Source organism: Ziziphus jujuba, chromosome 5 (genome assembly GCF_031755915.1).
Source record: "Ziziphus jujuba cultivar Dongzao chromosome 5, ASM3175591v1".
Lineage (NCBI taxonomy): Eukaryota > Viridiplantae > Streptophyta > Magnoliopsida > Rosales > Rhamnaceae > Ziziphus > Ziziphus jujuba.
The window spans coordinates 11,996,049-12,117,835 of NC_083383.1; the positions used below are offsets into that span (position 1 = coordinate 11,996,049).

The following is a 121,787-nucleotide window of genomic DNA, read 5'->3' on the forward strand; positions in this document are numbered from 1 at the left end:
ATCACTTTCCGCTCATTCTTAATTTTGAAGGTGTTTCTCAGAAGAAGACTAAAACCTTCCATTTCAAAGGGATGTGGCTAATGGAGAAAGATTTTAATGATGTGGTGAATGTGTCTTAGCTTTCTCGGAGTGTAGAGAATACAGGTCGAAATCTTCTGGCCATTTAAAAGCAGTAAAAAAGGTGCTGGTTTGTTTGGAGTCGTGACTTGAGAGGAAATCCAAAAGTTTTGATCAAGTAGTGTGAAGATATAATCCACAAATGCATCTTGCAAAGATCTGGTGTATGCATGAAGTCAACATTTGGAGAAGACTCGAGTTAATTCAATGGATAAGTCTCAAAAGATCAAAACGCATCGTTTCATTTACTTGGAAATAAAGAAGGGCAAAGCAGTCATTTCCAGCATACAGTAACAGAATAACGGCATAAGTTGGACGACGTCGTTTTGAAGCTGGTGTGTAATATATATATGCACAGAACTCTTTCCTTTCGATAGAAGTAACAGAAATAACAGAACCAGTCTTTCTTCAAGCTTATGAACGAGAGAGGAGCTCCAAGATTCTTTTTACCTTTTCTTTAATTGTATTCTTTTCTGAGTGAGAAATAATCTCTAAGTGAGATTGAGTGATTGTATAAGTTGAAAGGGTGTATAATGGGGCTTCGGGATTTGGTGAGTATGTTTTCTATGTGAAAACCTGTGTGTATACAAGAAGGGATAGTTTGTGTAACTACTGCAAGATCAATAAGAGACCAGAAGCTCTCACCGGAGCAACGAGGACGTAGGTCATCTTGACCGAACCTCGATAAATTGTATTGTGTTTGTTTTGTTCTGATTTCCTAACAATGGTATCAGAGCTTAGTTGAGTATTCTTGATTCTTGGTCCTGTGTCTTGTGAGTTTTCTGTGAGAATCGTCTGTGTGAGGGTTTCTCAATCTTTCAAGAATTCAAGAATGTCTACAAAGTTGGAAATTGATGTATTCAATGGCAAAGGTGATTTCTTGCTGTGGTGCAAGAAAATGAGGGCAGTACTGGTGCAAATGAAGGTGGCTAAGGCAATCAATGGAATTTATGCTGCTGATGTTACTGATGAAAAGAAGCATGAGATCGATGAAATTGCAATGAGCACAATTATATTGCATCTCTCCGATAGTGTTCTGAGGCAAGTTGATGATGTAAGCACTACTTCTCAAATGTGGCAAAAGCTTGAACAGCTTTATCTGGTAAGATCCTTACCTGATAGAATTCTTCTACTTGAACAATTTTTTGGCTTTAAGATGGATACTACTAAGGATTTGGACACAAATCTTGATGCTTTTAATCGTTTAATCTTAAGTCTTGCAAATTGTAAAGTTACTTTTGATGATGAACATCATGCTGTGATCTTATTGAACTCATTGCCTGAGACTGATAGAGAAGTAAAGAATGCCATTAAGTATGGCAGAGATTCCTTGACCTTAGATACTGTTGTAAGTGCCCTTCGATCTAGAGACTTGGAATTAAAGTCTGAATCCAAAAGTGAAGGACTTACTGTGAGGGGTAGGAGTTCTACTCGAAGTTGGGGTCATAGTGACCATAGAAGTAAGTCTAGGGAGACTTTTAGGTCTAAATCAAGATCTAGGGGTAGAAGGTGCTATTACTGTAAGAGAGAGGGACACATTATTAAAAATTGTTTCAAGAAGAAGAGAGATGAGAAAGAAAAGAGTCAAGAGTCTGGTGATTTAGCAGTGGCCTACACTGATGTAGAGCCTGCAGAAGTTTTGGTAGTGTCCACAAGTCAAAATCATACTGAGTGGGTGTTGGATTCTGGCTGTTCTTTCCACATGTGTCCTGACTTGAGTTGTTTTAACTCATATACTAAGTGTGATGGTGGCCAAGTGTTGTTAGGCAATAATCGATCATGTTCAATAACTGGCATTGGTAATTTGCAGTTGCAGTTAGTAGATGGTACCATTAAGACCCTCGCAGCAGTAAGGCATGTACCTGAGTTGAAGAGAAATTTAATTTCCCTTGGCATGTTAGATGAATCTGGCTTGTCCTGTAAAGCAGAGAATGGTGTCATGAAAGTGACCAAAGGATCACTTGTAGTAATGAAGGGTCAAAAGAAAAATGGTTTATATGTCTTACTTGGTAAACCATTAGTTAATTCAAGTAATGCTTCTATAAGTTCAACTGCTGATAAAATTGCTTTATGGCATAAGAGGTTAGGTCACATTAGTGAAAAAGGCCTATATTACTTGAATAAACAGAATGTTTTTGATAAGGATATAGTCAGTAATTTGGAGTCTTGTGAAACTTGCATTTTGGGCAAACAGCATAGGCTCAGTTTTAATTTGAGCTCAAATAGGACCAAGTCTGTCTTAGATTATGTACATGCTGATTTGTGGGGACCTGCTAGAGTGTAAACACAGAGTGGAAACAGGTATTTCTTGTCCATAATTGATGATTACTCTAGAAAAGTTTGGATATACTTGTTAAAGGCTAAAAGTGAGGTTTTTTTCTAAGTTTAAAGAGTGGAAATTGCTGGTTGAAAATCAAACCAGCAAAACTGTTAAAATTTTAAGAACAGACAATGGTCTTGAGTTTTACAGTCGAGAATTTAATGACTTTTGCAAATCAAATGGTATTCTAAGACATAGAACTGTGAAATACACACCACAGCAAAATGGTGTGGTTGAAAGAATGAATAGAACCTTACTAGATAAGGTGAGATGCATGCTAGTGTCATCTGGATTACCTAAGTTGTTTTAGGGTGAGGCTGTAATGACAACCATGCATTTGGTGAACTTGTCACCTTCTACAGCTTTAAACTTTAGAACACCTGAACAAATGTGGTTCGGAAAGAAGCCTGATTATAGCAAACTGAGGGTTTTTGGCTGTGCTGCATATGTACATCAATCTGAGGGGAAACTTGAACCTAGGAGTTTGAAATGTATTTTCTTAGGTTACCCTCAGGGAGTTAAAGGCTATAGGCTTTGGGATAGAGAGAGTAGAGGTTTTAAAGTTATTATTAGCAGAGATGTTATTTTTGATGAAACCTCTATGCCTTGCAAAGATACTAACAGTGCAGGTGATGAAATGAGCAACAAAGTGGAGACACGAAGTATAAGTCTGTTTCCTGAAGTAGAAAACCAAGACAGTGAAGGCTTTGTGGGAAGGTCAACTTCAGAAGGAATAGAAGAATCTGAAAAAAGTGAGGAACCAGAAAACTTAACACCTGCACAATCTGAGGCAGATTCTGAAGATGATAACACTCAATAGCAGTCACCAAGTACAAGGAATAAGAACATAGCATCACTTGGCTATTTGCTGACAAGAGATAAAGCTAAGAGGACAGTAAAACCAAACAGAAAGTACAGTTATGCAGACTGCATTGCTTATGCCTTGGTGGCATATGAAGAACTTACTGACAATGAGCCAAGGAATTACAAAGAAGCAGTAAATTCTAAGGAGTCAGCAAAATGGAAAGAGGCCATGAAGGAAGAAATGGAATCTCTCCATAAGAACAGAACTTGGGACTTAGTACCAACACCAACAAATCAAAGAGTTGTAGATTGTAAATGGATCTACAAGGTCAAAGAAGGTATGTCCAAATCTGAACCAGTGAGGTTTAAGGCCAGATTAGTGGCCAAGGGATTTACACAGGTGGAAGGAATAGACTACAATGAGGTTTTTTCACCTGTTGTGAAGTATACAAGTATAAGAGTCATGTTGGCATTAGTGACTCATTTCGAGTGGGAGTTAGAACAACTGGATGTCAAGACTGCCTTTCTTCATGGTGAATTGGAAGAAACAATATATATGAAGTAGCCTGAAGGTTTTGAAATTAAAGGAAAAGGTGGAGATTTGGTGTGCTTGCTTAAAAAGTCACTGTATGGACTTAAGCAATCACCAAGGCAGTGGTATAAACGTTTTGACTCATTTGTGGTGAAATCTGGTTTTGAGAGAAGTGATTTTGACAGCTGTTTATACTTTAAAGATCCTATGACAGATAAGGCAGTGTATCTACTGTTATATGTAGATGATATGCTTCTAGCTGGACCAAATGGCAGAATTATACAAGTTGTGAAGAACTTATTAAAGTCAGAGTTTGAGATGAAGGATCTTGGACCAGCTAAGAAGATTTTGGGCATTGAGATAGTGAGAAACAGGTCAAGATGTGAAATGAAGTTGATACAATCTTCATATATTAAGAAGGTAGTTTCAAGGTTTTCAATGGAAGATGCAAAACCTGCAAGTGTACCTCTTGGTGGACATTTTTAAATTGTCAAGTGAACAGTGTCCATCAACTGAGCAGGAGAAGGAAGACATGATAGCAGTTCCTTATACTAATGTTGTGGGCTAAGTGATGTATGTTATGATTCTAACTAGGCCTGATCTAGCTCATGCTATTAGTGTTTTGAGCAGATTTATGGCAAATCCTGGCCGAGGTCATTGGGAAGCTTTAAAATGGCTTCTAAGGTATTTGAAGCATACAACAAATGAAAGGTTGATTTATAAGAAGGATTCAAGTGAAGTGGAGCTTAATGGATATCTAGATTCTGATTATGCAGGAGATAGAGACAAGAGAAGATCAATGTCCTCTTATACATTTACCTTGTGTGGAAACTGCATAAGTTGGAAATCTCAGTTGCAGCCTGTGGTGGCCTTGTCAACTACTGAGTCAGAATATATGGCAGCAACTGAGGCTGCAAAAGAAGCCATTTGGCTTAAAGGGTTACTGACAGAGCTTAAAGTACTTAAGCAGGAGGTCACTTTATACTCAGATAGTCAAAGTGCAATTCATTTATGTAAAAATCCAGTTTTTCATGAGAGATCTAAGCACATTCAAGTTAGATATCATTTCATTCGAGATTTGACAGCTCAGAAAGTAGTCAGATTGGAGAAGATTCCTACAGAGTTTAATCCTGCAGATATGGGAACAAAAGTGCTCACTGTTGGCAAGTTTAATACTTGCAAGAACCTGCTTCGAATAGGAGCAGGCTGACCAATTTGTGAAGAATTTTGCTGAGATGGTGATGAGCTTCTGTATTTGGTTGAATTTGTGGATTAGGTGGAGATATGTGAAGATATAATCCACAAATGCATCTTGTAAAGATCTGGTGTATGCATGAAGTCAACATTTGGAGAAGACTCGAGTTAATTCAATGGATAAGTCTCAAAAGATCAAAACGCATCGTTTCATTTACTTGAAAATAAAGAAGGGCAAAGCAGTCATTTCCAGCATATAGTAACAGAATAACGGCATAAGTTGGACGACGTCGTTTTGAAGCTGGTGTGTAATATATATATGCACAGAACTCTTTCCTTTCGATAGAAGTAACAGAAATAACAGAACCAGTCTTTCTTCAAGCTTATGAACGAGAGAGGAGCTCCAAGATTCTTTTTACCTTTTCTTTAATTGTATTCTTTTCTGAGTGAGAAATAATCTCTAAGTGAGATTGAGTGATTGTATAAGTTGAAAGGGTGTATAATGGGGCTTCAGGATTTGGTGAGTATGTTTTCTATGTGAAAACCTGTGTGTGTACAAGAAGGGATAGTTTGTGTAACTACTGCAAGATCAATAAGAGACCAGAAGCTCTCACCGGAACAACGAGGACGTAGGTCATCTTGACCGAACCTCGATAAATTGTATTGTGTTTGTTTTGTTCTGATTTCCTAACAAGTAGATTAAAGACAAAATTTCCAAACCTTGACCATCAAGCTGCTTCTCAAGAAGACATCCTCAAATGTAAGGACCTGACAGTGGATTTAGTGAAACTGTTGAATCAAGAGGAGGTGTTCTGGGGTCAGAGGGCGAGAATTCAATAGTTGAAGTTGGTGGTCAAAATATTATCTTTTATTTATTTATTTATTTTTTTTTTCACTCTTCAACATTGTATAGAAAAATGTAGAACAAAATTTTAAGATTTAGAATTCCTACGGGGTCTGGACTTCGACTGATCATGGGGTGAAAAATGTAGTTAATGATCATTCTGCTAAACTTTTTGCACAACAGGAAGTCGAGACTTTGAGGTAGTTTTGAATGATAATGATCCCATTGTAGATAATTGAATACCCTTCTGCTTTGTCCTATAACCCATGAAGAGGTAAAGGAAGCTGCTTTTTCCGTTGGAGTTATGAATGCACTGAGTCCGAATAGTTTATAAGGCATGTTCTGTTAAGTCCAATTGGCTTATATTTGAGGAGAAAATTTTCTATGCTATGCGGTATTTTATGAAAGAAGGTGTACGGCCAGAAGGTATTAAACACACTTTTATAGTCTTTATCCCAAAAGTTCCAAATTCAGATGAGGTGGGGCAATCTAGACCTATAAGTCTTTGTAACTTAGTCTACAAAAATTTCTCAAAAATTTTGGTTCTTAGGATTAAACCCTTTCTACCAGGTTTGATAATGGAAAATCAAAGTGCTTTTATTGGTAGAAGATTGATTCAAGACAATGTGATTATTGTCCAGGAGGCCTTCCATTATTTGAAGAATAAAAAATTTGGGAAGAATTGGGAAGCAGCTCTGAAAACTGATAAAAGCAAGGCTTATGACATATTGGAGTGGGATTTTTTGGAGGCGCTTTTAAGAAAATTGGGTTTTTGTAGAGAATTGGATCAGTTTGATAATGTTCTTGTTGAATTTATACTCTTGAACCAAGCTAATCTATTAATTTAGAACCTTAATTAATAATGGGTCATAGAATCCCAAATTAGTTTATTAAATGACAGAGTCCAGTTAACTGGTTATTACGATACAAGAAGAAGTCTGTTAATTGATTCCAAGGTATTATAAAACCTAAGAGGATTAGGAATAGCAATTTATAAATATACTGCTTAGTGGTCTCCACTTATATAAGGTTTTATGTATAGCAATTTATAAATGTACTGCTTAATGGTCTCCAGTCATATAAGGTTTTATGTATAATTTTCTAAAGACTGAGAATTTTAATAGGAAAATTAAACATCTTGAGAGAAAAATAGAAACTGTGAGATTTCAATATATTTTTCAGATTAATTTTCTTTTTTTTATTGTGATTAGGTATGTCCATAGGCAAATCTATTACATAGAAAATAGTTTAAAAGTTCCTGTGAATTTAAAAAGATATTTTCTATACTACTATAGATTAGTAATGGATAATAAAAATATATTTATCATATATTTGATTCAATTATGTGATTTTTAGCTTCTGCAGTATGATTCCAACAGTTGTGTGTTTCCATGGTGACTTCCAGTGTACTCAATAACAGAGACCCTCAAGAAAGTTTCATACCCTTTAGAAGATTGAGGTAAGGAGACCCTCTGTCCCCTTATTTATTTATTTTGATAGTTGACTCTCTTTCCAAAAAGATCAATAAGCGGGTTCAAGACAAAAGGCTAAGAGGGATAAAATTATCCGAAAAATGCCCAATGATCATTCATTTATTTTTTGCGGACAATAGTGGTTTTTTCGGTTGAGCAGAACCGGAGGACTGTCGATGCTTACTGGACTGTATCAAGTGGTATTGCCAAGCTTCGGGGCAGGAGGTGGATTTTCAAAAATCTGCTTTGGTTTTGGATAGAAACGTTCCTATAGCTTTACGTGAACGAGTGGTATTTTACATTATCCAGTTCTCGGTGGAGGAGGTAAGTATCTGAGGATGCCAATAGAATGGGGGAGACAAAAAAAAAAAAAGTTTCTTGATGGCATTTTGGATCGGATAAAAAGGAAAATTGCAAGTTGGTAGAATAACATTTTGACACCAATAAGTAAAAAGATTTTAATCAAATATGTAGCTCAAGTAGTCCCTAGTTATAGAATGTTTACTATTAAGATTCCAAGCAGTTTATGCAAGGAAATCATGGCTTGTATCAATCGTTTTTGGTGGGCAAACAATGATGAGAAAAGAAGTATAACCTGGGCGCGAACGGACATCTTGAATCTTTCTAAAAAAGAAGGAGGTATAGGATTTAGAGATATGACGATTTTCAATTTGGCTTTTCTAATTAAGCAAGCATGGAAAATGGTTTAACATCCAACTACTCTTTGGGTTCGGGTGTTGAAAGGAATTTATTTCTCTTCATCAAGTTTTTTAAATTACGATTTCGGGTGGAAGCTCTTTTTGTTGGAAGAGCCTTTGGGAAGGGAAAGAAATTCTAAAATAACACTTATAATGGCGGGTAGAAGATGGAAGGAGTATTTCTATTTGCGATGATAAATGGGTGAATGGAGGTTTGGTCTTATCTAGGTATAAATTGGAGAATCAAAGGTGGGTGCATGAGCTTATTTTAATCAAATTTGAAGACTTGGAGAATTCAAAAGCTGGATAATCTTTTTCCGGATCATATTGTAAGCCAAATTCTGAAAATTCCAATTAGCTTGCGAGATTGTCTGAATCAACAAGTTTGGCCAGGAACTAAAAATGGTAAATTCGCAATGATATCGTGTTACCATATGCTGATGGATTTGAAAATGGATGGCATTGTGGGCTCACCGCATCAAGCTAGACAAAAGAGAGAGGAATGCAAGGAAATTTGGCAAATGATAGTTCATCCTAAAGTTAAGACCTTCATGTGGAAGGTTGTGTCTCATAAGACGCAAGCTTCTCTTGGGCCCTTGGAGTTATTATTGAGGATATTCGAGAACGTTTAGTTCAGTAATGTTTGTGGAAGGTTACTTTCGCAAATAGTGTAAAGAATAAGTCCTTGTATCCTGGATGGGACATTGTCTACCCTTGAGATTTTGCTGTGATTTTGCAGTAGGATCTTAACTGGTGTTTCTTTTTCCTTCAATGAAAACATTCTCTTTGACCCAAAAAAAAAAAAAAAAAAAAAAAAAACGATTTAAGTTCTTTATTTTAGAAAAAGTTCTAGTTGCATTACGAAACGAACTTTATATAATTCCATATAAATTTATATTTTTATTCCTATTTAAAATTATTATTAAGTATATTTATCAATTAAACATATTTGTACTCAGAAGTGTAGCATTGAACATTTCAAATTGTTTAGAAATATATGGTTGAATAGTTTAAATATATTTAAAAGTATGCGATTGAACGTTTTTATATACAAACATCTCAAATATGTTTATAAGTATATGATTGTACATCTCAACTGTGTTCAAAAGTATACGACCAAACATCTATAGAGATGTTAATAATTTTGAGACTGAATAATTCAACAAATATATCTTTTTATTGTCCAAAAGTGCTGTAACTGGAAAAAAAAAAATTAAATTTCCATGATTATCAATTTCATCTAAAAACATTGTAAAGAGTTTTTGTATAATGGTGTTTCATTTGTAAGTGATTTATGGGAAAAAAAAATTCTTTTTTGGCTTAATTAAGATTTTATGAATAGTGGGTATTTTATATATTAGAAATATTGTATAACATTATTTTATATTTTTATATATTCAAAAGTATACGACTAAATATTTTCAGATACGAATATCTCAAATATATTTAGAAGTATGTGATTGTACATCCCAACTATGTTTAAAAGTATACAACTAAACATTTTTAGAGATGTTAATAATTTTGAGACGGAAAGTGTTGTAACTGGAAAAAAAAAATTAAATTTCCATGACTATAGGTTTCATCTAAAAGCGTTGTGAAGAGTTTTCGTATAGTGGTATCTAATTTGTAAGTGATTTATGAAGAAAAATAAAATAAAATAAATTAAAAAGAAGAAGATATTTTTGGCTTAATTAAGATTTTATGAATAGTGGATATTTTAGATATTAAAAATATTGTATAATATTATTTTATATTTTTTATATATTCAAATAGTAGTGTATAAAAAAGAATACTGTATAAAGTTTTTTTAGAATTGTAAAAAGAAATTCTCTTATTTTTAGGCTATAACATTTTCATTTTTTATGGCATGAAAATATCTATTAGTCTCTTTCTCTTGGGTAATGTGATTATATATTATACAAACAAGAACAGGCTTTGATAAGTTACCCAAAAAAAAAAAAAAAGATTTAATTTATGGATGAATATTTATAGCATAACCACATGCATGGTAAGTAATTCAGAGGCAGAAATCTTTGTCAGTGAATGGGATCAGATCTAATGAAAAGTAAAACTCTAAAGATATGAAAGTCTATCATAATAGTATAAAAATCAAATCTCTCATAAATCTGCATATGTTCTCTCCCAATCTCATAAATGTCACTTGCTAAAGTATTATGTGCGCAAAACCATATATTATTCTCCATATGAAAAAAAGAATCGGACCCCATCAAAGAAAGCAGGAAAATATTAATATTTTGATTTTATATCTTTGATCTCTTTTAATGAAAATTGTTAGCTAGATTATTATGCAGATTCATAAGCTTTTCAATATATTGCCTCGTTTAGTCACTTTCCGTAATTGGACTTTCTTGCGGCCATGTTAACAATTACACTATTGAACGATTTTAGATAATTTTTTATGGAAATATGGATTGTAAAAATAAACATATTATATAATAATATGAAAAAATTCCTTTAGACATTGTAAAATTTTTTAAAAATAATTTTTTTTAAATCATCAATTTTTCAAAATATATATAATTCATAATTAATTAATAACCATAAATAATTTTCATACATACAAAATGCTATTGGTGGATAATTTTATAATTAATTTTCTATTTATATTATATAAATTAAAACAATATCAATTAATATGTTATATAAAAAGCAATAAACATTCATTATTGAAAAATGCTCATAGGAGCAAGCAAATTTTTTTTTTCTCTCCCTTCATCTCCAATGATAACATGAAAACCATACCAAAAAAAGAAACGAAAATGTTATAATTCTATTTCACTATCATTATCATTGTTGATTGATCATGATATGTGTAAATGATGGACAATTAGAGCTTGGTTGGGACTTATCTTTAATAAATTTAATTCAAGATATTATTACTGTTATTATTAAAGACAAATAAATTTCTCATCAATTTTGTTTGTAAACTTGTCTAGAAAAAAAAAATTTATCACAGAAAGAAAGAAAGAAAAAAAAAATCATTAATATGCTTGGATGGCAAGGGTATCGGCAGTCATTTGCCAAAAAAAAATGGAAAAAAAAAGTAATTTGATTTGTAAATAGAAGATCATTTTCAATTGCCTATCAATTGCTCTATCCATTGCTAAAAAATTTTGCCATATGAGTTAAAATGGACAATTTTTAAAGGAAAAACTTTCTTCAATATTTTTATGAAAGAACTATGTTAAACTGATGTGGCAGAAAAGAAAATAAAGGATGTCTAATATAGCCCTTTATCTGTGAAGGGTTTGTTAGATATGCTGATTCAATGATTTAGCCTCTCTCTTCTCCTTCACTTCCAAAAATGCCAACTTTCTCTCTCTACCAAAGAAAATGGTTATTTATGTATTTAATAATTATTTATTTTTTCTTCTCTATCAAACAGCAAGTTTACAAAGCCTTTAACCTCATTAACACTCACGCTTTTGCTGTTGCCAATTTCACCCTCAGATTGCAAGAACTCAAAGACCACTTGATCTTCATCAACAATTCCATCAAATCCAAGTTTCAAAAACTCCATCAGAAACAACAATCCCAAGATACCCAATTCACTCCCACACAGCAACCCCAACTTAGAGCCCTTGAAGACGATTTCAGTTCCCCCCTCCAAGGCCATTCCAATTCCAAGGAAACCCAAATCACTTCGGCTATTCCATCTCAATCCAATCCTGTATATACCCAATTAAAAAAAAAAAGAAAAAAAGAAAAAAAAGAATAAATCTTTTCCTGCTAACGCAAATGTTAGTGATATTTCGAGAAAAAATGGAAAGGAATTGCTAGTTTCTTGAACGGACGCCTGGAAGAGCACGGATCAATGCGTGACGGAATTCGCAATACGCTTGAGGTTTCAGAGAACTTTGGAATTCTAGTACTTGAGGCAAATGAAGCCTTAGAGACAAAGATTTAAATTTGTATATAATTTTATTTATTCAAAAAAAAAAATTACACACCACCACTTAATAAACAAAATCCATTGGTATGTAATCCTAATAGATGCTGTCTATCAAATAAACAATGTACCATATAAGTAGTAACAATTTTCATCCCTTCTACCTTTTTATACTCCAATGCATATAAGTAATTAGAGATACCCATCTATGTAAATATAGAAAATAGTGTATTGATTAGATTTAAATAGAGAAAAAGGAAGAAGTAGATAATTGAAGCAGTGCGCGTGCAACCTCGGAAAAATGACCAATCACACACACAGGTAGATCCAACCTTAATACTCGCAATCAACTGCTGCGTATTCACCCACCTCTATGCCATGAACTTAAATTTTTACACTACTATTTTTCTAGCATGCTTTACCGTTTAATTTTTACCTAGTTTAAATTATAAAATTAAATTATCTAATCAGACCATAATATGTAACTAACCTAAATTTTAAAATTTTTATAAGTTATTGGACAGTTTTTATTTTTGTTGTTTAACACTGTTTATTATATGAAAAAATATTTGAACATTCACATTTTTTGATACAATAATACTTGCCTTTTTCCATGAATAAACACCCTAAAAATGTATAGGTTCATTTCTCTTTGCTACCGAATGATTAATTTTATTTACTTTTTATATTACAAATCCTTTTGACGTCCAAACAACACATTAATTTTTATTTTAATGCTACATCACTTTGATTTGTGGTTTTGCATGACTAATTCTTCATGTATATTTATATATATATTTGTAGTACAACTTTCGTATAGCCAATGGAAAATGCTGTATCACAATGAACTTTATTATTCCCTCAGGAAAAAAAAAAAAGTACGTTATTATAATCTAATCCTTTTTTTTTTTTTGTTTTGATAAATTGTTAATCTAACCCTAAATTAATTAATTATAATATAAGCCTAGCACTTAAGTGAGAATCATTCTAGCATCATTCTGTTAAACATGTTTTACCACTCAACTCAAAAAGATTAACAAAGATTTTTAACGCCCAATAACAAACTCCATTGGGTTTTAATTAAATTAAATTATAAAAAAATGAAATTAATGACAGCAATTGTCACCAATAAATTTAAAAAAATAAAAAATAAGAAAAAACCCTTGTTATGTCATGATCAACGCAACAGCAATCCAATTGGCCACTAAAAACAATCAAAAGTGAGAGCTTTCGTTGGAGAATGAAAAGTATCCAAAGCTCCCAATTTGCTCAATAAAAATATAATTATATATTATAAAAATAATGTTAAAAGTATCAATTAATTTACCAAATATGTTTATCATATAATAGATATTATTAACCTAGTAATAGATATCATTATATTATTATTGATTTATATTTTTAAATTTTAATCATTAAAATAAAAGCATATTACCTTATCACATCATTTTAATAGATTAATTAGTAGCTTTAGTATTTTTCATATTTTAATTATTACAAAGGCAATGAGAGAGAGGGGCTTAGGTGGGATTTTCTTGTATACGTAACCAAACACAAGCACACACTCTCTCTCTCTCTCTCTCTCTCTCTCTCTATCTATCTATCTTTCTTTTGTTTTTTTTATATCAGTTCTCTTAACTCCAAGCAACGGCTGAGATTCACTCCTCGGTTTCCGGCTTCTCTTTTATCTTCCCCACTTCCAATTCTCCTTCACCTCTCTTTGTCTCTCTTTGGCTTTCTCTTTCTCTCTCTAGATTTAGAGAATAGCAGCAAAGCCACTGCAAAAACAAATCAAACAGTTAGAGAGAAGCAATAGGAATAGTTTTTAAGAGAGAGGGAGAGAGACAGAGAGAGAGAGAAGATGTTATTGGGGAAAAGACCACGACCTCCATTGAAGAGGACTACAAGCTTGTCGGAGATAGGCTTCGATCTGAGCAGTAGTATTAATGGTGAAAGCCAAGCCCAACAACAATCAGATCCTCAAAAGCCATTCCAGGCTCAACCGGTGGTGGGCTTATGGGGTGGTGGTGGTGATGGGTTGGATCATAGAGTGATGGCGGCCTCCGCCATGGTGTCCCCCAGAAACCACCATAGTGATAGTCATAGAAGGACAGATTTTGTTGAGACGGCTCATTTCTTGAGAGCTTGCTCTCTCTGTAAACGCCGTCTTGTTCCTAGTCGTGATATTTACATGTACAGGTCAATATATTCTTTGTTCTTCTTCTCTCTTCTTTATCTTTTTTCCAATCTTATGCAATTATTACTTAATTCCCACACATGTTTTTACTGAGGATATATGGGATTCAAACTTGGATTATTGTTGGAAAAAAGGATTGTTTTTATCACTGAACTGTTTCTATAAGGAATCCCATATGCTTGTTGTTTATTAAATTTCACATATAGTTAATGTTTTCATGGAAGATTCATGGTAATTTTCATGCATGGAATTCTTTTTTTTTTTTTTTTAAATTTTCTGTATATATAGAAGATAGATCTTTCTTCATGAATTTTTTTTTTTTTTTTTAAAGTTCTACTCCTACCTTTTATATATAATTTTTTTAAATACGAAACTGGTTTTCGAATGGATTAACCATTTTCACCATATTTAGTGGGAAACTAATTATTTCCTATTTTTGTGGGATTTTCCGTTAGATGATCATTAAAAAAATAATAATAATAATCCAACAAACCATATTTGATGGCTCTATACCTGGTAAGAAGATCACAAATTAAAAATTTTGTTTTTTTTTTCTTTATTTTTTTAAAATTAGTTACTGATATTTTTAAATTTTGAAACATAATATATATATATTGCAGAGGAGATAGTGCTTTTTGTAGTCTAGAGTGCCGGCAGCAGCAGATGAACCAAGACGAGAGAAAAGAAAAGTGTTCCTTCACTTCAAAGAAAGAAGCTGCTTCTTCTTCAACCAAAGGTGAAACTGTGGCCGCCTCCTAGCAATGTTTATACAATTAACAAATACTCGATCTGTCTTCTCAGTTATATATATATATATATATATATATATATATCAAAATGGATATTGGGAGGATGATGTAGTTTTTATTTGCATGCAAAACTGGGCAAGTTTTGGAAAGCTTTTTATTTTTATTTTTATTTTTCATGTGGATTCAAACTTTATTCCGCTTCCAAATCTGTACTACTTTTTTCCATTTCCTTTCTCTCCTCTTTTGCTTTTGGTAGTATTAATTAAATGGGAGAAAAAAAATTGCAACATTCTCTCTCTCTCTCTCTCCCTTTCTCTGTCTTTTTTTGTTTAATTTTGGTTTTGTATGAATGCGAATGAATCAATAAATCAATGATGGTGCATATTAGAGAGAAAATCGATGGGCCATTTGATTGAGAGTTTGAGTTGGAGGTTAGTGTTGTTTCGAAGAGATTCTCTTGTTTCTTGTTTTCTTATCGTAACACGTGGCTTTTTATTCTGTTTTCATGAGATGGTCAATTTAAAAAATTTTTGTTAAAAAATGAAGAATTATATATGTATACAAATGTATGTATGAAAATTTGTAAATTTTTCTTGATTGTAAATTTAACACGGTTGGAAAATATCCCAAGATATTCACTTATAGATATTTCCGGTGGGTTTAATTAAATGAATCTTCGTATCGAGATCAAGTATTAAAAATCACTACTAGTTGTAGTGGTTAAAAGAGTTTAAAAAAATTAAGCAAATTAATGCCGAGTAAAAAAAAAGCTGTAGCCCTCCAGGTTGTTTTCTGAATAGAAGCTCAATTTCTTTAACCAGAAAAGAAAAATTAATTTATTAGTTAAAAAAAATAAAAATAAGGTATAATTTAAAAGGAAATAGAAAAAAAAAATAATAATGATAATATTGTGGAGATGATGATGTTTAAGTAAGAGGGGGGAAGAGATTCTGACAGTCTGACACGTGAAATACGATGAGTGGTTGTAACGAGGAATCGAGCTTTGCATGGAATGGGTCCCACCCCCACTTTGCACATTACAAATAATAATAATAATAATAAAGAAAAATGAAAGAAATGGGAAACGGATTCATATAGAAGGAGCATGGGGAGCCCAAATTTTCAAAGAGGGTTGCTTTTTACCGAGTTGGGAAGCTAAGCTGAGTGGGAATTAACCAATCGGAAATGACTAAGAGTGTCCCCACAGTTGTTGGTTTTGTGGGCCCACGTAATTGGCTCCACATGATCTCCTGCCATGTGAGCCGTGAAATCTCACACACACACACAGTTATGTGCGGCTCCATCAGAAGTATAAATGAGTGGCTGACGCCTGGCAGTCATGATTTTCTGACTTTTTTTTTTACTCTGGACCGCATTACAGCTGGTTTTTTCCTACCAGCGTCAGCATCTTTCTTTCTTTTTCTTTTTTTATTTTTTTGGATTCTCTCTCTCTCTCTCTCTCTCTCTCTCTCTCTCTCTCTCTCTCTCTCTCTCTCTCTCTCTCTCTCTCTTTTTAAGTTTACTAACTAATAACTAATCTGAAATTAATAATCAATTTTATGATTTTTTATTTTTTATTCTACAGCTTACAGAACTAGATTTATATGAAGAGATCCATATTTTTTTTTTTGGATGAATAAAAGATCCATATATTTATTGATACGTCCAAAAAGAAAAATAATATATATATATATATATATTTAATGAGAAAACTTTATAAGGTTTGTTTCCATGAGTTTGGATTCAAATATGCATGCATTATTGTTGTTACTTGTTAGATTTTTATAAGGCCACAAGAAAAATCATGATCCATTATCTTATTGCCTGTCTTTTACATGGATGTTACTTTTTACCCAGATTTTTTTTTTAATTTACATAAATTAAAAGGTACTGAGAAAGTATATTTGTATATCGATTATTATATTCTTTTGTCATATATCACTAGCAGCATATATTCTTTTTACAATTCAATATAGTCCTTTTGTTCTCTATGGATCTACGTTGCTTCATTATGATTTCGTAAATGTTTGGGTTCCGAATACCCTTTTAGAGATAAACCCATCCTTAATCCGTACGTTAATCTAAAACAGTAAACAATATGGAGAAGCAATTGCTTATATTTTTTGTTAATGTGTATAGTTTCATAGGAAAATGATTAATGATGTTATGAGAAAACAATATGTTGCATACAAGCATGTCTATAAGAATCACTTTTGAGACACGTGAAATTATTATTATCTTTAAAAATAACAGATTAATTAGCACCCACTATCTTATCATAATCACTTTTCTTTCTTTTTTTCCTTAAACAGTCCAAGCATATAAATACCAAGCATATTGGATCAGAGCTATTTATATATTAAGTTGCTTCTAAATTTCTCTTAGATCAAGTCGAATTAATGGTAAAACGCCAAACTGGCTGATATATAGTAATTTTGTATATATATATTAAACAAGAAGAAGTAGAGAATAAAGTAATTGCATTATTAGGGTTTTTATATAAAAAAGAAGAAACATTATATATATATATATATATAGGTGCACTTGTTCGAAATCTCTTTAATTACAAAGCAGGTTTTTAGAGGATATCGGTGAATTTCTTTTTCAAGTGGGTCAATGCCTCTCAAATTGGCCAATTGGGGAGCATAACGCTTGGGGATCGAATAATTTCAAATTCTTTTTCATTCAATTTTTTTAAATAATATTAATTTATTTTTATCTGTTCTTGTGCACATAAAACAGTTGGTCCACAAGTGTCTATGACATAAGTATTCGTACCTCTGTACTAATACTCCTTTTCTGGTTTCCTTCGTGTGCGTGTGTTACAGTACTTGTAGTTCCAATGACTAAATTTTTTAACAGAGAGAAAATTCAAAAAAATTACTCAGAACCAATAATAATATGACAGAGTGGCACTGCATCATTGTCGAAAACTGTGTCATATGCATCTATGATCTGACATTGTCCACCACTTGATGATCCGACATTGTCCACCACTTGATCTATAGAGAACAATTATCGTTTTTCACCAAAAAACAAAAAATAATAATAATAATAATAATAATAATAACAATTTTAGTTCATTCACCAAAAAAGAAAAAAAAATGGAAAAAAAAGAACTATTATGGTTCTAATAATAATAATAATAATAATAGGTTTTTTTTTTTTTTTGAAGCAATCAAATGTGGATTCTGATTTGTTGATTTGTCAATTATTTATGACAATATTTTAGATGGTGTTAAGTCGTTTCGACTTATATTTTTGTAAATATTAAACCTGTATAACATAAAATAGGCTCGTTTACTTAGGTTTTTTATTTAAATTTATGAAATTAACTATATGATATTATCTATTGAGGTTGACTACATGCTATGATCACCTTCATCAAATTTGTCAAAGGAAATTCTTGTTTTTTTTTTTTTTTGGGGGGGAAAGAAATTGTGATATTTATTTGATATTACATGATATATAGTTAGTACAATAGTAATATCATTTAATATAAATAATATAAAAGCTATGAAAAATAGGTAAAGTAATTATTTATACAATTTTTAAATAACAAACATAGAAATTGAGTTAAATTTTAAAAAATATAATACAATAAACAAAACGAGAGCAAATTGCAGACTTTGTGTTTGGTGAAGCCGAAGATCCTGTACAAGCACGAGAACAACCTGAAACCCAGTGTACTTTTTTTCGCAAATATTTGAGTGCATGATCACTTTTTTTTCCCCAAATTATTTTGTTTTAGCATCAAAACAGTTAGGGAGACGATGAATTTATAACTATTAAATTTTAAAAAAGGCCTATTTGCAGCACAAGTGGGCATGTGTCAGCGTCAAAGGGCAAAAGCAAAGCAGCTAGCCTCCATGAAGCACTTTATGAATAAATTAAAAAATCAATGCCTTTTCATTATTGGGTTTTTATCAATTGTAGCTTTCAAAATTAACAAAAACAAAATTTTAAAAAATATCTGATTCTAACCTGTCGCTGACTCCACATACTCCACAACCTCCTAACTAATCCCATGCCTAATGGGGTCAGCGCCAACCCAAATATCCTTATTTCTTACACTTTCATTTTATTTTATTTTTAACGTTAAAATATCCTGATTTATTTATTTATTTTAATTTTCTGTTACCCCACCCTTCTTGCTGACTATTTCATGACACTTACCCATGTTATTTAAGATTCAATTTGTATATAATCTTAGCTATTTATTCCTTAACACTTACCCATGTTATTTAAGATTCAATTTGTATATAATCTTAGCTATTTATTCCTTATTATAATATTATTACTTTTGTAATACTCAATTTGGGTATTTCCACTTGGGGCAGGGTCTCAAAATCTAGTCATTGATTAAGGCTCTCATTTAGCTTTGATTTTAAATAACAACAAACAGATACGTAAATGTTGTGTTGGTTTTTATTTTTATTTATTTTTAATGAGAAACAAACAATATTATCTTTTAGAAAGAATCTGATGCAAAGATATTCAAATCAGATTCTTCGATCGGTTATACATATTAAGTATAGCTAGATTCTAATCTTTCCTTTCGGAATATGAGGGATAGAAACTTCATAGTTGGGACTTACATTTTCTTAGCTAGTACGTATGCTGCGTTTTCTGTTTTATTCCCATAACTGGATATATGATGAAAATTTGAGCAAAACTCAAAACCTCATCAGTTTAATAAGTGATCTTGTTGGAGACCGTTGAAATAATAGTCTTACAATTTAATACGTTTAAAAAAAGAAAAGATTGATTAATTGATTTATGAGAAAATTAATCAATTTTCTCGATTATTAAACTTTCTGTTAATCAATGTAGAATTCAATTTTTTAATAAAAAAAATTTAAATTTTAGATTAATGTAAAATAAATTATAAATTAAAGATTTTAATATGAACTATTTTAAACTTGAAGGTTTAACGTACAATTTAATCAAAATTCAAAATATTAAAATGTAATTAATTATTTAAAAAAAAAAGATCTCTTGCTTTGGTTTAATGTAAATTAATATATATAAGATTTTTTTTAGTAGCTAAATTGTTTAGATTACTTGAGGTTAATGATATGTTACTTAATGTGGTACAATACTTCAAATGTCCATTTGTTATTATACTACTTCTTAAATAATGGATGAAAATTTATGCCTAATCTTCCACCATTAATATCCGAAAAAAAAAAAACGAAAACGTAATATTTATTCCATGTTTCCCAGTTTAGGGCACAATCCAATGGGTCCAATCCAACCAACTTCTGCTTCTGCTAAAGGACCCAAAATCCAAAGGTCAAGTCGCAGGTGCCTACTTTATGTTGCACTGTAATTTTGAGAAAAATCATTTAATTTCTTGGTCAGAGAGAAAGAAAGAAGCAGCATGAGGTGGGTGATTTTGTTGGGAAACGAGCAAATAATTAAATATGGAGAGGTGTAGATGATTGGTAATTTTCCAACGAATTAAGAGTTAGGGCCCCAATGGCCCTAGCGAGTAATAGCTTTACACCTAAGCACCGTCCCTCTCTCTCATTGGAAGGATGATAGTCAACGTCAACGTCAACGTTAACCTCAACCCCACTTGGGTTATTTTTGTTAAAGGCTGTTTGTCATAAGCAATTCCTTCTTGCTATTATGCCATCCCACCTTGCAGACAATGACTTCCTCATGGCCTTTCAGATTTTATGGAGCTGGTTTTGGGGTTTTTAAACGAATTCCCACGTCACAGTTTCAATGGCCTCAGCTTCGCAGTTTCTATTTAGTATGTAACTTTCTTTGGGATATCCCTGTCTCGAATCGGAATTAACTCTATTATTTCAGTTTTTTGGCTCTCCCTATCCAATGCTATGTTTTGTTCCTCTCTACATTCTTCAACGCAAAGCATAGTGTATGCAACTTGAGTTTCGAGGGTGAAACTTCTATACGCAACTTTACCATGTGTAACATAGATGTTACGGACCATTTATGGTTGAACATTTAACATTAATTATTTTAATAATATCCACATGATTTAGTTTGATGTTACCTTTCATTATTATGCTTTTATGAGGATGCATTTTCCTTCACACAATTTCTTGCGAAAAGATCTGTTGTATGCTTGTGCTAGCTAAAAAGTCACTCATAAAATGGTTATTTTCTCTTTCCACCATGCACCATATGAACTATAATTTTTATGTGTATAACGACGTGATCAGGAGATTCATGATTTGTGGAATTCACCCTTTTAGGTTAATCATACTTAAGTAACTTAATTTGCCACCAAAAAAAAGAAAAAGAAAAAAATCACTAGAATGCATTGACAATATATACTTTCAACTCCCTACCTCAACACAAATTCTAAGAGGCTGACTTAGTCGAGAGACCTTCAATCAAATGATTGTATGCCAAATCTCCAATAATACATTGTGTGCAACGGTCAATCCGTCCTATGAACTGAAAAAGAATTGGAACCAAATTAATTAAATGGTCCATACACAGACACTTTCATAAGTACTCTACCGATGATCACAAAAATATTAGGGTAGGGGAAAAGAAAAAGAAAAAAAACAGTCAAATAAATGTAGCAAACCTCAAATGACAAGGCCAATCATGGAAGAACTAAAACAATGAGTCATGACCAAACACTGCGAGTTTTCCACTTCATAATGTTGAAAGAAAAGCATTAACCATATGAGACAACCAAGTCACAAGTGAGAAGACAGCTGTCAGAGCTGTTTGAGCAAACCATGGCCCATCATATTGGAGAGGGATACCTAATAATGTTTGGGGGACCAATTTTTTTTTTTTTGGGAGGGCTTGGAAATATATTAATAGAAGAGTAAATTTTATTTATACTTCTCAGTTTTATCATTATTATATTTAGATTTTACATTTTTAAAAAAACATTATTAATCTTTTTTAAGTTCTCTATATATACTAAGACAGATTCGTTTATCTATTTTTATATTAATTTTAATAGTTAAAGATAAAAATGATATTAAAAACACATATTTCAACATTGTAGAAAATAATTTTACCCTTCAATTATTAAAATTAATTTTTAATATCTTTGATAGTTTTAGAAAATTAGATAAAGATCAGTTTTGATTTTTTTTCAAAAAAAATTATAGGTTTATATAAAATAATTACAAAATTAAAAAAGTGTAAATGAAAATTTCTCTTAGCAGATACGTGTTAGTGCATGGATATAAAACAACAAAATATATTGGGAGAAAAACTTAAATGCCTCAGTTGGTTTGGTACCACTCTAAGTGGTTTAGTACCACCTGTAAAAAAATTGCCACGTGATTAACAATTGACATTCTCAATTGATTTTTCATGTGCCGTTCTTCTTCTTTTTTCATTTTCTTATGTCTATTCCCACCATAGTTAACACTCTAGAAACCTAGCTGATTCCGATTTTCATTATTTCACTAATTTTTTATTTTTCACTCTTGCTAGTGAACAAAATAGCTTTTCAGCACATTTCAATTATGTTTGGAACTTGAATTCTAGCCAGGAAAAGTTAAGGGGTAAAAAAAAGCTAAGGATTTTAATTTCAAATGTTTGGTTAAAAGAAAAGGCCGGAGAAAAAACATATGGAAAATTACCAAATATCAAGGATTTTCATTTTTCCCAATCTTTGGTGTGGAAGGTGAGTCACTTTCTATCATCTTTAATAATTTTTTTCCTCAAATTTTTGAATAATTAAGCATAATAGAGAACTTCATTTTTTTTTTCCTCTTATTTTCTTTTTCTCTTTCTTCTTCCTTCCAATTTTTTTTCCTTCGAATTTTCTGACATCCAAACTAAGCGTAACTTTGGAAAACTAACTCATCCTAGAAAAACTTACCCACATTCTCAAAATCTTGTTATGTAAGTTATTTATTATTTTTTTCGTTTACAGCTTCCTTTCTTCTTCTATGGTTGTGGTCTATGGGTTCTACATTTTGATGAGAATAAAAGCTCTCTGGCTTATAAAGGTTATTTTTTGCGGGTTAATGCTTGTAAATTTGTCCTACATTCTGAAAATGTTTGGATGTGAACATATAGCAGCAAATGGCTGGTCAAAAATAGAAAGGGAAAATCAAAACAAGAAAATTTTGACCACAATTATAATCGGTTTTAGACTCAGATAGTCCAGGTTTTCTCTCCTAAGGACCAGATAAAAGAAAAATAAAAAATTTTAGAGAGAGAAAGTCATGGCAATACAAGCTTGGAAAAAGTGGGTTAGTTTCTCTTTTTGAGGTTAAGGGTTTGTGTGATAAAAAAGTCACATTGTGCAGTGGCAAAAGAAAATGGCTGGGAAAATAATGAAAATTGCAGTGAGATTTCAAGAGGGTTAAAGTTGGAATAGAAAGGAGGGGATGAAAAAGGAAGAGGAAACGCACATGAAAATTCATCCAGGCATGTGAGCTGTTTATGACGTGGCAATTTATTTTACACGTGTCACTAAACGACTTGGAGTGGTACCAGCTGAGGATGCATACAAGATTTTATATTTTTGGTGACTTTATGAGAGGATAGAGACAAGGTCACAGCCAAACAAAGCCCATTAAGTTTTGGGTGCTTCTACTTACACGACTAGAATTTATACCGACACTGTGTTTATAAGTGAAATTACAGAAAACATCCTCATTTTTTCAATTTTCTTTCAAAAGTTGGCGAATTGTTTTTTCCATAGGGTTTGGTCTCGTCACCAAAGATTTACAGGGACTGCCAGCGGCTTGCCTTAAACACTAGCATCCTGAAAGGAAGGTCGGTTGTAAAACTCCGGCAATCTACATTGAGTTTTCCGCCACCAGCTACAGTTCAGTATTTATTTTTCATATATATACTAAATGGGTTCACATCTTTGAGATTTATTGGCCTTTGTTTATGGAGGAATTTTGTGCTCACCCTTCTCTTTCATAGCAAGGCTGCTGGTGATACTCAGGTTGTTGGTGGCTGCGGGATTACGTATGGGAAGACAGTGAACCCATTGAAAAAGTAAAGATAAGTTTCAAAAAGAATAAAAACTGCCGTGTGTGTTTGCCACCAATCCTTTGTTTGTAGGCAATCTTGGTTTTTTCTTTTTTTCTTTGTTTTTTTTAATGGTGGTGGATACTCATATGGAAACCTCAAAGTGATTCTGGCTGGCGTTAAAGATGAAAAAAATAAATAAAGAAAATAAAGAAAAATTAGAAGAAAAAATTGAACAAAAAAAAAGGGGGGGTTTGGTCATTTTATGTAAAATGCAGTGCAAGAAGAAGTTTTGATCATGTAAAAAGAAGCACCCTTAAGTTTTATGAGGTGGTTTAGATTTCAGAGGCACCCTTGCCCGACCCACCACATACTGATATTGTCCAACCTTATGGACAAAATTATGTTGGCCCACTATGAAATATAACTTTATTGAGCAGAAAATATAGATCACAAATATAATTAAGTCGGGTATAATATTATCCTAACAATATTCTGTTATTCGAAATTCTAGATAAATTTTTATCTATGATTCATTTTATTATAGTATTCAGTAATCGAGCAGCAAAAGGCACCTTATTAGTCCAATGAGAAAGTTTTTAATTACACTAAATACTTATCCTATCAAGTTTTATATTTAATTTTAAAAGATAGGTTCAATCTACTTAAAATTTTAATATAATGCTATATCCAATCAATTTGATAAGAGACTTTTTATACCTGATACATGAAAATTTTCTTTTCAAAACGGAGCGCAATAATGGGACTGTATATATATAGTAAAATTTCTCTATAATCAGACGGTTGGAGCCAAATTAATTTTATAACTATAAAGAGATTATAATTTAGAGGAGATATAATTGAAAATTTTATTATCTTACTCATTATTTGCAATCTTCAATTGATCAAGTCACACATCTTATTTATCAGGAAAAAATTAGAAAATAATTGAATTTGATATTTAAACATAATCTTTGAGAATAATAGCACAAAAATACATGCTAAGAAGATCTAAATAAGGTTGAGAAGTTAGAAATATTATGGCTTCAAGGCAAATTATTATGTACCTTTAAATTTATACATTTTTTAACAACTATAAAAAATAAATTAATATCTCAAACAATTTTACATAAATATTTTATGTTACGTTAAATTTTTAATACAGGGTGCCATATATTTTTTGTAATATACAGATAATTGTATGGAAGCAAAATTTCTTAAAGATGAAGTCTTAAAAACTTATAATTTATTGTAAAGTTTATTTTTATTTATAACTTGTTGAAATTGAAACCAAAAGTTTTTTTATGACTAGATATAAATTATTTCATTATGGAATATTATTATAAAAAAAATTTATTGTATAAAGAAATAGCTAGTTAGATATATATTATCCACTCTAATGAATGACAAGGCTTGGATTGCACTTATAATTACAAAACAATGCATGAGTAATGTTCAACCTCGTCGTGCTTCTCTTTATATGAACACCTCTCCTTCATGAAACCCATATACCGTACACAATCTCTGTGTGTATGATTAATTGTATATATTACATTTATGTGTGCACACCTTTTTATTTACGTGTCTCTTTGAATGCCTCAAGTTCACCACTAGGGTGTCCTTTTTTTTTTTTTTTGGGGTTAAAGGGTGTCTTTTTATTAATACTGATGGAAATAAACGTTCTTATATTTTCCCCCTTACGATCCCCACGCAAACAAAATAATTCTAAATTTATATATACACTATGTTGGAATTATATTTCTCTTTATAGTTTTGATCAATTGTAAGGAAATATATTTCATCTTATTGTAGTTTAGTTTTCCTTCTTTATTTCACAAAAAAATTGAAATATTTCAACTATTCTCAATTATTACATAACTTTTGAAAGTCTATGATGTGGCTAGTTTTACAAGATTCTACATCTGTCACTATTATACACATTCATCCAATAAATATGTGGGCATCATGCTACAGAGAATTACATAGCAGTACAAAAACAATTTCTTTTTTTCTTTTTTTTTTCCTTAATGCTGATAGTAGGGGGTAAAAAAACTGAAAAACTGTTCATATTTATATTACCACAAAGATTTTTAAGCAATTCAAGAGCAGCGATACTACTGAGTTTGGAAAGTCACTTTTGCTCCAGGTTTCAAGGTCCAGCAATGTTTTTTTTTTTTTTTTTTTAATTTAATAGATAATTGTGTTAACAAGCAAAAGGCAATTCAGAATTCAGATTACAAATACCTAATCTCATGGGGCAGGGTTGACATTAAAAACCAGAAAGGTAAATTTGGGTCCCATCTTGGAAACAATTTCCTATTTCCGGCCGCTTAAAACAAATAATAATAAAACAAGAATCTACCTATTCCCCAGGTCCCACATGGTGAGCCTTTTATTTTATTTTATTTTTTTTGAAGATTACATTGTATAAAATTTCCATTAGAAATATGTTTTTTTATTTATAATTATTTTATACTTTTCCAAATTAGAATTATATTTTTTTATTATTTATGTTAATAATTATGTAATTTCCTTTGTCGACATCCTTAATCAAGGTTTAAAAATAATTAATGTCTAGAAAAGCAAGCAAATCATTTCAAATTTTAGTATTCAATCATAAATTTTGATCTACATTCTTACAAATTAAAATGAAAAAAATAATGGTAAAAAAAAATCATATTTTCAATGTTTTGCATTTAAAATATCAAAATTGGTACAAAATTTTTAAAAAATATATAAAATCAAAATCAAAATCAATTTAATCCTTTTTTAAAAATACTATTTAATCCTATTATAGTACTTTGCAATCAAGAGATCATAATTTGATACAAGTTTAACCATTCAATATATTCTTTCTATATATTTACCAAAAATATCTATACATATTCTTTCTATATGGCAAAATATGCTAAATTTGAATTGAAAATTTTTCATTCTTATAAAAATGGAAAAAAACCAAGTCTTTCCATTATCAATTTAAAACTTAAAAGAAAATAATAATAATAAAATTATTTAATATTAATAGGCCTAGTTGACTAGCTGTTCAAAAGTGGTAGGCCCAAAGGTATAAACCCAACAGATGAATATATACAGATTAGCAAGCCCAAGTTTCATTGTTCATGAGTCCAATTTGTACCGTATTTTGAATACCCAGCTGAAATCAACAATTTTAAATTGTTTTATTGTTATAAATTGAGAGAATTTGAAATTTAAAATGTGTTACATCATTTTTATATATAGAGTTTTATATTTCATCGAGTATTAACTAGTTATATATAGAACATAACTTAGGTAATTAGTTAAAATGTTTTCAGAAGAAAATATAATGATTATTGATGTATAAGTTTATTCATTATTAATAACAAAATAAAAAGCATATACTTATTAAAAGCACCCTCTATAGAGAATTTATTTTTTGTAAAATTTATACTGAAATTAGTGTAAATTATAAATAGTCATATTTGAGTTCTTATTAGATTAAAAGGTACTAATTCACCCCCTCCCCAATTTTTCAAAAGAAAAAAAAAATTATATAAGTAAATATTTATAGTTTTAATTTTTATTTATTTATTTATTTTTTGCTCGGGGAATTTTGAGGGACGAAACACAATCTCACATGAAATAATAAAGGAAATCCATGAAAAGTCACCACTCTATAATTGTATATTAAAAAATGAATTTATAAGGAATTAGAGAATTTGAAATTTAAATGGTTTTATATACATACATACATATATATATATATATATAGAGAGAGAGAGAGAGAGAGAGTTTTACTTGAACCAAATGACAAATTTTCAACCAACCATCTAGATATCATGCTTATAATTAGGATAAAAATCATCTAACTACTTTTTTATTTGAGTGAAAAGTTCAAATTCCAAATATTATAAAATTTAAAACAAAATCTGATTTTATCTTTGTGTGCTTTATTTAAAACGACAAAAAAACAGTATCAAAACGTTCTGCATTTTATTAGTCTAGTCCATTCTCCTCCAACCATAGAGGTAGGGAAAAAAGAGAAAGAAAAAAAAAAATGGTGATGAGATTGCTGATTCTTTCAAGCATTTTGACATGGGTTGTGGTGGGAAGCTGTGTGGTCCATGAAAATGAGGCTGAAGTACATGAAAATGAGATTGAAGTACATGAAGATCTTCAAGCACCATCAATGGCACCCTCGAAAGATTGCTCGGTGGTGATATATGATATGGCAGATTGTGTGCCTTACTTGAGCGATGGTAGCAAGAAAACAAAGCCTGACCATTCATGCTGCTCAGGGTTTGAGACGGTGATAGAAACCAGTGCTGATTGTATTTGTGAAGCTCTAAAGAAAAGTGGTCAAATGGGTATCCAATTAAATCTCACAAGAGCTATTGCTTTGCCTAGTGCTTGTGGCGTTTCTGCATCACCTCTTAAGAATTGTCACCGTGAGTCACTTTCATAAATTTGATTTTAATTTCTTTTATGTTGTTTTAAGTCATATTTAATTGTTATTTTAAAATGCTTGGTTCATTAATTGGTTATCTGGTTTTCATTCTCTATTTTATATCAACAGTCCCCAATGTGCCACCTCGTTCAAGCCCTGGTATGTTTTTACTATGATAATTAATTTGCTTTTTTCTCTTCTCAAATATTTGACTTTTTTTTTTCTTTTTTCCTTTGAAAAAACAAATCATTAAGTGTATATATATATATATATATATATCTTTTTTTTAACTGATAATCATGGAGTCTCTATCAGATATAACTGCCCTTATGATAATCATTTAAATACTTATAAGTTTGGTTTTATTAATTATTAATTTGAATGAAATCATAAATTAATTATGTGATAATGGTCTCGCAGTTAATCCTCCAAAACCATCACCAGAAACTGCTCCACCTCCAAAATCACCGGAGCCACCATCATCTTCTGACACGTCAGCACCGACGCCCTCATCTGGCAAAGGAGGTGGTGGAAAAGCTGCTCAAGCCCCAGCACCATCTTCGGCTGCACACATTAATGGAACTCCTTCACTGGTAGTATTAGCAGCTTCTTTTGTAGTTAGTGTTAGTATTTTTATTCTTGCTTTTGGACACGCCCATTGATTTATGGTAGTTTTAGAGTAAATTAAACTGTGTTGTTTTAGCTGATTTAGTTTTTGATTTTTGGTTTTCAAATAATTTGTGGTGACAACTAGATTCTAGTATATTTTGTTGAAAAAAAATTACAAATTTAGCTGTCAAATTAGGTATTTTTCTTATTGGTTTTTTGTTATTTTATCATTATTAGTACATAATTTTGCTGCAGAGGTTTGTTTTGCAAATATATTTGCATGTGAATTCGGTTTTCAAATTTAATGAACATTTAGGTTTAAGATATAATATTATGCTACATGTGGGTTTAAATTTTAAAACGTGCATGATTGGGTTTATCACAATACCACATGTTACTGCATCTTTTTTACATAATATTGCAAAATCTAACATAATTAAATCTTAATAAATAAATAAAAATATTGTTTTGGTGGGGCGGATAAATCATCAAAGAGAAATGTAAAAACAAAATTAATTTTTTGGTGGGCCACTACAAAAATGCTTCTTTTAAAAAGGATATAATAGTTTTTCAAAGGAAGCAATCCAATTGAATAATTTTGCAATCAAAATAATAACCTCTAATGTTAATGATCCAGTTTTGGATTTTGTAATTAATTATTAAATATAAACGAGAATCACATTATATAATATAAATAGATTTTGTAATTAGTTATTAAATATAAACGAGAATCACATTATATAATATAAATAGTACTGGTTGCAAGATTCTTATGATCATGTAAGACATTTCTGTTTAATCTATTTCAGTTTGTTTAATATAAAGGTCAGTTTTTTAGCTGACACAAACTTCTATGATTATTATAATCAAATTATTGTTATTTTTTACTTTGGTTTTTTAAGATATCGCTCATCATCATTAATTGTTTTAAAATGACAAGTAGGATAGTTAACAATGCTGATAAGCCTCTTCCAGAATTATTTTTCATAATGATCTTATAAAATCACATGGAAAATTAATTAATTTTGTTAAAAATTAATTTAATTAATGAAGTTATTGAATCAACCATATTTTATAAGGATAAGATCCTCCTATGTCTAGGGAGGATCTCAATTTATATTTAATCAAATTGTGTTATGTCAAAAATTTGATCTGAAGGTTTGTTTTTTATCATGTTATCATTGGAAATAACTCTATCATCCATCAATTAGTATCAATTACCTTTATGATTTAGAATTAAAAATGAAAAAAGTTTTTTTTGTAATTCAAAAAGCACTTTATACAGTTTCATAAACATTTAAGTTATCAAAAAACCCTTATTCAATTTCTCAATTTTTTTTAAAAATTGATTTTTAGTATCTTTCCTCTTTCTCTCCCAAACCATAAACCACACATTGAGAGAGATACCGGTGCTAGAGGAACACCATAAACCCATGAAGTTTTCTGATCATTTTCACTGTAAACATCCAGTAGTAATCGTCAAGCCCATCCAACTACGCGTCTCTCTTTCTCTCTTTTACTGGTTATTCCCTTGTGCTACTTTTCTGCCTCTTCTTCTTCTTCTTTCCACAACTCACTATTACCATAAGACAGTTTCCCTTCGGCGCATGTTAAAAGCCTCCTCCATTCCAAGCGCATCAAAGGATAGGTCTCCAAAGGAGCAATCTTTGAGCACCTAATTCACATGACCGAGTTCACCCAACAACTTGGGCTCATTACTTAAGTCCTTGCATTAATAAATAAATAAATAAATAAAAAATAACAAACGTAAAGTTTTAGTTTTGACGTTTAAAAGCTTAAAATAAAAATAAAAATAATATATATATATATATATATATATATATATATATATATTCAATAAGGATTAGGGATTTTATGGTAACATAAATGTTTAAAGGCTGTGTAGAGATAATTTTGCATTACAACTAGAATTTCTCTTAAAAATGGAACAATTAAATATGACAATTTTAAATAAACTTGCCAATTTATTACTTTCTTGTTTTAAAAACAATCCCAAGTATTTTTAATTGTATTAAAAAATTAGATATAAATCAAGTAAAGTAAAAATTACATATAAAATTTAAAGCAAGAATTATATAACGGAATTAAATAATTTTCAACCAATTTTAGTGGTTTGAGAAATACTCATAAAATATTTTATTATCATTTAACCGATTAATTTTTTTTTCTCCATATACATTATAAAAATTATAATAAATTACATATAACCCCCAAATTATTTGACATTTTCAAATAACCCTTTGATATTTAGAAAACCCCTCAACTTATTAAAAATTTATAAGTAATATATGTATATACACATAATAAAACCTCTATAAATGAACATCCATAAAACTATAAAAAAAAAAATTATTCACTTAAAGAGGTTATTAATTTATCAATAAATAAATAATTTATTGATTTATTGATAAATAAATATTTATTAATTTAAAATCAATTTTATAATAATTTTATGAAATAATTTAACTAACTATATAATATATTTAATAAAGAAAAATATCAATGGTTAATCAAATCTAAAATCACGGGATTAATCATCATTCAATCAACAAATAAAGAAAAAATAATTAATATAGAGAATTTCATCATACAAAAAAATCTATTAATGGAAGAAATCATACTAATAAATGCAAAGAAAACAATTGTTCACTTGGCTAATTAATGGACTCTCTACTAATGAAAAATTTTGAATCTATTGATACTTATTGTGAAGTCCCACATCGGTTGAAAAGGGTAATGAAACATGACTTATAAGCGTGTGGATACTTTTTTCTTGTGAGACCTTCCTATGAGGGAACGTAAAACTGTGCGGACTGAGCCCAAAGCGAATAATATCATGATTGGGCTTGGAAGCCCGTGCCAGTGAGACTGGTAGGTAGGGGTTGGAAGATGATTCCCCCTAACCATTGTGAGGCCTTTTAAAACTTTGAGGGCTGGGTTGTAAGAGGATTTTCCAAGCCCAAAGAGGACAATATCACATGCGGGTGGTCTGGGCTGTTACAGATGGTATCAGAGCCAGTACCCGGATCGGTGTGCCAGCGAGGACACTGAATCCCAAGGGGGGAGGATTGTGAAGTCTCACATCGGTTGGAAAGGGGAATGAAATATGGCTTATAAGCGTGTGGATAAGGCCTTCCCATGAGGGAACGTAAAATCATGTGGGCTGGGCCTAAAGCGGACAATATCGTGATTGGGCCATAAGCCTGTGCCAGTGGGATTGATAGGTAGGGGTTGGAAGAGGATTCCCCCTAACCATTGCGAGGCGTTTTAAAACCTTAAGGGCTGGATTGTAAGAGGATTTTTCAGGTCCAAAGAGAACAATATCGCATGCAGGTAGTCTGGGCTGTTATACATATTCTAAAATTTGAGAAGTTAACACATTTCATTTAAGCTTTCTTAGAATCCGTTTGATATAACTGATGAAAATAGAGCTTTGATCTGTGGAGATTTGTATAATTGATCTTTTTGTAAAAAAAAAACTTTTATTAAAAAGCTAATAAGTGTTTGGTTGTAAATAAAAAAACTGTATTAAATGCTTATTAAATTTTCCTATAAGGTAAAAAAAAAAAAAAAAAAAAAAATTTAGAGAAGCTCAAAATTTGTACTTCTCTAAAACAGCTTAAAAAAACTTATTTTTTGGTCAATAAGTACTTTTGGGTTTTTCTAAAACAATTTTAAAAAGTTCATTTTGTCTATAAATACTTATTGATTTTTGCCAAACATATTTATTTTTTTATAAAAGAGCTTTTAACCCTCAAATAGAATTTTTAAGCTAAAAAAAAATGCTGCCAAACAAAACCTAAAAGGAGTGTGTATGATTTTTATAGGCTTGGTTAAGTGGTAAATTTATTGAGTATACACTTTCATATCCTAAGTTCAAATATTGGTTTGGGTTTAAATCCCCTTCCCTTATTTATAATTAAAAAAATAATAATATTGACTTGGATTTAAATCCCCCTCCCTCATTTGTAATTAAAAAAAAAAAAAAGAATGAATGATGATTGGCTCAAATTGAGATCCTTCATTTTCTAGTGAAATGGAAAGGATCTTTATCCATTTTGAAACCAATATTAAGGGTATTCATTGGCTCGAAATCAACCTATGTTGACAATAACCAATCTGATCCAATTACTAATTGTTTTATATTTTTCAACTCAATCTAAATAAATTTCTAAATCAAATTCAGCTTAATTAAATTTGATAATAATTGATTCGCACTGGATTGGAAAATCAATTTAAGATTGAATTTGAACTTGTGTTTATAAACTTTGAGATTTAGAATTTTATATATTAAATAGCTAAAACTTTGAATTTTGACTTTTTTTACTAGGGTAAAATAGCCAAATTTTTAATTAAAATTTCTTTAATATCTTAAAAAATGAAAATATTTATTTTTATAATAAGATAAAAAATAATATTGATTAAAGTAATATATCAAATACAACTGATTTTTTAATTAAATTAAACAAAAAAAAATTATTAATTACTTTTAAATATATACTCTTAATTATTAATATTTTCATTGATTTGGTTTGGATTAGTTTCATCAGATTGAAACCGAATCACACTAATCTAATTATCAACTTTAAGTTTTTTGAACCGATTCAATTCAATTACATCCGTCTTGTTAGATTCCATATCCCTATTTTCTATTAGACATTCCTCAATAACACAGCTATTTTTGTTGTTAAATCACCAAAAACATTCTGTTTAATTTAGGCATGCTTCTTTTTACCAGTTAAATTTATGGCTGGTAAAGAAGAGAGCTCATTCTTTGTGATACTTAATCTAAAATTTTAGGATTCAACACATTTCATTTAAAAAAAGCTTTTTTAAAAGGAGTGTGTATGATTTTTATAGGCTTGGTTCAATTATAAATTTATTGAGTATACACTTTCAGATCCAAAGTTCAAATACTGACTTGGGTTTAAATTCCCTTCCCTCATTTATAATTAAATATATATATATATATATATATATATATATATATATATATATATATATATATATATATATATATATTGACCTGGATTTAAATCCCCCTCCCTCATTTGTAATTAAAAAAAAACAAAAAAACAAAAAAGAGTGCATACAGATCTAATTAATTGAATATTTAATAAAATGTAATTTTTTATTGAAAGTAGCTAAAAATATGATTGTGAACATTAGGAGTGGGCAAAAACCGACCTGACCCGACAAAACCGACCAAACCGAAGAATTTGGGTCGGTTTGGATTGGTTTTTATTGTTTAGTCGGTTTGGATCGGGTTATACATATAAAAATGTTAGATTTTCGGTTCGGGTTACGGGTTGGAAGGAATTTTAACCCACCCAACCCGAACCGAACCGTTTCATACCCAAAGAGCCATTTTGCAAAAATTATTTTTATTAAATTATTTCTATGAAATTTTGTAAGCCATTGATCTCTCACCATCTAATTACCACCGTTGGATTTCAAGATGAAAACACAATACACAACAGTGATAGCACTCAACAGTCAACACAATCTCAGATTCTCACAAAACGAAATTGAAGCCCTAGCATTCGCGTCGCCAGTCGCCACTCGCAGGCAGCATCCTCCGGCCAGCCACCACCCGATTGAACTCCCAAGCAACGCCACCACTTGAACAACAGCCGGCACCGGACCCAGTCCACTCGTCGCCCTCTCACCGATCGCCATTCGCCACCACTCGTCGCCCTCCCAAGTCCCAAGCTCTGCAGGTAAAAATCATTATATTTCTTATTATTATTATTATAGTGATTATTGATTGATTGAAATTGAAAGGAAATCTTTCATAATTTTATTTTATTTCGAGTTAGCAACTTCTATTTTATTTTTTTTTCGTTCCTTTCTTCTTCCCTTCGGATTGGAAAATTAAATAGATCTTTGCATCTCACAATTCATGCTAAGGAGGCAATTCATAAAATCTTTTGTCCCAGTTAAAACTTAAAGCTTGGTCTACACAATTTCACACATGGTCCCAGTTAAAAATCATGCTAAGGATCTTGTTTTTCTTTCATGATTTTAGCTTTTTGTGAATTAGCTATTTCAAGTCTGACTTCCCACTTTAAGTTTAAGATGCATGGACGTTCACCTACATCAGCAGGACAAATAATTTAGCTTCCAGAAGAAACGAACAAACTGAATGGTCAGGTACCTTGAAAAAAAATCAATTTAGCTTCTAAGAACTTTCTTGTCCAACCAAGGAGAAATTGCAAGTTACAAGCCATGGAGATTTTAAATATTAACGGGGGAAGAGCCATGTGTAAAAAAATGGAAGTTATATTTATGTTACCATTAGGAGAGATGAATCTATCTCACACGCACACGCACACACACTCACATTTATATCCTTCTTTGAAAGGGTTATCGGAGTGTTTAAAAAATTTGTCCTTCTATGTCCAGTTATTAAGAACATCATATTTGCTTAAGTTTATAATCATGTAAATCTGGTTGGTTTCTTTCACATTGATGCTCGTAACTGACCGAAGATAACAAATTTTTGTGGTTATATATGTGTTTTTCGAGTATGATTCTAAAGCTTAAAATTTCTTGCAAATGTTAAATATATGTTATTGATCTGCTGGGATGCTAGGGTGCATTGCCAAGAAAGTGGTGAAGAAAGCTCAGAAACAGAAACAGTTTATTCCCTTAAATGCCACATATCACACGAAGTGAACCATTTGCATGAAGGTTTAAAGCATGTAAGTGCAATCATATCTGTGAAATTCTTCTTTTGTCTGATAATATGACCTATATGAATAACTTTTTGTGTTATTTCTATTTGCAGATTGAGTTGGTCTTGCTGATACCTTTAACTTTGTCTATATTGATTTATGCCCCAAATAATTGTTATGTAGGGTTTAAAATCAGAGTTGGAGAAGAATTCTCCTTCTTTGGGGCGTAGTGCAATTTACTTGAAGGAGGCTCGTATCACTGGCCTGCCAAGGTACACATGGCTCTTCCCCCGTTAATATTTAAAATCTCCATGGCTTGTAACTTGCAATTTCTCCTTGGTTGGACAAGAAAGTTCTTAGAAGCTAAATTGATTTTTTTTCAAGGTACCTGACCGTTAGTTGTGTATGACAAATTTTATTAAATTCAACTGTTGAAAATGCATAATAGGATTAAAGTGACAAAAAACTATAGTTCAGGGGGCAATATGATACTTTTTGTAGTTTGAGGGTTAGAGTGGAAAATGGGTAATAGTTTAGGGGGGCTAAGTGTATTTAACCCTGTTTTTAACTGCCTAAGTATTTGGTGCTGGAATGCTTAGGAATGTTCCATTATTTAATAAAGTACTTAGGACCATGTTTTTGCTTACTTTGAAAACCATTTAGACTGGTGGTTTTTGAATTTTGAATGGTGTTTACTAGGAAGCAGTAACGAAGATTCTTTTTTATTAATATTAAAAGGATTAGCATCTTCCACCTGTAGTCTTTTAGCTAGTTCCTCTTATGTTTACATATATCAATAATTATCAATTGTTGGCATTTACCAGGAAAGCATATACAACTTTTTATCGGGTAAGAATTTTTTTTATTATTATTATTTGTAATTTTATTTTTATTATCTATTTTAGAGTTTTTAGAATTTTTTAGTAATATTTACAACTTCTTTTAGCTTACTAATTAATCTAATATCATATTTTAATTTGTTTAGGAGCATCTTGGGTTACAAAACAAAGTTTACCTCCACCTAATTGATATATGATTACTTGGTAAGTTTGTTGTTAATTCCAAATCATCAATTATCTTTTAAGTTAGATAATATTTTAGTAATACACTTAATGTTTATTGATTGCTAATTCTTTACATTTAATGCTTAATGTTTAATGTTTATTTATAATTTTAATGTTTGTTGAAGGATGAATGGAATTTGGTTTATTGAGGTAGTGAGCTTGTGGTTGCTGCTGGTGGCTTTTCATGCAATGGAGAATGTGGAAGAAAACAATATTTAAACTAATTTTTATTTTTATGGATTATTAGTTTATTTAATTATAAGTTTATTTTAAAATTTTAGATTTCAAATATGGGTTGTATTTTATTTTGTAGATAATAATGGTTGTAGACTTGTTATATACTTTATTTGTTGATGTATGGTTTATAATTGGGTGGTGGTAGTTGTAGATTTGTATTATAGTTGTATGATTATGTGTTGTATTATTTAATATGTTTGATGCTTAATAATTAACTTATTTGGTATTTTTGTTTAGGTGGATGGATGTATGTTAAAATTATTTAATTTAAAGAATAATTTGAAAAGAATATCTAATTTAAAATATAGATTGATGATTAAAAAGGTCTAAAATTTTTTTTATACAATTTTGGTCCAAAAAATACCAAATTCGAAATATATATATATATATATATATACAATTTGGGCCGAGGCCCAACACGAAGCCCAGACCGGCCCAACCCGCAAATCCAACCCAAACCGATCAAGTATGGTCGGTTCGATTCGGTTCAGTTTTTGTATTGGGTTCGATTCGGTTCGGTTATGTAACCAATCCAAACCGAATTGGTCGGTTAGGTTTAAAAAAACCCCAAAAACCGAACCAATCCGCACCGAGCCCACCCCTAGCGAACATTATGAAAAGAAAAGATCTATTATTGGGGTCAAAAGAGTAATTGACAGAGGGAACAAAATGATTCCAATTTTAAACATACAAACGAAATGACTTGGGGCCTAATCCTCCTTGATAATTACTTCTCTTTGATGTTGTCGCTATTTTTTTTTTTTTTTTTGGGTAATATTGTTGTGTCGCTATTGGTTGCACAAGAAACACATGATCTATATATGGGCATATTAATAGATTTTGAAATTAAACTATTGATAATTGTATGAACATAATATTCCAATTGAATTTTATTTTATTTTTTTAAATTTTTTTCAAAACTCTAATTAAGATTATAAATGGACAACAAAATTAGTCCAAAAAAGGATGAATAAAATTCTTTTTTTTTAACAAAAATAATTTTAAAGTATTACCGGGGATAATTCATTTTAAATCTTGTTGTTAATGATAGAGTTAATTGAGGCAATTCCTCAGGCAAAACTCCAAAACTGCTGCATGATCCAGCTTGCAGCTAAAAGTGAACGGGAAAATTACTTTTGAGAATTCAAAAAGGTCGACAAAAACTAATAAAATTGGGAGAATGTGGCGAAAAGGTCAATCCCCCTTCTTCTTCTTCTTCTTCTTCTTCTTCTTTTTTTTCTTTTTTTTTTTCCCCCATATTTTTAAAAAAATATAAATCTAAGGGAAATTGAAGTAGGTGTCGGAGACCTGAAGTTAGGTTGAAAGAAAGGTGGGCAGGTGGCTAACTTAGACAAACCTGAAATGCTACAATTGATTCCTCGTATATGAAAGCATTTGAGGCTTCAAAAACCCTTTTTTTTTTTTTTTTTTTTTTTTTTTTAAAGGCTGAAATTGAGGCCTCACAACCTTAAACAAAATAAAGCCATATATAATATATAAAGCATACGTACCAATCACGCACTTATATTTATTGGCGACCACACGCTTCTGAACAACTTTATAAAAATTATTCACCCAAAAAAAACTTTATAAAATTAAAACAAAAAAAAAGAAACTTTATTAATTAGCTTTAACTAAAAATGGTATTCATTAATTCCTTTTTACCAAGGAACTTTCCTCCTACTTTATTATTCTTTTTTTTTTCTTATTATTGGTTTATTACATTCCTCCTTTTTTTTTTTTTAATGGTTTTTGAGTTTGTTGTTTTCTTTTAATATATTTTCTATATAAGGTATATGTCTATATATATATATATATATATATTTGTTTTTTTTTTTTTGGGTATTGGACCATAAGGTGTTTCCATACCTAATTGCATATGAGTTTAATTAGAGTATTAATAAGTATCTCTGCTCCCAATAAGAGTTTATATAACTTGAACCCTAATCTTTGATCAAGTAAAATCTTTAGCGATGCAGTCAACCAGCATTTTGTTAGTAAAGAATATCTTTTTTACCCATAAGATAATAACCGAAATTTAAATTAGGTAAATTATTTATTGATTGGAATGGAAACTAAAGCAATTTAAAAGCAAAATGCTATTTATCACTATAAATAATTCCTCGAGACAAAATTTATATATTATTTAATAATTTAAATGTATATTCAAATAAATTTTTTTTTTGAACAGAAACATTTTATTCAAAAAAAAAAAAAAGAAGAAGAGAGAAACATAAGTGAAAATCAATGTTCAAAAAAGTTTATCACGCTGAATTAAACTTTTAAAATAAAAAATCATTACATAATTAAAGATAACAAATGAAAAATAACTCCGTCATAATAACAACATTGGTGAACTTTTAGGTACAGCTTTAAAAAGCCTCAGATGAACCGATTCTTTTGTGAAGGGCAGGCAAAAGACGTGGCATATCCGCAGGTTTTAGAATTGAGTTAGGTTTAGAGAGATTTAACAACTTTATCTGATACCATGTGTGGAGATCTAATGGTCAAACTATTCGATTAGAAAGTGACAAAAAATGGGAAAATTGAGTGAGAATGATTATCCAAGTTTTCCACCAAAATTTAGCACCACGTTCTAAACACACGCCGCCCAGTCCTTTGGTCCTTTTTAAACCTTTACAAAATGATTGGGTTTGACCTCATTTGCCTTTTTTTTTTTTTAACTTTCTTTTGATCCCCTTTTTTATTCTACTTGCTTTGCCTTCTATGCAGGGAAAAAGTTTTTATATGCAACTGTCATTCTATGATGATCCATGTGTAAAACATATGGATTTAACCAAAAAAAATGCAAAACATATGGAAGCAGACTATATTCTTAAACTCTTAGGTATTTTCTTTTTTCCTTGAAAAAGCAATTATTTTGATAACTGTGTTTTGCCCTTTGAGTAATAGGATTTTAGTTTTCATTACCAGTGCTTATGGCCACTTTATTGAAAGGTAGGGCATGGATTAACTTTATATGTGCATCATAAGTGTGAAACTGGTTTTTAAAGAGAATATATTTTTTTGGAATACATTTTATAGTGTTTGGTTAATTATAAAAAAAGATAAAACTTATAAGTAATTAAATAAATTTATACATTAAAATTAAACAATAAAAATATATTTTAAAAAATAAGTAAAATCAATTCCTCAGAAAATTTTAAAATGACACCTTTTTGAGAAGATCTACTTTCCCTTTCAATTTTCTACATTGGAAGATTTATATTATGCTAGGTCCACAAATTGCTCCTTTTAAAAATTATCCAAACAAAAAAAAAATTTATTTTCTTAAAAAATTATATTAGCACCAACTTTGTCATTATCCAGATATCCCAAAAGGGATTAGTTAATTAAAAGCTCTAATTGATTTCTCAAAGAGATGTCGATTTTGATATGTGATTTGGAGTGAAACTCAATCTTTCTTAATTTAATATATAATTACTTAAAAGAAAAATATTTATTTTGGAGATGGGGATTTAGAGTATCTTTCTTTATTTATAGAGTAATTAAACCCTTATTATTGACAAAAAAACATAATAGCTCTTTTCTCATAAGCTTTTTTTTTTTTTTTCATTATGTGATTTTTTAATTAAAGATTGAAATTGACTTTAAGAGCATCTCCAATGACTCTGTACATTGATTCTGTTCATTTAAAAATTCTTTGCTACATCAGATAAATAGATAATGTTTTAAAAAAATCATCTCCAATAATTCTGTGCATCAATTTTGTCAAGCTGATGTGGCAACAAAAGAAATAGAAACTGTGAAGGACACTGTCTACTTCTGGAAGCTCTGTTAGACAGCCTGAGTTAGTATTTTATTTATTTTTATTGACTTTTGTTAAAAGAAAAATAACTTCTACGTGGGCTTTTGATTTTTTTAATTAAATATAATTTTAAAATAAAAAATTACACATTAGCATTTCAAGACATTTTAAACAGAATCCATTGGAGAGAAATTGTCTAAAATATTATCTATTAAATAGAAAAAATACCATATAAGTATGAACACTTTCTAAAATCAATAGTACATAGATTTCAATAGAAATAACTATTAGAGATTCTCTAAAACCCAAGAATCTCTCTCCTCTCTATGGATGGATATTTTGATTTTTTTTTTTGGAGACATGAATCTCTCTCTCTATATATATACATATGAATTTTATGATGTGGACATTATTATCTTTTCATCGTGCGGGCATCAAAAACAACGATTTTTAAAAAATCATTCTCTTTGTGTATAGTATTGATGACGGTTTTTAAAAAATCATCATTTTTGTGTATAATATTGATAACAGTTTATATACAATTATCGTCTTTAAAAATATGTGCACCATAAAAGATCCTATATATATATATATATATTACATACATCATTAACCAAAAACAATATATAATTGCTGGAATCTTAAAAAACATATAAAGAAAATATAAAATACTAGTTTTTTTTTTTTTTTTTTTGGCTGAAAGGGGTTGTTATATTAACCAAAATAGGCTAGGTAGGTATTTCAAGAAAACACATATCAGGGAGAAGCATTTCAGCCGCTATCCTGATTTACAGTCTCTTCAAAAAGGTCAAAATTTAACCAAGGTGGGTAGACACCAGGACAACGATTCAACCCCCACTTGGACACTAAATGGGCTAAATGATTAACATTCCTTGGAACCCAGCCAAAAGAAATAGCATGAAAAATTGAACGTAAAGCTAAGATTTTTTGAATAAATCCGGCTGCAGACCAATGGCAAGAAATGTTGAGAGGATCGTTGGAGCTTTGAATGATGGATTTGGCATCGCTTTCACAACAGATGCTGCGGTGGCCTTCTTCAATGGCCAACTGGACCGCTTTAAGAAGTCCAGCTGCTTCTGCTGCTTCGGGAAAACTAAGATTGAGAGTGAACGATTTTATCCTGATGACTTTGCCCTCGTGGTTCCGCATAACCACTCCTATGCCAGCAGAGTTATCTTTAACAGAGGCGCCGCAGTTTACTTTGATTACTCCAAACAGAGGCCGGCTCCACGAACTCATCACATTCTCCGTAGTAGGAGAGGTAAGCCGAGCAAGACGATTAAAAGTTGAAAACTTTTTGTGTTCTTCGAATCTCTTAAGAAGAGCTTGGACTTCCTTTTCCAAAGCAGGCTTGGTGCTTTCAAATAAGATACTGTTCCGCAGCTTCCACATAGAATAAAAAATGAGGGCAGAAAACAAGAAGATGGAGTTACAATTATCGAGGTGGACTGGAAGGACATCACATGGTTTCATCAAAAGATTCAGGTAATTCTGGAAGCTGTCAATTTGGTAGTGTTCCCACCTTAAACTCCAGGGAGGAAAATATAAAATACTATTGGATGGTATCAAATATCATTATCATGTAAGTTTATCGGCGAAGGCATTATTAAACATGAAATTAACAGATATGCAAAAATCCATATCATATTGAGGAAGAAAAGAAAGTGATTATATCAATGAATTAATTTATTGACGAAGAAAAGAAAGTAAGTATATCAATGAATTAATTAATCAAAATAATATATATAAACACATATATATTAACTAGAACTATCTCTCTTAGCTTATCGTGGGATATATATATATATATATATATTGACGTAGATATTAAAATTGAGATTCATATAATTTTATATAAATTTAAATAATTGCAATTGACTTTTCTTATTAAACTTTTAGCATTAAAAGATTAACATGTAAAATGAAATTGACTAGTCAATATAAGTCTTATTTTTTATCATTCATCTATGGTCCATGATAAACTTAGAGATAAGTGCAAGGATATTAATTATCTATAACCAATTTTTATCTTGTCAAGATTGTCCCGAGTAACATTATAATATTTTGCATGGCGATACAATATGTCCACCGCATGTTAACGCTGTTTCGGATGATCTGGAACAAATTTCTTCCTAATAAAAAATAATGACTATATATTACATTAATTATATGTTCAACGGATCGAACCCAGTACCAAGAGAACATGCGATATTATTTTATAAAGCAAGATATATATAATAATATAAATATAGATATATATACGATGTGATGGTCATACTGTTCCGATATTGACATGCAATGTAAAAGCATGGTACTTCAATTTTCTGTTTCAACTGCATAATTTGTGCATACAAAATATGCAAATTGATTGATGATATGAACATGTACGCAGGCTGAATGCATATTGTCCGTCTCTTATTGAAATTAGTTTACACCTAATACCCTCCACACACACACACACACACACACACACACACACACACACCCACCCACTCACTCACACATATGTATAACTAACATATATTATAAGATAAAAAGAAAAGAAGAAGGAAACATTTTACCTGGAGTAAAAAACTTTAAGTAAGGGCTAAATTGAAAATTTCTCCAAAAGCCTAAAAGCATGCATTATGAAGCACATGGTCAAAGGGTGTCAGAAAAGTTTCTTAGAAAGGCTTCGAAAAATCTAATAAAGGTTAGAAATTTGGAATATTGAATAAATGATTTTGTGTGTGTGTGTGAGAGAGAGAAATTATTTTCGGGATCTGAATATAAAATAACACAAATATGAAATATTTGCTGATATTCTTATCAATAATTTGATACAAGCCATAAATTTATTTCCAATTTCTCTTAAATATTTTTTTTTTTATTTTTTTGGTTTTGGGGGGGGGGGGGGGTGTGTGGTGGTGGTGTTTTTTGCTAATTGCTATGGAGTTCTTTTAAGACTTGAGCTCAGAACAATTAAAGCATGTAACTATTTATCTGATTTTTGGACTCTGAGAGTTTCACAATAGGATAGACATAAACCCAACAATCTAGTTGAATTCTCCATTGATTGGTCATGCTCTAAGTACAAAAATCTTTTCAAAATTTCACTTGCTAGAAATGGGAATCAACCTATATATATACAATATGTCCAAAAAACACCTATATATTCCCGAATGTGAGAGTTCTGATTTTCTTCACAACTAATTTGCTGACAATGAATTTAACATCAACAATATTATGTGTTTCCATCTTTATTTAGTAATTTGAAAGCAGTAATTTGTCTTAAAAATTTTCAAACTCAGTTTCTTTTTGATCCCTAACAAATATGAAAATAAAACTTTAATAAAGATCGACCATCCTTTCTTTTTTGTTTGTTTACCAAAAGAAGGCAAAAAACAAAAAAGAAACCATAGTTTTCGCTTTGATTCAATAACAAAAGAACAAATTATTGAGACTGTTAAAAATTTTCGTAAAAATTTTCCCATTAACAAACAGTTAAAAGCGGGCCAAAAGAGATCCCATAGGCTGGGAACAGACTCTAGACACTAGACACCGACCAAAAACAAATGGGTTCGAGTAGTAGGATACAATAATTATGTAAATTTTGCTTTCTTTTTTTTTTTTTAATAAGATTAATTATCCAAATTAAATTCTTATATATATGAGTTGAGGCAGGCTAATCTTTTTATTTTATTTTAATCAATTAAAACGATTTTTTCTGTCTTGTATTCCGAATATATGACTTTAAATTTTGATGTGATTGACTTAGACGACTTCGTTTAACGGCAAACAAATTTCAATTCAAACACATTCTTTTCCAACACAATGAGCAAAACAAAAACAACCTAATTTCTAGGTATTTCCAAGAAAAGGAATAATAAGGACGCATACTCGGTTTCTTACAAAGGCAATTTAGAATTGGTAGCTCTAAATGGACCAATAAAAGGTGGTAACTTTGCATATTATATCAAACAGTTAAAAATTCGAAATCCAAGGCCCAGTAAAGCTTAGATCATGCTCTCTTTAATCCAATAATTTATTTCTTAAAAAGTCGCAATTTTTTTTTTAAAAAAAATTGGATAATCATCAAAAAAGCCAACCATGATTAAATAGTCAAACGGCTTCACTCAAGAAAACCATTTCATTGAATGATGGATGCAAAGCGAATCCGCCATGACCCATATTTTATTTTTTATTTTTATATTTCTATATCAAATAAAAGCTAAAACCAAAAAGACACAACAAATAGACCAAGAAGGAAAAAGAGAGGTGAGGATGGCATGGATGGACCTAACTCCCAACCATACAAACCCAACCCCATCATGCATACTTAATATCCTCTGTTTTTGTTCATCAAAAAGTCCACCTGTAAATCTTATCTCCCTATTTAATGAAAAATGAAAAAGAGTTACTTAAAGAGCTATGCGTTTCCATCTCTTACATCATGATGGAGATATGTAATTGGATTAGTTGACAAAATATATATTTTTTTTTACATAAATACAATTTCTTATTGAAGAAGTAGGAGAATTTGACCCCATCTGAAAAAACAAAAGAGAAGAAGGGTTGGTGGACGACGCCACCCAACTCACAGTCTAAGGATTTTTTTTTTTTTTCTCTAAATCAAACGAAACTGGTTTTTTCATGATGTAATGGGTTTGGTTTCGTACCGTGGTGACTTACAGGCTTCTGGAATAAAACAGAGAACATAGTTTTGGTTAAACCCAAAAAGAAAAAAAGGGAAAAAGGATTGGAGAGGTAATAGAATTAGAAACCAATCCGTACTTTTATTTTTTAATTAGTCATTTGGAAGGAGAGAAATTGATAGAGAAAGAGAGAGAAAATAGAGAGAGAGAGAAGAATGGGGTAGATGGGAGCTACTACAGAGAAAGGAAAAGGTGGTGTGGCAGGGGCAGGTACCACGTGCAGGACTCATTAAAGCCGTTAAAAATTTAAAGAACCACAGCCCTCTTCTCCCAAGCTCAAATTCACACCTACCCTTTCTGCGATTTCCTTTAAACACTTAATAAACTCTCTCTCTCTCTCTCTCTCTCTCTCTCCCCCAAGTGGCGGTCTCTGTGTATGATCACATTCGCTGCGCATTTACAAACCAAACCCAACACATTGTTTTTTTGGCTACTGTGTTTTTTTCTCATTCAACAATTTATACTGTTTCCTGATTCGTAATGATTGATACTCAGATATCAATTTTGATCAAGGCTTTTTGAAGATTTCACTTCCCCTTTTTTATCCTCTTCCTCAAGGTCTGCGACCCATTTTGTTGTTTTCTCTCGTTCTGGAAATTGTTTTCTTGGTAGTTTTTGTTTTCGGGTTGTGTTGTGTATGTGCTTTTTTTTTTTTTTTTTTTTTTAATATTCTTTTGTGTATTGATTTGTTTTGAACATTAGTGTTTTTCATGCCGAGAAAGCTAGTTTAATTATAGTTCGAAAGTGGGTTTCAACATCCTTTCTTAACTGGGATTATATTTATTCGGGGTGGTTTACACTTTTCTGAGATAGTCTTTGCTTGGGGTGAGGTTTGGGGAACCTTTTTTGCCTTTTTTTTTTTTGGCGTGTGTGTGTAAAGTTTGAATTTTTATCCATTTGTTTATTTGCTTTAGCTTGAAAAAGTTTATGGAGTTTAAAAAATGCCTACTTTAATCTTTTGGGTTGTGCTTTTTCCGTTGCAATAGATGTTTATGTCATGTTGCATCTAAGAACATTACCCTTAGGCTGCGTTTGTCACTTAGAACTGAAAATTGAAGCTCCAATTTTTATATGGATGGAATTTTTATAAAAGCTTAATTATATGGATAAAAAGTTCAGTAGTGCAAGTTTACAGAGAAGAAAAGTTCCTAACGGCATGGAATCAGATTTTACCTATCGACACTGATTCTGCATGACCAAACGCAGCCTGAAGTGTAACCGGAAAAGTTTGTTGTTTTTTTAGTATAATTTCGTAGATTTGATTTCCTTTTCAAGATCTTTATAGAAAACGTAGTTCGGTATTGCAGTTATTATATAATTTATCTAAAAAGTTATTTGAGATACATAATGAATTGAGTAGCAGTTATCTTTTTCTATATATTGCCTTATAATTAATTACCAGAGCTGTTGATCAGGTAAACTTGTGGTGGTGCAGCATGTCAGAAGCCCAAAGGATTTCAGCAATGGGTAGCTTTGGGCGTGGAAATGGGTATGCAAACGGAGTAGTTCCAATCAGGCATCCTGCTACTATATTTGAAGTAGATGAATTCTGCCATGCCCTTGGAGGGAAGAAGCCAATCCATAGTATTTTGATTGCAAACAATGGAATGGCAGCTGTCAAGTTTATACGCAGTGTGAGGACATGGGCCTATGAAACATTTGGGACGGAGAAAGCAATCTTGTTGGTGGCCATGGCTACACCAGAGGATATGAGAATCAATGCTGAACATATTAGAATTGCTGATCAGTTTGTGGAAGTTCCTGGTGGAACCAACAACAATAACTATGCAAACGTACAGCTCATTGTAGAGGTATGAATGCTAAGTACCACATAATATGGTACATAGTTTGAATTTCTACCTTTTCTTGTTTGTATTTCATAATTTGATAGTACTAATAGAAATTCTGCTAAATTCTAAGGATACTTTCTGGCTTGGAGAAATTTGGTAAGTTTGATTGGTCATAATTAGCTGTTCCGTGTAATGAATATTAGTATGAATGTTTATGTCACTACTAATTTGTATTGCAACTGCAAAGTTCTGAATTGAGAAAATAAGGGTCTATTTGGTTCAGGTTTTTTCTCTTTAGTTCATGAATCTGGTGTTTTGATAATCCAATTCTGGAAAGATCACCTTTTAAATGGTTCTGAGAGATTGCTTTTATGCAGATGGCAGAGATAACACATGTTGATGCAGTTTGGCCTGGTTGGGGCCATGCATCTGAGAACCCTGAGTTGCCAGATGCATTGAATGCCAAAGGGATTGTATTTCTGGGCCCACCAGCTATATCTATGGCAGCATTAGGAGATAAAATTGGTTCATCGTTAATTGCTCAAGCAGCAGAAGTGCCCACCCTTCCATGGAGTGGTTCACATGTAAAATTTTTTTCCAAAAAATTGTGCCAGATATATATATATATATATATTGGGTCATTCAATATCTAATATTCTTTATATGTATCTTCCAGGTTAAAATTCCTCCAGAGAGTTGCTTGGTTACCATCCCAGATGATATATATAGGGAAGCATGTGTTTATACAACAGAGGAAGCAATTGCTAGTTGTCAAGTTGTTGGTTACCCAGCAATGATCAAGGCTTCATGGGGTGGTGGTGGTAAAGGCATAAGAAAGGTTTGCTTTATTCGTGAAAATACTACAGTTCTCTGACATTGTATTTCATTCAATTGGATAAAATTGTAAAATTTTAAGTTGTTATTTATGCATTGAGAATATATATGTAATTTATCAGAGAGGTATAATGACTAAGTTAACTATCAGATTTGGGAGTATGATTTGGTTTTATTTATATATATCTCCAAAATGGGGTTACTTATGCTTTCATTTGATTTTCTAGGTACATAATGATGATGAAGTTAGGGCATTGTTCAAGCAAGTTCAGGGTGAAGTTCCGGGTTCTCCAATATTTATAATGAAGGTCGCATCCCAGGTTAGATGAGTTGCTGTATTCTGATCCCCTTGATCATGATTGTTGGAGTTAAGATTTCATTTTGATCAATTTTGGCAATTTGTTTCATTCTCTTGTCTTGGCAATATTCTGCAGAGCCGACACTTAGAAGTCCAGTTACTGTGTGATCAGTATGGTAATGTTGCAGCTTTGCATAGCCGTGATTGTAGTATTCAAAGGCGACACCAGAAGGTAAGCTTATTTATGAGATGTTATACTTATGAAGCATATCCTGCAATGGTAAATTTCTTAAATCTTCACTAGGGCGTTTATCAGGAATTAAGATACTTTCTTTTAACCTCTAATTTTTCATTTTTCTTTTCTAAAACTAATCAAGTGCGTTATATCATCCTAAAAATGGTTCCTCTCAGTGATCTAGTCTTTGCTAATCTATGTTATGTAGATTATTGAGGAGGGTCCAATAACTGTTGCTCCTCTAGAGACGGTAAAATTGTTAGAGCAGGCAGCTCGAAGGTTGGCTAAATGTGTTAATTATGTTGGAGCTGCTACTGTTGAATATTTGTACAGTATGGAAACTGGAGAGTACTATTTCTTAGAGCTCAACCCTCGGTTACAGGTAGTGTACTGCTTTGAACCTCAAATTTGGTCCATTTTATCCTCGTTTTAGCTAGTATATATTATTTTTATGAACAATCTAAATCTCTTTGTTGAAGATAGATTGCAGATCTTTTTGTTTTCGTTTCTTAAACATGTTATTTATTGGATGCAACTGAATGTCCTATGATATTAATCTGATATAGGTAGAGCATCCTGTGACTGAGTGGATTGCTGAAATAAATCTTCCGGCAGCCCAAGTTGTGGTTGGGATGGGCATCCCTCTTTGGCAAATTCCTGGTATGATATTATAAGTTTTTGAATCTCTTGAAAATTTTCTATTTACTTTGTCAAAGTCTGAGATTTTAACATTCTTTGTTTACCAATTCAAATAGAGATAAGACGGTTTTATGGAATTGAACATGGTGGTGGATATGATGCTTGGCGAAAGATGTCAGCTGTTGCCACCCCATTTGATTTTGATAAGGCAGAATCCACAAGGCCGAAAGGTCATTGTGTTGCTGTTCGTGTTACAAGTGAGGACCCTGATGATGGCTTTAAGCCTACTAGTGGGAAAGTACAGGTTAGTTATGAATATTTCTTTCGTCTCACTTGTAAATTCTCTCTTTCTCTCTCTTTTGGCTACCGTGAACTTATATGGAGTTTCAACACCATTGCAGGAGTTGAGTTTTAAGAGCAAGCCAAATGTTTGGGCATACTTCTCTGTTAAGGTAATATATTTTGTATTTGTATGTGGATGTGGACTTGAGTCAAATTCTCTATCTCTCTGCGCCTCTCCCTCTCCTCCCATGGCTAAGCATATCAAATTGTCAAAGTGAATTCTAATGGGCATAATCATTTTGCAGTCTGGAGGAGGAATTCATGAATTCTCAGATTCTCAGTTTGGTAAGTGGCTCCTTAGAGTAGAAAATCTTTAATGTTTTTTTCTCACCTTAACTGTATATTATTTTAAACAGTGAAGTAATGTGTAATAGTTTCATAAAGAGAATTGCTTACTCTTTTGTAGTCAGTTGTCTGATTGTTTCTAGGTGTAAAAGATTGCTGTTCTATAAAATGTGTTGTAAGGAAAAAAAGTTTTTTCTGTTCGTGTATTGAATGCATCATATCTATGTATGTTTCTAAGTCTTTAATCATACTTCAGGACATGTTTTTGCATTTGGCGAGTCCAGGGCTCTAGCTATTGCAAATATGGTTCTCGGGCTGAAGGAAATTCAAATTCGGGGAGAAATTCGTACAAATGTGGATTACACAATTGATCTTTTACATGTAAACTTCACACAGATTTAATACAAACTTCTTAAAAGAGAAAAATAGAATCTTTCAAGAATTGTCAAGTAACACAAGAATAAATATTCTGCAGGCTGCAGACTACAGAGAAAATAAAATTCATACAGGCTGGTTGGATAGTAGAATAGCTATGCGAGTACGAGCAGAAAGACCCCCTTGGTATCTCTCTGTAGTTGGAGGGGCACTCTTCGTAAGCACACTGATCATAGTAATAGTTGATTTTCCATTGTCTTTTGTTGTAAAATACATCAGTTAACTTTCTATTGTGTTCAACTCAGAAAGCATCTGCTAGCAGTGCAGCAATGGTTTCAGATTATGTGGGATATCTTGAAAAGGGGCAAATACCACCTAAGGTATAGTGGTAAAGAATACCCAACTTAAATACATGGTTTTAAGTTTCTATTTTGATTAATAGTCAATTTCTTTTGCAGCATATATCTCTTGTTCACTCACAAGTGTCCTTGAACATTGAAGGGAGCAAATACACGGTATGTATAGATGTTGTCTTCTAAAATAGTTGTGGGTTTTTGTCCTCTTTTTTTTTTTTCTTTTTTTTTCTTTTTTTTTTTTTTTTTTGGGCGATTTGTGGCTCATAATGTCAACTGATATATCGATACAACATATGAAATTTTTTTGAATAGATTGACATGGTAAGGGGTGGACCAGGAAGCTATAGATTGAGGATGAATCAATCAGAGATTGAAGCAGAGATACATACCTTACGTGATGGAGGTTTATTGATGCAGGCAAGTATTAATATTTCATCCTACATCCATATTTTGTAGCTCCACTGTGTGTATTATCCATTTTCTCTAATAATTGGCTATGGAATGTGCATGAAGTTTTGTGATCCAACATTCAATACGTATTGTGTGAAACTATAATTTATCAGCTGTTGTAAAATGCATATGATTTTGAAAGTACTCATTAATGGCATCCAATGCCGGAGATGCAATATGCTGATATCAAATCACCAGATAAACAATAATAACAGTGTATTGAAACAGCCAATATCAACAAATGCTAAGTTATATATTTTAGATAATTATGGTTATTAAAATGGTGAAGTGTCAATGTGTCCCTGGATTTCAAAATTACTGATTGAGAACCAATTTTGTTACAGTTGGATGGAAACAGTCATGTCATATATGCAGAGGAAGAAGCAGCTGGAACTCGCCTTCTCATTGATGGAAGGACTTGCTTGCTTCAGGTACCCTAAGTTCTCTTCATCCTCAATATCTTCCCAATAATTTTGCCTTTTAATTTCCTTAAAGAAACACTTCTTTCAGTGGGTGATATTAATAGAATTATTTGTTGTATCCAGAATGATCATGATCCATCTAAGCTAGTAGCGGAGACACCATGCAAATTGCTAAGGTATTTGATTCCTGACGGTAGTCATATCGATGCTGACTCACCATATGCTGAGGTTGAGGTTATGAAGATGTGTATGCCTCTACTTTCACCTGCTTCCGGAGTTATCCAGTTTAAAATGTCTGAAGGTCAAGCAATGCAGGTAAACTTTGTTTCAAAAGAAAGTTAAAACATTCAGGTTTTCATATTATTTAAATGGCCACCATTTATGCAGGCTGGTGAACTTATAGCAAGGCTTGAGCTAGATGATCCTTCGGCTGTGAGGAAAGCAGAACCATTCAATGGGAGCTTCCCTCTCGTGGGGCCTCCAACAGCAATTTCTGGTAAAGTTCATCAGAGATGTGCAGCAAGTTTAAATTCAGCTCAAATGATTCTTGCTGGTTACGAGCATAACATTGATGAAGTGAGTATTTCCTTCTCTTCACTTCAACATAAAAGAGTTAAAGAAAGATTTTGAAATTTAGTTTAAATCTGTAGTCTATTCACATAAATATCCATTTTTATACAATATATGATTTCACTTGGTGGAAAATGGAGTCAAAACTAAATTTTTGTAAATTAAACTTCTTAGTCATATAGTTTATATCTATCTCAGGTGGTGCAAAACTTGCTCAACTGCCTTGATAGTCCTGAACTCCCTTTCCTTCAATGGCAAGAGTGCTTGTCTGTTCTGGCTACCCGTCTTCCAAAAGATCTTAAAAATGAGGTAATTAAAAATGTTGTGCCTTTCTTTCTTCCTTGGTTGATTCTTTCAGCGGTGTCTTAATACATGTATTTTATTCTATATGAATTTACCAGTTGGAGTCAAAGTTTAAGGAGTTTGAGGGAATTCCTAGCACCCAGAATGTTGACTTCCCTGCCAAACTATTGCGGGGAATTCTTGAAGTGAGTTCCTGTCTCAGTCATGTTAAATTTTTTCTTTCTTCTTTTCAGTCCTAGTGTTACTGTACATTTAAGGGCATTGCCATTTTTCTATAGGCCCATCTATCTTCGTGTTCGGAAAAAGAAAAAGGAGCACAAGAAAGGCTTATTGAACCTTTGATGAGCCTTGTGAAGTCTTATGAGGGTGGAAGAGAAAGTCATGCCCGTATTATTGTTCAGTCCCTTTTCGAAGAGTATTTGTCAGTTGAAGAATTATTCAGCGACCACATTCAGGTACCTATGTTCCCATGGATCTAAGATTTGCCATAAGTTGAAGCATAATAACTTGTTTATATACCTAATTCTTGTTTGCTTGCCATTCTGTCCTTAGTTTTTTTGCTCTGACTTGACTTTCTTTCTGGAACTGGTTTTTTTTCCTATATGTGATGCATATAAATGCTTATAAAAGTATTTGAAAAATGAAGCTGACTCCAAAACATGAAAGTTGTTTTTCTATCACTATTTTGCTTGTCAGTATCTTCATTTGGTGTGCTTTCATTTCTTCAGGCTGATGTAATTGAACGACTTCGACTTCAATACAAAAAAGATCTCTTGAAGGTTGTAGACATTGTGCTTTCTCATCAGGTAAGAAAATGACAAGATTCTCGGTTGAAGTACCATTTCCAGGGTTTTTTCTATCAAAGGTATTTTACACCTGTACTATTTGTCTTTTACCTTGCAGGGTGTCAAAAGTAAAAATAAGCTGATACTACAACTCATGGAACAACTGGTTTATCCTAATCCTGCTGCCTATAGGGATAAACTAATTAGGTTCTCTACACTTAACCATACAAATTACTCCGAGGTTGGTGGCTGTTGCACTGAATGTTAATGTTAAGCATAAAAATTAAGTTTTTTAACACGTGATCTATTATAGATATCTTCTTCCCATGCCTCTTGCAGTGAGACCTTATTCTTTTTGCTTCCTCAATCTTAAAGTTATAAACATAGTTGCATGCTGATATGTTTACGCAGTTGGCACTAAGGGCAAGTCAACTACTGGAGCAAACAAAACTCAGTGAACTACGTTCTAATATTGCCAGAAGCCTTTCTGAATTGGAGATGTTTACTGAGGATGGTGAGAATATGGATACTCCCAAGAGGAAAAGTGCCATTAATGAAAGAATGGAGGTTCTTGTTAGTGCCCCTTTGGCAGTTGAAGATGCTCTTGTAGGTCTTTTTGTTCATAGTGATCACACCCTTCAAAGGCGGGTTGTGGAGACTTATGTCCGTCGATTATATCAGGTATCAGGGTTTAAACACTTGTTCTTTTCAGCTTATTTCCTTTCCATTAATTCCTTGTTTAACTTTGTCTATGCCATCAGCCCTATCTTGTAAAAGGGAGTGTCAGGATGCAGTGGCACAGATCTGGACTTATTGCTTCATGGGAGTTTCTGGAAGAGCATAATGAAACTAGACATGAGAATGAAGATGAAATGTCTGATAAATCATTGGTTGAAAAACACAGTGAGAGAAAATGGGGAGTCATGGTTATTATCAAATCTCTCCAATTTTTGCCAGCAATTATTAGTGCTGCATTAAGGGAAGCAACTCATAACCTCCATGATGCAATTCCAAATGGATCTTCAGAATCAGATAGCTATGGCAATATGATGCATATCGCATTGGTTGGTATCAACAATCAGATGAGTTTACTTCAGGATAGGTAGAGTACCTGCCCTTTTCTTATGTGTTAAGATATGCTACTCCGAGTTAAATAGTTGATGAAACCTTGAGAATTCAATATCAATTGTTAGTAAAAACTTTATAATTTGAGATTCATTTACTCCAGCATCTGTAAAATTGGATTTGTACATGTTTCAACTAATTATGACACTCTCTTGTATAATGAATAGTTCTAGTAATTATCTGTAACAAATGCTTGATAGGCTAGATTTCTGACTATCAATCTGATGATAAAACATACAAATATTATCTTCTTGATGAGCATTTCCTATGATGCTTTGCAGTGGTGATGAGGATCAGGCCCAAGAGAGAATTAACAAGTTGGCGAAAATACTTAAAGAGCAAGGAGTAGTGTCCAGTCTACGCAGTGCAGGGGTTGGGGTAATTAGTTGCATCATACAGAGGGATGAAGGGCGTGCCCCTATGAGGCACTCCTTCCACTGGTCATCAGAGAAGCACTATTATGAGGAAGAACCTCTATTGCGTCATCTGGAACCTCCTCTATCCATATACCTTGAATTGGTTAGTTGTCTTATGGATCTAGCAAATAATGTTTCTAGGTGCACCAGCACCTTTGGTCTGAAATTCATGAATCATTTTTTCTTATTTGGGTGATACAGGACAAGCTTAAGGGCTATGAGAACATCCGGTATACACCATCCAGGGACCGGCAATGGCACTTGTATACTGTTGTAGACAAGCCACTACCGATCCAAAGGATGTTTCTCAGAACACTTGTCAGGCAGCCGACTACAACGGATGGGTTTACAGCACATCAGGGGCTTGAAACACAATGGAATATTCCATTTACTTCAAGGAGCATTTTGCGGTCCTTAATGACTGCAATGGAGGAGTTGGAACTTAATTCACACAATGCTACTGTCAAGGCTGACCATGCTCATATGTACCTTTATATCTTACATGAGCAACAAATAGGCGATCTTGTACCTTATAACAAGTAATGATGTCCAAGTTCTTGTTCCATTTCTTTGACTTCCTAGGATAAGATGGTGAACTTGGGTTTTCACGTTTGAAATATTGTGACAGGAGAGTTGATGTAGATGCTGAAGTAGAAGAAACTGCAGTTGAGGCAATTTTAGAAGAAATGGCACGTGAAATTCATGCATCTGTCGGTGTAAGAATGCACAGGTTAGGTGTCTGTGAGTGGGAAGTGAAGCTTTGGATGGAATCTTCTGGACAGGTGAATGGTGCTTGGAGGGTTGTTGTAACAAATGTGACCGGTCACACCTGCACCGTACATGTAAGTTTATTGTTTAAGAAAATGTTTCCTCACAACCACACCTTATTAGATCCTTTTTTGGTTTGCAAAGGAAGACAAAATGGTGGCCCTATGGCTCCCTACCAATCAATGATGTGTTGTTGTGCACCATAAACTTAGTTTGAGCATGCAGCCTAAGTCGTAAACTCAACATAATAAAACAGGTTATAGACTGAAAGTTGACTGATAGTCATAAGCATGAATTCACAACTTTGTAATTAAGTTGAATCTAGCACTTATGTTTTAACAAAAAAAAAAAAAAAAAAAAAAAAAAAAAAAAAAAAAACACACTTCCACACACACTGTTGCTCAGCATAGTTTTGCTGAGAGGTAACCAACAGAATGTTGCAATTTCCAATTATGTTTGCATACATTGTGTTTGTAATGTAAGATCTTTTCGTAAGCACACCTTTAACAGAAAACTGATGATCTACACTGACCAATAGACAAAAGAACAAGCATGCAATAATTTCTATGGAAAAGACCTAAAAGAATGAGTCATTAGTTTTTGAACTGCTAGTAAATGGTAGTACTGACCCTAAAACTAAAGAAGAAAGAGAGATTAGCTGTTTTGCTAGTGCTATAAAGGTCATAGTTTAGGAATGTAAAGAAGAAAGAGAGATTAGCTGTTTAACTAGTGCTATAAAGGTCATCTATTAGGAATGTAGTTGAATGTGTAGAATTCTTGATACCAGTATACAAAATATGGGAATTTGAAATCTATTCTCTATGCGATGGTGTGCATATGGTTTTAATTCTATTATTGGTAAACATAAACATTCAGGTATATAGAGAATTAGAGGATACCAATCAACATAAAGTGGTCTACCATTCAATCTCTGTACGGGGTCCTCTTCATGGTATAGCAGTGAATGCACAGTATCAGCCTCTGGGAGTTCTTGATCGGAAACGTCTGGTTGCCCGGAAAAACAATACCACTTACTGCTATGATTTTCCACTGGTGAGTGCTGCATTATAGATTTTGTATTCTCCCTTTCTTTCCAACTCTTCTTTAGTGTTCTACCATGGTGTATGGATACTATTAAACATCTAATGAGAAATGTTGCCTGCAGGCCTTTGAGACAGCGCTGGAACAGTCATGGGCATCCCAGTCACCTGCTCTTAAGAAACCCAAGGATAAAGCTATTCTCAAAGTAACAGAGCTCAAATTTGCTGATCAGAAAGGCTCCTGGGGTACTCCTCTTGTTCCAGTAGAGCGTGCACCTGGGCTCAATGATGTTGGTATGGTGGCCTGGTTTTTAGAGATGTCAACTCCCGAGTTCAATTCTGGAAGGACAATATTGATCGTTGCAAATGATGTGACTTTTAGAGCAGGGTCCTTTGGCCCAAGGGAGGATGCATTCTTCCTTGCAGTTAGTGAACTTGCCTGTGCTAAGAAATTGCCTTTAATTTATTTGGCAGCAAACTCTGGTGCCCGTATCGGCGTAGCTGAAGAAGTCAAATCCTGCTTTAAAGTTGGATGGTCTGATGAATCAAGCCCTGAGCGTGGTTTTCAGTATGTATACTTAACCCCTGAGGATTATGCTCAGATTGGATCATCTGTGATAGCACATGAATTAAAGCTCACAAGTGGAGAAACCAGATGGGTCATAGATACTATTGTTGGGAAAGAGGATGGCTTGGGGGTTGAAAATTTGACTGGAAGTGGGGCAATTGCTGGCGCATATTCAAGGGCATACAAGGAAACCTTTACCTTGACTTATGTAACTGGTAGAACTGTTGGAATAGGAGCTTATCTTGCTCGGCTAGGGATGCGGTGCATACAGAGGCTTGATCAGCCCATAATTTTAACTGGTTTCTCTGCTTTGAACAAACTCCTTGGCCGAGAGGTGTACAGCTCACACATGCAATTAGGTGGACCTAAAATTATGGCGACAAATGGGGTCGTCCATCTCACTGTTTCAGATGATCTTGAGGGGATATCTGCAATTCTGAAGTGGCTAAGCTATGTTCCTCAATATGTAGGTGGTCCACTCCCCATTTCACATCCTTTGGATCCTCCAGAAAGGCCTGTTGAGTACTTCCCTGAAAATTCATGCGATCCTCGTGCAGCTATTTCTGGTGCTCCTGATGGTAATGGGAAGTGGATGGGAGGTATTTTTGATAAGGATAGCTTTGTTGAAACGCTAGAAGGCTGGGCAAGGACTGTTGTTACAGGAAGAGCGAAGCTTGGAGGAATTCCTGTCGGAATTGTTGCTGTTGAGACACAGACAGTGATGCAAGTTATACCTGCTGATCCTGGACAGCTTGATTCCCATGAAAGAGTTGTTCCCCAGGCTGGGCAAGTATGGTTTCCTGATTCTGCAACAAAGACAGCCCAAGCATTAATGGACTTCGATAGAGAAGAGCTCCCACTTTTCATTCTCGCCAACTGGAGAGGGTTTTCGGGTGGGCAGAGGGATCTTTTTGAAGGGATCCTTCAGGCTGGATCAACAATTGTGGAGAACCTCAGAACCTACAAACAGCCCGTCTTTGTGTACATCCCCATGATGGGTGAGCTCCGAGGTGGGGCATGGGTTGTCGTGGACAGTCGGATTAATTCAGATCATATTGAAATGTATGCTGATCACACAGCTAAAGGTAATGTCCTTGAGCCAGAAGGTATGATTGAGATCAAATTTAGGACAAAGGAGTTGCTGGAGTGCATGGGCAGGCTTGATCAACAGCTGATCAATCTGAAGGAAAAACTTCGGGAAGCCAAGAGTGGTGGAACGCATGGGTTGGTTGAATCCCTACAACAGCAGATAAAAGCCCGTGAAAAGCAGCTTTTGCCTGTGTATACCCAGATAGCAACTAAATTTGCAGAACTGCAGGATACTTCCCTGAGGATGGCTGCAAAAGGGGTAATCAGAGAAGTTCTGGCCTGGGGCAATTGCAGGTCTTTCTTCTATAGGAGATTACGTAGGAGAATTTCCGAGGAGTCACTTATCAAGACTGTGATTGATGCCGCCGGTGAACAGCTGTCCCATAAATCTGCAAAGGACTTGATTGTTAAATGGTTTTTGGATTCTGACATTTCAAGAGGCAGAGAAGATGCTTGGTTGGACGATGAAACTTTCTTTAAATGGAAGGCTGATTCAGGAAAATATGAGAGTAAACTAAAAGAACTGCGGGTCCAGAAGGTATTGCTTCAACTAACAAATATTGGTGACTCAGCTACAGATTTGCAAGCTCTACCTCAAGGTCTTGCTGCCCTTCTAAGCAACGTAAGCCATCAGATAATGATTTCTTCCTTCTCAAGCATTCTTTTATTTACTTTTGGAATTTTGGATGTGATTGTTTCTATTAAATGCAGGTGGAGCCATCAAGCCGTGCGCAATTGGTTGATGAACTCCGCAAGGTGCTCAGTTAAATTTGGATAGTTGGATGTTCACATGCAGTTATGGTCCCCATAACTTGCCTTGTGCTTAGTGCTGGTTGAATAACGGTGAGGTTTTGGATAACCCATTGCTTGTTGTTCATCTGCCTCTTCCACATTTTACAACGAAATCGCTTCTTTTAAATTGTTGGAGGGTATTTTTGCACCAGTTCCCGTCTTTCCTTTGAAGTGTAAATTATGCTAAGAGTGAAAAAGTATAAGGAAATAGATTTCCAGTGCCCGGAGGCAAAAAAAACCAGCACTAGCAAGCTCCTAGTCGTAAGTTTCATGTAAGGAGGATTCGGTGATTCGATTCTAAATAAAAGGTCTTGAAATATATATATTTTTTGTATTTAAATGTAATATGTATTGTTTATTCAACTACTGAATGTGAATTCATACTGACTATTACTTTGTGCGTTGCTTAATCTCGAATCATTCTAAAATTCTTATGTGAACTTGACAAGGGGAAGTAGAGAGCTACTCGTCGCAGTATCATATATCTTTATGTTACAGTCTCATTTCATTTAAAGTTAAGAAAAGGATAAAAAATAATAATAATAACAATAATTAAAATAATTATACAAAAAATATATATATATATATTAATAACAAACAATCATATTGTATATGACTGGATTCTACAAAAGCTACAATATATTGTTTAGCAGCGGAATAAGCTGTGTTGGAAAGTGAAAAAGGCAATTACAAGATATAATATATATAATTTGGTAATTTAAAGCACAAAGTTTCTGTAGTGTTGTTGGTCTATTTCTTCAGTTTTTCTTTCTCTCGTTTTTTCAACTCCTGGCGTTTCTTCTTCTCCTTGTCTTGTTTCTTTTTCATACCTTCACCTGCTTGTCTGCTCTTCTCCATTTTTTTCTCTTCCTTCCTCTTCCTCACACTTTCTTCTCTCTTTCTCTTCTCCTTTGCTTTCTTCTCTTTCTCCTTCTGCTTAGCTTTCTTTCTCTGTTCCTTCTCCTTCAACTCCTCCTTTGTCAATTCTCTTCCTATTCTAAAACACATTTTGGGACCTTTTTCAGAATATGAATGAACTATTCATATGTGTATATATATATAGATAGACATAGATACGGTGCCACTAGTTTTGGATTGCTTTGTTTATGCTGGTTTCGAGTGATATTATGCCGTCCGGAATATTGGTGTTCAGCATTCACATTCCAAGGCAAGTATGCAATGCCGTCCAAAGCCAAAGGCCAGCAGTAGCGGCTATGTCATTTCCGTTGTTTGTATTTGCAATATAGTTGCTATGAAATTAGACAAATTTGTCAACCATCTTAAATTCCTTCCCAATAAAAAAAAAAAAAAAAAAAAAGTAAAATCCACCATCTGAGGTATAGAGAATGTCTACAATAATTCAGCTTTTAATAGTATAATAATATGAATTATCAATTTTAAGGGTTTTGACGCCATGTTCGGATGGCAATTTAAGAACCTAAACAAATTATAGTTTCATCAAAGTGACAATATTCAATCATAACAAACTTTTAGAATCAAATAAATTCTGTAAACTTGAATATGGACTTCGACACCAAACTCGTGTAAAGCAAAACAAAAACAAATACAAGCATTTTCTTTCCTACCAAATAATTTTTTTTTTTTTAAAAAAAAAAAAAGGGGAAAATATTGGATAATTTACATTATGTCAAGATGCTACAAAATTGTTCATTTACCAATACAAAATTTGCCAAATATGTTGGATAGAACTTCCTCAGAAATGTCTTCTCCACTTATCTGCCCAAGGGCCAATGCAGCATCCCTTAGGTCAATTGTCCAAAAGTCTAAAGGTATTTGCTCTGCGATTGATGACTTCAAGCTTGTAAAAGCCTCCTTGGTTCGAACAAGCTGCTCACATTGTCTCTGATGATTCATATATAACAACACACATTTCAGCAGAATATTCGCAATTTTGATGCAAACCAGACTCACCGTTTTAATATAAGATATTAGCGTTGTTGTCAGGGAAGGACACAAACAGAAATAGATTTATAACTGGATTCACAATAAAAGGTTAATTAACCTGGTTCACCGTCCATCTGCGTCCCCCTTTAGGAACCCTGTTGAGACCCACAATCTCTGATATTGTCATCTCCAACTCTTTTATTCCTTGGCCAGTGACAGCACATGTTAAAACATGCTTACTGAAAGCATTTCCATATTTATGAACCTCTTCCATGCAGGCAGATTTGACACAGTCGATTTTGTTTATTACTAGGATCATTGGGGTGGAAGATCCAGTCAGTTTCTGTAATTCCAAAATGGATTAATTAGTAATTAGTAAGCAGACAAGTAAAACACTCTGCCACCACTACTTCCCACCCTCTTCTCCAACACAGACACACACACACACACACACAGAGGAATTGGCTTGTCATACCTTGTTAGATTGAATCCTATTTAAGAGTAGGGAATCTTCTGTTGTCCATCCATCAAGAGCACTTACAGTCATAATAATGACATCAGCTGCCATAGCAACTGTTTCGGACCTCTCTACACCTGTAACATGAGATGGTTAAATGACATTTGTACTCTAAAAACAGTGATGCATAATTTAACTGATATTTATTAGGTATAAAAACACGGTGAAGATAAAGAAATTGCTTGAGAAAACTCTTGCAAACACTGTGAAAGAGCTTCGTCCCTTCAAGGTGTGTCAATGGCACCTACTAGTAAATTGAAAATATATTGGTATTGAAAGAAAATTTCTCTAAACACCAGTTCAAATATAATCTAGATATAAAGTGAGCTTGATTTCTTCTTGCTCTGCTTTGAATATCAACATAAGGAATTTTAAACATCAGGATTATTAAGGCTTACCAATCTTCTCCACAATGTCATCAGTTTCCCTGATGCCTGCAGTATCAAGAAGGGTTACAGGAATACCATTAACTGTAACACTGGCTTCAACCACATCGCGAGTAGTTCCAGCAATTTCTGTAACTATTGCTCTCTCACTCTGCACGCTAATATAAAGATGTGGCACTCATTAAGAAGTCAATACTTTTGTTAATTTTTTAAAAGAATTAACCGAAAAAATGGAGAGGTAGTAGGATCATACACATACAGGATATATGGTACCATTAATACTATTTTCCCTCTTTCTCTTTTATATCAATCATGTTTGTACCATAAAGTGCAGTTCACTGCATATAACAGATAGTTCCTTTGCTTATGTAATACAGTTTCATTCATGAAATCCATAAAACCCGCTTTACCATAAATGTAAATTATATCACATTTACAGAATGCTAGAATCAAGCTAAACACATTGAAGACCGATCAACCAAACATGCAGTTGGATAAAATTTAATATAAAAACATTTTAAAAATGCCACATGGCATGACATACTTTGCTCCATGCATTAAGCAGACTTGACTTTCCAACATTAGGACGGCCAACAATTGCTATCTGCAGGGTTTAAGGTAAAGAGAACCCAAAATCAGAAACAGATAAAAAAAAAATAATAAAAAATAAAAATAAAAAGTGTAACATATTGCTTAAGGCATTTTATGGGTACTATTAAATACACACACATGGCAAAGTATACATAAAAAAGGATAACATAGAAACACAGTGGATAACATAGAAACACAGTCTCTTTCAGGATACCAGAACTACAGATAAAATAAAATTCATTTAAACAGGGAATTCAGACATACCATATCCATGCATCTAAATTTTGAAGAACAACAAATGAATGTCATACTTATTATTATGTGCCTAAATTATTACGACTGAAATACACTAATTCTGTTCTCGATAATAAAAAATTATATGTACAGAACTTAAACTGATAGCAATGCAGGAGATAACAATTGAACTGCCAGAAATGAAGCATTCTGCATGACTGCTTAAATGTTAAGCAACTTTAATGCAATAGAAAAAATATGACAAACTTTAAGTATGATCTAGAATCCTCACCAAACATATATTGCAAAGTATTACCTGCAATCCAGATTGCAGAAGTTTGTCATAATTGGCTGTCTCCAATGCATGCTCAACATCTTGTGCCATGGAATCTATTTTATTCATTATTAGACCCAAATCAAGCGGTGGCATCTCATCGTCAAAATCTAAGCGGGCTTCAATTTCAGTAAGCAGCTCAATGCACTGCATTCTTAGTGATTTTACCAAGGAAGAGAATCCTCCCTGTCGAATAGAGAAGGACCGAAAAACATTAACTCATATGCAATGCAACTAAGGGTACTAAATGGTTTCACAAAGCATAAAAATACAATTACAGATAAAAACATAAAATCTTAATCATAGGCAGAAAAACATATTTAATGTTCTGAAAAGAAGACATGCCTGAATGCCAGCCAGTGCTGCATCTGCAGCGGCTACAGACTTTGCTGAAATCAATTTTCCAACGTTTTCAGCTTGTGAGAGGTCCAAGCGCCCATTTAAAAAGGCACGGAGAGTAAACTCGCCTGAAAAAGGGAAAAGGAAAAAAAAAAAATCACATGCCAACCTCGTTATCCAAGCTATTCTACAAAATTGTTGTAATCATTAGCCAAAAAACTGAATTTCCAGGACATCAATCTGAAATATAGTGATTTATAGTTGATTTTCAAATAGGGAGCAACAAAAGATGAATCCTGAAGCATAATCAATTGTAAAGTAACTTATTTTTCACAAAATGTTGAGTAATTCGGATGGTCAAGCAAAATGTTAAAATCAAACTGACCAGGTTCAGCAAGCTTTGCTCCAGCATCTAAACAAGCCCTCAGAACACGGTTCAGACATACTTCACTCCCATGACATTGAAGCTCAACTACATCTTCCCGAGTGTAAGATCTTGGGGCCAACATGGGTATTGCTAAAACCTAAAAGATTAAGTAACAATAAGCCCCATTTGAATATAAAATAAAAAAAAACTCTCAGCTCATTTTTTGTCCCTTATTATTGTTAAAATACAGAACCTAAACAACAAAAAGAGTGTTACAAAAAAATCCCACATTAAAAAATCTCTTAGAGAGTCCACCATTGAAGCTCACGCACTACAAACTTCATAAGAAAAGTTAACAAATTCACATTCAGCCAATTTCCATTCAACTCCACGAGTGCTTTTTTTTTTTTTTTTAATTTTTTTTTTTTAAAGCAGCATTATTCAAATTACTCACACATACCTCGTCCACCACATCGCCATTGGGATCCACAACGACGCCGTACTCCACAACATGGCTGGTGGGTCGCCAAGAATAGGAGCTACAGTTCTTCTTCTTCTTCTTCCCGGCGGGACGGAAAACAAGCCCGACTATACCCACCGCAGAGGGTCCCGATAATCGGACAATCCCAACAGCACCAGGCGGACCCCCGATGGATGTCACTATGGCGGCTATCGTGCTGGCACTCTGAGTGAGCTCGTTCCCATTCAAAGATCCAGAACCCCCGTCTGCCAACCTCTCGTCCCGCTTGAAAACCAGGGTGTTCTCTGCTTCACGAAGAAGAAGAACAGAAAATGAGAAATACCCAAAAAAACGTAGAAATTGGAGAGGATAAAAGCCAGTTAGCTTTGCTTACCTCTGGAAGTGAGGTGAGTTTTTGGTGCTGGGATTTTGGAGGAGATGGGTTTTGTGGAGTGACAAAGAGGAGGAGGAAAGAAGAGGGAAGGTTTTGTAGAAGTGGAAATGGGGGAGTTTGAGAGGTGAGCTAGCAGTGAAGCTATGGTCGACGTTGTTGGCCTGTACGAGTGCCTGCTGCTGCTAAGAAAACGCACTGCTGGTAGCCCAGCCATTAGCCTGCGGTGACGGTGGCTGAGCCACAACTTTTGGTCTTTATTTTGTTTCCGACATGAGGGACATCTCTTCTAGAGGCCACAACCAGGCCCAAATCAATGTTGCAGAAAGGAGTTTACTATAAATACATATTATAATTTTTTTTTCTTAATTGTAAAAATTAATTAGAAAAACTCTAGATAAATTATTAGCATGATTTTTTTTTTCAAAAGTATGGATTTTATTATAATTAAGAAAAAAATGAAGAGGTTTAAATAAAAATTTTCCTTGTAAAAAATTTTACTTAATGATTATTTGATTATTTTTGAGTAAATTTCATTTACACATTTTTCAGTTATGTTTTTATTTTACTTAAATAGTATATTTTTGAAATATTATCATTAATTATCATTTAGTTTTTTTTATATATATTAAATATGTTCATTTTTCAGTTTTTTCTATTTTTTACCTGTTAATATTAATAATTATAGGTTAAAAAAATTAACTTTTAATTATTAAAATTAACTAATAAAAATGACAAAAATTAGTAGATTAATCAATTTTGATCATATTAGAAAACAAAATCGAAGTAAATAATAAATTTTTTAAAAATTCAAAGTTTAAATGAAATAATGATAAAAATAAAATGGTATAAATGAAATTTTTGCAGTATACATTTTAGTTTTATTTTAACCTAATTATATGTAATTTGCTTATATATATTAGATATTAGTTAATGATAGTTATGATTTGTTAGATAATTTAAATAACTATAAATTTTTAAAAATAATAAATAAAAAACTAATACTAATTGAAATTGCGTTTAATCTACGTTTATATGTTTTTGTCATTTACTAACTTTATATTTTTATTTCCTTTATTAACTTCAATTGGTATTTATATTTTTTTCATTAACTTTATATATAATTTAAATGTTTAACAAACTTTACGACTTTTAACTAACATTGACTAGTAAATTTCGAATGGGGAAAACTAAAATACAAAAATCAAAAACCAATCATATTACCAGCCAACATCCTATTTATTTAGTTTTTGGACATTGGGGTTTCATTTGGTTTGCAGTGTTATATTGAAATGTATTATTTCAAATTGGATTGGAACAGATTGCATTAGAATGTAATGTATAAATTAATACTATACAATGTTTAATGTTATATTGTATTATATTATATATTTTTATTTTTACTAAAATAAAAGTATATAAATTCATATATATTATTATTATTAATATTTTTTCTATCCTAAACTATCAATCCCTAATTTTTTCAATCCCAAAATATCAATCGGCAGTGTGAATCAATTGGGCATCATCAAATTAAATTGAAGGAAACACCATCATTATCAAATAATCTTTGGACCTCCAAAAATGGGCAAGGGCTCAATCCAAAGACCTGCTATTCTTCTCCATTCGAAGCCTTATGCCCATTTTTCAAACCATAGCTTGATTTTTGAGGCAGTTGAGAAATCAACCCCCAAAAGGCAAGTTGAAGAACTTGTTGATGGCGTCAGTGGTAGAGGAAGCACAAATGATGGTAGTGGGTGAATCAAGATCGAGGGTTTTGGAGATGAGTTGCAAGGAGAGCGACAATCGGAGGTGCCAAAGTCCGAGAGCATCTGAGCGACGTTGAGGAGGATAAGTGTCTATGTCGTCGACATCACAATCGGCACCTATGCTGTTGCCGTCACCATTGCTGTTGTCGGAATTTTGGAATTGGTCACATCAGATCTAATAGCCTTGTTTCTCCATTGTTTCGTGGCTTTTCTATCATGTTAGAGCTTTGTATGACTTAATACTAAGCTTTTGGAATGTATTAGTTATATATTGTGGACCGGATTAAAAATGAAGAAGGGTATTAATTTATACGATCTATTTGCATTATCAAACATTGGATAATACAATATAAAACTCTAATACAACATAATACAGTGTGCGAAATGTTGTCAAAAAAATTCAAAGCTTTGATCAAAAGCTGCCTTGGAATGAAAGAACTTGATAAAAAAATTAAGTATCGAGGCTTTCCGCTTTTTGTAGAAAGAAATAAGGTGAATGCGTTTGAAGAGCTGAGAAGAAAAGCTGAGGCAAGAATTCAGGGGTGGAAAGCCAAGTTACTGTCTCAAGCAGGCAGGGCTACTCTCGTTAAGCACGTCGTCGCATCGGTTCCTGTTTACACTATGTCAGTTTTCCTCCTTCCGAAAGGTTGGTGTGACAAGTTTGAGCAACTAGCTAGATCGTTCTTTTGGAAAAATGATTCGAAGGTGACTCGAAGCTTCATACCAATTGCATGGAAAAAATTTTGCTCTCCTAAATTCTGTGGAGGCCTCGGCATCAAACGATTAAGAAGTTTTAACAAGGCTTTAATAGCTAAACTTGGGTGGAGCTTGACAACTGAAGAGGATAAACTTTGGGTGAAAGCCCTCAAAGCAAAATACTTTCCTCATACCTCTTTCCTAAAATGTAAACAGAAAAAAAGGTTGTTTTTGGCTTTGGTCTGGTGTTCTGCGAACTAAACCCCTGCTAGCTAAAGGTATCTGCTATAGAGTTGGCAAAGGGGACAATGTTAATTATTGGGAAGACCTTTGGATACCGAATAACCCGGGATTCCTACCTAACCCAATCCACCCTTCTGCTCTTAATACTGTAGGAATGGTTAACTCCTTAAACCTTAGTAACGCAGCTTGGAATGGAGCCTATCTGTCTACCTTATTCGATTAAGCCTCGGTGGAGAAAATCAAACGCATCTTTTGGGCCAAAAGTGACGACAAGGATAAGGTAGTTTGGTTGGGATCCAAGACAAGCTGTTTCTATGTCAAGTCAGCTTATAGCCTTGAAGAGGGGCTTATAGAAAACAACAATAGCTGGTGGAAGTTCACGTGGAAAAGCCATCTGCATGAAAGGTCAAAATTTTTTCTTTGGAAACTCTCTAATGGAGGATTACCTGTGAAGGACAACTTGGCTTCCAGAGGAGTCATAGTCAAGCATGCATGCATAGCTGGGAGAGTAGTGAAAACGAAGTTCACGTGTTCTTTCATTGCGATTTGGCAAAGCGGATTTGGTTTGCTAGTCCTTGGAGTATTAGATGGGAGAGCACTCCATGTAACAACTTGTCTTCTTACCTAAATTGCCTCATGGAGCCGCAGGGAGTGCTCCCAGTACATTCCGCAGACAAAGGTGATTTCTTCCTGTTCAGTTCCACCATTTTGGAACACTTCTGGTGGATTCGAAATAGAGTTGCGCACAGGGAACACTTTGGCAGTGTTGAATCTTCCATGCAGACAATCATCAATAGCTTTAGGGAAAATTTTTCAAGTGCAAACTAGTTTAGAACTGTATTAGTGGGTTAATTTAGTTGAAACACTCTTGACTACAGCTAAAAATTTTCAGCTTTTAGTTTTTTCCACACGCAGATCTTGATTCTTGAGTTCAGACTAAGCTTGATAGTTTTTCTAATTGGCATCTAAATTGTGCAAACAATATTCTTCTCGTTAATTCTATGATCTTTGATCATAGATTTCATATTATATATCAGAGAACCATCTTTAACATATATTTAGCTCAATATTGTTTGTTTTAAGCTGCCAAAGCATGTTCTTCTTCTCTAGCTGGTAAGTATTAAGACATCCCTTGTTATACATGGCAAAAGATTAAATGTTCAATTTCAATGGCCCAGTAAAGTTAATAAATTGTTAGAAAACGCACCTGATATGCGAATTTAGTTACTTTTTTGGACAATAAAGAGCAAATTCGATGAAGAAGATAATAGTTACATGAGATAGGATAAGACGTTGAAGCTCAAGAGGGAAAAACCGTTCCCCAAGAATGGTGGTAAAGTTCTACTCAAAGCTTTTCAACTATTCAGTCGGCAACTTTGTTGTTTCCACAAGAAACAAGAGAAAAAAAACACAAGAGAAAACAGTTTTTTACATGAAGAATATTTATGTGAATTTAATTAGTTCGTTCGAAATCGATTGACTAGCATCTCTTATTTATTACATCTTTCTATTAATTCAACCAAAAATAATTTTTTTTTTTTTTTTTTTTGAAGTAAAAAAACCTGTGATTGCTTTCTTATGCTTTGTTTTGTGTCAATAGTCCACAGGGAAAATACAATTAAACGTTCATATATAGCAGGAAGACCTGCTGTAAAGTAGCTAAAGCATCATCCAGATAGAAGCTAGCTTAGCTTCCTACATTCGCGCCTTTCTTTCTTGCAAGCCAATCAGCTAGTTTGTTTGGTTCCCTTGGCACTAGATCATAAGGTAAATAAGGGATTTTCTTTTTTATTTCAATGAGCACAACCCCAAAACATCCTCCATGAATATTCTACTAGTTGCCCATTGTAGGTCATTAATCTTTTCTCTTCTGTTTGATTATTTCGTTTCAATGATTCTCTTTAACATTTGTTTATTTCAATTTAGCTTTAGCTGTCTATTTCTTAATAAGATATATGAGCTGCGTTCTACACTAAAAAATTTGATATATATATATATATATATAAATATAACTATATTGTTCTTTTTTCCTTTTCCATGTGGAATAATTAAAAACAATGAACTTGTATCATAAGTATGAGATGCAATAATCCATTTAAGCTGAGTTTTCTTATCCGTAAGGCAAAAGTGAAAAGAAGTTTCATTATGTTTCAAATTGGTAATAAACCAAATCAGTGTCTATGAAATGCAGCTCAACAACTATACTAGCTCACTTTAAAGGAAATTGCTCTTTAGTTGGTGTGGCCAATTTTCTTTCATTATTTGGTTTTGCATCAAGTAAAAGAATGCTGGTGTGCCAAGTTTTCATGAAAAAGGAAACTGCTCTGCACTAATCTCTTAATTACTATAAATTGAGCTCAGAATTAATCATCATGGGAACATTTTCATATTCAAATAGCTAACCATGAGCTCTCTTTCATTTGCTATAGGCCTCGTTTATCAATCGGTAAGAGTTTTTAGCATTGCCCTCAGCTAACTGCAGGTATTGAACTAACAATTCAGAACCCCATTTTTTAGTTCATACACATTCTTAATTTCTCTTTGCTCATTTAATCAATATGTTAACTTCATAGATTGATCTGAGTACAAACATGTCATGAAGCTTACTGTTTTACTCCAAGTCAATTGGTCTTTATAAGCAAACCTTGTATTTAAGTTGTAAATTTTCCTTGCTGCTTTGAGTGCTTTCTCAAATTTTAACATTTTGGAAAAGAGATCACAGAAAAAGTGAAATCCATTTTTAGGTATTGGAAGAAAACAAAATCCCTCAATTACTTGAGGATATGAGGCCAAGGTTGCAATAATCTTGGAGACACAAGAGAGAAAGATTCTATGGACAATTGAAACATGGGGTGAAGGGCACTACACTGGTGAAGCTCTTTCAAATGCCTTTTTTTTTTATTTTTTTTATTTTTTTTGGTTTTGCCCCACCATCCAATACTCAACTGGACATGTCCGTAACTTAATTTTCCAATTCAACACAGCATTCTCATGTATCTCTTTTTATATACAACAACTATGGCATCCCGATATTACTTCATCAAGCTTCTTCCACCAGTTTTGGACAACAGGCTCCAACAGCATCTGCAACTGTCAGGAAGAATTTGTCCTCGCCAATCAAACTCGCAAAATTGGAAGTGTGAAGCTTGTCCATCACCACTGGACCGGGATTCGCAAGAACAAGCTGTTCAATGTACAATACTAGAGGTAAGGCAACCAGACTTATAACTATCATAGCACTTAGATTTTGTTCCTAAGTAGCTAATAAAATGCTGTCACATACATAAGTTGATTAATTATGCGATACGGAAAGAGGATATATTTACCTGAACGTCTCTCTTTTGGAGACTACGGTACAATTCTTCAAAGGCATGAATGCCACTGGTGTCAATATCGGTAACAGCTGAAGCCAAAACAAAACAAACAAGCATAAAAATCGAGAAATGCATTCACATGAGAAACAAAGACGGATTAGGTTAATGGTCTGAAAACGAAGTTGGTAAGAAGAGACAGCTTACGTGACATTTCAACTATCAAAAACTGAATATTCGTTATGTAGGATGCTTTGGTCACTTCCTCTTCATCAGTCAACCATCTCAATATCCTGTACGAAAGTTGAAATTGAGCAACACCATGAGAAGCTACTAAAAACTCTACCTAATCAGACTTTAAGAACTAAAAGTCTGCATACTTTTGCCTTCTTTTTTCTTTTTTTTTTCTTTTTTCTTCCATGTGGAAACCCATCAAGGCCAAACTTTACTTAATGACTTAAAAACATACTGTACCCATAGCACAAAACATCAACAAAGTCAAGGAAACAGCACAATTGGATTATTAATACCGTATTTGGTCAAAAAGTAGAATATCTAAAGAAATTTACAGTAGGAGCGTCATTCAACCACAGGTGTAGACATATTGAAGTTAGATGAATTTTCTAAAGTATAGCTGGTTATCAAAATTGAATTTTCTAAATTATAGTTGGTTATCAAAATAAAGTCATATTTGTGTTTCATAAACTTTCAGTAGTGTCTTGGTTGATGATAATCTGCATAGTTTCTTTTTTTCCTTATTGAAGAAGTTGAATGTAGAAAACAATTATATGAGCCGAGTATAACAGTAAGAGGGGAAAAATATATACCTCTCCTTTATGTAGTTGGAGTTGGAAAAATAAATAGCAGAATCAACTCTCACAATCAAAATCCCAGGGACCTTAGTGGCTTCTGGGTATTGTTGGATGTTTCTGTACACGGTTGTCCTAGGTATCTTTCCAAGAATTGCAGTACAGGGTCTAGTTGCTTGAAAGAGAATTTTAGCAAAGGATATGGAGACCTAAATAGTCATAGAAAAAATAAAAAATTAGGATCAAATCACCTAAATCATTCCTCTCTAGTGGCCACTTTGTGACTCAACATTGTTTCACGTATTGATTACCGCAATTAGGAGGCCTATCTCAACAGATGCAAATATGACGCCCAAAAGGGCTCCCATGCAAGCTATAAAATCAAATTTATCGATCTTCCATATCAAGACTGCTGCCTGAAAATCGATAGAGCCTATCACAGCAGAGATGATGATGGCAGCAAGTACAGCATTCGGGGTGTACATGAAAAGTGGTGTGATGAATTCCAATGTAAGAAATACAACACAGGACATCACAATGTTGGAGACTGCAGTTTGGCAGCCAGCCCTGTAATTCAGTGCAGAGCGAGAGCTTGAGGCTGCAAACAAGGACATATAGATATAAGCGGATAACTTATATCTGTAACTTATATTTAGGAAGTTTTTATAACTTGTATTGTTTCTTACTCACCCGTCGCCACGTAGCAGGAAGTCATCGAGCCAACGACGTTCATGGCTCCAAGTGCTACCATTTCTTTGTTTCCATCAAGTTGATAGCCCTTCATAGAAGCGAAAGTTCTTCCAATTGCTACAGCTTCCTGATAAATCCATCCCACAAATAATGAAATTTTTAAAGGTCTAGTTGCAACAAGTTAGTGAGGACCCAATTTTCTTGTAAGAGAAAAGATGACTTGAAAATTTGGCTCACCATCATTGATATCATACCCGCCACAACACCAATTCTGAAACCTTTTGCGAGATTTTCACCACTGAAATGTATTTTTCTCACGGATGAAGGATTGATTCCTTTTTCTATATGCCTCACCTTCATACAATGAATGAAAACTTTTAGCATCCTTGGTCATGTCCTATCAAAAGGAGAGGTAATAAACGATGAGATGTACTTACAATTTCGACCCCTTCTTTTTCTGCATGCGTTATGTACACAAAAAAAGTAGAAATAATAACCGATATCAGTGGGGCAATTGCAGGCACCCAGAAGAGTTTCCTGTTCTTCTTTCCCTGTAAACCACAAAAAATGCGTGAATTAGAAAAAAATCATGAGTTTAGATCAACATAAGGCAACTTCTCCTAGTGATTTGAGATTCTTACTATGCATTTAGCAACTAGAAGAAAACTTAAAAATGCGACTCCAATGACTATGGTCTGCCAGTTCCACTGCAAACATGTTGAAAGATAAGGAATCAGTAACTTGGGAAACTTCTCTAAGCTGCACATTCTTAATGTGCAGAATACGTTCGCCATGCAAGAGGTAAGAAAACTTGAAGGGAAAAAGATCATTTATAACTTACTCCATGATGGGCTGACTTCGCTACAGAATGCATTACAGAGATTATATCGGTTTTCTTTGTGAAGTTTTTGTTTTTGATACCAAGAAAGCCCTTAAGCTGTTGAAGGGCTATGGTGATAGCAACTCCACCTATAAAACCAACAAAGGCAGCATAGGATAGGAAATCGATCAAGAAACCCAATCTGATCAACAGAAACAAAAAGAAAAATCTTAAGCAACAAGAAAACAGCATGAAAGATTTTAAGCTGTAAAAATCTTCTAGCTTTGGGACAAGAAAACTGTAAGTATTCAACTACCTCAAAATCCCAAGAGTGGCCTGGATGATCCCAGCAAAAAAAGTAGCTGTAAATGCGAGCCGCAGATATTCTGCTTTATGAGTAACATGATCAATCTCATTCTGAAGCAGGGTACCCAACAACAGAGACGCCTCAGCAATTGGTCCAATGGCTATATCTCTTGAGCTACCCATGAAGGCATAGACAAGGGGTGGAATAAAACTGGAGTCTGAAACAGATTTAGACCTAAAAATCCATTAGAAAAAAGCCAATAAAAAGCAATGATTGGCAATCAAAAGTATCAGCAAGTAAAATGGTAACTAACTTACATAACCCATACTGTGGAACCAAATTTGCAAGTTTTGCATATCCAATGTCCTGTTTGCCAGTCAAAAAGAGATTGTCACAATTGGTTTGTGGTAAAAAGACATGAATTTCACAATCTTTTCTCTAAGCTTATATTACAAAGATCTAAGGAACAAACAAATCTACCTGAGGAATGCAGAGACTTGCAATGGTTAGTCCAGATATTAGATCCCCTCTGAATTTAGCTAGACTGTAATTTCTTCCCCATTCAAGTATGGGGAAAATTGCCTGCATACCGAGGATGAATTTTCGAGACCTTGGCTGATCCTTGAATGGACGTAGAGGGTCATCTGCAAAGAATGTTTCTTTCACGGTGTTTTTGAACTCCTTGAAGAGATTTTGCTTCGGAGGAACTCCAACCTTGTGCACATATGGTGCCTGGCGTTGCGAGGATGAGAGACTTCTAACATCCATCTCTCTAGTTTCAAGTTCTTCGTCGGTTGAATGCCCCATAGACTGCGATAGAAAAGAGTTCACCTTTACAATTATGGGGAAAATGAACAACAGAGTCAAAAGGGGAAGGCATATACATGCAACTAAAACACATGGAAACAGCTCCTTTTTTACATGCAAAAAAGCATCAACCACGACCCTTTCCTAATTTAGATAAAGGCTTAGCTAATCAACCACTTCATATAGCTTATATTCAACACAAAGAAATGCATATATATATATATATATATATATACATACATACATATCACACAGGATCCAAAGCAAGTTTGAATAACAAAACCGAAGCAATTAGCCAAAAGTGCTAGTTGAGGAAAAACTGAAACTAACCCAATGAAGAGAATGGACAATGCCGATAAATGCTCTGCAGAAGCAACGCTTTTAAATCATAAGTCCATCCAAGCACCAATTGAGAATGACATGCATATACGTGTACCTATACAAATATATGTAGGGAGAGGTTCTATTGTCCGGACGTACTAAATATTGGATACCATTAGATTAAATAATCAACGGCTCAAATGGTTTGAAAATAGAAGACTGCCAGCAATACCCACTTGCACACACGCTGACACACTCGCTCATTTCTACAATTGATACGTGTTTCACAATTTTTTCCAAAATCAATGCACTGTTCAAAACAATAATTTCACCTTTTTGTATTTATTACAATATTGCCATTCCTTTAATTTTAATATAAAACTCTTATTTTACGTACATTTTTTTCTATGTTTTTTAAACATTCCTCGCATCAGATTCTAACCAAACTTTAGAACAACCTTTCTCCTTGGCTAAAACTAAACCCTGCAACACTCCAAATGCTTCTGCCAACTCCGGGTGATCAGTGTGAATATTAGTTGTCACTTGTGAGGGCCAGAGCGCAAAAGAAAACTTATCAACCAGACAAAAATAAACAAATAAAGCCAAAAAAAATTCAAGTGTACCCAATTCAACTAGAAAAAGTGGTGGACTTGTCAATGTGAAGAATTGTCTCTTATTACTAAAAGTTTGATCTTTGAAATTTCCGCATAAAGTAAATTAATGTGTATCTACCGAAGGGGCTACCTGACTCATGCTTGAGACCAACAAAGCGAATCGGAAGCATTACATCTGCTTAAAGTTGCCCCATAAAGTTAGTTAATATTATCTCTAGTACTAGCTTCAGCGTCACATCTAAAAAATATGCTATTATTCCTGAAAAAGATTGTGTTATAAAAATATAATAATAAATAATAAAAAAAACTAAAGTGAAAATTTCTTTAAAATCTGCTTAAAGTTGAAGTACCAATCACGCCAGTGGAAGAAAAACTTTGAATCAGACCAAAGCATATTTATACTGAATTGATTCTAATATGAAAACCATCCAACATACATACATGACAATCAAACACCCAGTTCCAACTTAAGAGTTTCTTTATTAACATTTCAACGAACAAAAGATAGTGAGGGAGTAAAGTCTAAAATGGACCCCAAATGTGGCAGTAAACGAGGTAAAGCCACTTTTTTTTTTTTTTTTTTTTTTTTTTGCAATAAATGATCTTGACAAGTCAAAGGCAGTGCAGGTGCCTATAGCTTGCAGCAGCAAAACTTCCTTAAGTTTGACTAAGGCAGTGGAACACAGGCAAGCAAAATCTAGCTTCATGACAGCTACTAAAAGGTGGTAAATAAATTGCCTCAAATTTTCCGACATATGCCTCCATTTTGCACTGCCTCTTGAACCGCCTATGAATCTATATATATTATATATACACATCTCCTCGCTTAGCATTATCATCCCATCTCATGGAAAGCCAATTCCATTTTTTGAGGCAAGCCGATTCCATTTTCGTGTGAGAGAAACAAAGAAAGGAAAGAGATAGAAGAGAATATTAGAAAGAGAATTATCAAAAAGGTTTCTCTTAAATGTTCCCTTTTTTTCCTTTCTAAAAGAGAAGGTGTATATTTTTTCTTATATAAAAGAGAGAGTATTATTAATTATAAATTTTTTATTTTAAAAAAAATTATTGTATTTTTTATTATAATAAATTTTTTTTTTTTACAATTATAAATTATTTTACGTATATTTTATTTAAATATTTTATACATAAATTTTTTATTTTTGTAATTTTTACTTCAGCCGTTCCATACCTCAATTTTCTAACATCAAATACTCACCTCTTTCATAAGCTCCTCATGAAAACCGTTGATAGTGGGAGGTACAATTGAAAAGGTCTTCCTTTATCACAAATCTACTCAATAAAATATAAATGGGTTTTTGCAAAGAAACTGATATTATATGATATATCAGAAATGTATAGGTCAGAATCACTTACCACCTAGCCTTTCTTCTCCCCCCACACTTGATGGTCCTCAGAAACACAAAAATGTGAATAAATTCTTTCCATAAAAAATTCAAGAAATATATAATGAAAGTAAAGAAGAGTAAACCCCCAAAAAAAATCAAGTCTAGGTTCAATGAATCACGCAACAAACACCTTCCTCTTCGTAATAGCTCTTTATGGCACCGTTTGAAGGGAAAAAATAATAATAATAATAATAATAATAAGATAGAAAAAGTATCACCCCTCTTCCGGAAAAAATAAGATTTGATATTAAATCCTTTTCCTTTTTTATGAATTTTCTTGCTTGTTTGGTTGACGAGAAAATTTTTATTATATTTATGATCCGGCAAACAAATTTGAGCAAACCCAATAAACAAAATCTATTTCAAAAAAAAAAATAAACAAAAAATAAACACAATATAAAAAAAAAAGAAAAGAAAAAAAATTCTCAGCAGGGAAAGCAAAATGCAGAACACTGAAGGAGGAAAATAACTTGAATATATTATTATTATTATTATTTTGTTTTTTTAGGAATTTGGGTACACGAAGACGTCGTCGACAATAGGCGATTTCATACAGACAGGAGGCAAAATATCGGGTCCACGTGCACGCTGGAAAAGTCAAAGCAAGGGTTCAAATGTCCGTAGATCGTACTCATCGCTTTTCTTCGAAAATGTGGGAGTATCCACATTAATGGAACTCAGTTTAAGGTTTCATTCAGTAATAAAATCAAAAACATCAATAAATTTTTCCCCTGTTTTTTTTTTTTTTTTTTTTTTTTTTGTTTTTTAATACATGTGAGTAGGGGCAATTGAATTTAATACTTTTCTAAAAAATAGGATTATTTAGCTGTAAGTTTTTGTATTTAGACTATGTTGCTCCCACATCTAAAATTTTGTTAGTTTTCATTTAAAAAATATTAAAATTAGTTGAAAAATTAATTTTTGATATTTAATTTATTAGAAATTAATTTTTTTCAAAATTAAATTTTCTCATGAAGATAAGTAATAAAAAAATTAAAATTTATAAATAATTAAATTTAATATTGTATAATAAATTTAGAATAAATATATATATATATATTTAATTTTAAATTTATTTTTCTTAAAATTTATAATTTAAAATATAAAATATTATTTTATTATATTAATAAAATAAAAAATAAAAAACAAATATTCTCATATACAACCCCAGGGAAATCATAGAACTCCTAGTTAGCAAGAGTTATAATTTATGAAGAATAGCAAAAGGTTGGCTAAAGTGCATTTGAAGAAAGCACTGGCATAGATATTGCAGATCTGCCACTTAGATGATATAGACAGAAAGACGGATGGATGGAGGAGATTGGAAGTGATTTGACTTTGTGAAAACATGGTCCCTCTTTGGCTACAAATCAAACAAAAATTTTGCGAAGTAGAAAAGCCACCAGTGTACCTTTCCAAAGCCATCCATAGACCATACTCACCTGCGCACCCACATAACCTTTGATTCCAATATTTTGAAGCTTATTTGACCTTGTTCGTATTCTCTTCTTTTTTTCCCCATGTCTTTATCATATCTACATACATCAATAAGAATTAGAAAATAAAATAAAAGATGTGACGAACATATGTAATAACGGCTCATCCAAACCTAGATCTTAGTAATGAGATTTCTTGGGTTATTAAAGTTATTTTATGTGTGCATTCTAAACAAATCAAAGATGCTAAATCATTATTATTTTATTTTTTTTACCAGTGGCTGTCAATTTTGGAAGTAATATATAGTTGTTTTCTTTGTGTGGAGGGAATATAGTTAGTGTTCATTAAATCATCTTTAATGGCTGTGTTTTTTCATTATAACACTAAAATATAGCATAGTTATTTTTTTGTGTGTTTAATGGAATATTGAATAAAATATGTAATTGATATTTTTTTGTAATAGGCTCCACTACAATAAAATTTGTCGGATATATATAATGATGGCGCATCCAAACCTAGATCTTAGTAATGAGATTTGTTGGGTTACAAAGTTGTTTTATGTGTGCATTCCAAACAAATGAAAGATGCTTATTACCAAAAAAAAAAAAAAAAAAAAAAAAAAGGTTGTTTAATGTGTGCATTCCAAACAAATGAAAGATGCTTATTACCCAAAAAAAATAAATAAATAAATAAAAAATCAAAGATGCTAAAACATTTTTTTTTTTACTAGTGGACATCAATTTTGGAAGTAATATGTAGTTGTTTTCTTTGTGTCAAGGGAATATAGTTAGTGTTCATTAAATCATCTTTAATGGCATTGTGTTTTTTCATTAAAACACTAAAATATAGCATAGTTATGCTATTTGTGTGTTTAATGGGATATTAAATAAAATATGTAATTGATATTTTTTTGCAGTAGGCTCCACTACATAATAGAATTTTTTTAATTTTTTAAATTCTTAAAGTTAAAGAAGTAGGATCCAACCCTAACTCTTTTTATAAAATAAAATAATATGATTAAATAAAATATATATTTGATAATATCATTGCTTGCCATATATCATTGGAGATATAATCTCAAAATTTGGTATTGACATTGGTATTTACTATTGAAAAGGATATATCAATAGTAAAATTTGAAAACACCAATAGTAAAATGCAATTATGGCAAAACTCTAGCAGAAATTGGATACACTAAGTTCCAAATCATAATTGAAATTTGTATTCATTATTTAGGTGTATATATATACGGATATTCTATAGTGAGGACGGTTCGCATGAGAACCGCAGTATTAGTGACTATTTTTCATAGTATTAAAGACGGTTTTTTAGAAAATCATCACCAATACTATGAAAAACCGTCACCAATATTGTAGTTCGCATAAGGACCGTCTACACCATAAACGGATTGTATATATATATACACTCGTCCCTCCTTGGTTTATCAACCTTAAGAAGCCCACCACTGATACTTTTGAAGTAATGAATGAAATATTTTTCTAGTGGGATTTTTCTTATCATAGAACTTAATCATTTCATTTGTGATATCTAAATTATTCTTGTGAATAATAGGTTTGGCAAAATGTTACATAATATGATAATACGTTAGGAACTCATACAATAATTTGCAAGTTTAGATTTAACGATATCGTATCATATTCATATCAGTATAACCAAATTTAATTTAATAAATTAATAGGTCTTAATGGATAAAATATGATAAACCTGTTAGATTTATTAAGGAATAATATTTTTGTAATTATGCAAGTTTTTATAATAATAAAAAAACCTAGTTTATTATTTTAGACATGTTGTTTATTATTTTAAACATATATGAATATGTTCTTTTTTAATTTAATTTTTTTAAAAATATAAAAACAAATAATTGTTTTTGCAAGATTTTAAAAAATATATATATTTTCCTTTGCACCTGAGTTTTAGCATTTTATGTGTTAGTTCAGTTGATAAATCATTTATATTCATATTTAGAATGTTATAAATTCGGAATAACAAATATACAAAATATTGTTATAAATAATAACAAACGAAAAAAAAAAATTATACTGTTATATAATATTACCACTGGATCCCCAGCCAATACATCCTATAATATTGTTGCTTTTCTTTTTTTTTTTTGCATTTTTTTATCATTAATGTTGAGGAATTCGAAGTAAAAGTTTTTGTGTAGGAAATAATAGACTTTCTCATTAAACAATGTTCAAAGATTGAGAGGAAAGAGAGGGATGAAATAAGATTAAAATGAGGTATTCTAAAATATCTTTTTTTAGGGTTCGTCCCACAATCCCATTATCAAAAAAAAAAAAAATGTGAATTTTATATATATAGATAATATATTTTTTGAAAATGATGTGAATTTTCAATATTATGATTGGCGGCTTTGATCACTCATTCTGACCATGTCATTATTTATTGGTCGGGTTTGTTCATTGATTCTACCTATGTCATTATTTGTTGCTCACTTTTATCATTAACACTTTTACCATCGTAATAATTTGGGTATGCAAATGACAAATTATATGAACCATAACTCTTTTTTCATCTAACTAGGCACATATAATGATCACAGGTATGCCCTTAGTTTAAAGGATGGAATTTCCATTGTTTGATTATTTAAATATAATAAAAATAAAAAATAAAAAAATAAAAAAATATGAGCTAGCTCAAAAAAAAAAAAAAATTCTTTTGCATTTCTCAAAGTTATTACATCTATTACACTTATTCATGCGTAAAAAATATAGAAAAATTACAACTAACACGAAAATTTTTCATAATTTTATATATAAAAGAGTTGCACTTTAACAGGAAGGAAATGTAAAAAAGTGTTTGAATAATTTGTCCATAAATTTATGCGCGGAATAAAATAACATTTTTTATGTTTTGAATAAATGCTCAGGTGGAACCTATAATTATATTTGCACATGGAAATTAATCGGTTTGTTTTGGTTAATTATATAATCCAAAACTTTGTTATACTTATTCTTGGGAATAAAAAAAACAAAAAAACAAAAAAAGCCTTATTCCAAGAGCAAAAGACTACTTTTTACTAGATTGAGAAAGTTTCTAAAAGGCCGGCCTCGTTTGCTTTTGGAATGTCTGCAGAGCATTTTGATGTTGATAACTACAAAATATAATATTCAAGAGAAAAATAAAATAAAAATAAAAAATTCATTTCTATATTCTCAAGCATAATCTTCAGAATACAGGTGAAAGTGAAACTACTACATTTAAGGTACAAACTCCATGAATGACTAGAAAAAAACTGGTAAGATTGTTCTGTAAATCTTAATGAGATTCACAGTTTATTTATTTATTTTATTTTTTGCTTGGAAAAGCAAAGTCAAAGCACATTCATTTCATCCATTCTGTGGTCTATGCAAATCTTCACTATTCATATGGTGTCAAATTGCATTCATTTTGGCACCCCAATTACTAGGATGACAAAATTTTCCACGCAAAAAAAATCAATATATTCTTCAATTGATCTTCAAATAGTTCTGCCATATGTCCACCCCAAAGAACCAAGTCCATGCTCTCAAATTCAACATGGTATCAGTTTTTCTTGGATCTTTATATTTTCATAGCATCAGAAAATAGGAAATAGACTTTAATACTATGATCTTTATGATACTCTACATATTCAAGAGAAGAGCAACTTTCAAAGTATCCTCAGAATGATCTCAATAAAAAAGCAGAAGAAAATAGGAAACAACCTTTAATACTAATATTATTATAAATTAATTACTTTTTTAAGTGGCGATACAGTTGTCGAAGGGCGAGAGGGGAGGAGGATAGTGGTGGAGGAGGCAAAAGGCGTGGTAGAGGTCGGAGGAAAAGGGAGAGCATGGACATGGAGGAGAGCAGTAGAGGACGTGGAACGTAAAAAATCCAGCAACACACAATGGTATATTAGTATACGTGTCAAATTCGAAGTGCTCAGCTTAATGACCTGGCTTATATTAATATACGTGTCAAATGTTGAATGGAAGGAGTACTCAACTGTGAGTATTGTTGGTGTATTAGAAAATTTTCCTGACATCATGTCAACTTTTCCCACAAGAAAATTTGCAGAAAGAAATTCATGGCAATTCCTCCGAGATTTTGTGTACAGTGTTCACTTTGATTTGCATTACCTGCTTCCATTTTTATGCATAGTGTTCACAACTCGTTGGTCATCTTGTATGTCATGTCAATTTACAAGGCTACTGAATCCAAGAGACAACTCTCACCTGATGATGACATACATAGTGAGCCTCATATTAGCCATTGTCCATCTATTGATACTAGAGTAAGTGGCATCAAAGAAAAATTGGATGATAAATATGGGAAGCTGATGTTTGTGGAGGGGTATTTCTTTCAAAAATCTTTTTTCCTACTGTTGAGAAGGCTAGAAGTAGCATGTTATGGTCAAGTAATTTTTCATCACCTCGTTTTCTAAATCCTCATATATGGATTAATCACGAAACCATTGGAGATATACTTAAGGTTGGTGATCATGTTATTAGGGATACCTGTAAAACTCAATTTTATAATTTCGGTAGACCCTTCGACGGGACACTAGAGGATGCTATAAAAGAGGATGGCACTGTTTGGATAGAAAAGATTCGAATGCAAAGAAAATATCTACTTATTATCTGGTTCAGTTCCAAACTAAATTCTTTCTATATGTTTATTCACATTTTGTTAATCATATTTTGATACATTTACTTTAATCGATCACATTTGTATTATAGTCGTTATTCTTACCTAACACATTTAAATATTAAGTCATTTCAATATTTACATATACATATTTCTATATATATATATATATATATATCAAGTTAAATATTTTTTATTTTTTAATTTTTACAGCGAGGTCATCCTTATGATATATGAAATGGAATTGCAAGGGCTTGCCATCCATCTAGATGCCAAGGACATCGGCATGTACAATGAGAGAGCAATATTGCTCAAAATTGATAATGACCTTGTCATGGATTCTTTGCAATGAGGAGTTCCTTTTATGAGTTGATGAGAAAGCTACTTTCAAAAGAAATTGGACCCTTGGATTGGTTAGATGAGTCGTATAGAAAAAAAAAAAAAAAATCCAGAGTTGATTGATTTTATTATGTTGATTGAATATGATTTGTCAAGGTATACATTAGTATTGATTATGAAATGGTCAGCGTGTTAATTTTGTTATTATTGTTATATTTTTTTTTCTAATATATAATACTAATGATGTAATTATATATTTATGTACATGCGAGGGAGGACTTCAAAAACCTTTACTTGCATCCATTGTTGCTGGGAAGACATGAGAAGTTCAATCTACTACCTTTATGGTTCATCAGTCTCCCTGGTCTACAAGAGCCAAATTGGTTTGACGGTTATAATGAAAAAACCTCATATATGGATACGCTCATCCAAGATGAAGATGCATTCAAGGTAATGAAGACCCACAGAAATTACAACTCCACAAAAAAGGAAAACATCATTTTCGTACGGAATGCAATTTCACATGGGCGAAGTCAATTGGTATGTGGATTCATCATTTAAAATTTCTAATATTTAGACTAAAATAAGATAATCATTTGGCATTCTATTGTTGTAGAATCAAACTTCATGATAAAATACATGATGGAGAAATATTTCCCAAATGTTATAACGAATGCATTCATGGCAATGAGTAACAAAGGTTTGCAAATAGATCCTTTCAACAAGTTGGAGCAAAGGTAAATTTTGTATTATTGATTCTTGATTCTAACTCATATAAAAATCCTTTCAAATGGCTCTTTATAAGAATTATTTTTAGTCTTTTCTGTTAGATCATTATACCAATACCATGCCAAATAATAAATTTCATTTGCAAAGTCGACTGCTGTGCTTATCTATTAACTATCATTTGTAAGTTTAATGTTTCTTTCTTTCTTTTTTTTCCCTCTATTTTGATCCCTTCTCTCTCTCTCTCTCTCTCTCTCTCTCTCTCTCTCTCTCTCTCTAATGGAGAATGATGAAGATTACATAAAATTTTAATCATTAGGGTTTTATGATTTTTAAGATTTTAATATTATTATATTTATTAGGTTCCTTATTATTTTAGTTTCCTTAAGTTTTTAGGAAAATTTATTAGTTGGTTTCCTTATTTAAGGAGGTTTCCTATTATTTTAGTTTCCTAATATTATTTGGTAATTTTATTATTAATAGGGATTTTTGTAACTCTTTTAGTAATTGATCAATAATATAATTTTTTTTTTTATGAAAGTTACTTCTCTGGTTTAGTGTGATGCAAACCAAACTTAGGTGTGATGGCTAGGGTTTGTACGAGTGATTCCTAAAATTGTTCTAGTATGATACTAGAATCTATCGTTTAATTTTCAGTTTCTTTCCCTTCCCACCTGTTCTACATCAATTTGGTATCAGAGCAAGATTCCAACGTAGAGCGTAAAAAATCCAGTAACACACAATGGTATATTAGTATACTTGTCAAATTCGGAGTGCTCAGCTTTTAATGACCTAGCTTATATTTGTATAAGTATCAAATGTTGAATGGAAGGAGTACTCATAGGTGAGTACTCTTGGTGTATTAGAAAACTTTCCCGACATCATGTCAAATTTTCAGTTTCTTTCCCTTCCCATCCGTTCTACATCAGTTTGGTATCAGAGCAAGGTTCCAACGTAACGCATAAAAAATCCAGTAACACACAATGGTATATTAGTATACGTGTCAAATTTAGAGTGCTCAGCTTTTAATGACCTAACTTATATTTGTATAAGTGTTAACTGTTAAATGGAAGGAGTACTCACCTGTGAGTACTCTTGGTGTATTAGAAAACTTTCCCGACATCATGTCAACTTCTCCCACAAGAAAATTTGCAAAAAAAAAAAATTTATAGCAATTCATCCGAGATTTTGTGAGTTTTTGTCCTTGTCTAGGATTCCAATACGCCTTTAATGTTTTATTTGCTTCTCATTTGATTGAAAAAATGGAAATGGAAAAAAATGTTGGACATTAGCCAACCATTAGGGTGTCATAGTTTAAAAAGATCTTTTTACAAGGATAAAATGTTTGATTTACATTATCCGCTTTCATTTTTATGTACAGTGTTCACAACTCGTTGTTCATCTTGTACATCATGTCAGTTTACAAGTCAGTTTACAAGGCCACTAAATCCAAAAGACAACTCTCACTTGACGATAACACACATAGTGAGCCTCATATTAACCATTGTCCATCTAGTGATATTGGAGTAAGTGGCATCAAAGAAAAATTGGATGATAAATATGGGAAGCTGAATGTTTGTGGAGGGGTATTTCTTTCAAAAATTGCTTTTCTTACTGTTAAGAAGGCTAGAAGTAGCTTGTTATGGTTAAATAATTTTTTATCACCTCATTTTCTAAATCCTCATATATGGATTAATCACGAGACCATTGGAGATATACTTAATGTTGGTGATCATGTTATTAAGAATACCTATAAAACTCAATTTTATGATTTCGGTAGACCCTTTCGACGGGACACTAGAGGATGCTATAAAAAGGGATGGCATTGGTTGGATAGAAAAGATTCGAATGTAACGAAAATATCAACTTCTTATCTAGTTAAGTTCCAAACTAAATTCTTTCTATATGTTTATTCACATTTTGTTAATTATATTTTGATACATTTATTTTAATCTATCACATTTGTACTGTAGTCGTTATTCTTACCTAACACATTTAAATGTTAAGTCATTTCAATATTTACATATACATATTTATATATATATATATATATATATATATATGTAGTTAAATATTTTTTATTTTTTAATTTTTACAGCGAAGTCATCCTTATGATATATGAAATGGAATTACAAGGGCTTGCCATACATCTAAATGCCAGGGACATCGGCATATGCACTAACACAGCAATATTACTCAAATTTGATAATATTGTCATGGATTCTTTTCAATGAGGAGTTCCTTTTATGAGTTGATGAGAAAGCTACTTTCAAAAGAAATTGGACCCTTGGATTGGTTGGATGAGTCGTATAGCAAAAAAAAAAAAAAAATCCAGAGTTGATTGATTTTATTATGTTGATTGAATATGATTTGTCAAGGTATACATTAGTATTGATTATGAGTTGGTTACTGTGATAATTTTGTTATTATTGTTATATTTTTTTCTAATATATAATACTAATGATATAATAATATATTTATGTACGTGCGAGGGAGGACTTCAAAAACCTCTACTTGCACCCATTGTTGCTAGGAAGACATGAAAAGTTCAATCTACTACCTTTATGGTTCATCAGTCTTCGTGGTCTACAGGAGCCGGATTGGTTTGACTATTATAATGAAAAAAAAACTCATATATGAATACGTTCATCCAAGATGAAGATGCCTTTGAGGTAATGAAGACCCACAAAAATTACAACTCCACAAGAAAGGATAACATCATTTTCGTACAAAATGCAATTTCACAATGGCCAAGCCAATTGGTATGTGGATTCATCATTTAAAAGTTCAAATAATTAAAACTAAAATAAGATAATCATTTGGCATTCTATTCTTGTAGAATCAAACTTCATGAGAATATCATAACTATCTGTTATGTTATTTTTAATACAGACAATAGAACATTACTATTTCAAAGACATAGAAGGTTTCAAATATTTAAGTCAACTACAACATGCTGCAACTGAAGCTGATGTTGATGCACTTTTCACCACTGTAGCAATGTAAGAATCAAATTGCAACCTAATATATTTTCAAAGTTGTTTTTGTAACACCCCGTCCCAAAGTACAATGGAAATTTTCCAATTTTGACCGTTAACCGTTGACCAAAGGGGTCAAAAGTTGACTTTTTGACTTGGATGAAATTCTAGGTTGACTGAGGAACCGTTACGAAGTACACGTTGGCACGAGTTCATAGACTAGTAGCACGTTGAAAACGGAGCTACGGTTTGAAAGATATGAGCAAAACAAGTTGAGGTCCAAACTGTCCAAGGGGTGCCGGAGTTGACTTTTTATTCATGCAAAGTTAAGCTTTGACTCATACATGGTTGTGAAGCACTCATTGATACGAGTCCGTAGACTAGCGGCACGTCCGATTTGGACATGTGGTTTGAAAGTTATGGACCTGTAGAGTTTTTCAAATACTGTATTATTTTAATATTATTTTTAAATGTGTAACGATGTGCCACGTGTGATTTAATAAATGTGATCATGTGTCACCATGTTGAGATGCCACATGTCAACCGTGTTTAATATCATATTATTTTATTATTATTTTATATAATAATATTATTTTTAATATTATTTAATTTTTTTTTAATTTATTTTCTTTTTCCTTTCTTTTTCTTTTCTTTTTTTTTCTTTTTTTTCTTTTCCCCCACATGGGAAAAAAAGGCCACGGGGCCTGTTCTTCTTCTTCTTCTTCCTCCTTCTTCTTCCTTCTCCTTCTTCCTTTCCTTTCCTTTCTCCCTCTCGACCTCACCGTTTTTGTTCTCACCGACCACCGGAACGACTCACTCGCCGGCCACCGTCCAAGACCACACGCCGGTGAGCTCACCAGCGAAATTTGGCTGCTGGCCAGCCGGCGACGCGCCCATATCGGGCCGGTGAAGTCGGCGACAGCGGCTTGAAATTTTCCGGCGATTCCGCCGTATTCCGGTCAACCCAGTCCAAATTAAACCTCCTTTCTCCCTATTTTGGGTCCTCTGAGTCCAAATATGGCCTCCAATTTCCAAAATTCGAAGGGTTTGCGAGATACGAGGAATTGAATCTCGGCCGAATCTTTCCGGCCAAATTCCGGCCATCGCCAGTCGAATTAAACTCAATGGAGGTCGGTAATGTGATCCTCATCTCACAAGCTTTCCATAGACATATAATTTGTCAATTTTGGATAACGTTTGTATTTGACCACCCGGGTACCGGGTATTATTTACCCGAATAAAATATTAATTTATTTGACTGTGTGTGAATTGTATTCTAGGAGCACGGGTGAGTCGTGGAATTGATCTCATGGAGGATCTTAGGTTAATTGCGTGCTCCAGGTGAGTGACCCACCTTGAAAACTATTTTGGGCAATTAATTATATTTATGTTGTGTTAATTTGATGTCTGAAATTTATGCTCATGTGGTGTATTTTAAATATAATCGGGAAAAAATATTATTTTATATATATATTTGTCCATTGGTGCTAAACGAAATTTTGGGTCATTAAGAAATTCCCGATTATTATTTTATTGTGATTTAATTGTATTTATTACACATGAGCAAGTATTTTCATTAATTAATTGTGTTTGGATTTTTTTTATATTATTTTTGGGCATAATTGGTTTGATTATTTTAAGAAAATTATTTGTTTAAATTGGTGGTTTAATTTTATAATTATGCCCGTGGTATATTATTTGTTGAACCTCGTGTTATGAGAAAAATTATTGTTTTATCGTTATCGATGTTTTTGTACTGGGTTTGTTAAAGAAAAATATGTGGGATGATGGAACTGAAATTTGATATATTTTCCACGGTAATTTTGGAAAAAACGGTACGGTATTAAGAAATTTAATAATTATTTTAGACACACTCATACAGTATTGGTGTTCTGGTTGTATATGTGGTTAACGCGCAAGTATTATGTCTCCCGTGAGTTGCCATTGGACCGAGGGCAGGCAAGTCTTATATATTGCGCATCAGCCGCCCCCCCTCCTTGGCCGGGATGACGGTTTCAGCAGCGGTACTGTCGGGACGCTGAAGTGCCGTTTGCAAGTTTCTTTATTTAATCTCCCCGCCAGTCGGTGCTCGGAACTCTGGGTATCGGAGGGCATCACTGGTATATGGTGTGGTGTGTCAAGTAGAAATTTTTCGGATAGAAATTTCAAACCCCAAAGTGTTCAAAAATTATTTATTATATGTAATTACATTTTAATTACATTTAGGGTATTTATTTATTTATTTATTTATTGTTTATTAAATTAATTGATCCATTGGTTTTCGGGAAGTACGAATATCGGGTTTTGTAAAAATGTTTTAAAAGGGGAACATTTCCAACGGAGTGAATAGTGAAGGTTTTAAGAGAAAATATTACTTCAATTGTTTATTATTTATTTATCTATTTAATTGCTGGTATTAATTAAATCCCTTTATTTCTTATATTATTAATATTAAAGGTGTTCAGTAGATAGGGTCACTCACTGAGATGATTAGCATCTCACGTTTCTAAATTCCATTCCCCTAGGTCCAGGTTGGAAGACGTTGATTGTCCGGGGCGAGCCCAACGTCTCAGTTCGTTGCCGAAAGTCCAAGAAGTATTTCTTCCCTTTTTCCTCTTCATCTTGTATTGTTTCTTTATCTGTCATTGTATAAATTCCACATTCATTTGTATAATAATTTGTATACTGTATTGGACGCATTTTATTTATGCACTGAGTTGCTGTCATTCTTTGAAGTGCTGTAAATTTGTGGAAATCAATTTTGTAGTATTGTGGGAGGAATAAGGGGATGTTTATAGAAGTGTGTTTTCAGTGCAGTTAATTTTTGGTAAGTCCTATCCTTAGAGGAGGTGCTGCCGGATTTTCCGTTGGAAGGTTCGGTGGTATTTCCCTGGGATCAGGGCTTGTCTAGGGTTCCGGGGAGGAATTTTGAACGAGTCCTGACAGTTTTTTTATTAAAAGAAAAGAAAAAAAAAAAAAAGCAACAACAACAATGACATATTTTTAAACAAAGATGTCTGAAGTTTCTAGTGAGGATAACACCAGCTACAAATAATTTTTCTGAGCAAACCATTAAACAAATCTTAAGAGAGAAAGAATTCATAGAATATGGTGATGAGTTGACAGCAGCTGCAGATATTTTGGTATGAAATATTTATATATTGTGCTTCAATTTCATTACATTAAGAGGATATTAATTTTCAATTATTGTTTAGGATTTGCCAAACGGTGAATGGAATGTTTTTCATAAAATAATCATTCAAATGTTCAAAAACTAAGGTAAATATAAATATATTTTGTAAATTTAGTTTCTATAGTCCAGACATATAACAAATGCAAATATTAATACTTTTGAGAATTTTCATACAGTCAGTCTAAGATATAACAAATGCAAATATTGTTGTTTTTGAGAGGGTGAAATGTATTGTAAAACGGTGAAAATGAGGTGTCAGAAATAGATGTGGATATGAAAAGGCAAACAGAGTAACAAAAGGAAAAAAACATAGACAAAAGGAGAAGAAGAAGAACAACAAGGGTTGAAACACTGCTTAGTTTTTTATAACACATTCTACCACTAATTTGGTATTGAAATGACTTACCTTTTTTATTTGAGTATGATCTTTGCTCTCTGTCTTTCATCGTCATCCCACAAAACCACTCTTATGGTAGGATTCCGAAGGAAAACAAACAAAGCCTAGGATTGAATGGAGAAAGAAAACTATTTCTTCCTTTTTCTCTTTCCCCTCTGTTTTGCTCTCTTCTCTCTCTCTCTCTCTGATGGAGAACTGTGTAGATTACATAGAATTTTAATCCCTAGGATTTTATGATTATTAAGATTTTAATATTATTATGTTTATTAGGTTCCTTCTTATTATTTTAGTTTCCTTAAGTTTTTAGGAAAGTTTATTTGTTGGTTTCATTATTTAAGGAGGTTTCCTATAATTTTAGTTTCCTCATATTGTTAGGCAATTTTATTATAAATAGGGGTTTTTGCAACTCTTTTAGTAGTTGATCAATAACATAAGTTTTTTTTATGAAAGTTATTTCTCTGGTTTTGTGTGATGCAAACCAAACTTAAGTGTGATGCCTAGGACTTTTAAGAGTGATTCCTAAAATTGTTCTGGTGTGATGCTAGAACCTATCCTTTAATTTTGAGTTTTCTTTCCCTTCCCACGCATCCTACATCACTCTCTTTGCCTTTTATGTCAAGACATATTTGTTTCTAGTCATTATTCTAGTGGTTCAAAACAAAGCAAGATATTCTCCTACATAAGTAGTGGATGAAATTTGTTCTGATAATGAGAATGTTTTTAGTTAGTGGTTTATAACAAAGGCCTATATGCTCACCGTTCATTTTTATTTTGAAAGCCATCTTCTACAAATCAAAAGGTGATGTGAATAATGTTTGTTTGAATTGTAAAGTCTTTGAAAAAATTGCTATTAAACGTAACTTTGTTCATTTTGATACTAGGAGAAGTTGATCAAAGGTTCATGTTTGCACAAGGAGTGTCATACTATTTGGAAGTCCCTTTTCTAATTCACATTACTTTAGCTCATTGATGATGTAATTTTCTCACTTGTTTTTCTTGAGTGGATTTGATCTACATGGACAACCGTTTGAAAAAGGACTGTGCTTTTGCATCACTTTCATCACAAGTGCCCCATTATAGATTTTAAGAATTTTCCAATTTATTTTCTTAGTTCATTATAGGAGTCAAGGACATTGATTTTAACTCAAACCCTTTGTTTGGTTTCGTTAATTGCTTTAAGAAGCATGAAAAGCACAGATTCATTTCTAAGGTTCAAGAAGGTAGCCAACTAGGCAACCTCTTTGATCAATGCCATGTAAACTTATTGATTATATAACGGATATCATGTTTTAATTGTCTTTTTCTTCTTGCTATAAACAAAATTTAATGATTTTCTTTGGATTATGTATTATTTGGTCTAAATGGTTTTATTCTCGTTATTTTGAATTCAAAAAACTATTTGTCACCAATAACTTGTTCAAATTGTTATTATTAGTATTTAAGAGAGAGCATATACATGTCTATAGCAATTTTATTTTACTTGTTCAAATTGTTATTATTATTATTTAAGAGAGAGCATATACACATCTATAGCAATTTTATTTTACTCATTAACCAACAAAAAATGAAAACACATTAGTTATAATTCAATATATTGCTAAATTTGAAGACAGTTCAATATATTGCTAGGATGATTAACCATTTATGACAAGACCTACTATAGCATAAATTTGAAGGCTTCTTTTATATTTTTCAGTGTTTTAAGGAGGTAGACAACTGTTTTCTTTAGATTATTTGCCTTATGTAATTGGATAACATACCTTAAAATCAGTAATGACAAAAATATTTCATATTTCAGTGGGATCATGAGTGCGGACAAGCAACTTATGAACTATCTGGACAAATGCTTGGACCGCGATGAACTTTTGTTAGGAAATGTCATTCTATTTTGTATGAGTTTATTTGCACAGCTAGGTATTTTAACCTTTAAATTTCCTCTCCTATTAAATTATGCAAACACAAGTAAGATGCACACACATATACATATACATAAACATATATATATATATATATACACACACACTAGCTTTAGACTATTAATCTAATCTCATGCTGATGGCACGCTCTTAGCGAAGCTTATTAGATTATCCAAGGTTTTCTAGACACAGTGTTATTTTGGGTGAGATGGGGTTAAACTAGATTCTTCTGTTTTTGTTTTTTTCTCTATTAAGTTATAAATTGCTATTTTGTAGAAGATCATGTTATTAGTTGTCTACGAATGAAACACCATATATACCCAAATAAAAAAAAATAAAAAATAAAAATAAAAAAAGACAATGAAAGACTTGAATTTTTTTTTTTATTATTATTATTTTCTGCAGAATTGAGTTGCTATCCTATCCCCTGATCTTTTTATTGTGAAAAGGCAAGCGGTGGCATCTCATCGTCAAAATCTAAGCGGGCTTCAATTTCAGTAAGCAGCTCAATGCACTGTATTCTTAGTGATTTTACCAAGGAAGAGAATCCTCCATGTCGAATAGAGATGGACCGAAAAACGTTAACTCATATGCAATGCAAGTAAGGGTGCTAAATGGTTTCAGAGAGCATAAAAATACAATTATAGATAAAAACATGAATCTTAATCATAGGCAGAAAAACATATGTAATGTTCTGAAAAGAAGACATGCCTGAATGCCAGCCAGTGCTGCATCTGCAGCAGCTACAGACTTTACTGAAATCAATTTTCCAACGTTTTCAGCTTGTAAGAGGTCCAAGCGCCCATTTAAAAAGGCACGGAGAGTAAACTCGCCTGAAAAAGGGGAAAGAAACAACAACAAAAATAAAAAAATAATAATATACCAACCTCGTTATCCAAGCTATTCTACAAAATTGTTGTAATCTTTAGCCAAAAAACTGAATTTCCAGGACATCAATCTGAAATATAGTTATTTACAGTTGATTTTCAAATAGGAAGCAACAAAAGATGAATACTGAAGCATAATCAATTGTAAAGTAACATATTTTTCACAAAATGTTGAGTAATTCGGATGTTCAAGCAAAATGTTAAAATCAAACTGACCAGGTTCAGCAAGCCTTGCTCCAGCATCTAAACAAGCCCTCAGAACACGTTTCAGACATACTTCACTCCTATGACATTGAAGCTCAACTACACCTTCCCGAGTGTAAGATCTTGGGGCCAACATGGGATTGCTAAAACCTAAAAGATTACGTAACAATAAGCCCCATTTGAATAAAAAAAAACTCCAGCTCATTTTTTGTCCCTTATTATTGTTAAAAAACAGAACCTAAACAACAAAAAGAGTGTTACAAAAAATTCCCACATTAAAAAATCTCTTAGAGAATCCACCATTGAAGCTCACGCACTACAAACTTCATAAGAAAAGTTAACAAATTCACATTCAGCCAATTTCCATCCTCTTTTTTTTTTTTTTTTTTTTTTTTTTTTTTTAAAGCAGCATGATTCAAGTTACTCACACATACCTCGTCCACCACATCGCCATTAGGATCCAAAACGACGCCGTACTCCACAACATGGCTGGTGGGTCGCCGTGAATAGGAGCTACAGTTCTTCTTCCTCTTCTTCCCGGCGGGACGGAAAACAAGCCCGACTATACCCACCGCAGAGGGTCCCGATAATCGGCCAATCCCAACAGCACCAGGTGGACCCCCGATGGATGTCACTATGGCGGCTATCGTGCTGGCACTCTGAGTGAGCTCGTTCCCATTCAAAGATCCAGAACCCCCATTTGCCAACCTCTCGTCCCGCTTGAAAACCAGGGTGTTCTCTGCTTCACGAAGAAGAAGAACAGAAAATGAGAAATACCCAAAAAAACATAGAAATTGGAGAGGATAAAAGCCAGTTAGCTTTGCTCACCTCTGGGAGTGAGGTGAGTTTTTGGTGCTGGGATTTTGGAGGAGATGGGTTTTGTGGAGTGATAAAGAGGAGGAAAGAAGAGGGAAGGTTTTGTAGAAGTAGAAATGGGGTTTGAGAGGTGAGCGAGCAGTGAAGCTACGGTCGTTGTTGGCCTGTACGAGTGCCTGCTGCTGCTAAGAAAACGCACTGCTGGTAGCCCAGCCATTAGCCTGCGGTGATGGTGGCTGAGCCACAACTTTTGGTCTTTATTTTGTTTCCGATATGAGGGCCATCTCTTCTAGAGGCCACAACTAGGCCCAAATCAATGTTGCAGAAAGTAGTTTCCTATAAATGCATATTATAATTTTTTTTTTCTTAATTGTAAAAATTAAATAGAAAAACTATAGATAAATTATTAGCATGATTTTTTTTTCAAAAGTATGGATTTTATTATAATTAAGAAAAAAAAGAAGAGGTTTAAATAAAATTTTTCCGTGTAAAAAATTTTACTTAATGATTATTTGATTATTTTTGAGTAAATTTCATTTACACAATTTTTAGTTATGTTTTTATTTTACTTAAATAGTATATTTTTGAAAAATTATCATTAATTTTCATTTAATTAGATATATATATATATATATTAATATATTCATTTTTCAGTTTTTTTAGATTTTTACCTGTTGATTTTAATAATTATAAGTTAAAAATTTGAATATTAATTATTAAAATTTACTAATAAAAATGACAAAAATTAGTAGATTAGTCTCTTTTGATAATTTTAAAAAACAAAAGCGACGTAGATAATGATTTTTTAAAAAAATTCAAAGTTTAAATGAAATAATGAAAAACTAAAATGGTATAAATGAAATTTTTGCAGTATACTTTTTAGTTTTAGTTTTATTTTAACCTAATTATATGCAATTTGCTTATATATATTAGATGTTAGTTAATGATAGTTATGATTTGTTAAATAATTTAAATAACTATAAATTTTAAAAAATAATAAATAAAAAATAATACAAATTGAAATTGCATTTAATCTGATGTTTATATTTTTTGTCCTTTATTAACTTTATATTTTTATTTCCTTTATTAACTTCAATTGGTATTTATATTTTTTTCATTAGCTTTGTATATAATTTTAACATTTAACAAACTTTACTGCTTTTTACTAACATTGACTAGTAAATTATGCAAATTGAATGGAGAAAACTAAAATACAAAAATCAAAAACCAATCATATTAGCAAACAACATCTTATCTATTTATTTATTTTTTTTGGACATTAGGGCTTCGTTTGGTTTGCACTATTATATTGAAATGTATTATTTTGAAATGGATGGGAATAGATTGCATTAGAATGTAATGTATAAATTAATACTATACAATGTTTAGTGTTGTATTGTATTATATTATATATTTTTATTTTCACAAAAATAAAAATATTTAAATTTATATATATTATTATTATTATTATTATTATTATTATTATTATTATTATTATTATTATTTTTTCTATCCTAAACTATCAATCCCTAATTTTTTCAATCCCAAAATATCAATCGGCAGTGTGAATCAATTGGGCATCATCAAATTAAATTGAAGGAAACACCACCATTATCAAATAATCTTTGGACCTTCAAAAATCGGAAAGGGCTCAGAGGATTGAGCCCCAGAGACCTACTATTCTTCCCCATTCAAAGCCTTATGCCCATTTTTCAAACCATAGCTTGATTTTTAAGGCAGTTGAGAAATCAACATGAAAGACAAGTTGAAGAACTTGTTTGTGGCGTTAGTGGTGGAGGAAGCACAAATGATGGTAGTGGGTGAATCAAGATCGAGGCTTTTGGATATGAGTTGCAAGGAGAGCGACAAGCAGAGGTGCCAAAGTCCAAGAGCATCTGAGCGACATGGAGGAGGGTAAGTGTCTATGTCATCGACATCACAGTCGGCACCTATGCTGTAACAGTCCAGTCCACCCGCATGAGATATTATCCGTTTTGAGCCCAGCCCATACGGTTTTGTCAAAACGCATCTTAAGGAAAAGGTATCCACACCCTCTTATAAGGCATGCTTCGTTTCCCTTTCCAACTGATGTGGGATCTCACAATCCACCCCCTCTTTGAAGCTCAGCATCTTCGCTGGCACACCGATCCGGATACTGGCTCTGATACAAACTATAACAGCCCAGTCCACCAGCATGAGATATTGTTCGCTTTGCGCCCAGCCGGCAAAGTTTTAGAAGGCCTCTCAGTGGTTTAAGGGTCCCACCCCCTTCACCTGCTAGTCCCATTGGCTTGGATCTCCCAAACCCAACCAAGATATTGTCCGCTTTGGCTCACCACCTCACAGCTTTGCTTCCTCATAGCAAGGCCTCTCAAGGGAAATATATCCACACCCTCTTATAAGGTATGCTTCGTTCCCCTTTCCAACAGAATGTGGGATCTTTGAGATCCCACATCGATTGGAAAGGGGAACGAAGCATGCCTTATAAAAGAGTGTGGATATCTTTCCCTTGAGACGTGTTTTGACAAAACCCTACGGACTGGGCCCAAAGTGGACAATATCTCATACGGATGGACTGGGCTATTACATATGTTGTTGCCGTCACCATTGCTGTTGTTGGAATTTTAGAATTGCTCACATGAGATCTAATAACCTTGTTTCTCCATTGTTTCTTGGCTTTTCTATTGTGTTAGAGCTTTGTATAACTTAATACTAAGCTTTTGGGATGTATCAGTTATATATTGTGGACCGGATTAAAAATGAAGAAGGGTATTAGATTATACGATGCATTTGCATTATCAAACATTGGATAATACAATACAAACTCTAATACAACATAATATAGTGTGCCAAATAGATGCTTCTTCTAGCAAAACGTTGACGGAAAATCCAAAGCTTTGATCAAAAGCTGCCTTGGAATGAAAGAACTTGATAAAAAATAAATAAATAAATAAATAAATAAAAAACAAAATTAGGTATCTAGGGTTTCCGCTTTTTGTAGAAAGAAATAAGGTGAATGTGTTTGAAGAGCTAAAAGGTAAAGTTGAGGCAAGAATTCAAGGATGGAAAGCCAAGTTGTTGTCTCAAGCAGGCAGGGCTACTCTCGTTAAGCACGTCGTCATATCGGTTCCCATTTACAATATGTCAGCTTTCCTCCTTCCGAAAGGTTGGTGTGACAAGTTTGAGCAACTAGCCAGATCGTTCTTTTGGAAAAATTATTCAAAGGTGACTCGAAGCTTCATACCAATTGCTTGGAAAAAAGTTTGCTCTCCTAAATTCTGTGGAGGCCTCAATGTCAAACAATTAAGAAGTTTCAACAAGTCTTTAATAGCTAAACTTGGGTGGAGTTAGACAACTGAAGAGGATAAACTTTGGGTGAAAGCCCGCAAAGCAAAATACTTTCCTCATACATCTTTCCTAAAATGTAAACAGAAAAAAGTTTGTTCATGGCTTTGGTTTGGTGTTCTGTGAACAAAACCCCTGCTAGCTAAAGATATCTGCTATAGAGTTGGCAAAGGGGATGATGTTAATTATTGAGAAAACCCTTCGATCCTGAATAACTTGGGATTCCTGCCTAACCTAATCCACCCTTCTGCTCTTAATATTGTAGGAATGGTTAACTCCTTAAAGCTTAGTAACGGAGCTTGGAATGAGGCCTATCTGTCTACCTTATTCAATTAAGCCTCGGTGGAGAATATCAAATGCATTTTTTGGCCAAAAGTGACGATAAAGATAAGATAGTTTGGTTGGGATCCAAGACAGGTTGTTTCTCTGTCAAGTCGACTTATAGCCTTGAAGAGGGGATTATAGAAACAACAATAGTTAGTGGAAGTTCATGTAGAAAAGCCATCTGCATGAAAGGTCAAAAATTTTTCTTTGGAACCTCTCTAATGGAGGATTACCTGTGAAGGACAACCTGGCTTCCAGAGGAGTCATAGCCAAGCATGCATTCATGGCTGCGAGAGTAGTGAAAACGAAGTTCACGTGTTCTTCATTGCGATTTGGCGAAACGGATTTGGTTTGCCAGTCTTTAGAGTATTAGATGGGAGAGCACTCCATGTAACAACTTGTCTTCTTACCTAAATTGCCTCATGGAGCCGCAGGGAGTGCTCCCAATGCATTCCACAGACAAAGGTGATTTCTTCCTGTTCAGTTCCACCATTTTGGAACACCTCTGGTGGATTCGAAATAGAGTTGCGCACAGGGAAGACTTTGGCAATGTTGAATCTTCCATGCAAACAATCATCAACAGGTTTAGGGAAATTAAAGACTCCATCTCGCATGACCTGGTGAGTCGTCCCTCAGTAACTCCCAATGAGAATAGACAGGTGTGGAGCAGACCACCTTCAGGAACAATCAAAATTAATATGGATGCCGCTTTGAACAAAAAAGGAGGATGTCCGGCCATGGTTGCAAGGAATGACAAAGGACACATCCTCCTCATCCGAATTTTTATAACTGTGATTGATATTCTTGAGGTGGCGGAGATGAAAGCGATTTTGAAAGCTTTACAAGTGGCAGCTAGTTATGGATGGAACAACATCTGCATCGAATTTGATGCTCTGACGGTCATTGATGTTTTAGCAGCACAAAATAGGAAGTTTCTTCACTGGCAAGCCGAGTACCTAGTTAACATTATATTACAGCTGCTTCCTATTTTTGATAATGTGTCCTTTGTACGGTCTGCGAGAGAAAACAATTTTGCTCACTTAGTAGGTTAGTGGGCTAAACATCATAGCTTTTTTTAAGGAATTGGATTTGTCTTCCATGCCTTCTTATTTTTTAAGACTTAGTGGTGTGACTACCTGAATCGGGGTGTATCAGTTTGATGTCCCTTTCTTTTGGTTTCTAATAGAATTCCAGTTTGAGTTATTAAAAAAAAAAAAAAAGAATCATCCTTTTGATAATTGGCTTCTTCAACCTTTGTATATAGAAACAATAAAAATGTAAAATTTTGAAGTTAGTTATCTCTGCCACTGTTTGGTAATGATTGTGAGTTTGTATTCTCACACCTAATATCATTAAAAAAAAAAAAAAAGGTTTGTTATTATAAATATATATTAAAAAATTCATGAAATCTACTTTACATACTAATTGGAATTTGGACGAGATAAGAACGGGTTTTATTCTTTTCAAGGACCCAAGAAAAAAGGAAAAGAGAGGTTTTTCTTTTCTTTTTTTTAAATTTTTGAATTTTTTAGCAAAAAAGATCTGGTATTATTAGCAAAATAAATAAATAAATAAAAGTACATATAAATCTTGCAAGCCTATTAGTTCCTCGGAGTAAGACATGCATTACATGCCAGCTGTGAAAAAGTATAAAGAACTTAATATAGTTATTATTATTATTATTATTATTTTTTACTGAAAGAACTTAATATAGCTATAGATCCAATGTTTTCCATCGCACGCATGATTATTGCTAGGAATTTCAGCTTAAAAAAAAAAAAAATTATTGCTAGGTAGAAAAAAATCATCTGCAGCAAACCCAAACATATTATTCCAATCAAATTAATGCAATTTGGATTGTCCACTCACATCACAGTCTCGTCAAATCAACCGCTTTATCCTTGCCTTTTAACTTTTTCGACATAAAAATCAAATATTCTAACTAATAGTCAAACAACTTCATACATTTATTCCATTGATATGGACGTCAGCAATTTATATAATTTGTGAAGTTGATAACTTTCCGGCCATGTAAGCAATTACAACTTAGCAGAGGCAGAAAATTTTTCCTTTTTTTGTTTTTTTTTTATTTTTTTATTTTTTGGTCCATTCTTTTGTTTATAATCATTGCTAAGTATGAATATATTTGCTAAATGTACAACGAGGATTCTAATATGATGTAACTTGCTTAAAATGTCCATTTGCAATGCAATTGAGTGAGTGAAAGAAATAATCTGGCCTCTTGCTTATTGAACAAATAACACTATTTTTGAAACCCAAAACACCAAATCTCTGCAGGTTATTTTATCATTATTTTTTCTTTGTTGTGTAAAAACTAAATCTTCTTCAAGTTACACAAGTAAACTGAAAGGGACTCTATATATGTAATATAAAGTCAACGTCCATCGATGAGATTCAACACTATCTTAATTAGCTATGTATCAGTTCACAATTAATGGCTAACACATATATTAAGGTTGGTTTTTTTCTATTTTCTTTCCCCTGAAAATAAAAATGAGAGATTACTAAAGAACAGGAGGAGCATTAATACATCCGATTAATTTGTTCGCATTCGAGAAGTAAAAGACTAAGCCTTTCTACAAAGCAGAAATTCTGCCTAAAAAGAATAAAAACTGCAAAAAGAAAGAGGGTAAAGAAGAGTATTCTTAGCCAAAAATAAAAAAAATAAAAGAGTAAAAGAAAAAGTATATAATAGAAAGAGCAAGAAATTTGAAAGAAAGAATAAGATATATAATCTTGTGCTCGATGAATCTGGTCCTGCTTTGCCACCCAGTTCATGCAAAACCAAAAAGATGGGGATACCATTACCAATTCCTCTTGTCCGTTTGCTGCTGATATCATCGTACGAATTAAAGCTCTCTGGTCCCCTTGCATTTGATATGGTTGCAGGCATATACAGTTTAGAGAAAATTAGTTACACTTCATAACAAAATGAGAATTTAATGCCAAAGGATCAATTTTGTGTCAAAATAAATAAGTCCACATTATAAATATGTTATGTGATAGAGCATCTAGTAAAATTGATCTTTTTAAACTGATATTCAATATTAAATTTGCATTTTATATAAGAAATCTAATTCTCTATGCAACAAGACCATATATATATATATATATATAAAATGTAAACGTGTAAATAATTATTTTTTTGCTAATATAGATTGAGAAATATAATAATCAAATAAGATTGATTTAATTTATATGTCACTTGCATCGAAAAAAATCATATGATCTTTGAACTATCTATTTTTATATGTTCGTTCTATAAGGTTTTAATATATGATAAAATTAAATTGATATGATTTTAAAATGATTAATGTGATTTATGTTTTAAATTTTTTATTATTATTTTTACTACATATTAAAATATTTGTGAAAGGATTATATAAAAATAAATTATCCAAAATCCACCTGATTTTATCTCCATTCACATCTATATTTACCACGTTGGATTAATACGATGATACAAAATTATTTTACTTAGATAAAAAAAATTTAAAAAAAAAAAACTAAAGAAATATAATTAAATAATTAATAACATATATTTGTTCGCATGGGCTTCATGACATTAATTATTTTGTTTTAAAACGAAGTTGAAATAATTATTAAAAGAGAGAGCGGATCAAGTTGGCGACGGATAAGGAAATGTAAATTATGATATCATCTACTTTAAAAAAGGCATTCCGCTTCTCAAGATGTGGAAGATAAAAATGGGGCCAGATTCATATATATACTTTCTATTTCTAGATAGAGGCTTTTATATAATTTTCTAAATAATATACATAATTTTTATATTAGAGATTCTTTTTACTTAATCTCTTCGCTATGAAAGTATTGCCCCGTTTACCTTTATAAATATATAAGTATTAAAAGAAATACTAGGTCTTCTTATTTTAGTGGTATAAGAAATTATATATATATATATATATATATATATAAAGTACAATGATGCTTTGTGAGTAGGATCCAACAAACACCACTTGAAGGACTTTTATAATTGAGAGTCTCCTCCTGCTGGCCAGTCCAGTCCCACTGCCACCATCTTCTTTCTATCAACCTCCTGAGAAAAAAATAAAAGAAAATAAAATAAAAAGAAGAAAAAAAAACTTTAATTTCTTCTTCCCATGACTTCCATTCAGTAGCTATAGCTGTATCCTGTATATACTTTTATATACTTGTTCACCCCCATTTCATTCTTTTTCCTCCTCTATCAGATTTTGGATAACTAACAGACTGAAATTTTCTTTGTTGCCAATCACGTTCTCAAAATTGGAGTCATGGAAAAGCTAGCTAAGCCCTGCTGTCTATGTGTATTCTTCTGCTGCGTGTTTAACAACTTCTGGGTATAAAGTAAGTTGATTAACATTTTCCACAATATATATATGGTCTTATGTACCAATTAATCAACTCTAATTAGGATGGTATAAATTTCTTCTTTAATTTTCAGAAGACTCTTGGTATATAAGTCTACCAACAAAATGAATGCCACTCAAAAGATAATCAGACAATATATATAGAAACAGAGAGAGATGAGTTTTCTGATAAGATCAAATAAGAATGTGGGTATGGTTTAGAGAGATCCACAACAACATCTTTTCTAAAAACTTTGGATCTCAATTCTCAACTGAAAAGATTATTCTTTTTGGTTTTTCATCTCGCAAATTTGATCAGGCATGTATGTTCAAAAAGGTCTGGTTACCCTATACGTACGGACAACTTCAATGGCCTCAGGCTGATGATGGTGTCTATTGAGCAAAAGCGCTCAAATCTTTTAGACTCAAGGTACGTACTTTACTTAACCCTCCTGTCTCTTTTCTGCATAATTTCATTTTCTCTGTATATATTCGTTTGAAAATGTTGGATCGAATTTGGGTGACTTTATGAGTTATGACTAATGATATGACTTCTCTTTAAGGGATGTGTATATATATATATATATATAGACACACACATATATAATTATCAATTATGTTTAACTTAATCATTATTGGCTTACAGATTTCAACCACAAAGTCAACTAATTTTCCCTTTTCAAGTGCAAACTAGTTTAAAACTGTATTAGTGAGTTAATTTAGTTGAAACACTCTTGACCATATCTAAAATTTTTCAGCTTTTAGTTTTTTCCGCACGCAGATCTTCATTCTTGAGTTCATAGATTAAGCTTGATAGTTTTTCTATTTGGCATCTAAATTGTGCAAACAATATTCTTCTCGTTAATTCTATGATCTTTGATCATAGATTTCATATTATATATCAGAGAACTATCTTTAACATATATATAGCTCAATATAGTTTATTTTAAGCTGCCAAAGCATGTTCTTCTTTTTTATCATAGATTTCATATTATATATCGGAGAACTATCTTTAAGATATATGTATAGCACAATATGGTTTATTTTAAGCTGCCAAACCATGTTCTTCTTCTCTAGCTGGTAAGTATTAAGACATCCCTTGTTATACATGGCAAAAGATTAAATGTTCAATTTCAATGGCCCAGTAAAGTTAATAAATTGTTAGAAAAAGTACCCGCTATGTGAATTTAATTACTTTTTTGGACAATAAAGAGCAAATTCCATGAAGATGATAAGAATTACATGAGATAGGATAAGATGTTTAAGCTCAAGAGGTAAAAACTGTTCCCCAAGAATGGTGGTAAAGTTCTACTCAAAGCTTTTTAATTATCCAGTCGGCAACTTTGTTGTTTCTACAAGAAACAAAAGAAAAAACACTAGTGAAAACAGTTTTTTACATGAAGAATATTTATGTGAATTTGATTAGTTTGTTAGAAATTGATTGACTAGCAACTCTTATTTATTACATCTTTCCATTAATTCAACCAAAAAGAAATTAAAAACCTGTGATTGCTTTCTTATTATTTGTTTTGGGTCAATAGTCCACCGGAAAATACAATTAGACGTTCATATATAGCCTGGAAGACCTGCAGCCAATCAGCTAGTTTGTTTGGTTCCCTCGGCACTGGATCATAATGTAAATAAGGGATTTTCTTTTTTATTTCAATGAGCACAACCCCCCAACATCCTCCATGAATATTCTACTAGCTACCCGTTTTAGGTCATTAATTTTTTCTCTTGTGTTTGATTATTTCGTTTCAATGATTCTCTTTTAACATTATTTCAATCTAGCTTTAGCTGTCTATTTCTTAGTAAGATATATGAGCTGCGTTCTACACTACGAAATTTGATATATAAATATAATTATATAACTATGTTGTTCTTTTTCCTTTTCCATGTGGAATAATTAAAAAAATGAACTTGTATCATAAGTATGAGATGCTATAATTCATGTAAGCTGAGCTTCTTTTCCATAAGGCAAAAGTGAAAAGAAGTTTCACTATGTTTTAAATTGGTAATAAACCAATCAGTATCTATTAAATGCAGCTCAACAACTATACAAGCTCACTTTGAAGGAAATTGCTCATTAGTTGGTGTATTTTTCAGGGCCAATCTTCTTTCATTTTTTGGTCTTGCATCAAGTAAAAGAATGCTGGTGTGCCAAGTTTGCATGAAAAAGGAAACTGCTCTGCACTAAAATCTCTTAGTTACTATAAATTGAGTTCAGATTTAAGCATAATGGGAACATTTTCATATTCAAATAGCCAACTGTGAACTCTCTTTCATTTGCTATAGGCCTCGTTTATCAATCGGAAGAGTTTCTAGCATTGCCCTCAGCTAACTGCAGGTACGGAACTAACAATTCAGAACCCCATTTTTTAGTTCATAAACATTCTTAATTTCTCTTTGCTCATTAATCAATATGTCAACTTCATAGATTGATTTTTAGTATAAACATGTTATGAAGCTTACTGTTTTACTCCAATTCAATTGGTCCTTATAAGCAAACCTTGTATTTAAGTTGTAAATTTTCCTTGCTGCTTTGAGTGCTTTCTCAAATTTAACATTTGGAAAAGAGATCACGGAAAAAGTGAAATCCATTTTTATGTATTTGGAAGAAAACAAAATCCCTCAATTCCATGAGGATATGAGGCCAAGGTTACAATAATCTTGGGAGACACAAGGGAGAGAGTTAGATTCTATAGACAATTGAAACACGGGGTAAAAGGCACTACACTAGTGAAGCTCTTTCAAATGCTTTTTTTCGTTTTTTCTTTTATTTTTTTTTATTTTTTTATTTTTTTTGGTTTTGCCCCAACATCCAATACTCAACTGGACTTGTTGTGCCTAACTTAATTTTCCAATTCAAGACAGCATTCTCATGTATCTCATTTTATATATCATACAACAACTATGGCATCCCGATATTATTTCATCAAGCTTCTTCCACCAGTTTTGGACAGCAGGTTCCAACAGCATCTGCAACTGTCAGGAAGATTTTGTCCTCGCCAATCAAATTCGCAAAATTGGATGCGTGAAGCTTGTCAATCACCACTGGACCGGGATTCGCAAGAACAAGCTGTTCGATGTACAATACTAGAGGTAAGGCAACCAGACTTATAATTATCATAGCACTTAGTTTTTATTCCTAAGTAGCTAACAAAATGCTGTCACATACATAAGTTATTAATTATGCGATATGGAGAGAGGATATATTTACCTGAACGTCTCTCTTTTGGAGACTACGGTACAATTCTTCAAAGGCATGAATGCCACTGGTGTCAATATCAGTAACAGCTGAAGCCAAAACAAAACAAACAAGCATAAAAAACGAGAAATGCATTCACATGAGAAACAAAGACCGATTAGGTTAATGGTCCAAAAAGGATGTTGGTAAGAAGAGATGGCTTACGCGACATTTCAACTATCAAAAACTGAATATTTGTTGTGTAGGATCCTTTGGTCTCTTCTTCTTCATCAGTCAACCATCTCAATATCCTGCACAAAAGTTGACATTGAGCAACACCAAGAGAAAGCTACTGAAAAACTCTACCTGATCAGACTTTAAGAACTCAAAGTCTGCATACTTCTTTCATTTTTTTTCCATGTGGGAACCATCAAGGCCAAACTTTGCCGACTTAATGACTTAAAAACACACTATAACCACATACTTTTAGCACAAAACATCAACAAAGTCAAGGAAACAGCACAACTGGATTATTAATACCGTATTTGGTCAAAAAGTAGAATATCTAAAGAAATTTACAGTAAGAGCGTCATTCAACCTCAGGCGTAGACATTGAGATTAGATGAATTTTCTAAAGTATAGTTGGTTATCAAAAATTGAAATTTCTAAATTATTGCTGGTTATCAAAATAAGTCATACTTGTGTTCATAAACTTTCAGTAGGGTCTTGGTTATAGATGATAATCTGCGTAGTTTCTTTCTTTTCTTGTTGAAGAAGTTGAAGGTAGAAAACAATTATATGAGCCGAGTATAACAGTAAGAGGGAAAAAATATATACCTCTCCTTTATGTAGTTGGAGTTGGAAAAATAAATAGCAGAATCAACTCTCACAATCAAAACCCCAGGGACCTTAGTGGCTTCTGGGTATTGTTGGATGTTTCTGTACACGGTTGTCCTAGGGATATTTCCAAGAATTGCAGTACGGGGTCTGGTTACTTGCAAGAGAATTTTAGCAAAGGATATGGAGACCTACATAGTCATAGAAAAAATAAAAAAAGAGGATTAAATCACTTAAATCATTCCTCCCTAGTAGCTACTTTGTGACACAAGATTGTCCTTTACCGCAATTAGAAGGCCTATCTCAACAGATACAAATATGACGCCCAAAAAGGCTCCCATGCAAGCTATGAAATCAAATTTATCGATCTTCCATATCAAGACTGCTGCCTGAAAATCCATCAAGCCTATCACAGCGGAGATGATGATGGCAGCAAGTATAGCATTCGGGGTGTACTTGAAAAGTGGTGTGATGAATTCCAATGTAAGAAATACAACGCAGGACATCACAATGTTGGAGACTGCAGTTTGGCAGCCAGCCATGTAATTCACTGCAGAGCGAGAGAATGAGCCTGCAAACAAGGACATATAGATATAAGCAGATAATAAATAACAGTTACTTATCTCCATCTGCTTAGTCTTTATTCTTCTGGTTAAATCAGCCAGTTAAGAGTTTGATCCAATCATCTAGTTTCCAGATAATGAAATTAGGCTAGCACGATTAAAATTTGCTGATCGTCCTAAAACAAGGAATACTTAGGAAGTTCTTATAGCTTATATTGTTTCTTACTCACCTGTCGCCACATAGCAGGAAGTCATTGAGCCAACAACGTTCATGGTTCCAAGTGCTACCATTTCTTTGTTTCCATCAAGCGGATAGTCCTTCATAGAAGCAAAAGTTCTTCCAATTGCTACAGCTTCCTGATAAATCCATCCCACAAAGAATGAAATTTTTAAAGGTCTAGTTACAACAAGTTAGTGAGGACCCAATTCTCTTGTAAGAGAAAAGATGAGTAGAAAAATTGGCTCACCGTCAATGCTATCATACCCGCCACAACACCAATTCTGAAACCTTTTGCGAGATTTTCACCACTGAAATATATTTTACTCACGGATGAAGGATTGATTCCTTTTTCTATATACCTCACCTTCATATAATGAATAAAAACTTTTAGCATCCTTAGTCATGTCCTATCAAAAGGAGAGGTAATAAACAATGAGATGTACTTACAATTTCGACCCCTTCTTTTTCTGCATGTGTTATGTACACAAAAAAGGTAGAAAGAATAACTGATATCAGTGGGGCAATTGCAGGCACCCAGAAGAGTTTCTTGTTCTTCTTTCCCTATAAACCACGAAAAATGCCTGAATTAGGAAACAAATCACAAGTTTAGATCAATATAAGGCAACTCCTCCTAGTGATTTAAGATTCTTACTATGTATTTAGCAACTAGAAGAAAACTTAAAAATGCGACGCCAATGACTATGGTCTGCCAGTTCCACTGCAAACATGTTGAAAGATAAGGAATCAGTAACTTGGGAAACTCCTCTAAGCTGCACATTCTTAATGTTGCAGAATACGTTCGCCATCCAAGAGGTAAGAAAACTTGAAGGGAAAAAGAACATTTATAACTTACTCCATGATGGGCCGACTTCACTACAGAATGCATTACAGAGATTATATCGGTTTTCTTTGTGAAGTTTTTGTTTTTGATACCAAGAAAGCCCTTAAGCTGTTGAAGGGCTATGGTGATTGCAGCTCCACCCATAAAACCAACAATGGCAGCATGCGATAGGAAATCGATCAAGAAACCCAATCTGATCAAAAGAAACAAAAAGAAAAAACTTACGCAACAAGAAAACAACATGAAAGATTTTAAGCTGTAAAAAATCTTCTAGCTTTGAGACAAAGAGAACTATAAGTATTCAATTACCTCAAAATCCCAAGGGTGGCCTGGGTGATCCCAGCAAAAAAAGTAGCTGTAAATGCGAGCCGCAGATATTCTTCTTTATGAGTAACATGATCAATCTCATTCTGAAGCAGGGTACCCAACAAGAGAGACACCACGGCAACTGGTCCAATGGCTATATCTCTTGAGCTACCCATGAAGGCATAGACAAGGGGTGGAATAAAACTGGAGTCTGAAACAGATTTAGAACTAAAAAGCCATTAGAAAAAAGCCAATAAAAAGCAATGATCGGCAATGAAAAGTATCAGCAAGTAGAATGGTAACTTACATAATCCATACTGTGGAGACAAATTTGCAAGTTTTGCATATCCAATGTCCTGTTTGCCAATTAAAAAGAGATTATCATAATTGGTTTGTGATAAAAAGACATGAATTTCATAAGCTTTTCTCCAAGCTTATATTATAAAGATGTAAGGAACAAACAAATCTACCTGAGGAATGCAGAGACTTGCGATGGTTAGTCCAGAGATTAGATCCCCTCTAAATTTAGCTAGACTGTAATTTCTTCCCCATTCAAGTATGGGGAAAATGGCCTGCACACCAAGGACGAATTTTCGAGACCTTGGCTGATCCTTGAATGGACGTAGAGGGTCATCTGCAAAGAACGTTTCTTTCACGGTGTTTTTGAACTCCTTGAAGAGATTTTGCTTCGGAGGAATTCCAACCTTGTACATATATGGTGCCTGGCGTTGCGAGGATGAGAGACTTCTAATATCCATCTCTTTAGTTTCAAGTTCCTCGTCGGTTGAATGCCCCATAGACAGTGATCAGAAAGAGTTCACCTTTACAATTATGGGGAAAAAGGACAACGAAGTCAGAAGGGGAAGGCATATACATGCAACCAAAACACATGGAAACAGCTCCTTTTTACATGCAAAAAACGCATCAACCACGACCCTTTCATCATTTAAATAAAGGCTTAGATAATCAACCACTTCATATAGCTTATATTCAGCACAAAGAAATGCATATATATATATATATATATACACATCACACAGGATCCAAAGCAAGTTTAAATAACAAAACAGAAGCAATTAGCCAAAAGTGCTAGTTGAGGAAAAACTGAAACTAACCCAATGAAGAGAAGGGACAATGCCACAATGATTTTAAAGATATAGAGCCTTCCTAATGAAGTATGAGAATTAGAGAAAGCTCTTCCTTAAATAAGGCCATTAGAGAGAATTTTGGTCAAACTTCTCAAGCTGAAAAGCATCAAAAGCTAAGGTGGTGTGTATCTGGATCTCTCCTTACTTTGTCATGGAGATGATTAACAACAACAAAGTAAAGCAAAAAAAAAAAAGAAAAAGAAAAAAAAAAAATTCAATCCCGATCGGCCAACCGGTTAGATTATTCAAACATCTGGTGAGTGATGTAAGCAACTAACTCAGTCTTACATAATTGCAGTGGTTTTGCGAGTAAAATAATGCATTTTGAGCAAGGTGTTGACTTGGAAACACAGATGGCAGAAATAGCTAGAAACTCACCAGCATAAAACCAATCACTTTGTATCTTTAAATCTGTCTTGGTATATTTATATCATTGTTATATTATTTTTTTCATTATTATTATTATTTTTGTGATGCTCTTTAAATCCTAAGTCCTTCCAAGCACCAATTGAGAATGACAGCATATACACATATAAATATATACATATACATATATATATATATATATATATAGATACACAAATATGTTATACTCTAATATAATATTTTATCTATTAATTTATAGATATATGTATGGAATTGAAAATAACGTTCTTATTAGGGCCCCAATTTGACGTGAACCTCTGTTATTCTCCTACTACAAGTGGAAGAATTTTCTTAGGGGATAATTTTCTTTTCACTTAAAAGGATTTAGAATATTAATTGTGACTTGTGAGGTCCAGAGAGCAAAAGAAAACTGACCAACCAGACAAAAATAAACAAACATAGCCAAAAAAAATTCATGTGTACCCAATTCAACTAGAAAAAGTGGTGGACTTGTCAATGTGAAGAATTGCCTTGTATTACTAAAAGTTTAATCTTTGAAATTTCCGCATATAGTTAATTAATGTGTATTTACCGAAGGGGGTATCCAATTTATGCTTGAGAACAAGAAAGAGAATCGAAAGCATTTTAGTAATCTCTGGTACGAGCTTCAGCGTCACATGTAAAAATATGCTATTGTTCCCAAAAAAGATTGTGTTATAAAAAAATAATAATAAATAAAGAAAAAAACTAAGTGAAAATTTCTTTAAAATCTGCTTCAAGTTGAAGTACCAATTGCGGAAAAAGCATAATTATACTGAATTGATTCTCATATGAAAACCATCCAATATACATGCATGACAATCAAACACCAAGTTCCAACTTAGAGTTTCTTTATTAATATTTCAAGGAACATGAAGAATAAAAATCACAGAGATGCAGATGATTAATATTGGAAAAAAAAAAAAATTCTGTTTTTGCCAGAAAAAAAAGGTCTTTTTTCAAATTGCATAAATTATTGGGGGAATAAAGTCTAAAATAGATTCAATAAACTCACCTCCTTCATATGCTTCTCATGAAAACCGTTGATAGTGGGAGCTACAATTGAAAAGGTCTTCCTTTATCACAAATCCACTCAAACTCAAAACCTCTGCATCCCAAAAAAATAAAAAATAAAAATAAAATAAAATATATATGGGTTTTTGGAAAGAAACTGATATAATATAATATACATATTCAAAAATGTATAAGTCAGAATCACTTACCACCTTCCCTTTCTTCTCCCCCCACACTTGATGGTCCTCAGAAACACAAAAATGTGAATAAATTTATTCCCATTAAAATTCAAGAAATATATAATGAAAGTAAAGAAGAGTAAACCCCCCAAAAATATCAAGTCTAGGTTCAATGAATCACGCAACAAACACCTTCCTCTTCATACCAGCTTTTTATGGCACCGTTTGAAAGGAAAAACAATAATAATAATAATAATAATAATAATACTAAGAAAGAAAAAGTCCCACCACTCTTCCCGAAAAAATAGGATTTGAAATTAAATCCTTTTCCTTTTCAATCAATTTTCTTGCTTGTTTGGTTGTCGAGAAAATTTTTATATGTTTATAATCCGGCAAGCAAATATGAGCAAACTCAATAAACAAAATCAAAAATTGAAAAAAAAAAAAAAACACAATATAGAAAAAAAAAAAAATCTCAGCAGGGAAAGCAAAATGCAGAACACTGAAGGAGGATAATAACTCGAATATATTATTATAATTATTATTATTATAATTTTGATTTTTGTGGTATTTAGGTACACGTAGACGTCGCCGATGGAGAGGCAAAAGCAACGGTTTTATGTGGTTGCGACGCTGGCGATAGTATACCGACAGAAGGAGGCTAAATCTAGGGTCCACGTGCACACGTGAAAAGTCAAAGCAATGGGAAAACTGAGAAAATTTTACAAAAAGAGCCAACGACTTACGAGTCTCGTAATCTGGTCCGTAGATTGTTTTGCATCGTCTTTCTCGAGATGATAGATTGCGGGTCAATGCCGCTGGTCTTTTTTGCAACAAATGATTTTCTTCGATGATGTACGAGTGGACCCCACGATGCAGCGATGTTGATGGAACTTAGACGTCTTTAAGGTTAGGTTCAGTAATAAAACCAAAAACAACAATAAATTCCTCCAAAAATTTTTTTTTGATTTTTTTAATTTATTTTTGCCATGTGCGACTCCACAAAGACGAAGACTTATTTGGCCAAATATCTGAAGCCTCCCAAAGTATATAATAGTGCGGCACTCTTCAAAACCCTATCAACCAATTATTAGGTAAACCAAAGATAATAATGATTATTGGTCATCTATTATCACATCCGAAATTAATTAGGGAATCAAAAAAAAAAAAAAATTTTCCTCCACTTTGTATTTTATACGTCTAATGTCATAAGTAAAAACAATTAGCCACTTTTGATTTTTCATTAATACACGATTCCTTGAATTGGAAAACTATAATTTTTCTTTATCCTAACTTTTCTTTATCCTATTTAATGAATCAGTCTAATTCTCGAGAAAATCTTCCTTACCCTATGACGCATATTCACATATTCCTTTTTTCCATAGGAATTTGTGAATATTAAAGTGTACACACAAGACATAAATAAAAGCTTATCAATATTAAACTCACATCTTCAGATCTATAAGGTGACAAGACGACTAGCTTTTCTACCATTTGCTCCACTCTTTGATGTAAATTTCTAATAACTTTTTTGTGAATATCATCTGCCATCTCATATAATACATGTGAGTAGGGGCAATTGAATTTAATACTTTCCTTAAAAATAGGATTATTTAGTTGTAAGTTTTTGTATCTACACTATGTTGCTCCCACATCCTACAGTTAGTGTTTTTTTGTTTTTTTTTTCCCGGTGAATCCACATCCTAAAGTTTGTTAGTTTCCCTGATGGTTAAAAATGTCATTGGAATTAAAACTCTTCAGTTCTTTCCTTTCTTTACATTGGAAGAAGGAAAATAAATCTTAGCATTTATTAACAATATTATTCTTTTCATTCAAAATTGGTAATTTTCGCTATGTAAAATATTACTCTTGAAATTCTCTGTCTAAGAAAACAAAAAATAAATAAATAAATAAATAAATACTTTCTCAATATTTTTAAAAACTCTTTAACATAAAATAATAAGTCAAATCCCATAATAATAATAATAATAATAATAATAATGAGAAACAAATAAAAATTCATTTATTTCATTTTTATTTTTATTTTTCTAGCTTTAAAGTTTATAATATTATTCTTATAAAAGATCTTATTATTATTATCATCATCATTATTTTTTTTGTATGTTTACAAAACTAAATCCTAGATATAGCTGCACATTTCTTTTACTACCTCATATTCTTAATTATTTTATTCAGACTAATTAGTAAGTATCATAGGTGCATAATGTGACGTTAAATTTCATATAAAAATGTGATATTAAATAACACAGAATTATTTATTAATTAGAAGCAAATATGAGTTTTTTTCCAGTATAAATAAAAACATTATATATCTATAATATATATATATATATATATATTTTAATATAATGGGATCAGTCTTTACAAATGTTAGATAAGGCTTACTTATATATAATAACAAATTATATAACGAGCTACTTACTTTGAATTTGACTTTCTTTTTTTATTTTTTGCAAAGTATTTAAATATGACACTAAATGATAGGATTTTTTTTTTTTCAAAAATGAATTTTTTTATCATGTTTTGCAAAAATGATAGCTGTAAATAAGATTTTTTTATTTTTTTATTTTTTTTTGGAGTACTAGTCATAGGTAAGATTTTAAAACAAAGAAAACAACGTGGATAAAATTTGAACCATGTAGTATATCTGTATAGAGATAATTTTAAATAGATTTATATTGTGCTGTACTTTACCTGTAGATGACGATAATTATTTAAATCGTTGCATTTCATATAGTACAAATCATTTTATTTATTTTGTTGTACTTTATGTTTATATATTTGCCCCACTACGCATGTGCGATCCACTTTTTTTTTTTTTTTTTTTGGGTAAATAATGTGAGATCCACATTATTATAAGTTGAAACTTAGCATTTTCATGAATATTAAAAATTTGCTCCACGCATTCATAGATGCATATGGGAGTCTTAAGCCAAAAAAAAAAAAATGATGCATTTGGGAGGGTGTAATGTATTCTTTTTTCCTAATTTACACGGGTGCGTTTTATCGTCTACAACAACTTTCATCCAACTCCATATTTTGAATTAAAATTTTTTTTTCTAACTTAGTATTTTGAACCTACACATTACAACCAAACATGTTTCTAGCTTCAAATTTTTTGTCACTATAGGTAAAAAATCATTATTAAAAATAATCTGTGACAAAATTTCACTTGTGGTTAGGATGTAGCTATCCCCCATTATTAAAAGTGATCAGCTACAAACCTTTATTGTTTGTGGCTAAGGGAACACCTCAGCGATAACATATATGGTCGTAATTGCTGTTAGGGCTATCAGTTACAAACCCTTTTGACACAAAATATATAGTTTTTCACTATAATTAGTATCACTAAAAGAATATCATTACTAATAAAACTAATATTTGCGGCCAACATTACCGGCGGACCTACATGGCGCTCGTACCCCCCTCAATTTTTTTAATAATATTTTCATATTCTATGTTAGCTTTTTGACCTTGTTAGAATAGAAATCTACAATTATGCTCCCTTTCTTTTCCCTTACACACACGTACGTTGACTGTTGTTCAAATTTTGAATATTTTTTTTTCCTTTACATTTGTTTTCTTGATTTTAATACTTTTTTTTTTTTTTCATTTTCTTATTATCTACACACACACACACACACACACACATATATATATATATATATATAAATGTATATTTGGTTTAACTAACCCTTATCTCCGATTAAAATTATTTTATATAAGCATAATACTTATCTTCAAATTCATAGTAATATAATAGTTAAAGAATTGTTATTTTTCAACATACACTTATCTTTCCTTATAATTAGTACAATCAGTTAATAACAAAAGAAAAAAAATAATTTAAACAACAGTACATTTAATTTTTTTTCTAATTTTAATTTAGTGTGGTTGATTAATTTCTAACTAAACCAAAATATATATAAATATATTTTTCTTTTGCGTCAAAGAGTTTTTTTTTCTTAAAAAAAAAATGATCTGTACTCAAGTTATTGTGGATATAAAATCGTATTTTTTCATTTTTATAGAAAAATTAAAAATACTTTTACCCTACTTGCTTGGTTTTGTGACTATTCTAACTTTTATTTTTTTGAACAACTTGGTGTCTACTATGATTAACTATCTATGATATAACAAAAGAATGTTGCATTTTTTATATATATAGTTTCATATCTCTCACATTATACAACGGTGCGCGCTTGAACATTTTGTTTGGGTCTGCCACTGGCTAACACCGTTACCAGTTAGTGACAATTAAACTTTTGTTACTAGAATGAATATAGTGTGTTTTATGATTGTATTAAATACGTTGCATTAGACACTGTGTATTCATAATTTTCAATGTAACAATTGCATTATATAGTGTATTTATGTCATAATTTAGTGACAAAATTTTGTTTTGTGGCAGTACAATAAGTTTAGTAACACTAGAGAATTTTGTTGCTGAAATTTTGTGGCTAAAAAGCATGTTTATTGTGGTGACAGCTTTCTAGATATAGGTGTGACTGTGAGTTTTATTTAATTTAATTTTTGTTTTATTTGTGAATGAACTCCATTTTGGAATTATTGACATCCAATAGTAGCACTAAATCAACAACAAAAGAAAAAAAAAAAAAAGGATAACAGTGCCAATTGATCTGTTGAAAATTAATAACAATAGGTGCAAATATTCGTTGACACTTGAAAGATCAATAATTTTTGTTGAAAATTATAATCTTATGTCAAACTTTATGGGTGGGCTACAAAGCTTTTCCATATACTTTAATGTATGAGCCAAATTTACCAAATAACAATTTTTTTTAATTTAAACATTAAAATGGAAAATTGAAAAAAAAATCCATAATGTTTAATGTATGAACCAAATTTACCAAAACAACAAAAATTTTATTTAAATATTAAAATGCAAAATCGAGGAAGGAAAAAAAAAAAAAACAAAAAGAGCTCAAGGGAACCCATGAAAAAGTTCCTAATAGTTATAACTTGTGTCAGATAATGGAGGATAGCCATCTTTTTCAAAATATTATTGTCTCTAATTTATTCCTTATTTCAGTTCCTTTCCAATTATAATCATGTATAAAGTATATGTAAAATTATTAAATAAGATTGATTTAATTGTTATGTCATTTATATTTACATTTGGAGTTCATCGGTGTAAATAATGTTTATAATTTTCAATAATATATATATATATATATATATATATATATATATATATATATATATATTCATATAGATATATATCATATTTAATATTTAACTAACACAATTTTATTATTTTTATTATAATAAAATATTTTTAAATGTATTACCTTTTTAAATTATAAAAATACGAAATCATATTTTTTTTTTTAAATGTATACCATATTTAATATATCCCAAACACAAATGTAGATAATGTTTATAATTTCCAATAATGTATATATATATATATTTTTTTTTTTTCATATACATATTATTATCATAGATATCTATAATTCTTTTCTCCCAGATGAAGCAGCAGTGCCCGTAGGATGAAGCAGCAGTGCCCGTAGAACCTATAAAAATGAGATTAGATGGTTGTGGCGCAAAGTACTCTGTGCATCTACGTCGTTCGGCTCTAGATTGGTTCATTAAATATCCTATATAAAAAAAGCTAAATGCACAAATCATATATTATTATTATTATTAATATAATCATATATTTATTTATATATATATATATATATATATTTTTTTTTTTTCATATGGATATTACTATCATAGTTAACATTTAACAAACATAATATAAGCATATTTCATTCTAATAAAATATTTTTAACTGTATTACCTTTCAATGAAAGATTATAAAAATACGATATCCGATTTACTAGTTTTATTTTACAAAATTGATCTTAAAAATTATTTTAGAAAACTGAATGAGCACTTAGTCATTATTTATTTTCACTATTTTCTGTTTTCACTGTCAGTAACTCCGATTTGATTTTTAATTCCTTTATTCATGATCTCCAAATAAAAAGAAAATAAAACGAATTGATATATTTTTTTTTTTTGGGTTGCTTTCCATTTGTAAATACTTCTTGCATGCTTATCTATGGCCTCAACTTTTTTTTTTTTTTCTTTTTCCTATTTTGTTTGTTATGGATTAAATTCTTTAAAAGCACATAAAATCATGGATTGAACTAATATTGTTGTTTATCTATAATGATATTGACTCATTGCCGCTGGATTGGCCTTAGATATACGAATTGACTCAGTAGTTGTTCGATAGCATATCGTATTCTCTTTTCGATATCCCGCACACAAAGATGATCGGCTTGGCTTAGAGATTGAATTGGCCCTTGACTCAGTTGATGAAACTACTCCTTGCAATCTCATCTATAGCCTCTAACTTTGTATTATTATTAATATTATTATTATTTTGTTTTGTTTGTTATTGATTAAATTCTTCGAAAGCATAAAATCATGAATTGAAGGGATGGACGGATTATCTAGAATAATATTGACTCAGAGCCACTTGACTGGCCTGAGGACATGGCCTCAAATTACTTGAAGTGGACGGTGTACCAAATAGTCGGTCCATGGAGATTTTAGTTTTGTAAATGTATGGCGCTCCAAAGTCCACACATCACTTCTCAACTTGCATTTATATCTTTGTTCTTTTCTCTGTTTTTAATTTTCTTTCTGTCCTATCATATTCCTTATTACTTAATGAATTGATTTTTCCAAATACAGAGGTCAACTAATACTTCCATTATTCTTTTTTCTATTTCTTTTTTTATTATTATTATTTTAAAGATTTGCTTCCATTATTGAAGTCTTCTTTTTATTTTATAAGGCATATATAATATATTATATTGTACAATTATGGTATTGTTGTTTTATTTATTGTTGAAAATAAAAATTATTTTAAACTAAACGCTTGAGAGTGTCACCAATCAATAACTAAATGGAGAGAATAGAATGAAGGAAACATAATAATAATAAATAAATAAATAAACAAGGGGATTGTACTCCTCAATGAGTCATCATATTAATCTTTTCAAAATATAATTGATCTTTTTTTTTCGCTCTTTTCTATCTCCAAATTTAAGATGAGGGTCTGAGACAACAATGGCTTTATAATTTATGATTCTATGATAACAATGTCAAAATATCCCAATTGACAGACTATTTTTTACCCATATTTATCTCAAATTAAATTGGTTTACTAATAGTTCGTCAATGCTAAATAAATAATAGTTGATTAACTAAGCTTTTTTTTTTTTTTCTTCTCTTATCTCTAATAGAATATCACGTTCATTCCATTTTTATTATACAAACAACTATGAAGATGATGAATATATATATATATATATATATTTATATGTGCACATATATCCCTTTCTTTGACATGTCCATGGATCCAGCTTAGCGTTCTTAAGTGGTTGATCTAATAATTACTTTCAAGAGTGGCGATAGTTAAATTTTTCAACAGTTGGATGTTGCACTATCAATTTTATTTATTCATTTATTTTTCCATTACCACTGTTTTCTCCCATTGCATTATACAAAAAATTGATAAACAAGTCGGTTTTTTTTTTTTTTTTTTTTTTAATCTGAGTGCCAATATATATTCTACTTAATTCATAACTCAAATCTATATCTAAAAGGTATAAATATTGGTACTTAACGACAGTTAATTTCATAATTTCGCACACATTTAAATTGGTACAATGCAATCATTCTCTTAGATGTAGGCAAATTTCATAATCTCGCACGCTCTTGCATTGGTGCAATGCAATCATTCTCTTTTAATTTATATTTTATACAAGCAAAGAGAAAAAATTATCAATCTAATCTAGTGTATTTGGGAAAACATTTTCAAGATTTTCCATTAAATTCCATTTTCAGTTTGCTGCCAACTTTTTGGCCCTTTCTTACTCACGGAACGTGATCTCCTGCCCTCCCAAAAAAATAAAATAAAATAATTTGTTTTTCTTGTTAAAAAAGTAAATGATCTCCTTCGTTAGTGAAATGGGAGGGGTAAATTTTTAATATCCCGCAGTATAGTGGTTTTTTACAACTGGGAGAGAAGAGAAGCCGTACTGCTCTTATAAACCTAACCATTTTGCCTTTATGTTAATTTAACAGATTCCAATGGATTTTTAGGCACAAATGTCTCTATGTCGAAGTTTCTAATTTTAAGATTTTGTTTTTGTTCTTGTTTTTCTACAAATATGGTCCACTCTTTACTCTTTTTTCTTTTTTCTTTTTTTTTTCCTTTTTTAATTGGATTAGAATCCCTTTTATTTTGGTTGTAAATACTTTATGAGTTTTATAATTTTTCGTAATTACAAAAATCTCTTATTGAAATTTTTATTTTTATTATCTTATCGTGTCTACAATTATGTTCACACGTGGATTTGATTGTTACTTTCTTTATTAATTATTAAATATTTTCTATAGTTGATATTTTAAGGTGTTCTAATGAATTCTGTGCCTATATAGAGTTTAATATCATCAATAGATGGTTTAAGCCAGACTCCTTATGCACAATTACATATAGAATAAGGCTTCAAGGAGAAAATTTTTAAATTTTTAAATTTTTAAATGTGAATAAATGAGTTTAATTATTTAAAATTTTTAAATTTGATAAGCAATGATATATATATATATATAGTAATTATATATATCAAATTCACTCATAAAATTAAAGGGTCTTAAATAATTAAATCCTCTTATCATTAATTTAACAAAAAAAAAAAAAAACTGAGAACATCTTTGTTGAAGCCTCATGTTATATATATATATATATATATATATATATATATATTCAATTTATATGTAAGGAAATTATTTAAAAAAAATTATAAATGCGTATGGATGACGTTACCATAAAAATACTTTTGACACTCAACACTAAGCGACCAAAAGTATAAAAGTCCACATTACCCAAAAAAAAAAAAAAAAGTCTAAAAGTCCAAAAATACTTTTGACACTCAACGCTAAGCGACCAAAAGTATGAAAGTCCACATTACCAAAAAAAAAAAAAAAAAAAAAATGTATAAAAGTCCATTATTGCAACTGTTGATTGCATATTTTTCCTTTTTTTTTTTTTTGTTCTGATTTAAAATCCTATGTCTAAGAGTTTCGGTCGCAACTAAATATATTTTCTACAGCAAAAAATGTCTTTAATCATAACTAATTTTATGACCTAATATAATAAACTTGCCAAAGTTTATCATACGACACCGATTCTTGTTATTTTTCTGAACCCAAAGTTTATTATACGACACCGATTCTTGTTATTTTTCCAAACCCAAAGTTTATTATACGACACCGATTCTTGTTATTTTTCCAAACCCCCATGCTGTGACTTCGACTTTGAGTATGATGAATGAGTGGAAAGATCTTTATAGAAGTCTTTGTCCGATCCAACCAAAGAGCTAGTATCTAATATATATATATATATATATATTAGATAAGGGGGAGAATTGCGAGTTTTTTCATAAAAAACTTGCTTCCCCCATTCGAATCCCGTGAGTGACTAAGCGTGAGATAAGCCATAACATAAGGGTTAAATCTACTCATCATAGAATCAACCATAGATATCCTCTTTTTTCGATATATTTGCATCAGGCTTAGCCCCTACTAGTAAGAAGGTGTTCCCGAAAGGGGACAAGCCCTGTCTAAGGTCCTGTGTGTGGCTTAGTAGCGCGTGAACAGATTACGTAACCTATGTGGAACTCAATATTCAACCAACCTATGATCTATTTATTTAATCAACTTACCATCAATAAACCATATGTTAGGTTCTCGTTGTGGGAGAGATCTTGGAACGTGCCCGTCGTGTGAATGAGCATACAAATAGGGTCACTTCCAAACCTACATTTAGTCTTATTCCACAAAAAAGGAAAAAAAACACACCTATATGCAGTCTTAATATCTTGTACATTTGCATTTAGTCACAATATGTTGCTCAATGTTTGGTAACAAAACCACTCGGTAGAACTTGCAAAAATAATAATACTTTCCTTCAGGTCTTTCTATATTTAAGCAAAAAAATAATAATAATAAAAAATTATGGATTCTTTAAATTAATCTTGGATCCAACTCGAAAGCCTCAAATTTAAGAAATAATAAAACTTTGGGTTTGGTGTCCGTAGAAAGTGGGCCTCGTATGAAGACGAGCCTTCTACAATTAGAAGTGCTGGTGCAGTTAAAGGATGGTAGCCATAAGTATTGGGTTTCAACCTTGAGGACAGCTTTAAAGAGTGGGATAGTTTTTATCCAAATATATATATATATATATATATATATGAATGAGATTTTTTTTGAAGGAAAAAAAAAAAATAGTCTTTAGATATTTTTCTCCTAAGCAATGGAAATTTAACTAAAATCCTTCATATATTGTCAATATAATTCCTTCCGTAGAAAATTAATCTCAAGTTCCCAAAGTCCCTTAACCTGTAAGCAAAGGGATAAAAAGAAATAAATAAGTCGTGGTCTGTCCTAATTTCATTTATGGATCACTCTCGCCTCTCACAATCTCCACAAGATATGAGTCATCAATCCTGCAGTGACGATCATTTGAAGAATCTATTGAGGATAATCGCCTTAATTTGTTTTATAAATTTTCATCAACAAAATTTTATAAGTCGTCCAAAAAAAACAGAATTTTTACAAGAGAAAGACGAGCAAAAAATTTTATTAAGCCAAATTATAGCCTAAAGCTCAACTATCAATATAAGATTCAAATTATTAAAAAAAAAACTATGGAATTAATTTGCTAAACGCCTGCATGCACCATGCATGTAGCAAGAAAGCCATACTAGTTTATTTTTTTCAATAAACATATTGCACCAAAACATTTTCAAGCCAGTTACATATATTACCAAATTATTTGATTTGATAAGTAATTTAATATCTTTAGTATTATTATTTTATTATTTCATAAATTTGAATTTCAAATTTTTAACAAGCAAATAATAATAATAATAATAATAGTAATAATAATAAAAATAAAGCCCAAGAATGATATATGGTTAATATATCCTATATTTAATTATTTTGTAACGTAGATGTGCGCAATAATAAAAGGATTGATCCTATTTTACTCAATGTTTTATTGATAAGGAGACAATTGGGAATATATGAAATACACATACACACATATATATAGAGTCGTTTTCTACTGAGTAACATGAACTTCTTAAAGTGCCCAATTGACATCATAAGACAGTAATTGGACAACATAAATTGTTTGATGTTACCTAGGAATATATATATACATATATATATATATATATATATATATATATATATATATGTATATCATATCATCATGACCATAACAATGCGTCATATTGTATTATGTTTGTATTAAATTTAGTTAACTCGATCATATAATCTATTAA

General features: G+C 32.1%; 7 protein-coding genes and 3 long non-coding RNA genes across 16 annotated transcripts; 5 read left to right on the forward strand and 5 right to left on the reverse strand.

Moving 5' to 3' along the window:
* The first annotated feature begins 13,480 nt into the window (after window positions 1-13,480).
* LOC125422817 (FCS-Like Zinc finger 5-like) lies at window positions 13,481-15,126 on the forward strand. The gene is made up of 2 exons (XM_048474959.2): window positions 13,481-14,090; window positions 14,709-15,126. The coding sequence occupies exons 1-2, from the start codon at window positions 13,753-13,755 to the stop codon at window positions 14,845-14,847; spliced, it is 477 nt and encodes a 158-aa protein (XP_048330916.1). The 5' UTR covers window positions 13,481-13,752; the 3' UTR covers window positions 14,848-15,126.
* A 12,607-nt stretch (window positions 15,127-27,733) lies between these two features.
* On the forward strand, window positions 27,734-29,033 carry LOC107420949 (non-specific lipid transfer protein GPI-anchored 11-like). The gene is made up of 3 exons (XM_048476380.2): window positions 27,734-28,204; window positions 28,333-28,362; window positions 28,624-29,033. Exons 1-3 carry the CDS (start codon window positions 27,814-27,816, stop codon window positions 28,863-28,865), a joined length of 663 nt encoding a protein of 220 aa, XP_048332337.1. The 5' UTR covers window positions 27,734-27,813; the 3' UTR covers window positions 28,866-29,033.
* Window positions 29,034-36,401: 7,368 nt separating this feature from the next.
* LOC132803929 (uncharacterized) lies at window positions 36,402-37,053 on the forward strand. The gene is made up of 2 exons (XR_009639218.1): window positions 36,402-36,553; window positions 36,700-37,053. It is a non-coding gene; the product is annotated as an uncharacterized LOC132803929 (long non-coding RNA).
* Window positions 37,054-45,370: 8,317 nt separating this feature from the next.
* LOC107420964 (acetyl-CoA carboxylase 1) lies at window positions 45,371-59,187 on the forward strand. Of its 2 annotated transcripts, none has more exons than XM_048476368.2 (32): window positions 45,371-45,853; window positions 46,711-47,106; window positions 47,463-47,669; window positions 47,762-47,923; window positions 48,147-48,239; window positions 48,354-48,449; window positions 48,661-48,834; window positions 49,019-49,112; window positions 49,208-49,395; window positions 49,493-49,543; window positions 49,679-49,718; window positions 49,975-50,099; window positions 50,194-50,310; window positions 50,399-50,473; window positions 50,552-50,608; window positions 50,762-50,866; window positions 51,244-51,330; window positions 51,445-51,636; window positions 51,709-51,897; window positions 52,090-52,200; window positions 52,293-52,379; window positions 52,473-52,649; window positions 52,923-53,000; window positions 53,098-53,220; window positions 53,391-53,660; window positions 53,741-54,081; window positions 54,386-54,623; window positions 54,722-55,059; window positions 55,149-55,362; window positions 56,165-56,341; window positions 56,454-58,607; window positions 58,697-59,187. In XM_048476368.2, the coding sequence occupies exons 2-32, from the start codon at window positions 46,732-46,734 to the stop codon at window positions 58,751-58,753; spliced, it is 6,792 nt and encodes a 2,263-aa protein (XP_048332325.1). In that variant the 5' UTR covers window positions 45,371-45,853; window positions 46,711-46,731; the 3' UTR covers window positions 58,754-59,187. The 2 variants fall into 2 exon arrangements, with proteins under 2 accessions (XP_048332325.1, XP_048332326.1); XM_048476369.2 differs by having other exon boundaries at window positions 46,731-47,106.
* Window positions 59,188-60,241: 1,054 nt separating this feature from the next.
* LOC107420957 (uncharacterized) lies at window positions 60,242-64,619 on the reverse strand. Its single transcript, XM_016030055.4, has 10 exons — window positions 64,305-64,619; window positions 63,911-64,215; window positions 63,469-63,607; window positions 63,090-63,211; window positions 62,727-62,930; window positions 62,130-62,189; window positions 61,598-61,736; window positions 61,158-61,276; window positions 60,801-61,025; window positions 60,242-60,640 (listed from the first exon to the last, which is right to left on the reverse strand). Exons 1-10 carry the CDS (start codon window positions 64,516-64,518, stop codon window positions 60,446-60,448), a joined length of 1,722 nt encoding a protein of 573 aa, XP_015885541.2. The 5' UTR covers window positions 64,519-64,619; the 3' UTR covers window positions 60,242-60,445.
* Window positions 64,620-69,736: 5,117 nt separating this feature from the next.
* On the reverse strand, window positions 69,737-74,221 carry LOC107420946 (sulfate transporter 1.2). Of its 3 annotated transcripts, XM_060817499.1 has the most exons (14): window positions 74,084-74,221; window positions 73,427-73,756; window positions 73,264-73,312; window positions 72,956-73,163; window positions 72,661-72,841; window positions 72,461-72,526; window positions 72,257-72,370; window positions 72,057-72,173; window positions 71,820-71,946; window positions 71,441-71,727; window positions 71,148-71,338; window positions 70,528-70,613; window positions 70,336-70,412; window positions 69,737-70,193 (listed from the first exon to the last, which is right to left on the reverse strand). In XM_060817499.1, the coding sequence occupies exons 2-14, from the start codon at window positions 73,751-73,753 to the stop codon at window positions 70,050-70,052; spliced, it is 1,974 nt and encodes a 657-aa protein (XP_060673482.1). In that variant the 5' UTR covers window positions 73,754-73,756; window positions 74,084-74,221; the 3' UTR covers window positions 69,737-70,049. The 3 variants fall into 3 exon arrangements, with proteins under 3 accessions (XP_060673482.1, XP_024930843.2, XP_048332429.1); XM_025075075.2 differs by lacking the exon at window positions 74,084-74,221 and having other exon boundaries at window positions 73,427-73,893; XM_048476472.2 differs by lacking the exon at window positions 74,084-74,221 and having other exon boundaries at window positions 70,035-70,210; window positions 73,427-73,894.
* Window positions 74,222-92,108: 17,887 nt separating this feature from the next.
* LOC107420966 (uncharacterized) lies at window positions 92,109-92,985 on the reverse strand. Its single transcript, XR_007241728.2, has 2 exons — window positions 92,846-92,985; window positions 92,109-92,575 (listed from the first exon to the last, which is right to left on the reverse strand). It is a non-coding gene; the product is annotated as an uncharacterized LOC107420966 (long non-coding RNA).
* Window positions 92,986-93,120: 135 nt separating this feature from the next.
* On the reverse strand, window positions 93,121-93,953 carry LOC107420967 (uncharacterized). Its single transcript, XM_048475627.2, has 3 exons — window positions 93,662-93,953; window positions 93,268-93,572; window positions 93,121-93,156 (listed from the first exon to the last, which is right to left on the reverse strand). The coding sequence occupies exons 1-3, from the start codon at window positions 93,864-93,866 to the stop codon at window positions 93,121-93,123; spliced, it is 546 nt and encodes a 181-aa protein (XP_048331584.2). The 5' UTR covers window positions 93,867-93,953.
* Window positions 93,954-101,312: 7,359 nt separating this feature from the next.
* Window positions 101,313-104,515, forward strand: LOC107420968 (uncharacterized). The gene is made up of 3 exons (XR_001581736.4): window positions 101,313-101,686; window positions 102,008-102,118; window positions 103,795-104,515. It is a non-coding gene; the product is annotated as an uncharacterized LOC107420968 (long non-coding RNA).
* Window positions 104,268-110,941, reverse strand: LOC107409971 (sulfate transporter 1.2). 4 transcript variants are annotated; one of them, XM_048476467.2, is made up of 15 exons: window positions 110,419-110,941; window positions 110,211-110,303; window positions 108,113-108,463; window positions 107,950-107,998; window positions 107,646-107,853; window positions 107,349-107,529; window positions 107,148-107,213; window positions 106,943-107,056; window positions 106,743-106,859; window positions 106,506-106,632; window positions 105,997-106,283; window positions 105,713-105,903; window positions 105,101-105,186; window positions 104,909-104,985; window positions 104,268-104,767 (listed from the first exon to the last, which is right to left on the reverse strand). In XM_048476467.2, the coding sequence occupies exons 3-15, from the start codon at window positions 108,437-108,439 to the stop codon at window positions 104,624-104,626; spliced, it is 1,974 nt and encodes a 657-aa protein (XP_048332424.1). In that variant the 5' UTR covers window positions 108,440-108,463; window positions 110,211-110,303; window positions 110,419-110,941; the 3' UTR covers window positions 104,268-104,623. The 4 variants fall into 4 exon arrangements, with proteins under 4 accessions (XP_048332424.1, XP_048332428.1, XP_048332427.1 ...); XM_048476471.2 differs by lacking the exons at window positions 110,211-110,303; window positions 110,419-110,941 and adding an exon at window positions 109,169-109,290; XM_048476470.2 differs by lacking the exons at window positions 110,211-110,303; window positions 110,419-110,941 and adding an exon at window positions 109,079-109,099.
* Between the last annotated feature and the right edge of the window lie 10,846 nt (window positions 110,942-121,787).

Coding starts and splice junctions, on each gene's coding strand:
- LOC107420949 (XM_048476380.2), top strand. CDS start 27,814: ATGGTGATGAGATTGCTGATTCTTTCAAGCATTTTGACATGGGTTGTG. Junction 28,205..28,332: donor ACCTCTTAAGAATTGTCACC/GTGAGTCACTTT, acceptor TTATATCAACAG/TCCCCAATGTGCCACCTCGT. Junction 28,363..28,623: donor GCCACCTCGTTCAAGCCCTG/GTATGTTTTTAC, acceptor ATGGTCTCGCAG/TTAATCCTCCAAAACCATCA.
- LOC125422817 (XM_048474959.2), top strand. CDS start 13,753: ATGTTATTGGGGAAAAGACCACGACCTCCATTGAAGAGGACTACAAGC. Junction 14,091..14,708: donor CGTGATATTTACATGTACAG/GTCAATATATTC, acceptor TATATATTGCAG/AGGAGATAGTGCTTTTTGTA.
- LOC107409971 (XM_048476467.2), bottom strand. CDS start 108,439: ATGGGGCATTCAACCGACGAGGAACTTGAAACTAAAGAGATGGATATT. Junction 107,214..107,348: donor TGAAGTCGGCCCATCATGGA/GTAAGTTATAAA, acceptor ACATGTTTGCAG/TGGAACTGGCAGACCATAGT. Junction 105,904..105,996: donor AGATAGGCCTTCTAATTGCG/GTAAAGGACAAT, acceptor ATGACTATGTAG/GTCTCCATATCCTTTGCTAA.
- LOC107420946 (XM_060817499.1), bottom strand. CDS start 73,753: ATGGGGCATTCAACCGACGAAGAACTTGAAACTAGAGAGATGGATGTT. Junction 72,371..72,460: donor TTCTAGTTGCTAAATGCATA/GTAAGAATCTCA, acceptor TGTGGTTTACAG/GGAAAGAAGAACAGGAAACT. Junction 71,728..71,819: donor TTCCTGCTACGTGGCGACGG/GTGAGTAAGAAA, acceptor CCTTGTTTGCAG/CCTCAAGCTCTCGCTCTGCA.
- LOC107420957 (XM_016030055.4), bottom strand. CDS start 64,518: ATGGCTGGGCTACCAGCAGTGCGTTTTCTTAGCAGCAGCAGGCACTCG. Junction 64,216..64,304: donor AACTCACCTCACTTCCAGAG/GTAAGCAAAGCT, acceptor TTCGTGAAGCAG/AGAACACCCTGGTTTTCAAG. Junction 63,212..63,468: donor AGCAAAGCTTGCTGAACCTG/GTCAGTTTGATT, acceptor TCCCTTTTTCAG/GCGAGTTTACTCTCCGTGCC.
- LOC107420967 (XM_048475627.2), bottom strand. CDS start 93,866: ATGGCTGGGCTACCAGCAGTGCGTTTTCTTAGCAGCAGCAGGCACTCG. Junction 93,573..93,661: donor AACTCACCTCACTCCCAGAG/GTGAGCAAAGCT, acceptor TTCGTGAAGCAG/AGAACACCCTGGTTTTCAAG. Junction 93,157..93,267: donor ATGGCGATGTGGTGGACGAG/GTATGTGTGAGT, acceptor TTTCTTATGAAG/TTTGTAGTGCGTGAGCTTCA.
- LOC107420964 (XM_048476368.2), top strand. CDS start 46,732: ATGTCAGAAGCCCAAAGGATTTCAGCAATGGGTAGCTTTGGGCGTGGA. Junction 53,001..53,097: donor ACATTGTGCTTTCTCATCAG/GTAAGAAAATGA, acceptor TTTACCTTGCAG/GGTGTCAAAAGTAAAAATAA. Junction 54,082..54,385: donor ATGAGTTTACTTCAGGATAG/GTAGAGTACCTG, acceptor GATGCTTTGCAG/TGGTGATGAGGATCAGGCCC.